General features: G+C 38.4%; 3 protein-coding genes across 5 annotated transcripts; 2 read left to right on the top strand and 1 right to left on the bottom strand.

Moving 5' to 3' along the window:
• Positions 1–32,575: 32,575 nt before the first annotated feature.
• Positions 32,576–85,227, top strand: LOC105446931. Its single transcript, XM_030993908.1, has 17 exons — positions 32,576–32,731; positions 36,352–36,635; positions 38,875–40,550; positions 41,680–41,841; positions 42,197–42,364; positions 48,830–49,018; positions 49,775–49,988; positions 58,864–58,990; positions 60,733–60,767; positions 62,787–63,101; positions 69,938–70,170; positions 72,225–72,353; positions 75,855–76,014; positions 76,686–76,812; positions 77,497–77,801; positions 79,483–79,576; positions 80,651–85,227. Exons 1-17 carry the CDS (start codon positions 32,628–32,630, stop codon positions 81,297–81,299), a joined length of 4,971 nt encoding a protein of 1,656 aa, XP_030849768.1. The 5' UTR covers positions 32,576–32,627; the 3' UTR covers positions 81,300–85,227.
• An 8,181-nt stretch (positions 85,228–93,408) lies between these two features.
• Positions 93,409–111,805, top strand: LOC576327 (proton-coupled folate transporter). 2 transcript variants are annotated; one of them, XM_030993319.1, is made up of 9 exons: positions 93,409–93,494; positions 97,908–98,238; positions 99,443–99,638; positions 100,712–100,890; positions 104,371–104,701; positions 105,826–105,957; positions 107,619–107,702; positions 108,405–108,561; positions 111,010–111,805. In XM_030993319.1, exons 2-9 carry the CDS (start codon positions 97,933–97,935, stop codon positions 111,137–111,139), a joined length of 1,515 nt encoding a protein of 504 aa, XP_030849179.1. In that variant the 5' UTR covers positions 93,409–93,494; positions 97,908–97,932; the 3' UTR covers positions 111,140–111,805. The 2 variants fall into 2 exon arrangements, with proteins under 2 accessions (XP_030849179.1, XP_030849180.1); XM_030993320.1 differs by lacking the exons at positions 107,619–107,702; positions 108,405–108,561; positions 111,010–111,805 and adding an exon at positions 107,075–107,292.
• Positions 111,806–114,274: 2,469 nt separating this feature from the next.
• Positions 114,275–128,657, bottom strand: LOC576257 (splicing factor 3A subunit 2). 2 transcript variants are annotated; one of them, XR_004065627.1, is made up of 9 exons: positions 128,620–128,657; positions 123,312–123,472; positions 122,637–122,755; positions 120,732–120,841; positions 119,608–119,657; positions 118,064–118,204; positions 117,123–117,191; positions 115,301–116,658; positions 114,275–114,535 (listed from the first exon to the last, which is right to left on the bottom strand). XR_004065627.1 is itself a non-coding variant. In XM_030993318.1 (8 exons), the coding sequence occupies exons 2-8, from the start codon at positions 123,435–123,437 to the stop codon at positions 116,080–116,082; spliced, it is 1,194 nt and encodes a 397-aa protein (XP_030849178.1). In that variant the 5' UTR covers positions 123,438–123,472; positions 128,620–128,657; the 3' UTR covers positions 115,144–116,079. The 2 variants fall into 2 exon arrangements, 1 of the variants encoding a protein (XP_030849178.1); XM_030993318.1 differs by lacking the exon at positions 114,275–114,535 and having other exon boundaries at positions 115,144–116,658.
• Between the last annotated feature and the right edge of the window lie 13,685 nt (positions 128,658–142,342).

Below are 142,342 nucleotides of genomic sequence, written 5' to 3'. Positions count from 1 at the left end.
CATTATTCAGTTAAAATGTCATACAACAGTTTTAAAAGCATTCAAAGTATCATACATACAATTATTCTGTCCAATTATATACTCGAAATGTATACAGTAATATTCTTCTCATTTCGACATTATCAGCCACTCGTTTACTATATCGTTTCCTAAAATAAATATAAGGTATACTGTGCATGTACATCATCAGGGATATGTTATAATAATTAATCTCAAGGAAGGGATGCTGCCGGCGTATACAAGCAAATAGAGGAATAGAAAACATTATTAAAGATGAAGATGGAAAACGACATTGACAGATAGACAGGCAGAGGGAAAGAGAGAAATAGGGAGACAGAGAGAGAGAGAGAGAAAGAGGGGGGGGGCGTGAGAGATAGAAAGTTGGACGTAATTTAAACAACAAATTAGGGGGCGAGCTGACCAAGAATCCCCAAATCGGCAAAAAAATCAGGACGCGACATGACCAATTGAGGTCGACTTTGTAAAGGGGCGGGCTGACATTGGGCGACTTGACATGAACCCACAACATTACGATTAGGGGATTCCCCGTGACCCGTGAAGAAATTGTGCGCGCGCTCAATTTGCCCGCACGTTTGCCACGCACGATATATACATGATAGGGCGTGGTATAAAGAGATGGAAACAATCCTAATGTTGCAGTTATTTCGTCGTATTTCCAGCTAATTTCTCACTATTGACGTAGGGTCTTGATTATCATCCTCCAAGCTGTAGACAGAAATGACACTTTCGTGAAACAGGAAATCACCATTCGCTCCGATCCGATCCGCACAGCTGAGCTATAGTACTGTAGGCCTACGTACCAGTACTAAATCTACATGTGTAGTAGCCGTAGTAGTGCAGTGTACCTACTAGTAGTCTATAGACTATAGATCTAGTAGCGCTACATTGACATTTTAATTTTTAGTTCGTCAGACTATAATTATGAAACCCAGAATTCCGGGTTTCGGAACATTGCAATGGTTTTCCTGAGCCGCTAGTTTTATCTACAGAAAGTGAGTAAAAGTGAGTAGACTCTAGACCCTAAATTAGATACGATAATATGAAGTGTATGATGATGAATGGGAGAAAAATAATGATATTTTTGTTGGTGTCACATTCAATTTCAACTCGACTTCTTAAGAGTCAAGTACGAATTTGTGTAATAAGTAATGCAGACATGTGCATAGCTATATACCGTATTTGCTGGCGTATAGGCCGCACCCCCAACTTTGACATTTCGTAGAGGGAAAAAAAAAAAAAAAAGAGAGAAAAAAAAAACGGACCAAACAAAATGATCGTAATTTTCTTGTAGAACACTCTTTTTTTTTTACAAACTATACCAAATTCATCAATATTCTTATAAATCAACAAGAAGTTAACCTCAAAAATGATCATAATTTAGCAGATCTTCATCGACTTTTAAGCTAGTACTGTATCGTACGCAGATTTGGTATCCTACAATACCCCTTCCTCGATGTGCGGTGTAATCCGAAATAGCATTTTTTTTTCGACCTGCGCAGTTGCGTTGCGCGGCAGCTAGCTCCGTAACCGTAACTGCCTGTCCCTTTGTTTACTTTTTGGCGATGCAATGGTACGGACTTAGATATAGATCTATCGGCAGATTTTATTAGAAAAATAATTTTTTTCGTCTTCATGTCAACTATGCAACATAAAATTGTCGGTAAGTTGTGTGGAGTTATTCTAGAATTGTCCTGTACCGTTGTCTAGTCATGCTACCGTTCCTATAGTCCAATACGTGCAAATGGACGTGATGTTTTGACCGCTGAATTTTGTTGTTGTTGCGTATACGCCGCACCCCGACTTTTTGATTTTTTCTCACCCGAAAATACTGCGGCCTTTACGCCGGAAAATACGGTACATGTAAGCCGACCTGACACTTGCACAAATTTGTGTTCACGCATTGCCCTGCATTGAGGAGTGCCATTGCGTGGCATTTAGTTGCACAAAGACCGTGTGTACCAATCGTGCAATGCGTAACAACATGACATCAGAGACGCCAAGTTCAAAGATCCGCAATGCGTGACATTTTCGTGCGCGCGTGCGTATGGAAAGCCGTTGAGGACTTTATTCACATGCCCCAGACGTATAGTACGCGGCACACCTCTGCTAAATTGACCAATCACCGCCTGTTATTTAGCAGACGTGTGCAAGGTGTTATAGTACACGCCTGCTAGTTTATTAGCACACGTGTGCCCTTTTCCAGACGGGTGCGCAGAACGCTCGTAATTTGATTTTTAAGGCAACCAATCAAGTCCGCTGTTACAAAGCTGCTCAGCTCAGTACGTACGGGGCCTGCTCGCTATTACAAAACTGCTCAGGTCAGTACATATTGGATGGGGGACACACCCACGGCCAGGCACGGATCCAGGGGGGAGGGCCGAAGGGGTCTCCCCTCCCCCGCCAAAAGAGAGAGAGAGAGAAAGAGCTAGAGAGAGAAGGAACAGAAGGGAAGGGGAAAGAGGAGAGAAAGGAAAGAAAGAAGAGGAAGAAGAAAAGAAAAGAGGGGGAAAAAGAGATCGGCGGGGGGGGGGGGGGGGGGCGACTGAGGGCCTTGCCTCCGAGGCTGTTGCCCCCCCCCCCCCCCAAAAAAAAAAAAAAAAAAAAAAAAAAAAGAAGAAGGAAGGAATTAAGGGAAATAAAAAAGGAGAAGAGGAGACAAAGGGAAGGGGGGAAAGAAAGAAGAAAAGTAATGAAGGGAAAGTTCAGTTATGATTTTCTCGCCAACAATTTGTTGATCCTCAGGGGGGGGGGCGGACAAAAATAAAGAGAGTAGGAAGGGAAAAGGAAAGATGAGAGCTAAAAGGGAACAAAAATGGAAAGAAGAAAAGAAAAAAGGGACGGGGTCAGATGCAATTAATCCAGCCACATGTGGTTCGGGTACATGTAGGGGGTGAAAGGCCTTTGCCTCCCCCAGCAAACTTTAAAAAGAGAGAAGGAAGGGAAGGGGGAGGGAAAGAGATGAAAAAGGGAAAGAGAAAAAAAGGGGAAGAAAAGGTAGGGGAGATCAGTTGCGATTTTTCTCGCCAACAAGGTGTGGATCGGGGGCGAAAGGCACTTGCCTCCCCCTCCCCCTCAGCAAAAGAGAGAGAGAGAGAGAAAGAAGGGAGGGAGGGAATGGGAAAGAGGAGAAAAAGGGAAAGAAAATAAAGAGTAAGAAGAAAAGAAATATGAGAAAAGATATGCTTTCACGCTCCTATCGCCCCCCCCCCCCAACGAGACCAAGCGCCAGATACGCCACTGGACACTACTGGTGTATCCCCCAAAAAGATTAAAACAAGGTTTATTTCTAATTCGATTTCAGTGATTTACAAATATGTGAAATGACATAATATTTAGTAAATTATACGTATTTATGATTTTGTTGGAAAATGACGAATTCCCAAAGTTACAGTCAGTCGAGAAGTATGCCTATTAAGAGGCCTTCATGTCCAGGCCCGCTGAACGGCGGGGCTCGGGAGACTGAGCTTTCCCTCCTCCCCACCATTTTGAAAAAGTATATTAAAAAGAAATAGAAAGAAAGTAAGAAAGGAAAAAAAATAAAGAGGAAGAAAAAATGGAAAGAGGGAAAAGATATGCTTTTGCGCTCATCTCGCCTCCCCCAAACGAGACCAAGCGCCAGGTACGCCACTAGACACCACTGGCGTACTAATTACAAGGGGGCAGCCTCCCCCTTAAGTGGTTCGTTTTTAATTTGGTTTCAGTGATTTACAAATGTTGTAAAATGACATAATTTTTTAGTAAATTATACTGTTTTATGAGTTTGTTGGAAAATGACGAATTCCCAAAGTTACAGTCAGGCGAGAAATATGCTTATTTAGAGGTCTGCACGTCAAGGCTCGCGGAACATAAATTGGCGTGGAGTCTAGGGGCGGAGCCCCCGGTAGCTCAGGGGCAATGGGCATTGATTACGTTTAGATGAGCATATTTTGATACCTTATTAATGACATGGGTAGGTCACTAATTGGCGTGGGGTCCAGGCAGGCGCGGATCCAGGATTTCTTAGGGGGGGGGGGGGCCAAATTTGAAATTATGCGAGCCAAATATTGGTACGTAATGGTGACCAGCAGTGACGTAATGCGAGGGGTGGATACAGGGAGGGGCGAGTTTCCCCCTCCCTCCTCCGTGAAGCGCGGATTCTTTGACGTTTCATGAAATAAATAGGGAAAGAAGATGATTCGCTGTACCGTTCTCGACTCTTAATCCTCGTCCTAATTCAGTCCCCCCCTCCCCCTCCCGCTCAAAGTGTGGAAGCTTTTTACGTTTCATTAAATCATTAGAGAAAGAAGACGATTCGTTGTACCGTTCTCTACTCTTAATCCTCATCTGAATTCAGTTTCTCGTCTCCCGCGCGAAACGCGGAAGCTTTGACGTTTCATTAAATTATTAGAGAGAGGGGGAGGGGCGGGAGCTCGAAGCTCCCGATCCTCGGGAGGCCAGGCCCTTTCGCCCCCCGATCTCCTTCCCCCATTTCTTTTCTTTTTCCTCTTCTTTCTTTCTCTTTCTCTCCTCTTTCCCTTTCCCTTCTTTTCCTTTCTTCTCTCTTTTTTGTGGGAGGGGGGGGGGCAAGGCCCGCTCGGCCCCCTCCCTCTGGATCCGCGCCTGGTCCAGGGGCTGAGCCCCAGGCTATTGGGGCATTCATTACGTTCAGATAAGCATATTTGTTATACCCCGGAAACTCAGGGATTTTTAGGCATTTAATAACGGTCAGATAAGCATTCAGGGGCACGCCTTAGGGGCCCTTGGTGGGGTCAAGGGGGTGGAGCCTCCGAAAAGTCAGGGGTTTTAGGCATTTAATTACAGTTGATCATATTTTGAGACCTCATTATTTTGTGACAATGGCAGGTCACAATTTATTTTTGTCTCTTTCTCCCTACTTCTCCTGAATATACTTTTTCAAAATAGTGGAGGACCCATGCCCCGAGCCCCGCCGTTTCGCGAGCCTTGACATGTACACCTCTAAATAAGCATACTTCTCGCCTGACTGTAACTTTGGGGATTCGTCATTTTCCAAGAAACTCCAATAAAACAGTATAATTTACTAAAAATTATGTCATTTCACAACATTTGCCTATCACTGAAATCAAATTAGAAATAAACCTCGTTTTATTCTTGTTTGGGGGAGTACGCCATTAGTGTCCAGTGGCGTATCTGGCGCTTGGTCTCGCTTGGGGGGGGGGGGCGAGAGGAGCGCAAAAGCATATCTTTTCCCCCTTTTCTTTTCTTCTTCCTCTTTATTTTATTTCACTTTTTCTCTTCTTTCCCTTCCCCGACCTTCCTTCTCTATCTAGCTGAGGGGGGAGGGGAGGCAAGGGCCTTTCGGCGTCCCTCCCCCGATCCCCTTCCTTTTCTTATCTTCTTGTTCTTCTTTCTTTCCTTTCTCTCCTCTTTCCCTTATTTTCTCTCTCCTTTTTTGTCGGGGGGGGGGCAGGCCCCTCGCCCCCCGCATTAGATCCACGCCTGGTAGCACACACTTTAGCAGTCATGTAAAACAATCACTTGTTAACCTTTTTTTTTTAAATCTGAGATCTGTATACTATTATCATTGTCAAAATCATTCCATAAACTGGGGTAAATAGGCCACCTTTATGACCAACATCGTATTATTATAATTTGATTGCAGGGACCTTAGGGAGAACAGCATGAATACTGATGAGGCTACCCTGGGTAAACAAGACAGTATTATTATCATTATTATTATTATTATTATTATTGCACATATCTTAATAATATTAAAATATTAAAAACAAACAAAGAACAGAAGTGTAAAGAAGAAAAAAAAAAAAAAAAAGTACAAATGAAGATACTACCATCCAACCCCCCCCCCCCCCATCATCAATTATTATTTCCAATCAGCGTTAAACAAAAACGTATAGTTATGTTAATATATATTTAAGCGTACGTAATATATAAACACTATCAATTGTTTCAAATATTATAGAACTCAAACAGTAAATCATATTGGGATTGCATTACCCCCTTTGTACGCTACATGACGCGAAAACCTCCAAGGCCCGAGAGTGTTCAAGCCCCCTATTCACCCCAACAAGACGCAATTTTGAAGTGCCCCCTCCCCCCCCCTCCCCCCGCCCCTCTCCGAGCAGTAACTAGGTTTGTAGTCCGGTCAGCTCCGTTTGGGGAGTTAGGAAAGTTTCATGAAATCAAGACTGTGGATAAATCAAGTTAGGCTAAGTAATATGATTAATAGTATCCTGAGGTTTTGAGAATTCCGATGTCATGAACAAACGAAAGTCTTGAACATTTTCATTGGCTAAATTATATAGTTTCTGGGTGCCTGGAGATGGTATTAAGTCCTAATAAAAGCTCCGCTCACATTTGCCTTCCGGTCACAAAATTGTATCTTATTTAGCTAAAAATCTTGAAAATCTAACTTCCTTACTTATTTGGAAAATATATCGTGCAATATTGTATATTTACGAAAAGCTTGAATGTGGGTATATAACCTAAAGGCTAAATCCACTTCAAAACAATTCGCTTTCAATAGATGCAGAAAACAAGAGAAGCAGATACAAAAAAATGATTAAAATCGGATAACTAATAAGGAAGTTATGATTTTTTTTTAAATATGAAAAACTATGGAACAATGGAAATCACTACACAAATTGCCAATTTGGTTATCAGTTTGTAACACCATTGCCGCAGTATTTATTAATTGCTTTATATATTTGTATCCCATTAATTTCCCTCTTTATCCCAAAAACCTGATTTCCCATGCCTTTGCCCAGGTTATATGATTTGTAACGTATTGCGTACATGACATTTCACAAGATCTTTTATAAACTTTGAAGAATTGAAATTATTTTCAGAATATTGTATATTCATAATTATTGACTTTTATCTAAATAAATTTTCAAAATTCACATTTTTCATGATTTAACTGAATTTGTTTGACTCTATATTAGATTATTAGTGCATCCGCACACAAAAACATATTATTATCAATATGACTTGGATGCTGGTGTTAGGAAATGAGATTCTCAGGGGGAAAGTGAGAAATTTATATTACCAATAGAAAGAAAACAATAAGAGGATAGCGAGGCAATGACGTCAGGCGCGGATCCAGGGGGGGGGCGAGCGGGCCTTGCCCCCCCCCCCCCCCCCCCCCCCGCAAAAAGAGAGAGAGAGAGAGAGAAGGAAAAGAAGGGAAAGAGGAGAGAAAGGGAAAGTAAGAAGAGGAAGAAGAAAAGAAAAAGGGGGGTGTGAGAGATCGGGGGGCCGAAAGGGCCTTGCCTCCCAGGCTGTTTCCCCCTCCCCCCCCCCCCTCTAAAAAGCGAGAGAGAAGGAAGGAAAAGGGAAAGAGGAGAGCTAAACGGAAACAAAAAAGAGGAAGAAGAGGTAGGGGAGATCAGTTGCGATATTTTTCCCCGCCAGCAAGGTGTAATGGAGAGGGGGGCGGGGGCGGCTTGGGGGAAATAAAATTCAAACGTGGTTAATTTCTAATTCCACAACGGTGGTTAACAAATAATGCTAAACTGACATAATTTTCCCGAGATTTGTCCTCACTTTTTGGTAAATTACCTATACTTTTGTATGCGTTTGTTGGAAAATGACAAATTCCTAAATTTACAGCCAGGCAAAAAATATGCTTCTTGAGATGCCTACATGTCAGGGCCCGCGGAACGGCGGGGATCGGGAGCCTCGAGCTCCCCCAACCCCCCCCCCCCTACACACACTTAAAGAAAGAAAGAGAGCAAGAAAGAAAGAATGGTTAACTGCCAGTGGCACAAAATAAAGAGGTATCAAAATATGCTCATCTGACCGTGATTAAATGCCTATAAAACCCCTAGGCTTTCGGGGGCTCTGCCCCTGGATTCCACCTAGGGCCATAAGGCGGGTCCTTAGATGCTCATCTGACAGTAATTTATTTCCTTAAACCCCTGAGCTTCCGGGGGCTGGGGTGGGGCGGTGGGAGCGGTCCTCCCTAAAACGCTGGCCCAGAAAGAAAAAACAAAAAAATGAGAGAGAGGAGAGAAAAGGAAGAGGACGTATATGTAGGAAGAAAAAGGAGCAGACAAAGAAGATTTTTGAAGGATTAAAATAAGAGTCAAGAACGGTACAACGAATCGTCTTCTTTCTCTAATAATTTAATGAAACGTCAAAGCTTCCGCGCTTCGTGGAGGAGGGAGGGGGAAGCTCACCCCTCCCTGTACCCACCCCCTATTACGTCACGTCATAATTTCAATTTGGCCCTCCCCCCTAAGAAATCCTGGATCCGCGCCTGAATGACGCCACAGACTCATGAGTGAGTTGCCAATTTGTCTTGTGATTTTCAAAGTTGTTCATGTCATTAAAAATTCAAAACTTTCTTATTAGTTAGCCACATTGCCCCGAATATATGTAGAAAATATTTATTGAAAACGTACATTTCTGAACAAATAAAGAAAAAAAAGGAGTGCTCCAATAATGTACGCGACCCATCATCCTTCCCCCTCCCCCCCCCCCAAACAAAACAAAAAAAATCAGGACGACCACGCTGCACCATTCGGTCCACCCTCCCCGCAGTATTCCCTTGGTACGAGTAAACAGCGGGGGCTAGGGTACGTCGCCGCCCCCACAAATAAAAAAAAACACAAAGAAAATGCAATAAATTATCAATAATTCATTGCATTTGGCCTCGACCCCTAAGATAAAAAAATCCTCTATGTGGGCATGCCTTGAACCATAATGCATGGCCCTACATAGTTCCTATTTAAAGGTACTATGTCCCATTTGCAGGCCAAACAAATGAAAAAGTTAAATTCCAACTGCATTTGAAAGATAATACTAATTTAGAACTTCCCTAAAAAAGGTGGGGCTTGAAAATGTCTTCAAGTGGGAAAATAATGACTATTAGTTGTCAAATCGACTTTAGGGCTATAGAGCCCAAAAGTAATAGTCTTGATTTTCAGACAATTGTACCGAATGGTCATACGTTTTATGCTGCGCAAAGATTCAATCAGTTTAATCTTGGCCATCACAAGAAGTGGGTTATAATTGATGTAGACAAATGCTTACATGTATGTACCCTTTACAACTCTTTTCATGTATGTTATTACCAAAGAAGAAAAAAGGCCAGTCAGTCACTCAATAGTGTCTGACAGTGAAGTCTAGCAAGTAAACGGGTTTCCTTGCATAATTTGAATATGAGGACACTGCTAACGTTTAAATTTCACAGATAGGACATACATGACATATTCATAATTTCTGCAAAGTTCTACAGCGCGCATTTGAGGTTGGCTGCAAAAGGGACATAGTACGTACCTTTAACTAACATCTACATTATTATAAGAACAGTTTCATTATCAAATCGAATAAACACTTATACAGATAATGTGATATATGTTTTGTTCTTATATATAAGTACACATCATATTCATACCTAATATGGTGATTTGTTATACCTTAACTCTAAATTAGACCTTCATTGTATAGACATGCAATCTCATCTAAATGCGCTAATCTATTATCCTCTCAGATTTAGAAATAATAATACTAACATAGAAATATGTTGTATTCCTCCAGCACACAACACATACATAATCTCAGGTGTAAATATCGTTTTAGGAAAACGAGCTTATCAATCAATTATACTGCAATCTGCATGTGATTCACCTATAATTATTGCACTATTATTATATGCTTCGACTAGCCATATGACATATAACATAGAAATATAAAGGAATAATCATAAACTATATCCAAGAACCCACTATTATTATTATTATTATTATATACAAGACAAGAAATATAGACTAAAAAATATTGATTGTCTCTAAGAAATTTGATAACTTCCACTTATGCAATATACAGCAATACATGTTGTATTATAAGCCAATCAACATCCAAACATCAACCTTTAAATACAATTAGGCCTATGGAATATTATGAGCAGGTTCATTCGATTGAAAACTACCAAATAATAATGGTCAGACAATCCCTAGTGCCGTGCAAAAAGTGCTAAGCTCTTAATTTAAGCAAACATGCCTCCTATCACTAATCCCCCTGTCCTAGCCCAATGGAGCGTGTTGCTCAACAACACAACATGACAGAAAGGGAGAGAAAGAGAGAGTGTGTGTGTGTTCCCCTACCACGAGTGAGGGTTGACCTCTGTACAGATTGACACAAGAGAGATAAGGGAGAGATGGAAGAGGGGGAGAGAAATACTCTGTTGTTCCAACACTATGTATCTACACTGGATCATACACATTATCACAATGGCACTGTTGCATAGTATATCACCTAATTTGCAATTATAGTAGGTTCTGAATGATAGATTGTAAATCTTGAAACTACCATTCATGATATTAGACTTACCTTTTCTTTATCAACCCTAGACTAGCTTTATAGTATTTACATACTCCAATACTAGGTGGAGGATAAACGTTTATATAGCAGTTAGGTACTTCGTTTATAATTTGACATACTTTTCTTTGCATCAGAAAGTTCCAACCTCAATATAAGTACTCTTACAATTCTTTTCTGACATAGAAATCAAAGTCAATACTTTTAAAAACGGTAAAAGTACCACGTGCGTCGATCACCACGTGCCCGGCACATTTTTGCTTGTCTGCGCTGCATGCACCCCCTGTCCAAACACACATATACAAGGTATCTGATTGGTCGATCACTTCCAGACGCATGCGCAGTAAACAGCACCCGTCTGGAAAAGGGCACACGTGTGCTAATAAACTAGCAGGCGTGTGCTATAACACCTTGCACACGTCTGCTAAATAACAGGCGGTGATTGGTCAATTTAGCAGACGTGTGCCGCGTTCTATACGTCTGGGGCATGTGAATAAAGTCCTCAACGGCTTTCCATACGTGCGAGGGTATAACACACGTATAAGGTATAGCGTTTTTAAAAATCTAACGCGCGCGTCGTGCGTGAGAGCGTTTTCAGACCCTCAAAATGCGTGATGTCTCGCCTAATGCGTGACACTTGGTAGCTCTGTGACATGCATCATCCCGTCACGTTTACGACATACTTACGTCATACTAACATGTAGGCCAAACCTTACGCCATACACTTACGTATTGTTCACGCCGTTATTCACGCATTGTCATGACATGCTCGTATCACGTATTGCACATGCGTAGACCGTATGTGCACAAGTAATGTGAAGACTGTGCGGGAATTAGCAGTAGGAGCGCTGGTCCGAGAATAAGGATCGTCTTCATAAACAAAGATCGTCTTTGTAAACGCGGACCAATGCGTCCTCAAAGACAAGGATCGTCAGCAAAAAAGCAGATGTTCCATAATTTTGATTGGCACATTGGCGATGCAAAAAACGGATTCCGGGATGATTTTATTGATGCATTTTACATTGTCTTTGTACAGAGACCTTCACATTATGAGCAATAAATCCTTGGGAAGACGGACAACCCATAGAAGTAGATGTCAACGAGGGTTATTTTCCCCTGGGGAATCCAAATTTGACATTGCCAGCGGGCGGTTCGGTAATCCGAAACCAGCAGAGCGCCGATGAAAAAAAACGTCAGCGAAAATGCAGACGATTCTCGTTTATGAGGATGCATTTTGTCCGCGTTTATGAGGATATCCTCGTTAATGAGGACGATCCTCATTCTTGGACCAGCGCCCCTACTGATTAGGCGTGACGTCATGCATTTTGAGGGTTTGAAAACGCTCTGAATCATGAAAATGTCACGCAGTGCTGATCTTTGAACTTGGCGTCTCTGCTAATGCGTATTGACCTCTAGCACTGCACTATACGTGTTAATAGGCAGCATTTGAATACATGAATAGTCGATACACTCACAACACCCACATGCACACAATCATGCCGATGCAGCTGATCGACAAGTTTGAAAGTAGACTCACAATTTGAATTTTGTTATTATTCTTTCTAACATCGGAAAGTTGAAAAAATTGTATTTTACTGCTATTTCAGGTATTTAGGTGTCAATGTCATCAATCGTCACTAAAGTTAGGGTGTCTGATCGTGCACCCAATATTGTGTGCTTAAATCCTTCCCATAGAGATTGCACGCATCCCTATGCAGTCTACAATGTATGTGCATTTATGTGACCATGCAAAATTGGTCAATGATTTTATGAACAAATTGAAATTGAAAAAACTTTGTAGCTTGTGAACCTAAAGGTGAAACTCAATAAGGGGAGCCTTCCAAAGTTGCGACTGTGCCGCGACGCGTCGGGGCGCAGAGCAGGATATGAGAACAAAGGAGGCGCCTTTTAGCGCCCATTTGCGCCTTTTTGCGTCGGATACGAGAGGACTTCAGTTGGTTTCCAGCTCATTAAAATCTGGCTATTGTTTGGAGTCTCATTGTAACGAAATTACCCCGCCGGGGCGCGCCCCGGTGAAGCACTTGACATTTGTGAATGGGAGCTTAAACTTTGAATAGCTTTCGCGCCCTTTCGCGCCCTTTCGCGCCCGGTCCGGCGCATTAGTTATTCATGTAGTGCCCGCTTGTGTGTCGCTCTTGTCTTGCGAGATTTGACATTGAAAAGCATTACTTTGGCTACTGATTTGTTTTAATATTATTTTACGTACATGACATTGGTTACATTGTTCTGATTGTTTATTTTCCTCTCAACATCGGAGTTTTGTAGGCGTTAACGTTGGCATGATTGCTCATTATTTCATCTCCTCCTGTTCTGTTCATGATTGTGTTAAATATATCAATTTTAATACAAATTGATTTGTTCACGAAAAAACAACTTTATTTAATACTTACCCCACTCTCTATGACATTGTTTTCCTCGTGCATGTTTTGACACTTTATTTGTTTCATATTACATTAAAATTGTGTATATTTCCTCCAGCGATGTTATCGCATGTTTCGGTTTTCTTGTTTTGTTTTCTTCAATTTTCGTTTCATCTTGTAAACAGTTCTGTCGTATGATCATTATAAATCATATAATTATATCATCAGTCTGTTATTTCAATACATAGATCCTTTGAATCTTCTTAAAATTAGAGAACGTATTTTTAAATCCGTGATGTTGAAAATGATACTTAATCAAGAATGTCGTAGTTTCTCCTTGAATTGGATTTAAAAAGCGTTTTATCTGTATAACGATTTTTTTAATGCAAATGATATCCGTATTGTCGGGAACATCATCAATATGTTTCGTTAGAAGGAAGACGCTCATTTTCAGAATGTTCTTTCTTTGCAAAACACTAATGTTACGAACAATATAAAATACACTGTACCCGTATCATTGGGGATATCGCAAACCCCCCAGGGAGATTATCAACTGCAAATCAACATAGTAAATTATGCCTAAATCGTAAGAATAGAGCATGCATTAAAAAAGAAGATAGTTACCAGGAAATGATGTTTGAAATTTCACCTCGAACATATCTCAAGAAGAAATTAGTTTATCATTCTGTTCCAAAGAATTTTATCAAATATTTTTTTGCGAAGAAGGTGGGGGGGGGGGGGGGGGGGGGTTACATCCGCGGCCAGTTTTAGATCTAGGTCATTGTTGAGAAGAACTAAAATACGTATATATTGTGCTGAATTGGGGCCACGTGGTACCGAAAGAGCGTAGTGCGTTCTAGAACAAATACAAGCCATGGCAATTCGTTGAATTGCTTCTCGTAACAGAACTGTCTCACTGTCTAAATAAGGATCCATCCGGGGGATCCATCATGCACGTGTTGGTATCGAATAGTAAACGGAATTAATAATGATTGCGTTGTTTTGGGCCATTTTATTTATTTTTTTATTTATGTATTTATTTATTTATTTATTTATTTATTTATTTTTTTTTTTTTTTTTTTTTTTGGGGGGGGGGGGGGGTGGCTAGCCCTTATTCTTCTTCTACTGACTGGGTCATCAAGAAACACAAATAGTGTTGACATTTTCCGCAATCCATTTAGCACCGAGGGTAGAAAAGCCTATAAAAAAGTCAGCTGGACAATAGCAATTTAATGTTGGTCAAACAATCTATTGGCTATTGTTTGGAGACTCATTGTTACTGTCTGGTAAAGGGGTACTTTTCACGCACTAAAGTCCGGCTCGTCTAGTACACACAAATCCGGCCCGTATTGACTTTACATCCGGACTTACGGGACTGTTTTTAATAGGAGGGAAAATGCATATGCGTACCATACATAACACTCATTGGGGAGTGGGGGGGGGGGGGGGGGCGGTGCGCTTAACAGCGAAGCGCTTTTTGTGAATTTGTGAATGGGAGCTTAAAGAAAAGTTTTCGCGCCCGTTCCTACGCATTAGTTATTCATGTAATCCCCGCGTGTGCGTCCGCTCTCGTCTTGAAAGATTTGACTCTAAAATGTTCACTTTGGCTACTGATATGTTTTATTATTATTTTACGTACAAGACATTGATTTAGATTGTTGTTCTGATTGTTTATTTCCCTCCCAAACATCGAAGTTGTGTAGGCGTTGACGTTGGCATGATTGTTAATTTCTGTTCATTAATGTGTTCAATACTTGTATTATATTAATTTGTTCACGAACAAAACAAAAACGATATGTATAATTGTATTCCTTCTGTATGTTTTGACACATTATTTGTTTCATATTACATTTATTTTGTTCTGTCATCCGATCAAAATAGGTCATATATCGAATATATATATACGAAACAAACAAACATCTGCAAATTAAAGATATTACAAAAATGATAGTCGTATTGTCGGGAGCCTGCATCATCAAAACGTTTCGGTAGATGGAACAATTCGAAATCGCCTATCTGTTCCAAATATGAAATTCGATCGAATATTTCTTCGCGAAGAAACTGTATTGGTGGTGGCATTTGTAGTAACAATTTCTTGTCGTCAATAGTTATTGTTCGTGACGTTTTGACGTTTTATATTTGTGAGCTAGCGCTAGTAAAGTCTTTTGTTTTAACGCGCACTGTACATAGTTATAAGGCCTGAACACGTTATGTTCACATTGGGTCTTATATAGCATACGGATATTATAGTACATGTAACTTTTACAAGCACTTTGTTATTGCAACGCAATGACAGCTCTTTGAGCAGCTAATAGTTGTTGCGCCCATTGTTCCGCTCATAGGCGGCTATTCCCAATTACCGGGCATTATTTGTTAATGTATCATTAGCTAAGTTTATTAATCTATTCATGTTTTCTATCTATTTATTTAGTTCTGGGGAGGGGGATGTCGTATTACGAATTCATGACCCTTATACATAATGACCATGTTCTCAAATTACGAATAGCGGTCTTCATGAATAGTTGTCCAATGAATGGCGGTCCTTATAACTAGCGAGCGGAGCCCTCCTGGTGGGCCTCTGCCATTTTGGTCCGGCCGTTCACTTCGCCGCCCCCCCCCCCCCCCCCCCCTCCCTCACACACACATACACATAATACGCAGCCTTATTCATGTATTGTAGCTAAACAAGAATCTATAGCAAGTCGGACAATAATAGCGATCAAACAATAGCCTTGCTCGGCCGCTTGAAATCCTGCCACGGCATTCTATATTTTTACCTTTAGAGCGAACTTTTCTTTTGTATTCGCTCCATAGAACTCTACTTTATCTTACAGCGAGGTGAAATGAAAAGAGCGTCATCATGAGTAGATCTATTGTTTGATGTTATCCTTCTTCTCCCTAATTAAGTCAAACCTTCAATTTAGGCCTATATCCATAAAAGGTAGCTTCCTGTACCGTTCGCTTTTTTTTCCTGACTGCTATATGAAGCATGTGTATGCTCTGAATTAGGCAAATAGGGGACCGGCGCGGTTTAAGACCCCTCCGAACGAAATGTAATGTTGATTTATGCCTTACCATAGCATATCGACTTGGTTTCTAACCAGGGAGATCCCGGTTACGAGCTGCTCTGCTCTACCACTGGGCTATAGCGCCTCCCTCCTTTTAAAAAGATCTTTTAAAATTTGCCCTTTTTTTAGAATAAGAATCAAAACAAGTTTGGTATGTTTTTGTATCTGTGCATTATGATTTCAAAATTTCACTTCCGCCACTTAATTATACAAATCTACGAAGAAATGATTCGAATGTTAGAGCAGAAATCAATGTTTGTATTCGTGTCCCTGCCCGTTTTGCGATCATTTAGTACATATAGCGCAAAGTAGAAGTCGAATGATAAATTATCACCATGTACTGTTTAATGTTTTGTATTGCATTTCCAATTGCTGCTCAGCTTTATCACCATCAGGCTACGCTTTTTGTTTACATCTTCATGACACACATGTCTTATAATCTCGATATAGTTCCCGGACTCTTTTTGTTCTATTTATTCCACTTTTAAAAAGAGCTATGGAATTATTATGATTTAAAACGCCTTTTGGACATGCAATTTTCGAAGGCAAATCTTGGGCGTGAAATCCTGCCATGGCATTTTATGTTTTTTCCCTGAGGGCACTTAACAAAATATACATGTTTAGCGTCGCCGCCCACCTCCTTTTTGGGGGCCGCCTCCTATTTCTTATTTTTGTGGAAATTTGTTTTAATTTTTCTTTTATAATTTTTTTTTTTAAAGAAAAAAAAACATGAAAAACACTGCTAAAATGGATCTATTGCTGATTTTTTTAAAAAGTAGAAAAATAGCCCGACTGTCAGGGAAAATGTACCGAGCGGCCATTTTGAGCGGCCATTTAAAAAAAAAAAAAAAAAAGAGGGCCTCCTCCTTCCTATTTTTCGAAAAAAACAGGACGCTAATAAAATATTTTTTTAATTTTTTATTAGGCCTTAGAGCGAACTTTTCTATTCGCTCCGCGAGGTGAAATGAAAAGAGCGTCATCTTGAGTAGATCGTTTGTTTGATGTTATTCTTCTTATCCCTAATGAGCAAACCTTCAATGTATTAGAACCAAGTCATGGGAGGAGAAAAAAAACAAGATTTGACTGACAAAATATAAATTCTTCCAAGCTCAGGCTGTGGCGATGTGCAACGCGTAGCGTGAATATGAATGACGGGAGAGAAAGATAATTCCTTTGTCCATTATTACGACGCTAGAATCATATCGCGATGTGGGAATTATACAAATATGTTGATAATCATTCAAATTACAAACATACACAAGCGACCCAAACAGTAATCAATTTGCCGACTATACCGGCATACATGTAGTCATTCACATCATTCGTCTTTTTTTTTTTTTGTTGGGGACAATTAAACTCGAAATTAAACAACCATTAATCGTACATAGTCATCTTTATTTCACATTTCATACAGTCGTCACAAAAAATAAAAGGAGGCGTATTAAACCCAACAAAAATAAATCATAATTTATTCTGATCAAGATGAACGAGTGTGTTAAATTCCCCCCCCCCCCCAAAAAAAAAACAAAGACGATCCCACCAGACAAGTTCATCCTGTGCTGTAGCAATGTACATCGCAAAGCTTCGCCACAATGATTGGAAAGATAATACCCCGCCCGTTACGACGCAAAACGGCGCGAGAAGAATAGATCGCGACGCGAGAAGAATACATCATTTTTTACAAACAATGGAATGTTTATAAGAACGAAAACCGGAGGAGGGGAAGACAGGCTTTGGCCTACAAATACTTTCTGTATATCAAGTTTAAGCTGTACCGCGCATCACGAGCGAGAACAATGACGGGAGAGATAATCTTCCATCGCCTGGTGGGGCGCAAAAGGGCGCAAGAAGAATAGAGCGGGTTTATACCAACAATAGACAGTTTCTTTTCATATGCAAGAATCAGGTGAGGGTGACTGTTGCGCCCCTTCGCGCCCCTTTGCGCCTCAATGCGTCTCTTGGGACGCGACTGTTCTATTCATCGCGCCCCGACGCGTCCGGGCACAGTCGCAACTTTGGAAGGCTCCCCTAAATGAGGTGTCATATGAAAGAGCAGGTTTTTCTCCATATATTCCCCGAAGGGGTGCGCCCCCCCCCCGAAATCTAAAAATATCCTGGTCAAAACAGCGATTGAGATGTTGTTTGCATCCTACCTCCAAAATTGGCCGCTTTCCTGAAGCGTGCCCTCCGGGCTTATGTCGGGCTAGACGTGAGGAAAATATCTATGCACTTAATTTTTAAACCCCAAGAGATCACACGCAACAGTTTGAAAATAACCTTCCCCCCATTTGTTGGATCAGCTAATTAGGAAGGCATGCGCTCCGCTCAGTCCAAACCATGACAACGCGTAATTTCTGCACATACATATGCATATGGACTGCGTATGTGTATTAGGCGAAGAAACCCGGAAGTGAATGGACGTTATAGTCGATGGAGGTATGGCTTGCTGATCTCTCTCAAACCAGGAAGTGGGCGCACGTTATAGTCAATGGAGGTATGGCTTGCTGATCTCTCTCAAACCAGGAAGTGGACGCACGTTGTAGACAAAGTGCTCAAGTTGCGCATTCTGCTTAACAACATGCGTACGATATGCATACGCATGCATATTGCGCGAAAACTTAGCAAAACAACATAACTCTGCGTGTACGTCTTTTTTGTCGATTCTGACCAAAATGCTATGAATATTTTAGAGTTTTGGAGGAGCTGTACCTTTTGATAGAAACATCGGTGAGTCTTGAAATTTGAAATGTATTATTCTGATTACATTTTTTATTGAAATATGAAACAAAAATGGTGAAAAACGATCCCAAATTGAAAATTGAAAAATCGTTCAGACACCCTACTGTAGTACAGATTTTGAGTGAAATCAATTGAGTTTTGTACAGCAGTCTTTGAAATGTTGAGAATCAATAGCGCAGCTTTTAATACACAGCCAGGATAGTAATGCAGCTATGTGTGCTTTGAATAGGCCTAGACAGAAATAACCGTCTGGTATGGTATGGGTCATTCTTGAATAAAACTGACATAATTTGTCGACATTCCGTACATATGAATTTTTTTAGCCCTAAACGTGTATTTAATACCAGCACTAAACAACCGCTTTCACGAAGAGAGACCGTGCGAGTGCACTCTTGCGTGAAATTACACTGATCAGACTAGTCCAATGCGGCAAAGCGGGGGTGCGACCACTTTCTTTCCTTGACTACTTAGTACTTACTAACACTAACGAACTAGAATTAGAAATGAAACTCACCTATAGTTAGAAATATGCAAAATAACGTTAGACTACGCCAGCAGAGGCATGCTACATGTATCACACCGTAGACGAAGTCGAACCCCTTCCCCGTGCCACTGATTATACTGACTTCCCTCTAGTCGGAGCGCAATGGCCCTTTCCGGTAGACGTGTATACACAGTACTAGAATAATGCAACCCAGTAAGATGAATAAAAAATCTTCAGATAAATCATGTTAAATTGTTAATTATATCTTAATGTTCTAAATAGCAAACTTCAAAATAGGCATCAAACGGTATGGGTTATCATAAATATTGGTTTATTAGCCATACTAACAACTGCTACTTTTTCAAAATTGTGAATTGATCCTTGTTTGAGAACATTTAGCCGTCTAGTTTTTGCGAAATACAACACAATCATGCAGTCTCTCTGAGACGCACCGCGTTAATTGCACATGTAGCTCAGTATGACCGTTTTTGAGGTTCCTACGGGCGGACTCGTCGTGGGTAGCTAGCGCTATCCCAGCCACCTTGATTTATTATGAAAAGCTACTTTTTATTGGTTGAAAAATGGCTACCGTTTCCTCTCCACGTATGAAAACGATCAATGTAAATGTGTGATGTCAAGGTTTTTTTAATCCGTCCAAAGATTTTTTATACGTCACTGGTGTGAGATTTGCCAACTGGTTGACTGTGCGAATCCGACAAAAAAGGGAAAACAATCTCCATAGGCAGGCTGAAAAAAAAAAAAAACGTTTAGGGAAAAATGGATACCGTTTCCCCTGAAAGAATAATCACAAATTTAGTATCATTTTCAAGATGACATTTCAAATAATAAAAAAACGTCTGAAGATTTTTTTAACAAATTTCCATTTCCCGTAATACCAGCAATATCAAACCATGGTGTTATTGGTGTACTTTCCCTGTGCTTAACAGGATAAGCAATGAGGCGCAAAGCAGATGCGTGCAAGTTTTTCATATGACACAGACGGTAACCCGTACGGTTTGCACAACGGGAGATTGAGCTGCTTTTTATCACTTTTGGTACAAAGACTTAATTTCTCCCCCATTTATTCAAATTTAGATCTAATTTTCTGGTTTATAAATCAGATACAAAATATGTATATTTTTCTCCTATCGACAGTTATCAAAGTTTTTATTACCGGTACCCATTTCAAAAGGTGAAATTTACGGACTTTATACAAGTTATCCAATTTTTATTGAAACGGCATGATATGACATGACCCGGCCGATATAGAGGTATTGTGGATGAGTGGATAAGTCACCGGACTGTGGATCACAAGGTCCGTGGTTCAAGTCCCGCCGCAGCACTAATGTCCTTTGGCAAGACATTGATCTACATTTGCCACTCTCCAGCCAGGCGTTAAATGGGTACCCGGCAGGATGCGAAAGCTAATGTGGTTAGATTAGCAAGTGTGCGCTTGTAAAAATGACGCCTGGCTGGAATGAGTGGAGAATGTGCATACATTGTGTGCGGGTAAGCCTGAATCCAATGACCGGGGTAATAATATACTTATCTGTAAAGCGCTTTGAGACGGCCTCCGGTCCTGAAAGGCGCTATATAAGAACGGGCTATTATTATTACTATATATTTCCGGGTCAATGAACAAATGGCCAATCAGAGCACACGTTTGATATTGGGTTTATGAATTTCATATATCACTTGGTCAGACCGGGCTGACTCGTACATAGCTATTGGACGTCCGAAAAGAAAGAATGAATATTCATCAACTGAAACCAAGCTGGCTGACAACATATCATGTTGACAACAAGACTTTCTTGGATTAATCATTAATTTAGGATCTAAATGAGCAAGCCAAATCAAAGTCAAAGTCAAAGTAGATATTTACGTGTTATTTTTTAATTTTGAATAAGATTCAGTGTAATATTGCAGCCAAAGTGGACATATGAAGACGTATAGAGTGAAAAAACTTGTTCATCTCGGTCCGGCCGAACCGAACCATTACTTCCACACAGTAACCCATAGGACCTACTTCAGTCTATGTATAGAGGTGGTCAGAGGAGCCAGATATAGTCTCACAGGAACAGCCGTCGATATCAGAGACTGAAGCTTTCGGTCTAGAATAGGCCTAGCCCTAAGACCTACGGGCCAAGTTTTCCAAGCATACCCTAGACCAAAAATGTGTCTCTTTCATTCGTTAGCCTCTCATTTGTGTAGGGTCGGCTCCTCTAGCAATACTAGAAATTTAGGCAGGGTTCGGATGCAAAAAAAATTCTCCCCTGTTTTTCTTTATTTCAATCCAATTTTCTGATTCATAAATCATTCATAAAGAATTTAAGAAGGGCTCCCACTTAGCTGGGTTGGAGCCTCGAGTTGTGGCGAGCTGGCACAAGCTTATATAGCAAGCCGTTTATCATTAAAACATATTTCTTGATATCAAGAAATAATTTTACATTGTAAAGCAATTGTAATTCTTGATATCAAGAAATATGTTTTAATGATAAAACAGCTTGCCATATTAAGCTCGCACCAGCTCGCCACAACTCGAGGCTCCAACCCGGCTAAGTGGGAGCCCTGCTTAAGAAAGTATATTTACTAAAGCCGGGGTAATAATATCCAAGTTAGGAAGCGCTTAGAGACTTAATTGTGATTCGTGCTATATAAAAGCTGAATATTATTATTATGTAAAATACATAAAATTGTCATTATGTAATTCCAATGGCAAAATGTATGGGCTTACTTTACAAGAATCCATCCAATTTCATCTCAAAACCAGTGAGTGGTACCGTTTAATGTATTTGAACTGTTTACATCGAGCGCGGCTAGATACTTAAGAGATTTGGGAGCATACCCCAGTCGATCCCCACCACAAAAATTGACTAAACTCCACCAATGAAGCTAAATCTAAAGACTTAAGTTTCTTAGGTAATAATAACCCTATTACCCTGATACTAACCCTAATTCTAACGCTAATCCTAACTCTTTGCATCCTATTGATGGCGTATTCTAAAGTAAAGCAGAGATTTGATGTGGAAGTATGTGCATACCTTAAAGTCCACGCCTGAATTACCTTCATTAGCGTCATGGTTGACAACATTTCTATCGTATTCCAAAAGTCATGGTTCCTACTGCCCACCGTCGGGACACCTAGCACGTTCCTGCTGGGGTCCCCGGACAAGCATACAAATTATATGTACCATGTTAGATCAAGAGAGACTGAACATTGATAATGTATACCCTACCTAATCAGATGTCTGAGCACAGAAAAGGCCTACATGTATATGTAGGTTGATGTTTGGATACAGCTGAAATGATATAGACCAGTTTAGGCCTAAAATAAAAACTTGTTGTATTGCCCTTTGGGTGCCAAAACATGGGTCGGTCGGTTTTTTCTGCCCTCTTTTGGCTGATATTTCTCAGTTTTTAATGCTTTAATACATGTGTTTCAGCATCATCATTCCATTGATATCTTTTGCACCTCATAATTATCCATGGCTTGCACGAGTAAGAATTTTGGAATAATTTGATTGTATGCATTTATATCCCATTTAAACAAACAAAATACATATTTTTTATTAATTAATATAAAAAAAACAAAAAAAAGTTTAAAAAAAGTAAACTGTTTAAAAATGCCGACCATAGATTTTCAGATTTATGGGTCGGTCGCAAAGGGCAATACAACAAGTTTTTATTTTAGGCCTTATGGTCATGCGATTGCATTGTGAAAGAAACGTTGTGGACTCGATCAGAAAAGGTTGATCATCTAGCATATAAGTATTGGTGTGTACTGCAAGGTTCTGGAATCATCAAAATGATATTATCAAAGAGATTTGTCCCAGTCTAATTGATAAAGTTACAAGCACTTTACACAGAAAGATGTATATGGGACTACCCCCCCCCCCCACGTCCGTGACACGTGCGTTATATCTATCAGGTCCAAACAGTTATAATAATTTACCAAATAAATCAATGGTTGGTTTCTCAACAAAATTTGTATGATCATGCATGTATTTGTAAAAACATATTATTTCACATGATTGGTAATCATTTTTTGAGAGGGGGGGGGGGGGGGGCTTTTCCAAAACTGGTCTTTGCCTTTAAAGATGAAGTTGAGTTCTGGTCATGCGATTGCATTGTGAAAGAAACGGTGTGGAACCGACCAGAAAAGGTTGATCATCTAGCATATAAGAATTTGTGTGTATTGCAAGGTTCTGGAATCATCAAAATGATAAGAAATTTGGCCAAGTCTTGGTAAAGTTACAAACACATGCACAGAAAGATGTATATGGGACTACACGAACACGTGGCGTAAAAAGCCGGCCCCTCGATTTTTACGATGTTACATGCATATTTACATCAATAAATCAACGTATCTACCTATCCAACTTTGCTATGTTGCACCTCAACATTGCATAACCGAAACTTAAAACACATCGCCAAATTTGCTCATACCCCCCCCGCCCAATAGCGCCCTCCGTGACCCTTGCGTCCGAGCACTGCCAACGTAACCTCTCCCTCTTTATCTCTTCGCATCCGAACGGATAAGTAACACTAAAATCGCTCCCAAAAATTGAAGAGTTTTTCCTCTTTAGTCGCTTTTTGGTTCGCATTTTCGCCTTTTATAATTATTCTCTACGATTTCCTTTTCGTTAGAGAGTAGTTTCACTCCGTGAATTTATTTATTTATCAGTATTCTAGAACGTTTTCTTACCGACAACTGTTCTTTTCCTCTTTCGCGTTTTCCCGTTCTCACTCCGAGGTCTCGGGTGCGTGCGGGGGTAGTCGGTGGGGTGTTTCTGTCACTGGTAGTTTATTTAATTCTTTTTGATAATTGCTCGTACCCTTTGTTTAATCTTTCTTTCCCGCAGGTTTAATATGTCTAATTTTCTCTTAGCAGGTTTCTCTAAGAAGAAATCGAATTCTGTCGCGAGAAATAAGAAGAAGGATTCTAGCAAGTCTTCGTTAGTTACGCCCCTCGGGAGCGGTGGTGACACCGCAAACCCCGGGGATGCAAATGTCAGCGGACATTTATGCGGGCAAGGCAAGCCCATGAGAATGGTCGAGGGGGCGATGTTATCTCCCCTCGGGACGGTTCCCGGAAACCCAGAGGTGTCACCTCTGGGTGGAACGGACCTTAGTTCTGCACCACCAACAATTGTTCCGTCAGGTCTTTTGTTTGGTCGGTGCACAAATCCATCGACGGATATTCGGCGCTCTCCGGGTTTTGGATCGGCCGTTGCTACCGTGGATCCGGACTTGAACCGGTCACCGATCGGTTCTTCTGTTCCTTTGTCGGCTTTGCCGGTTCCGGATTTCGGTCCGGATACCCGTGCAGCCGAGTCAGATCCTGGTGCTTCAACTAACCGCGCCTCTCCGTCGGTGCGTGTTCCGTTTTCCCGATTTGGTTTGCGTGGAGCTCCTACCGTCGGGCTTTTACCGGATACCCGTCCCGTTTCTTCATCGGCCGTTTCCGTTACCGCTACTTCTCGTAAGAGGCGGGGTATCCGGGACGCTGTGGCCGGTTCTTCCTCGGGTTTTGTTTATCCGTCGAAGAAACCGCGCTCTGATTTTACGGAACCGTTTGCGGCTCCTCGGGGTCCGCCTTTGGTGGCTACTCTCCCTCCGTCGGTGCCTCAACCCCCGCCGGAATTTTCGGATTGGATGTGGGCTTTTGCTGACGCGTTTCGCTCTTCGATGCCCGAGTCGGCTCCTCCTACTTCAGTTTCGGATCCGATTGCGGTTGATTTAATTTCAGAGCTTTCCAAAGATGCATCGATCTCTCCTGAGCAGTCGCCGGTGTGTGTTTCGAGTTGTCGTATTCCACCGGGGTCCTCTCTTTTTGCTTCTCCGCCTCACGCATCGTTGGGCGCTCCGATAGGCGGGGATCGTCCCTGTTTATCTGGTCAAGATAGGGGGGGCTCTGTTGATCGTTGGGACACTTGTTCCATCGCTCAGTCGTCTGGTTCAGCTGCGGGGGATGATGCGTCTACTCCGTTCGTGTCTCTGGCGGCGGAATCGTTAGCCTTGTTTCACAAATATGTGCCCGATTCTTGTGTCGTCCCGGAGTTATCGTCGGGGCGGCGAGGCTTCCTGTCTTCTAAATCGGACTCTTCGGCAGTTCAGGGACTGTTTCTTCCTGATCTACACAAAGAAGAATTTGTGAACGCCACAAAAGACTTGTCGTCATCGACGGGATTTCTTAAGCGGCAGGTGAACAAGTACGCTTTCGTTCCTCAGGATGCTGAGTCGTATTTGCGTCCTAAACGGGTTTCTCCCAAACTTGTGGCGGTGGCCAGTCGTTTGGGGAAGAAGTTTGGGACTCGTGGTCCTTTTGATAAAAGTGACAACTTGTTGTTTGATCTTTCTTCATTGACTGCTTCTGGTCTCCGGATGTCCGTTGTTATGCTGGACATGCTGGTGGAGCTTTTGGCTAGTGCGGACGATCTCCATATTTCTGTTGAGGATCGTTCGATCTTGGTGCAGGTCATGAGAGAGGTATCGGGTATTCTTTTCTCACAGCTTGCGGTGGCTTCGCATTCCATCGAGAAGCATCGTCGGGAGGCTGTGCTCACTAGTTTGGGCATTCGACCACGCCAAATTCCAGGACTGCTTCCGCAGATTCCAGTGGCCAGCCCCCACCTTTGTGGAGATAGTTTCACTACTCTACTGCAAGCCGAGATTGATGGTGAGAAGCAGGCTCGAGACCTGTCCGTTGCTTTTCGCGATGTCCAAAAGCCGGTTCCTTCCTCCAGACCTCGTAAGAAAAGTTCGAAGAGTTCGGGTTCTTCTCGTAGGGATGTCGGCCAGTCTAAGGGCCGCCCTCAGGACTGTTACCCGGTCGAGGAGGAATACCAGGATTGTGGTCGTCCTTCGTCTTGTGATTCTTCTTATCGTGGTGCGTCGTCTCGTGGTTCGACTTCTAGGGGTAGGTCGTCCAGGGGTAGTCGCGGGGGATATTCATCTTCCGGACTCCCTTTCGTGGAGTTGGGAAGTCATTCTCTAGATGATGGCTTCCCCCGAGTGCTTGGGTCTCAGGTCGGCGGGCGGCTCCGGAGATTTCTCCCGGCGTGGGAGAAGATCACCAGCGACGCGTTTGTTCTGTCGGTGGTGCGAGAAGGGTTCTTCATTGATATTGTGGAACCTCTTCCGAATGGCGTCCTCCGGAGCCGCTCTCCGATCATGTCCCCTCTTTTTCAGGGTCACATTTCCTCCGAAATTGTGTCTCTGTTAGAGAAGGGGGCAATAGAAGAAGTAGACGATCACCCGTGTCTTTGTTTGTCGCCGGTGTTCGTGATTCCCAAGCGCTCGGGTTCTTTAAGAATGATTCTCAACATGAAGCGGATCAACCTTCATCTGGGAAAGGCTCATTTCCGAATGGATCATCTGGCAACCATCCTTCCTTCATTGGATCCAGCAGACGTCGCAGTTTCTTTGGATCTTCGCGACGCTTATTTTCATATACCGATACATCCGCGGTCGCGGGATCTGCTGGGGTTTGCCTTCCTGGGCAAATTCTACCGATACAGAGCGCTCCCGTTCGGTTTGCGCCCTGCTCCTCGGATTTTCACGAGAGTCGTGGCGTCGGTCATGGCGTTTCTGAGAAGACGGGTCTTCGTCTTTTCGCTTATCTGGACGACTGGCTTTTGGTCGCAAAGTCGGAGGCTCTGCTGTTGGATCATTTGCAGATTCTGATCAGCACGACTCAAGATCTCGGATTTCTCATAAATTGGGAGAAATCGGAGTTCGTCCCGACTCGCACGCCGTCTTACCTAGGTGCTCAGCTGGACATTCGTCATCAGCTGGCTCGTCCCAGTCTCGACAGGGTCGAGACGATAGTCAGGACTGCTCGTTCTCTGAGATGTGCACGTCGGGTGAAAGCCGAGCGTTGGCTTCAGTGGCTAGGGTATCTCTCCAGTCTAGTCGACATTCTTCCAGATTGTCGACTATTGATGAGACCCTTCCAACTCCTTCTGTTGGAGTTTTATCAGCCGAGCGTGAGTTCTCCTTTGACGTGGATCCCCCTGTCGTCCAGAATCAAGGGTCTTCTAGGTCCTTGGCTTCGTCGTTCCTTCCTCCTTCAGGGCAAACGCTTCCGAGTTCCTCTCCCTTCCGTGACCGTCACCACGGACGCGTCGCTGTTGGGTTGGGGGGGTCATTGCCAGGGGTCAATGATTTCAGGAGACTGGAGTCATCTGGACTTTCTGCCCCTCATCAATGTGTTGGAACTCATGGGAGTGTTTGCTTCGCTTCATCACTTCCGTGCTCGTCTGGTGGGTCGCTCGGTTCTGATACTTACGGACAACATGTCGGTGATGGCGTACATCAACAGACAGGGAGGCACTCATTCTGTGGCTCTGAACGAGTTGGCCTCTCAACTCTGGGCGTGGTGCAAGGGGGCGAGGGTGTTCCCGATTGCATCACATATCCCGGGCGAAGAGAATATCATAGCGGACTTTCTCTCCAGAGGCAAGTGCCTTCCCTCGGAGTGGACTCTGTCTCCGACTGTCTTCAGGCAACTGGTGAGAGTGTTCGGTGTTCTCGACATCGATCTCTTCGCAACTTCGCTCAACCATCGTCTTCCTCGATTTTGCTCGAGAGTCCGGGAACCAGGAGCTTTTGCTCTGGACGCTTTCGCGATCCCGTGGGGGGGGGGGTGGAGGGCTTACGCCTTTCCCCCGTTCGCGTTGATTCCCCGTGTGCTCAGGAAGATCAGGGAAGATCAAGCGATGGTGATTCTCATAGCTCCTTGGTGGCCGGCGAGGTCGTGGTTTCAGGACCTCCTGACCCTCCTGGTGGGCACTCCGTGGTCGTTGCCATGTCATCCGGATCTGGTGTCGCAACCTCTGTCCGGTATTCTACACCAGCGGCCGGAAATCCTCCATCTGACCGCTTGGCCGTTATCGGGGAGAGGGCTCGTTCGTCAGGTTTCTCCGAACGTGCTGCACAATTTCTAGTCCAGAGTAGACGAGAGTCGACCAGGACGGTTTACAACTCCAGGTTAGATGCTTTTCACACTTGGTGTGAGGAGGTGGGCGTCGCCCCTAGAGAGGCGTCTTTACCTTCTATTGCTGACTTTCTGATCTCTTTGTATGACAAGGGGAGAGCTCTGTCGACGATTCGTGGCTATCGGTCAGCTATAGCTGCAGTTCATTCGGGGTTTGCCGATGGTGCTTCGGTTTCCTCTGCTCCTCAGCTAGCGGCTCTTTTGAAGTCTTTCTCCCTTAAGAGACCCTTCTTCAGACCTCTGACGCCAGCGTGGAGTTTACCCAAGGTTTTGGAAGCTTTAGCACGCCCTCCCTTTGAACCGCTGTGTTCTGCGACGCTTCTGCATACTACGATCAAGACGGTTTTTCTCATGGCAATCGCTTCTGGTCAGCGTAGGAGCTCACTTCATGCCCTTTCAGTTGCCCCTGGGCATATCCGCTGGGAAGGACGTGGGGTTCGTTTGATTCCCAAGGCTTCTTTTATTGCTAAGAATCAATCTGACACGTCGGGTTCAGTGGAAGTGGTGCTCCATGGTCGCTTCTCTGAAGGCGGCTTCGTCGTCTATTTCTCATTAAATTGGTTAGTTTGCTTGGTTTTTACCACCCGGCATTAATCTGTGCTGGTCTATAGCAAAGTTGGATAGGTAGATACGTTGATTTATTGATGTAAATCATGAAAATCATTACTGATTTTATTATTTACGATATAAATCTACGTATCTACCTATTTTCCCTCCCTCCATCCCCAGCGCCTTTACCAAGGTGTGTTCTAGGGAACTCGTGATAAAGAGGAAGAGGTTACGTTGGCAGCGCTCGGACGCAAGGGTCACGGAGGGCGCTATTCGGCGGGGGGGTATGAGCAATTTTGGCGATGTGTTTTAAGTTTCGGTTATGCAATGTTGAGGTGCAACATAGCAAAGTTGGATAGGTAGATACGTAGATTTATATCGTAAATAATAAAATCAGTAATGATTTTCATGATTTAGAATATGAAGGCATTTGAAGAGCCATGCTTTTCAGAGAACATGTCTTAACTGATGTTCTTCCACACTTGCATAATAAGAATGAGTACTGCTCACAAATTATTTTTCACCTCTTCCCAGAACTCAACCTAGCTTTGTGTGGTCGAGTTGTTTCAGTTGGGTAACTGTGTTCACATACGTATATAGGAGAAGCAAGCTACATGCAACTAGCTACACACAGAAAGCAAACGAGCTAGCTAGCTCAAGCGCCCGGCCAGGCTAAAACACTACAAATTGGGGAAAAAAAATGAATAAAAATAAATGAGATATGGCCGAAAGTGCATTGCCATTGCGTACATAATCAATTAAAATTTTGATTAAAATCTAAATTTGTAAATTAACCACTTGACTGTTCACCACGTACATGTACGTGCTTAGTGCATTGCACTTTCAAGACCGTAGCACTGCATAAGGCCTAGCCCTACTCAGGGTGCTACAAGAATTTTTTTCACCACTTGCCCTGTCGGGCAAGTGGGTTTTCAATTTACTTGCCCAAACAATATTTCCACTTGCCCAAAACTTTAAAGCGAAAAAGGACTCGAGGTTAAAGCATTTATTATCTCGTAATGATAAGTTAGTGTTTTAGATAGCAAATTAATGCACATACATGTACAGTGTAACTACTGAATAATAACCTAATATGTCAAAGAAAATGGTCAACAAAGGATGGTTGAAGGTTTAAAAAACGCATTTTATTGATTCTCCATAAATAATCAGATTCACATGAATCTCGGCAAGGTAGAATTTTTGTTTTGTAATATGGTTCAAGCAGGTTTAAGTTTTTAATATTCAGTCATGTAAAAAAGCATAATGACCCTGTTGTAAAAAATATGATACAAACATGTCATTAATGGTAGCCACATGTACCATGGTGCAACATCACATGTGTGTCTGTGCAAGCCGCTGTCATTTGGAAACGTAGGCTAATTTTCAGCTGTTAATAATTTGGGTCAACTCTTCCATCAAGAAACGTCATGTAAATAATGGGTAATCAACTATTTTAAATAAAGTACGGACATTTTTATTTCATCATTCACTGCTATAAATATCATGCCAAAATTTGTAAATTCTTACTAAATAATAATATTGAAGATATTTTACGATAAATCTCGGATAAGTATGCGAAAACTAGACTAAACAACGTCGCTAAAACCATGAAAACAAAACAACAACGGCTTATATTCTGGGGGTCTCGATACTATTATCAAAATGACTCGCTCGGTCGGATCTTGAGACCGCAGTAATAAATTGAAAACGAGACAAAAACATTCATCTGATTTATATGAGCAGCGAGTTTTAAATAATATGTTCACAATCATTAACAGTCATTATGAATAAATATCAAACATTTGACTTTTTGTACTTACTAGAAAATCCCTGTTGTTTATTCCATTCCGATTCGCACGTGTTCATTTCCCTAGAATAATGACGTCATATTTGGCGTGATTCAACCAATCGGCAATCAGAGAATAGCAAAGGCCTGTCGGTGCGGCCTGCAGAGCTAGAGAGAGAGAGCGCGAATAAGCTCGCAGCTGGTACGATCGCGCTAGCTGTCTCTAGCTAGCTCACGGCCGGCCGTGCGTGGAGGCGGAGCGGCATTCATGGCTTGAAGTGTCACTGTTGCATGCGCGCTGAGCTAGCTGAGCTGGCTAGCTGTCTGTGAAGTTTTTTCGAAATCGGAACGATCGCTTTTTTGCTTCTGGATTTTGACGACGGGTAAGAAGTTGACGGGTGAATGGTAGAGTTCTTGGACACTAGGAAATTACTGTAAAAGTATCACTTGCCCGAATCGGGCAAGTGATAATTTGATTTACTTGCCCGACGGCTCAATTTGGTTGCCCCGGGACGTCGGGCAAGCGGGTTTGTCGCGCCCTGCCCTACTGTGTAATTAACACTGCAATGATGTTATAAAGGTCTCGAACAGTAGATGGCGCTCTTCCAAAAAAAATACTGGCTTTTTTTAGTACAGTGTACAGTTTTTGTTCAGTTTTTGTACAGTACAAATATGCTGTAGCACAGGCGGTATAAACGCGTTTTAAACCAATTGCAGTCAAGTGGTTAAACGTGCAATATGATGATATCGAAAAATATGATTCGCCAACGAGATGTACAAAATCATATGTATAACTCATACTCTATCCACATATTAACAAAAATTGAGGGTATCCGTGCATTTAAAGAAGTTATGGCCAATTAAACATCTATAGGCAGGTTTTTACGATTTTTTGCAAATGTGCGCACGTGTGTTTATATATCTTAAAAGCTCTAGTAAAAAAGGAGCAAATTGAAAAGATTAATTTTTTTCTGTTTGCATTTGCATTGATCTATATAATTAACCAAAATACATGTAAATTTATCCAACATCAATATTTTAGTCTTAGCCTTATAGATTAGTTTTATATATATTATGACCTAAAATGGTTCTTTTTTGTTTTAAATTTTAGGTTTTGTTCTTTTCGAGTTTTCCATACCATGGAGGGGAACCCTTTTTCAGGAAATGAAAGATGCGATTACGATTAACAGTTTGATTTACAATAAGCATTCCACTTGTCAAGCAGCATTTTATAGTTTTTAGTCGAATTTCAATCGTAATAATTGCACGATTAAGCGCTGAGCGCTCTCGCACTCTTCTGCCAGGCAAAACAGACCTACTTGGCACACATTTTCTATGGCGTGAACAGTGGTCGCCCTTTTTTGCCGGGCAGAAAAGCTCCATAGTGTAAATTTGTTCCCAGCAGAAGTGCGGAAAAAGTGCTCATATTTCGTTTAAATCATTTTTGATAATATTAAAGTTGGTAATTCTTGAAGAGGTATTTTATCATGAGGTGAAATTTAAAAGATGTTTGTACTGTAATTGCTTCAGGAATATGCTGCAAAAAGGAGCATAATTTTCATTCACGTTTTTCTCGAAACTGGGTTTTCGTGCGCACAGGCATTCACGCCCTTCTGCCGGGCACACAACGAGTTGTCCTTGAGATTGAAGTTTTTAGGTCTACACTAGCTGTAGCCTAATACTGAAGGAATATGTGCCATCCATGATATAATTTGAATACTGGTAGTCCCGGCCCAGTGGAGAATGAGATGGGGAATAAATGTTATTTTTGCACACAACAAATGGAAGAGTTGTCCCTGACTATGTCACAATCCACTGACAAAATTTCCAATTTGAGAGTTACATAGACTTAGTGATTGATCTCATATTTCAGACATTCATAAGTCTTTTATTGTCTGATTTTGTTCATTTTTCATCAGTCTGTATGATAATGTGTGTTATTTCCCAAATCAGAATAATCCTATTATGATATTTACAATGTAATTAGCTTTAATTCATAAACACTTTAAATACATGTGTATCTGGCCTATCTTCCCGGATATAAACTAGATCGTCACATAACATTTCAGCCCGTTTTATCTTTGAACAAAGTTCAGTATTAAATCGCAAGAGTCAAGTCAAGGGGAAAATATTTTAAAGAGGGGGAAAATGTGAACCATTTTATGTGCACTGTACATATATGCACGTCACTGATATGAGAAATCCGCATAGTAAACCGCAGAATCCCCCCTTTTTTCAATTACAGGATGTCTTGCTGAGGTTATCATTCATGTACCTCTCCAGTGGACTGAGTTTCTGTTGAATGAGAAGGACATCTTGCACCATGGATGGATTCTGCCTTCTCTTTCTGCTCATTATTCTCCTGATGAGATCTGGTGATGTTGAAACCAACCCTGGACCAGACAGGTCAGTCTATATTTATTTGAAGCTTATTTCCTGCTCTTTATTGCAACAGTAATAACCAGTAGGGGTTTGTAACGATCACTCATCTAATCACGTTATGATGTTAAGAATACTTTTGTAGACAAGCTATCTAATCTACGTAGTATAGGGTTGACGCTACGTTTTTACAGGCCAATAATTAACGAATACTCCCGCTTTGGCAAGGATGCAACATCAGGCGCGGATCCACGGGCCTAATTCTTCCGGCCCGGCTATGGCAAGCCCTTTGTGTAAAAACTAGATAAACTCTGTTTTTCTCAGATAAACTCTGTTTTTCTCAGATAAACTCAGTTTATCAGTTGATAAACCCAGTTTATCAAGAAAAACTCAGTTTATCAATAATAAACTCAGTTTATCAACAGATAAACAGAGTTTATCAGATAAACAGAGTTTATCAGTTGATAAACTCAGTTTATCAGACAAACTCAGTTCATCAGTTGATAAACTGAGTTTATCATTGATAAACACAGTTTTTCTGATAAACTGAGTTTATCTAGTTTTTACACAAAGGGGTTGCCATAGCCGGGCCGGAAGAATTAGGCCCGTGGATCCGCGCCTGTGCAACATGACTCTTTTTGTACTAAACCCTACATGTTATCACTTAAAACAAATACAAGTGATTGTTCATGAGACTAGGCATGACCTATATGTCATATAATTATGTACTCTGTTTTTTAGTTTATATGTACTCTTGGTTATCATCAGTAGGCTTTAATGGGTGGGGGATCTAGCCACTGACTGTCAGATAGAGTTGGCCTTCATGAACACGCCCAAAATCATGGATGGAGAAGCATGCATGATTCTTTTGTGTTAGTCTCTTCTCAGTGACAATTTACATGTATCTTGTTAATATCTGCGTCAAGTACCATCACCGTTCATGTTTTTTAAATGGTGTTTCAACAAAATGTTGGGTCACGTAACCCAACACGATCAAATTAGATAGCATATACGGTATGTTCTACCAAAAATCTCAAAACATGATAATGTCATTATGTGAGTGATCGTTACAAGCCAGCAGTATGATAAGTAAAATATTGTTATTATTATTGAAGCAAGGGGATGCTACACTTTGCGTTGACTTGTTATTATTAAAGCGTAACACCAAATACATGCATGCATTGAATTTATCTCCACATTTGCATTAAAAATACATTAACACAGTTATATACAAAAGTAAAAGTATAACAAGTAAACAAACATCACATACTAATTTTTCTTCCATCTAAGTGCACTGCTTAAATAAGGTATAAGCCTAGTGTGTCTATGCCTCAATATACCTTTAAATAAATCTTATCAGAACATGTAGCTTGATAACATCAGGTATGCATATATGAAGCTGCCGGTACTGACAGTGCTCATCTGTAGGAGCTAGTGTGCATATTTCACCCAAATTCAGCAACTGAACTAAAGCTGCAAAGTATGAAGGCGCTTATAAATGAATTATGAACAGTAGGGGTTACAGCACAAAAATAAATACTTAAATACTAAAAGGAAACCTTACCACAAAGAATAAGTGTAGGTATTCTTGAGAATGAGATGTATTTCTGCATTATGATATCCTTACCAAAGTTTACAAGAGATATGTAACAAATAAAGATATTCTTGGCATGATGTAATGTCTTTTTAGCATGATATGGGCGCAGCCATTTCTTGAAAATATGACGTACCAGGTTGTACATGTTGTACAAGTATCATATACCAAACTTTATTTGCGAAGACTTTTTAATTCAAAGACAAACCTCTACTTTTCAATGAGGGAAAATCAAAGCTTTGAAGGTAAACATTATATTTGGTGAAAATATATAAAAGGCTAGGGGAACAATTAGAACTCATTTATTTGAAAATATAGTAGTTGACAAATCTATTTCATTTATGCGAGACCTTCACCCAAGATGAGCACCAACTTCTTTATGCAATTTGCGTTTTGGCAATTGTAGTAGGCATCACAGAAGAGCTGCGTTGAGTGGGGACATGCAGAGCTCAACCATGCAAATTCTCTCTTTATCAAGGAAGATTTTCATATCATGGAAAAAAATCAATATTATAAAATTATATGTCTCTCGAAAGCTCAGGATTCTGTCTTTCATGTCATGTCATTTTCATCAAAATCCATCAATTACTTACGACACAGTTGCTTAAGATTTACCCTCTAATTCGTCACTTCGTTTGTCCCCATTTTTTTTTATTTGATCGCCGATTCGTATTGCTAGTTTTAGCTCAATGCGCTTGAACACCATTTGTCTTTGAGTTTTAAAAATCCACTGGTTGGAAAGAGCTCATCTTAAGCTTTATTTTCATATAAAAAATGATGGGGGTATGTTTTAAAAAGATCGTGAAAAATTAGAGTGATAAATTTGAAACAATTTTTCTATATCAGAAAAACATACTTTTAATTCAATTTTTATACGCGAAGAAAGAGAATTTACTGGAGAATACGATCATGTAAATATTAAGAATGATCGCGAGATGGTGCTTGAGCGCAAATCCGATGAATACAGCTGTACCCTGACACTATGAATATGACGGACAAAGAAAGCAGACAAAATATACAGTTCCTCAGGTAGACAAAGGAACATCCCTTCACTGCTATTATGTAAAAATGTGTAGAACATATGCATGTGACACCTGTTCTACACATTTTTACACAATAGCAGTGAAGGGATGTTCCTTTGTCTACCTGGACTTCTTGAAGAGTTTAAAGCCATTTTCAAATGCCAATTAATTTAAATGGATTTGATGGTCCAAACTTACAGAAATAATTAATCTATATATCTATATACCCCAGATATGCCGAAATTCAGCCCCTCTTGATAGACACTCTTAAATCTAGCCATGTTTCAAAACCCATGAAAACTTGTTCCGGCGACGCAAAAATAGCCATTTGTCACACGCATCAAAATGGGCTTCATATACCTTTATTTGAAAAGTTCCACAAAAAAAAAAAAATTGTCAAAAGAACCTGAAAAAAAGGCATGTAGAAATCCATACAGAGAACAGATTTCTTGAAAAGAAAGGTGATTCATCAATTAATTACAAAATTATATCACCTTGAAAATGGCTAATTGTCAGTATAGCCTAATTACGCAAAATTTGACCATTTTGTCTCTTATATAAATGGCCGTATTTTCAAAAGTACTTATTCAAATTTGACAAATGAGGTATCAAAATTCTTCTTTTCATGTGCTCAAAAAGGAAATGGGCAGGGGAAGTGAAATTTAGAAACTTTTAAAATTTCACTGTGATACATCTTTCATTCACCTGCTAATATCTTTGTAGTACAAAGGATATTAGCAGGTGAATGAAAGACTTCATCACCACACACACCTGGGAAGGAAACATCCATACATTAGAATACTTAATAAACGACTTTGCATAGTACACTGTACGCACTTTATTAAGCAGATGGTGATGCCCATGGTGAGAAACTTTACATTTTCTTGTTTCATGTCTCTCTCATACACTTTGGTGGAGGATCTTGTAGATTAATGGGCAAGAATACAATAAATCATTCAGAATAACTAAAGTTATTTCTTTGGATCATGTTTCCTTTAAGAGATGCTTGCTAAAATCTCTTTATTTTACAGGATTGTCAGTGAAGAGGAATTTATAAAGCTGTCCAAGCTAATTGAACCTAGCTACTACAACAAGTTGGGCATTAACCTGGACATTCCCATTGCAAAGCATGATCAAATCAAGGAACGTAGCCTAAATACCAGTGATGCATTGATATCAGTGTTCACGAGATGGAGCGTCAAACAGCCTCCGGGCACAGACATCAGGTCTCTTCTTGCAGAGGGATTAGAAAGAAGTAACTTAGGGTCCCTCTCTGGTGAGCTACTCGCTGGCAGTCTAGTCCCGAAGAGGACAGGTGAGTATAAGAAGAAGGCCTTTACTGCCATTGATAATATATTGCTTTTGCAGGCAGCCAACAAACATTGTTTTACCTCGTTCTCATTTGGTACAAAATACAAATGGGGTTATTTATAGCAGGACATTCCAGTAGACGAACAGCCCACGGGACTGTACTGCCGGTCTGATGAACCCTCAAAATAGCTGTCAGAACAACCATGGGCGCTAATTCAGAATCGTATCCATACTTTGACCCGTAAGATATACCGTACTAAAACATACCAAAAATCAACTAAATATTCATCAATTGCTCTACTAATGATCATGATTTAAAAGTTGTCATGTTTGTTACCTGTTTCGTGTCAATTTTCTTATCTTTTTTGGAGTATTTTTCCTAAAAACGAAGACTTATAATATACACTTTCTTACATGATTCGCGGCAAACTGCTTACTTCTGCACAATACAATAGCGATTGCGGTGGGCTGCGGGCACGCGCGTGTGTGTAAAGTTAGCGACTGTAATGATGAATTGCTTAGATCCTCATTAAGGTAATCTAAGCAATCCATCATTACGGTCGCTAACTTCACACACGTGCGCCTGCACCCCTCCTGTCGGTACGGTATGCAATATCGCTTGTATTGTGTAGTAGTTCGCAATTTGCCATGAATCCGGTGACAAAGTGACAGTTCTGACAACTTTTCTGATGGTTTGCTAGATAGATATTGTTGGTCTTGTGGGCTGTCGGTTGCAAGGGCTGTGACCATTAATACTTGGTTACAGACCCACTTACTTTGTGCTGTGTAAGGTAGAGGATGAAATTAGTTTAACATGAAGCGGTGTACAATTATTGTCATTCAAATTTCTTGGCATTTCAAGCCCAGCCACTTATGGCCTTTTTATGCCTCCGTTACAAAGTATCCGGAGGCATTATGTTTTCGGGTTGTCCGTCCGTCCGTCCGTCCGTACGTCCCGTTCTCGTGATCGCGTTATTTGAAGAACCAATTGATGGATTCCTGCCAACCTTTGGTCATGTATGTATCTTGCATAGCCGATGAACTGATTAAATTTTGGGGTCACGAGGTCAAAGGTCAAAGGTCACAGGGCTCATTATGTATGCAAAAACAGCTCGTGATCGCGTTATCTCAAGAACCGATTGATGGATTCCTGCCAAATTTTAGTCATGTATGTATCTTGCAGAGCCAATGAACTGATTAAATTTTGGGGTCATGAGGTCAAAGGTCAAAGGTCACAGGGCTCATGTTTGCAAAAACAGCTCGTGATTGCGTTATCTCAAGAACCGGTTGATGGATTCCTGCCAAACTTAGGTCATGTATGTTACTTGCAGAGCCGATAAACTGATTCGATTTTGGGGTCATGAGGTCAAGGTCAAAAGTCATGCGGCTCATTATGTATGCAAAAATAGCTTGTGATCGCATTATCATTAGAACAGATTGATGGATTCCTGCCAAACTAAGATCATGTATGTTTCTTGCAGAGCCAATGAACTGAGTAGATTTTAGGGTCATGAGGTCAATGTTCAAAGGGTCAAATATGTATATGAGAAATTGCTTGTAATCACGATATTCTGAGAACCTGTAAATGGATTACAATTGAACTTGAATCTGAAAAATTTCTTCTGTTTTGATTTGTAAAATTGCTCAATGACGGAGGCATCATTTTCGACTGCGCGCAGTCGAAGTTCCATCTAGTTTTCTTCAAGTCATGGTCATATTTTGATACCAAGTTTATGAAAATTGTACCATTACATAGTTCTTTCTAGAATTTCTGATTTTTGTGTACAAAACAAAAAGAAAACTACATTTCTCCCAGTTCTTTCTATATCTTGTGGAATTGTTCTTCGCGCTATAATATTTAAATTGTATAATATTCATCATTATTGTCCATATTGTTAGTGATGGAAATTAATGATATTTACATGTAATATATAGATACATAATTAGACAAGTATATACGTTCATACAAAAAACAAATTCTATTGAGATACTCTAAAGTTAGAAAAGAAAAGAAAAACATAGACATTTCATGCATCAAAATAATATACATGCATGATGTGTAGTTGTGTACAAATTATCATCTGTTCTGGGTCTGGACTAAAACGTCATGAAATGTAAAGTTGACAAACAACATCAGAAATGTGTTCTTATGTTTACATGTACTGTGTAGGTTATGAATATCCTCAAACTAAACAGTTTGATATTCAGGAAAAATTATCACACTTATGTTATTAAATTTTAAGGTGCACCTGTTACAATGCCAGGATCACAGACCCAACCACTTTCTCCTGACCTGATCAAGAGATGTGCAGATGATTTCAAATTCAAGTACAGGACAACTCTCTGTAAGATCAGAGCTGATCCTCTCAACCCTGATTCCGTTGAGCAATTCCCAGACATGTACACAAACCTTGTCCTGACAGAGGAATACCGACAACGCAAGCGACCACTTGAGTACAGGTATCTCTTTAATCTTGAAGTCAATGGGGAGTTCCCCAAGCGGATCATGGTTGAGGGAGAGGCTGGGACCGGAAAGACAACATTCTGTGCAAAGATTGCCTGGGACTGGATAAATGACAGTCCTGTTGTCCCAAAGTTTGTGTGGGTACTGGTTGTCCCTTTTCGTGAAGCCAAGCAATACACGATCGGTGAGATTGCCAAGTCGTATCTCTCCAAGAACAACCCAGCAACAGCCTACCAGATCACTGAGTACATCCATGCAAATCCAAAAGATGTATTCATTGCGCTTGATGGATTAGATGAGTTTGATGGCAAGGTTGCACTGCAAAGGAAATCTGGTTTAAAGTCAGAATGTCACCAGCCAAAGTCATCAAGCCAAGCAAGTGTCACTTTGCAGCCGAAAGTCAACATTTCAGAGGCAAGTGGAAGTTCTTCAGAGAGAGGTGAAATTGCACTAAGAGACATTCTTTGTTCAGATAAACTTGCCGCTTGCCCGGTGTTGGTGACAAGTCGCCCATGGAAGGTCTCACAGATTAGATGGAATGATAGTCTAAGAAAACAGTACACTTTCATTCATGTGGAAGGTTTTAGCAAGGAGAATGTGGAGGTTTACATTCACAAGTACTTTGAAGACGATGAGGCCACAGCAGATCAGCTTATCCGATTTACCAAAGACAATGTCATCATATCGAAGAATATGGCCCCGTATCCTCTCTACATAGCTATGCTCTGTCTTATGTGGAGAGAACGTGATAAAATGTTTAAGTCATTACAAACTTTTTCTCAAATATTTGATGAAATGTTTCAATTCTTGAAGGTGCATTATGCTCAGAAAGAGATCACAGATTTAGAGAGCCCATCTTTCCTAGCCTATCTCTCTCACATTCAGAAGCTCATGAAACCAGTTGCCAAAGTTGCTTTCATCGGGCTCCTAGAAAATACCCTTACTTTCAAAGAAGGTGATTTTGAACAGTGCTCAGACTCCATGGAAACAGCTTGCAGACTAGGGGTGTTGTCTCAGGAGAAGAAATTTTCATTTACATATGATAAAACCAGTATGTTCCTGCAGTCTACTATCTTCTTCCCACACAAACTTATTCAGGAGTACATGGCTGGGATCCATCTTGCTTCCCTGTATGAATTAGATCACAATGAATTCAACAGGCTGATTGAGCAAGTAGTGCTGCCTAGGAAGGAAGAGTTTAGGCATCTCCTGTACTTCACTGTATCACGGGACAAAACCATTGCAAACCATGTCATGAAATGCATGGTACAGGCCCTACAGGGTAACACCCCAAACCCAAAGGAGATGGATTTCTTGGTTGATGTAGCCTTTGAGAGTCAGGACCTAGATACCGCAGCCTTGGTGTCGGGTGGAATGTCATCTCTGACAATAAACCAATCCATGACAGCACACACCATAGCAGGTTATATATTCACTGGACTATATAAAGAAGTGGTAAGTTTGATATCTGACATACATTAACAAATATTATTACTAAAAAGGGATGACCAACCTGATATTTAGTTGGTTTGAATAGAAGCAGAAACTGAGAAAAACAGGTCATTGACAGTTTTAGCAAGAAAAGATTAAAATGATTTAAATTCATAACTTTTCTTTTTGAAATCGGATATTGCTCAAACTTTAAATAATTTGTTTTTTTCTTCATTTTCTGCTTTTATTAAAACCAACTTAATATCAGGGTGGACTTTCCCTTAAATTCCAAATCTATCAGGCAGCTTCATGTATCTAGACAAGCATGTTTAACCCTTACTGTACTGGGGGGGGGGGGCCTGGGAGGCCCCCCCCCTCGACATTTTCGGAGATTGCGCCGCAACCGCTTGGAATTTTGAATTGTCGTTTCATGACTTTTTTCCCTCAAGTCTTACGCACATTTTGATACCATTTTCGTCAAAATCGGATATACCTGTAAGGCGTTACATAACAATTAGTATGCGCATGTCATAAAAAAAATTTTAAAAAAATAAAAATCGCATCAAAATTTGCATAAATTGTCATTATTAATTACATTAAAATAACTTTTTTGTGTTAAAAAAGAAGTTTCATATGAATAATGAGTTATCACATTCAAAAAGTGGAGTTTGACACGTTTTCTGTAAAACGCATAAAATTAGCGCATTTTGCATAATTAATTAGGCTAACGACAAAAATTTGCATATTCGGAAAAAACTAATTATACCATCTTGTTCCTTACGTAGATATATACAAACATGCAAATTTTCAAATAGCCCAGTACAGTAAGGGTTAAAGAAAGGGGCTTTAACATAATAATAATAATGATAATAGTGGGTTCTTGTATAGCGCTCATGTCTGTTAGACCTGACACTCCTGGCGCTCCGTAATATGCCTATTTTCCACTCTTTCATCCATGACATCATAGCTGGTAATCTGTGGTATAATCAAATGAAATCAATTTATTTCCTTTTTTAAACAACATGTATAAAATCAATGACGAATTATTTTTGTAAATAAAAGTGGCAGGGATCTTAAATGTAAGCAATGGATTCTGATTTTTTCATAATATAATTTTTTGTTTGTTTTGTTTTTGTCTGGCTTTTGATTTAAGATCTATCTTAGTGTTGATCGTGGAAAATTTGGACCAATTATATCACATGATGTGGCTGAGATTATATGCTCTGGGCCCTCTCTAGACCATGTTGCACTACTACAAGCAGCCTTGCACAGTGACTTCTATGCAGTTCTAGCTAATGAAGGAAACAAGTCCAAGGTAAGTGAAAATACATATTGTAATGTTGTAGTCTAGCCTATGGGGGAAGGGGGCTCTTTGTCAAGACGCAGAACATCAATCGCTTGAAAATCATGAGAAGTCAGGTCGGGTCGGGAATTTTTGGTGTCCTCTAGTTGGCAAATAAATATATAGAGGAAATGAGGAGTATGAGGCCACCAAAAATTTGTTTGGTTGTCCTTGATCGCCCGCTCGCCATTTTCAGCTCGCTCGTCATTTTTGGCCCGCTCATATTTATGCCTCCCCTACAAAGTAGCCGGAGGCATTATTTATAAATATTTTGTTATGATATATATTTCTTTTGGAGTTGTATGAATCACTGTTTGCATACATGTAGGTCCAAACTCTCACCCTTGAAGATGTAAGGTGTCCAACATCAACTTCATCACATCACCTAGCAGAAGCTTTGTGTTACATGCCAAGCCTGACTGACCCGACACTAGGTGGAAAAGATTTCCAGGGGGAGTTCTATTCTACACTGGATGCAAAGGCGTCAACCTTGCAGGTATGTATGTGTGTTTTTACTCTGATCTATATATCCATACCTTGGTGAATTCATGTACACATGTAGCAGTAGAGATGAGTGTAAGGAGTTATGATATTTTAGCAACAGTCAATATATTTTTTTCAATGTGTTACGTTTTTTATGAAAATATATAATACTCTTGGCAGATAAAGGAACTTTATTATAAAGAGGGTCTTTCATGTCCAGTGCTTGGTACATAATTCATATCGCTCAAGTTAAAAATATGATTTTCTGTAAAAAAAAAAAAAAAAATCACTTTTAAAGCCCCACTGAACTACTTGTAGCTACTTTCTCCCTGTCAGTGACCACCCTGGGTGAAATAGTAGTAGTAGTAGTAGTAGTGGTGGTTATTTTACCTGACTGCTAAGAAAGCATAAATGCCCGTTAGTAAGCAACCAGAGGACCGACGGCTTAAGATGATATGGGAGAAACGACGATGTGAACGTAAAATGATAAAGTCTTCCCTCCAAGTAGACAAAGATATTTGCCAGACAAAATGCAAGGTCTACAACGAAGAGATCAACCAGGCCAAGAATCAGTACATACAGGCAAAGATCTTAGATTGAGATCAGAAAGACCTGTTCCATGTTGTACGTCAACTAACCTCACCAGTACATGCCCACACCCTTCCTCAACACGAATGTTTTGCTCAGCTTGCGAATCGGTTCGCTGATTAGTTCCAAGAGAAAATCAAACATCTCCGAGATGACCTGAATCATATGATTCATAATGACCTATCCGTCGATATCTTAGAGACACATCAATCATCAATGCTAGAATTCGATATCACCACGGAAGATGAGATTCTCACCATTCTTAACCCTATTTAGCCCGGGGGGGGGGGGGGGGCTTTAGAAGCCCCCCCCCCCTCGACATTTTTCGCGCTAATTTTTTAACGCAAGAAAATCTTGCACTGAAATTTTGTGACTTTTTTCTTTTGAGTCTTGCGCATCTTTTGAAAGAAATTTTTCGAAAATCGGACCTACCATTACAAAGTCACGTGTCCTTTTGTCTTCGCATGTCAGCCCGAAAATCGCTCATTTTTGTGATTTGTGTACAAAACATATGGAAATCTCATTTTTCAAATAAAGAGATAAAACATTGGTTATTTGGTCTTGTTTATAGTTTAGGGGTTTATTTTGAGGTCAAAATAGTTGAATTATAGTTGGAAATGAAATAAAACAACAAAAACAATAAAATACATAAGTTAAAAAAACAAAGAAATACATAAGAAATTATCAAAACAATAGATAACATAAGGAATAAACCCTGGTTTTTCAATTTGTTGTGTTGTATTATTATTCCAAATGGTCTAACAAACATATGTAGCTAGAAAGAATGCTTAAATATGAATAATGTCTGATTTATGGGCAAAAATGTGAATTGTATGACCTTATTTGCATAAATTACCATAAATATGCAAATGAGTGAATTTTTCAAAAAATTGAAATTACCATAGTATTCTATACACTTCACTTGACATTTATGCAAATTTTCACGGCGATCGGGCGTTTCACGGCCGAGATCATAGGGGGGGGGGGCCTTAGAAGCCCCCCCCCCCCCGCCCGGGCTATGCAGTTTCAAAATAGCCCGGGCTATATAGGGTTAAGTCCACATCGACATTTTCCTGTGACCTCAACCCTATGCCTGTACCACTTCTGAAGAAGTGCTTTTCTGAACTTCTAACCGTGATGACTAAGATTGTCAACGAAAGTCTACAATCTGGGGTTGTTCCTGTTTCGCTAAAGCAAGCTGTCATGATTCCTAAGCTGAAGAAGCCTGGTCTCTCACCTGAAGAACTTGAAACTAGCGGCCTATTTCTAACATCAGCCACATTAGCAAGGTCATCAAAAAGGTTGCAGTTGCCCAGATACAGGAATACCTGACATCACATGACCTGCTTCCTCAGACACAATTGGCATATAGATCTCACCACAGTTTAGAAACGCCCTTACTGCGCGTCAACAACGACATCTTGATTGCGTTGGACATGCACTTGGAAGCCATACTCGTCCAATTAGACTTTACAGTCGCTTTTGACACGATCGATCACCCTCTCCTCATAGATCGATTGTTCCGTCATTATGGACTCGCAGGTACTGTCCTCAGCTGGTTCAGATCGTACTTCTCACAACGGAGTCACATCTTTAAAGTTGGGACCAGTACCTCACAAACTGTCGAGGATACTTGCGGCGTTGCTTAGGGTTCTGTCATGGGGCCACTTAGTTCACCCTATACACCTAGTCAAACTAGTACAGACAGCCTTTAAAGGATTGCCTCAGAAAAGGTATTTAAATTTTCGATGGAGACTAACTAGAGTTGTTTAATTAAAGGGCCCCTCTAACCAAAACGGGCTTGAAATTGAAACAAAAAGACATGTAGAAGAATTTTTGATAGAGATTCCCAATATGACAATGATTTCTCTTAAAAATCTTCAATATTTCCGGAATCTAGCTTTAAAAATGACAACTCAGCAAACTCAGAAAAAAAAAAAACTTTTGGAGCTGTATTGCGCAATAGCATATGAGGTCACTGCAGGAGACACCATTGGCATTATAACCCAACATAACATAGCACTTGAATGGAGATACCCTACTATAACATACCAACAAACAACTAAATCTTCTACAATTTTTCAAATAATGGTAAATTTTCTGGATTATTTTTCCTAAGCACGAGGGCAGAAGTATACATGCACTGTCTCACAGGTTTCAAGGCAAACCGCCGAACAATAGTGCATACCGACGATGGGGTGCGCGAGCGCGTGCGTTTAGTTAGTGACTGTAATCTCAGATCCTCATTAAATTAATGCGAGTAATTCACATTATGAATTGATAATCATTATTGTTCAACAGCATTACATGCCTTAGACAAGCTTTTATGTCTTCTGCCTTGTCTCACCGACTCTAAGGCTACATGATGTTCTCTACCATGAGCTTTCGCTTCTGGTAACAAAATCAATTGATAAATAACCTATTTTGTGTTTCTTTGACCGACGTTCAGCCTGCAACAAAAACGATCTCGATAAAAAGGGGGGTGCTGAACGCTCGTCATATCTTGAGCTGAATCACCTTCCTGCTCCCACAAAATAATGGGGAAAAATTAAAAATAGAAAGCTGAAAGTGAAACTTTGACAAATTAGAAAAAAACACCTAGCCAAGGGTGTGTTTGGGCGTCGCCTCCAGGACCCCCCCCCCCCCTGAAAAAAAAAAATATATAAAAAAAGATAAATAAATAAATAAAAAAGGGAGAAAAGGAAGGGAAACAAGATCATAAGGAATGAAAACGAAAACGAATGAAGCAGAAAGTCAAAGGGACCTTGCTTGTACTACAGCTCTCTTATTTATTTTATTCATGTGAGAAGAATATCTGTTTAAACCCTGCCCCCCCCCCCCCCACTCCATGAACGGAGGGATACCATGCACGTTCCCAAACTCTCTGGCTCGTAACAAAAGAAAAAGGTCTACCCATATTGACTTTACATGCTTAAATGCTGTATTTTTATGTTGACAGGAGTATTTAAGAGAGGTTAAAGGTAATACAAAGTGTCGATAGAATTAAGCGAAATAGTGAACAAACATGAAAACCCATCTTATTTACGGCAACGCAGTTTAGAATTGATCAGTACCAAATGGCCAATATAACTACACATCTATACAGATGGGTCAAAGGTTCCAAGTTTTGGAATAAGTTCTGCTTCTTTTTATGTACCAGCATTCTCCTTTCAACAAGCCAAACGATTGGCGGATCACACCTCATCTTTCAGAGCCGAATTGGCTGCAATTGTCCTTGCGCTTAATTGGCTAGAGAACATTAATGTGTATGTTGGCATTGTTATTTTTTGTGATTCCGTAAGCGCCCTGCTCGCCATAAAGGATGAAAAAGATATTACATTTGTAACTGAAATTATTACATTAAGTACAAAATTATCGTATCAAGGAAAACACATACACTTAGAATGGATTCCTAGCCATTGTGGTGTACACGGAAATGAAATGGCAGATTTTTATGCAAAATCTGCTTTACAAAATAACATTGAAATTTGTAATAAATTATCCTTTTCTGAAATAAAGAGTATTATTACCAGCAAGTATATAAAACTCTGGCAAGACAGATGGAATAATTCTGATAGCTCTCTTAGACATATACTGCCTACAGTAAATCAACCATATGAATGTAAGTTGAACAGATTTGAAGAAAGTATTCTCCATAGATTAAGAATAGGAGTGATAGGTTTGAACTTAGATCTCTTCAGATTGAATATACACTCGACAGGCCATTGCAATAACTGCATAGGACGTACTGAAACTGTAAACCACTTTCTCACTGAATGCCCAAAGTACATAATAGAAAGAGCTATGTTACTCGTAGAAACTGATTTATCACATCCACAGGAAATCATGACACTACTTAAACTTTCAGAAATAGTTAAACAAAAAGCAATAGTTCGCTTTGTTTTAAGAACAAAGCGGCTGTATCAAAACCATTAAATTGTTGTTGAGTTTTTTATTTATTTATTTTTTTATTTTTTTAATCTTCTCTTTTCCTTTTTCTTGCACCAATAAAGCCCACAATACTTGTAACTAATTTGACCTTTTACTTTTTCTAACAATTCGGTGATCACCTCCAACATCACATGCTAGCTGGCACCCCCTCACCTATGCCGGAGTGACCTAGGTTAAAACCGAAAGTCTGCGAAATATACCTCAAAGACTGGTAAGATGGCATTTTTGAAAAGGGTGGGGTAAGTGCGAAGTACACATGTGCATACGTGAGGTGATATTTGAACGCGCACGTGCGCGTGAACACAAGTACGTACGTTTAGTTTTAGTTTATAGGCGTTTTTCATTCACAACTTGCTAGGCCGTCGTCTCTTTCCAAAATTATTAATTTATTGAATCTTCTCTCTAAAAAAAAGTTATAGAGTCTAAAAAGAAAAAAAGAGGAAGGAAAGAGGATGGAAAGAGAAAGAATCCTAAAAATAGTCATTTATGACATGAAATTGTACATATGTATATATATAAATAATTCATAAAAATAGTGTGTGGCAAAAATAGTCAACTGTGACTGATTGCCAAACAAAAACAAATCAAGAAGAAGAAGAAGAATTTTGGTATTGGGTCATGAATTTGGTTCCAATGAACATATTGGAAACATATGCGATCCTGCAATATTCAGTGATCGTTGTCACGGTCGAAATCGACTCTAAAGTTATGAAACTTTAAATAATAAACACTTTATGTTGAATGGCTCCCTCTCAAGGTCAAGATATCAATTGAGTTATAAAACAATGTTTATTGACTCAAATCGACCGATAAGCTATTCTCGTTCGGAAATTATATACCACAACTACATACTCCGAGATTTTCATGGTCGCAGCTACCATTGTACGGCCGTAGGAGCTATTTGAAATTTATCAAAATTTACTGGGAGCACCGGTAAATCTTTATATTCGATTTTTCTCGGAAGCAGAAATGTTTTAGGGGCTAAAATTTCTGGTGTTTTTAATTTATCCACAGGGGCATCCAAATATATCAAAATTGTAAAGAATCACTATCCACCCATTTTTCAAAATTTCCCAAAACTTTGTAATACCTTTAAAGGTTGTCAGTTTTTTTTCCACCCGCCTAGCTAGGATTTTTTTTTAGGGGGCGGTAGTGATCAACCTTTCCGTGGTAATCATTTACAGAGCGCGCTTCGGGAGGTGGTTGGAAGCGTGGAAGCTTTGACGTTTCATTAAATTATTAGAGAAAGAAGACGATGCGTTGTACCATTCTCGACTCTTAATCCTTGTCTGAATTTTCAAAAATGTTTCTCTGTCTGCTCCTTTTTCTTTGTACGTCCTCTTACTAATTCCCTTCTCTCTCTCTCTCTTTTTTTTTTTTGGGGGGGGGGGAACGCCCCCACCGCCCCCAAGCTTTGCGCCTATTTTTCCCCCTCCAGTAGACCTTTCTCTCATCAACAAAACTGGCTAGTGTACCATAGGCTTACGCAATGTAATGAAATTTCTTTCAACTCTGTACAATGGTTAATGCCAGAAGGGGCGGCAATTTCAGAGGGAATTCTGAAAATAATGCAGAACTAAACAAAATTCTACTCTGAACTGCTCTAAAAATTTGAAACATGGAAAATGTTTTCGATATACTTTGAAATTACAAAGTATATGTTATGTGGGGTACATATTAGGTAGGCTCAGCAGAAATTATCATTATGTGTTTAAAAGAGTTACCGGTATTAAGACATTTGAAGACCAACTAGAGCGCATGATCCGACTACCTCTCCAAACATAATCCTGGCTACAAGGGTGTTTGTAATGCTTATACATATTATGTACTTTAAAACAATTAAATGCTCAATCAGGTGATCAATGTGCTTTAGTATTTCATAAATTCAAATGAATGAATATGTTCACAAGTTGGCTATTTTTGGATATTTTTCTAACAGATTCAGAATGAACGCATGGAGGGTCGGTGTTTGGACAACTTCGATCCCATGGCATCCAGGAATCTCGCCAGATTTCTTTGCATCCTTCCCTGTCTCACTGACCTCACGATTAAGGATTCACATGAAACTCCTTCATGGTTTCTCGAAGACTTCTACCGGGAGATTGCTCTTCAGGGTCCTTCTTCAATGGTATTTGTTTATGTATCTTCTTTCTCAAGACTTCATGTTTATGATAATTGTTTTAGCTGTTTTAGATGTTCTAGCTTTAAATTGTACCAAATGGCTTATATTTCTTTTGGATTGATGATCACCTTTCATGTAGGGAGTACAGTAATTGTTATATTCATTATTAATTTATTCATTTATTTGTTTATTTATATATATATATATATATATATATATATATATTAATCTATCTATTTACCTATCTAGCTATTCATCTATTGATTTATGATATTTATACAAAGTAGCACATTTTTACCAATGTTAGTCTCCCATGAAGTAAAAACAGTTTAGTAAAAAACAATATTCATAAAATTATCAACATAAGCTCATAAGAGGAACAAAATACCATGGAGGAGAGATACTTCAAAATTATTGGTATCCTTGTTTACAAATGCAGTTTTTTCGAGAAAATACTCTTGGATAGGCTAAGATTTATACATACGATAATCATTACTAAACTAGATGTTATTAATCATGATGTTTAGTCATTATGACAATAGAAAGCCTCAACAGTCCAGAAAGCTTGTGAGTACAGGGTCGATTTTCATACAACTTAGATCCACACTCGGGGTACCAAAATTGTTATATTGCCCTGTATACATAGAATATGTTACAAAATATGATAGCTATTTGTGTTTGCGATGGAGAAAGAGAGAGAGATAGAATACAAAATAACATTGTTTATTTGTTTGAAAAAGTTTTGCCTTATCTTACACACAGAACCATTTCTTTAACAAGAGGCTTCACTTGGATGAAAGGTCAGAAGAGTTGAGGAAAATGGATGTTAGGCAACAACGTGAATACATCGGACATCTCCTTCAAAGTAAAGTCCATCAAGGGTCCGTGCAGCACTCAGGTCAGAAGGCAGGAATCGTGCCAGAGTCCGTGCAGCACTCAGTTCAGAAGGCAGGAATTGTGGCAGATTCGGACCAAAGTAAGCATGACGAAACATCTTGTCAAAGAACTCAATAAATTCTTTTTAGACCTCTGTAGCATTTGAAGTGACACCATCATATTTAGATGTTCCCTCCATCAGTGGGACTCAAACCACGAACCATGTGATTCACAGTCTAGCGATGAATCCAATAGACCACGATACCTCTAGATCATGTTTTATGTTTTGGAGCAAGCGCCATCAGCGTCTTGCTTGCGGATACCGGCGCTATAGAATCATTGTTATCATCATTATTAGGTATAAACATACAAAATTGTATAATTGGATGATTGATTAAAGGTTGCATATCCCTTAATGCAGTACTATAGACGTTTGAAATATAAACGGTCTTGTCAAAGATAAGCCTGCCTGTGCATATTCGATACTAATTAAACAAAATTATCTTAGACTATTGTTCCAGACAAATCATGAAAATAGAGTGCCTGTTCACAACTTTTATGACTGCGGTTCATCTTCACTAAAAAGTGGTAAAACGCAACTTTAATTAGTAAGAGTAAATCCTTGTATAACACTCCATTTTAAAATTATAATTAACATCATAAGCTGTAAACACAAATTATGTTTTTATGCCTTCGTTACGAAGTAGCCGGAGGCATTATGTTTTCGGGTTGTCCGTACGTCCGTACGTCCCGTTCTCGTGATCGCGTTATCTGAAGAACCGATTGATGGATTCCTGCCAAACTTTGGTCATGTATGTATCTTGCAGAGCCTATGAACTGATTAGATTTTGGGGTCACGAGGTCAAAGGTCAAAGGTCACAGGGCTCATTATGTATGCAAAAACAGCTCGTGATCGCGTTATCTGAAGAACCGATTGATGGATTCCTGCCAAACTTTGGTCATGTATTTATCTTGCAGAGCCAATGAACTGCTTTGAGTTTGGGGTCACGAGGTCAAGGTCAAAGGTCACAGGGCTCATTATATATCAAAAACAGCTCGTGATCGCGTTATCTCAAGAACAGATTGATGGATTCCTGCCAAACTTTGGTCATGTATGTTACTTGCAGAGCCGATGAACTGATTAGATTTTGGGGTCATGAGGTCAAAGGTCACGCGGCTCATTATGTATGCAAAAATTGCTTGTGATCGCATTATCATTAGAACAGATTGATGGATTCCTGCCAAACTTAGATCATGTGTGTATCTTGCAGAGCCAATGAACTGAGTAGATTCTTGGGTCATGAGGTCAAAGGTCATGGGCTCATTATGTATGCAAAAATAGCTTGTGAACGCATTCTCATTAGAACTGACAGATAGATTACTATTAAACTCAGGACATCTTGCAGAGCCAATGTACTGAGTATATTTTAGGGTCATGAGGTCAAAGTTCAAAGGGTCATATATGTATATGAGAAATTGCTTGTAATCATGATATTTTGAGAACTTACAAATGAACTTGAATTTGAAAAATTTCTTCTGTTTTGGTTGGTAAAATTGCTCTATGACGGAGGCATCATTTTCGACTGCGCGCAGTCGAATTCCATCTAGTTATTTGTTATTTACTTTTAAACTTCACAGGCCAATTTACTTGGAAATATATACTTTTCAACATGTTTATTACTAAAAAAGACTTTTTATATCCTCTTTTAAAAGAAACTCGCTGCAAGTTATCAATTATTAGCAAACGCTGAACTGTCTGCTTTAATTAGGTATAATCCTTTAATAATGTAAATGATCAGATGACTTTTGCTACAGCCTTAATTATATTCAGTACAAAAACATGAGGAATTATTGTTGACACCAATAAGGCGAATACGTTGTGTGAACGTTAGCTTTGGTTGGGGTATTGAATATTTGTTGTCATTTTATTGTCTACCTATTGTCACACCCTCCTTAGAATTTAATCCATTAACCCTATTAACTACTCCGAAACCGCTGCAAATATAAAATTTTCCTTTCATGACTTTTTACTTTCGAGTCTTGCGCATCTTTTAAAACAATTTTTTCGAAAATCGGACCTACGGTTACACGGTCACGTGAACTTTTGTCTTTGCATGTCAGCCCGAAAATCGCTCATTTTCGTGATTTGTGTACAAAACATATGTAAAAGTCATTTTTCCTAAAAATAGATAAAACATTGGTTATTCAGCCTTGTTTAAAGTTTAGATGTTTGTTTTGGGGTCAAAATAGTTGAATTGTAGTTATAAATGAAATAAAAAAACAAAAACAAAAAAATACATGAGTTAAAAAAACAATGAAATACATAAGAAATTATAAAAACAAGAGATAACATAAGGAATAACCTTGCTCTTCCAATTTTTTGTGTTTTATTATTCCAAATGGTCTAATAAATATATGTAGTGAAAAAGAATACTTAAATATGAATAATCTATGATTTATTGTCAGAAATGTGAATTTTATGACCTTCTTTGCATAAATTACCATAAATATGCAAATGAGTGAATTTTTCAAAAATGTGAAATTACCATAGTATTCTATACACTTCACTTGACATGCATGCAAATTTTCGCGGCGATCAGCGGTAAAACGGCCGAGATCTTAGGGGGGGGGGGTCAAATTGACCCCCCCCCCCCCCCAGTAAAAACCTGGTCTGAAATAGCCCAGTTAAGATAGGGTTAAACGATGTTGAACAATATGATTATAATTTCATTATTATTATTATTATAACATATATCCTTTTGCAAGATATTTACCTGCACTTGCTACTCTCCACCCAGGTGTTAAATGGGTACCTGGTAGGATGCGAAAGTTCATAATTATGGTTGGACGAGCAAGTGCGCGCTTGTGGAATGCTCGCCAGGGAGTGGAAATGTGCATACATTGTGTGTGGTTAAGCCTGCATGAATCCGATGAACGGGGTAATAATATATCTGTAAAGCGCTTAGGCACATCGTTGGATCGATGTATTGAGCGCTATATAAACATGGGATATTATTATTATTACAACTACTAATTTTAGTTGAAATATTATTAAAATTATTATTATTATTATTATTAATCATCATCATCTTTATCATCTTAATTATCATCTTAATTATTATTATTAATTATCATTCTTATAATAACTTTTTTTGTATTTTAATAATCAATATTGTTAATGCTATCATTATTATTATTCACAAAACATGGTTCAGTGGAAAAGCAGTGGTCTTGTAAGCGAGAAGTCCCGGGTTCAAAACCATGTCAATTCGCTCGTGCCCTTTGGTAGGGCTTTAATCCCCAAAACCCAAGTTCCTCCGAGAGGGAGTAAGCTCTATTTTGTTTTTATGCCTCCGTTACGAAGTAGCCGGAGGCATTATGTTTTCGGGTTGTCCGTCCGTCCGTCTGTACGTACGTCTGTACGTACGTACGTCTGTACGTACGTACGTCCCGTTCTCGTGATCGCGTTATCTGAAGAACCGATTGATGGATTCCTGCCAAACTTTGGTCATGTATGTATCTTGCAGAGCCGATGAACTGAATAGATTTTGGGGTTACGAGGTCAAAGGTCAAAGGTCACAGGGCTCATTATGTATGCAAAAACAGCTCGTGATCGCGTTATCTGAAGAACCGATTGATGGATTCCTGCCAAACTTTGGTCATGTATGTATCTTGCAGAGTCAAAGAACTGATTAGATTTTGGGGTCATGAGGTTAAAGTTCAAAGGTCACAGGGCTCATTATGTATGCAAAAACAGCTCGTGATCGCGTTATCTCAAGAACCGAGTAATGGATTGCTGCCAAACTTAGGTCATGTATGTTACTTGCAGAACCGATGAAGTGATTAGATTTTGGGGTCACGAGGTCAAAGGTCAAAGGCTACAGCGCACATTATGTATGCAAAAACAGCTCATGATTGCGTTATCTCAAGAACCGATTGATGGATTGCTGCTAAACTTAGGTCATGTATGTTACTTGCAGAGCAGATGAACTGATTAGATTTTGGGGTCACGAGGTCAAAGGTCAAAGGCCACAACGCACATTATGTATGCAAAAACAGCTCGTGATCGCGTTCTCAAGAACCGATTGATGGATTCCTGCCAAAATTAGGTCATGTATGTTACTTGCAGAGCCAATGAACTGAGTAGATTTTTGGTTCATAAGATCAAAGGTCAAAGGTCATGGGCTCATTATGTATGCAAAAATAGCTTGTGAACACATTCTCATTAGAACTGACAGATGGATTACTATTAACTCAGGACATCTTGCAGAGCCAATGAACTGAGTAGATTTTAGGGTCATGAGGTCAAAGATCAAAGGGTCATATATGTATATGAGAAATTGCTTGTAATCACGATATTCTGAGAACCTGTTAATGGATTACAATTGAACTTGAATTCGAAAAATGTCTTCTGTTTTGGTTTGTAAAATTGCTCTATGACGGAGGCATCATTTTCGACTGCGCGCAGTCGAATTCCATCTAGTTTCTATCTAAACTAAGGCGCCACAGATTTATTCAGAATTGACAAAAGACTTAAATCCGTTCCGTTGACATTAAGCTATGCATGAAGTCTTTCGTCTATGGCTGATTGTCAACGAAACGGAGTTACATGTGTAAGTCTTTTGTTAATTCCGTTTTTTGCTACGGAAAGCATCCAGTGAAAACGAATTAGTTTAATGAAATTATGGAAATGCAAGCACTACTTTAAACAAGCATAACTTTGTTATTCCTTGCTCATTTTTCCTGATTGAGGTGTTATATGAAAGGACAGACACTCATAACTTTTTGGTTACCTCTCTTCAAATTCATTTTAATCACTCATGCGTGAAATATGTATCAGATGACTTGCATCAAATTAAAGAGGAGGATCTCAGCTTTCCAAATATGTGTCATTTATTGATTATAAATTTGACTAAGTTATGATAAAACAACGATAATTCTTGGTTTCCGTTTTTGCTGGGTCGCACTGTATGTCTCATAGAAATCATTTTCTGATTATGTAATACATTATCGTCATATCCTCCCATTTCAAAAGGTAACTTACAAGGCCATTGAAACTGACTTATTTTAGGTTAATTTTGTTTGGAAGGAGGTTAGATTGTGTTAACAAACGACATGAGAGGAGGAAAAATTATCAAAGTAGTTTTCCAAAAGGGACCCCCCCCCCCCCCCCCCCATTTAAAAAAAGAAGCTTAAAGGTAATACAAAGTTTTGGGAAATTTTGAAAATTGGGTGGAGAGTGATTCATAAGCACTAAAAAAATTAGCTCCTAAAATACTTCTGCTTTCGAGAAAAATTGAATATAAAAATTTACCGGTGCTCCCGGTAAATTTTGATAAATTTCAAATAGCGCCTACGGCCGTACAATGGTAGCTGTGACCATAAACATCTCAGAATATGTATTCGTGATATATAATTTCCAAACGAGCATAACTAATCGGTCGATTTTAGTCAAGAAACATTGTTTTATAACTTAATTCATATCTTGACGTTGAGAGGGAGCTACATGTATACAACATACAGAGTTTATTACTTACAATTTCGTCCATTTAGACTATTTCAACCGCGGCAACGATCAGTGAATATTGTAGGATCACATAATGATTCCAATATGCTCATCTGAACCGAATTCATGACCCCATACCAAAACTTTGTATTACCTTTAACTGAAATGAAAGGATCTCACCAGGGGCGTCGCTAGACCATTTTCAGTGGGGGGGGGGGGGGGGGGTGTAGAGGCCAACGATTACCGACAAAACTAGCAACCAATCACCGACAAAATTAAATGTCCAATATCTACATATTTAACCCTATAAACCTGGGGCCGAAGGCTAAATTGTATTTCCTATGGACTATCTATAGTACTTGCGTATGCGCAAATGGTCATTTTCCTCGACGACATAAATATACGAATTATTTCGTCAACTTAGTCAGCATTATAGCTATAGATCTATATTTTAATGCAGGCGCGGAGCTAGGATCTTATTTTATGGAGGGGCGGTATAGTGAGCAAGCGAATCACTTAAAGAGCGCGCGAAGCGCGCTCATAAGGGGATGTGGGTGATACGCCTCCCACGCGAAGCGCGAAAGCTTAGACGTTTCCTTAAATTATTCGGAAAAGAAGACGATTTATTGTACCGTTCTCAACTCTTAATCCTTGCTTGAATGAAGCTTTTCCCCCTCCCGCGAAAGTTTTGACGCTTCATTAAATTATTAGAGAAAGAAGACGATTTGTCGTACCGGTTTCGACTCTTATTAAGCCCTATTAATCTGAATTCAGTTTCTCCCTCTCGCGCGAAGCGCGGAAGCTTTCACGTTTCCTTGAATTATTAGAAAAAAAAGAAGACGATTTGTCATACCGTTTTCGACTCTTACTAAGCCCTATTAATCTGAATTCAGTTTCTCCCTCTCGCGCGAAGCGCAGAAGCTTTGATGTTTCCTTGAAATATTAGAGAAAGAAGACGATTCGTTGTACCGTTTTCGACTCTTAATAAGCCCTTTTAATTTTGTCTGAATTCAGTTTCCCCCTCTCGCGCGAAGCGCGGAAGCTTTGAAGTTTCCTTAAATTATTAGAGAAAGAAGACGATTCGTTGTACCGTTTTCGACTCGTCTAAATGAAGTTTTCCCTTTTCGCGCGAAGCGCGGAATTTTTGGCGTTTCATCACAATATAGAGAAAGGAAGACGATTCGTCGTACCATTGTTGACTCTTAAACCTTGTTTGAATTTAGTTTTCCCCTTTCGCGCGAAGCGCGGAAGCTTTGACGTTTCCTTAAATTATTAGAGAAAGAACACGATTCGTTTTACCGTTTTCGACTTTTTATGAGCCCTATTTGTCTGCATTCAGTTTCCCCCTCTCGCGCGAAGCGCAAAAGCTTTGAAGTTTCCTTTAAATTATTAGACAAAGAAGGCGATTCCTTGTACCGTCCTCGACTCGTCTAAATGAAGTTTTCCCTTTTCGCGCGAAGCGCGGAATTTTTGGCGTTCCATCACAATATAGAGAAAGGAAGACTATTCGTCGTACCGTTTTCGACTCTTATTAAGCCCTATTAATCTGAATTAATTTTCCCCTTTCGCGCGAAGTGCGGAAGCCTAGACGTTTCCTTAAATTATTAGAGAAAGAACACAATTTGTTGTACCGTTTTCGACTTTTAATGAGTCCTATTGGTCTGCATTCAGTTTCCCCCTCTCGCGCGAAGCGCGGAAGCTTTGACGTTTCCTTAAATCATTAGAGAAAGAAGACTATTCGTTGTACCGTTCTCGACTCGTCTTAATGAAGTTTTCCCCTACCGCGCAAAGCGCGAAATTTTTGGGGTTTCATCACAATATAGAGAAAGGAAGACGATTTGTCATACCGTTTTCGACTCTTATTAAGCCCTATTCATCTAAATTCAGTTTCTCCCTCTCGCGCGAATCGCAGAAGCTTTGACGTTTCCTTGAATTATTAGAGAAAGAAGATAATTCGTTGTACCTTTTTCGGCTCTTAATAAGCCCATTTAATTTTGTCTGAATTCAGTTCTCCCTCTCGCACAAAGCGCGAAAGCTTTGAAGTTTCCTTTAAATTATTAGAGAAAGAAGGCGATTCGTTGTACCGTTCTCGACTCGTCTAAATGACGTTTTCCCCTTCCGCGCGAAGCGCGGAATTTTGGCGTTTCATCACAATATAGAGAAAGGAAGACGATTCGTCGTACCATTGTTGACTCTTAAACCTTGTTTGAATTTAGTTTCCCCGAAAATGTTAAACCTCTGATTCCTTTAGCTGATATTATAGGAAAGTGAAACTTCGAGAAAATACAAGTATTGTAGTTGTAGTCACTCTAGAAGTCGTCACAGCAGATACGAAGTCACAGTTCGTAGGGAAAAAAAACTTGTAGGCCGACCGACAATATACATCTCACCGACTTCAAACGTCTGCATTGATATAGTACACGAGCATCGAGCAAGAATACCGAAACAGCCGAAACAACTCCACCCAACAACCACCTTCTCTCTTTTACACCCACCCCTCCTCTCTCAGACTGTTACCTCCCCTCTCTCCAGGCGCGGATCCACGGGCCCAATTCTTCCGGCCCGGCTATGGCAAGCCCTTTGTGTAAAAACTAGATAAACTCTGTTTTTCTCAGATAAACATAGTTTATCAGTTGATAAACTCAGTTTATCAACAGATAAACAGAGTTTATCAAATAAACAGAGTTTATCAGTTGATAAACTCAGTTTATCAGAAAAACTCAGTTTATCAGTTGATAAACTGAGTTTCTCATTGATAAACACAGTTTTTCTGATAAACTGAGTTTATCTAGTTTTTACACAATGGGCTTGCCATAGCCGGGCCGGTAGAATTGGGCCCGTGGATCCGCGCCTGCCTCTCTCTCCTCTCTTTCATCCCCCGTTTCTTTTGTTTCCATTTTAATCCTTTTTTTCTCTTTTTTTCCTTTTCTTTCTTTTCTTTCTTGACCTTCTTTCCTCTCCTCCCTCTTTTTCTTTTTTTCTTTCTTTCTTCTCTTTTCTTTCCTTTCTTTTCCTTTCTTTCCTTCCTTTTCCTTTCTTTCTTTTCTTTTCCTTTTTCTTTTTTTCCTTTTCTTTCCCTTTCCCTCTCTTTTTTTCCCTCTTTTTTTTCCCTCTCTTTTTTTCCCTCCCCCTTTTCCCTTTTTTCCCGACGGCAGCGCAATTTTACCGACAAAATCCTGACAGGTGGGGGGGTGTCGCACCCCCCCACACCCCCCCTTTGGCGACGCCCCTGGATCTCACTAATATTAATTTGAAAAAATGAATCCTTTAAACACAATCTCACTACCACAAATTGCAGATCAGTATACAACTATTAAATTGAGTTAACAAGATTAAATCATTTTAAAATGTTTATTTGTGTATTTAAATGATAAATTAATGTCTAATGCAGCACAATTTTACAAGCATTAACAAACATAATGAATAAATATTTTAACGAAGTTAATACAATTTATATTCTTTCAATCAGATTCAACCGAGACATCATCAAGAAAACCTGTTTCCGCATCCCAAAGACCGTCAGCATTCACATCAGTCGAGATTCCTCCTCAAGATGGATCAGCAGCAGCTGGTGAAGTTTCTATGTCCAATGCCAGGTTAGAATTATTTCCTAATCCCTAATCCCATAGACAGGATAATTGTAAAACTGTAATAATATTCCCTCTTTATCGTTCTTAGATACATGTAGTTATCTATAAGCCAGCATAGACCTAAAGTTGTAAACAAGAATTTTCTTGATTGTTTGGGTTTTGGTACAATATTTTCATTTAAGGTTTTGCAATACTTTAATGCTTTTAATAACGTTATGTTCTCTTAGTCCATTTTGACTAAAATTCAGATTTGTTTACGTATCTGTATCGTGGAGATATGCCCCCATCTTACTTAATGAAAAAATAAAAAATAGCATACGGCTTGAAAGAATTTGACGAAATAACGTCCCCCATTTCTGGATGTATGTATATTCAACGTAGATGATCTGTGTTGCGTTAAGCATTTTTTGGCATTAAAGAGGACAGTACTCAGTTGATCCTTGCAAAAGCGGCTTCAATATTTCCATCGGGTTGTTGGTTTAGACAATTTTTAGTGAAAACATGTACCCAGGAGATAAAGGCTTTAATTAGAATGTTGGTTGGAAAGGTTTGAAGACATTGCCCGTGATAAAGTTTTATGCTGATGAAATAAAATATCTGTATTCTTGACCCTACTCAATTTTAGTCATTTTGGGCCACTTTCGGGCTAAAACTGAGCAATATGATTAGTTTTGGTCAGAGGTAATTTGCCCCTAAAAATTATCAGTAAAGTAAATTTAGTAAGCCTATTAAATGAACAAACGTGCACAGGTGCTAGAAAAAATAGTCAAGTGGACCCACCACAATTGTTATCAACTTTTGTCCGTAATCAGGCCAAATTTTTGGTTACAATCAATTTATGGATATATGTAGGTTTTGACGTCCAAATACCATATAAAAATGTGTGCTGATCAGTAGCAAGATCAGAACAATTAATCTTATTGAATGAATTTGCACAGTTAAACATAATTTTAAAATGTCTATGAAAGTAAATGGAAACACATGTTTGAAACCGATTTTAAAATATATATATATATATATATATGCTGATTCTAAAACAATTGGTTTCATTAAATTACACTGTTTTTACAATTTTGCTCATTTTTAGCCAAAAAGTGACCCTAATTTCCAAAATGTCAACATACAAATAAAGGTGACATTTTGAAATCAGCACAATGTTTTACTTGGGACCAGTCTACAAAATCTTACCTGTCACAGATTTTGCTCAATTTCAAGCCAATTTAATTCCCCCCCCCCCCCCCTGTTCACATAAGTTTGTTAAAAATGTTGCGTAAATGATTTGCTTCAAAGTAGCCAAAATGACCAGAACAGTCCAAACGGTGTTAATTCAGTCAATGAGATTGATATCAGCGCAAAGTTTATATGCAATTTGGATGTCTAAACCCACTCATCAATTGATTCCAAATGATTTCGAATGTTTATTTAAAAAAATAAATAGAATAGGTCCAGCAAATCTCCTTTACTGACAATAGGAAGAATTACCCCTGATCTTTACCAAAAGTGACCATAATGACCAAAAAGACCACAATGTTATGACGAGGATCAATACGACTTTTTCAGAATTATAGTGCAAACTTTTACCCAGGATAAGCTATACAAACCTTTCCAACCAAAATTCTGATTAATGTCCTTTATCTCATATGATAATGGCCCCTATTAGTCACGAAAGGGAGAGGCAGGAATGTAGTGTAAACAATCACCTCACTATTGCTCAAATTTTATTTATAAATTTTGATCTTTCGTTTTAGAGTTCTGAGTTTCGACGAGCAACATGAAGATGAAGGTAGGTATCTGCTATACATTTAATATTATTATTTTATTTTTGGCAAGTAAAGAAATGAATCATGTTCCAATTTCAAAGTGCAGTTAGTAGGCCATGTTTACATGTTCTTATCTATCCAATTTAAATTAAGCGATGTTTGTTTAAAATTTCCATACCACTAATTAAACATGAAATGCGAGTTTGTGTGTACTTTTATTGTAAAATCACTCTTTAAACAGTGCAGGTACCTCAGTTTTAGACATTTTTCGATAACATTTTGATGTAGGATTTTTTTAAAGAATTCCTTTATACATGAATCTATATGCCCAATTTTACAGCTATAAGTAATAAACATTATTTAAAGTGAATGTGATGTATTAAAATGATAAGTTAGATTTATCAATACGGCAGTAAACGCAGTTGAATTTATTCATTCTTTCTTTGTCTAATTCAAAATCATTTGTCAGGCCACGTCAGAGGCAGGCACATTGTTATTACCATTGATCTCTCCTTTTCTAGTGATGATCAACACATTCCCCTTTCTCCTGCAATCAGGAATCTGGGTGTTGTGTTTGAATGATAAATGAGAATGTCTGATCATGTCACCTATTTTAGTTGTACCCTAAACTGGAAATTGTCTACACATCAGAGGGAACTCAATTCGAGATACATGTCGTAATGGGGTTGGGGGTATCTGGAAAGAGGACCTAGGCAGACCCTGACTCCTACAGAATGAGCGTAATCAATCGGCTAATCTGTCAATAGCCGAAATTATCCCATACTACCCCTATTGTTTAACGAACTACAATGAATGTCTTCCAGTTACCAAGATAATTAAATATTAGATGCTTGGTCTAACATTTAAAACTTGGTGTATGTGTGTGTAAGACAGGAAATAATTGGACAAGAAGATCAGTGGCTCGAGGCCTCATTATACTGTATTCCTCCTGTCAAAACAAAACACATGGAAGAAAACCCAGAAAGAACCTGCATGAAGATACAACAAGAATACCAAACATTTCACTGTTGTATGAATTTACCAACAATTGAAGAATTATACATGTTTCCCAAACCACATGTTTCCATAACAAGAATAGTTTAAACTAAATTATTAACTCCTTTAGAAGCTCGACTTAGTAGTAAGAATATATAAACAAAAGATATGTACTAACAATAATAATATAAGCAGGGTGTCTAACCTGATTAGTTCTTAAAATGGATCAAGCTATTCATAGAGAAAAATCCATGAATATGATTTAAAAGTAAATACCGAAGGATCCAGTGTAGCATACAGAGAAAACTCCACAATGAGAAATAGACCATAATATCAACCAGATTACATTCTGAATGAACCAAAAATATATTACTACATGTACTTGATCACCAAACAAAGTTGTATCATCTTGCACATATTACAATAATGTATACTCCCGACACTGTTAACTCCTTGGACTCCCCCTAACTATATTTGTAGGCCTACTGGTTTAGGTCCAGGTGCTACACAACAATAGGGACTTTTAGATTAACACGACGAGAGCGTGGACTGCCGCGTGTGACATTGTGTTAAGGCACTGGGCCGTGCCCGGCAGTGCCTTAAAAGGACGTCACATTACCTTAAAAGGATGTCACACGTGGCGGTCCACGTTCTCGTCGTGCATATCTTAAAGTCCCTAATACCAGCCTCACCCAACTTGGTGCAGCACTGATTTAAAAGGAACATGATAATAGTTTATAGGCTCAAATAGAGTATAAGAAAACAATGATATTCCTCAATATAACTGGCAAATTCATATGAGCAAAATAAACACAGGCCTCCAGAATTCCTAGGGAGTAATTGACCTAAGAGTTAATTGTCCTAGAGGTGATTGTCCAGGGGCTGATCGTCCTAGGGGTAATTTTCAGGGGGAAAATCGTGCTTAAGAATTTATTGAAAGTATTTTAAATACACAATGCAATTAACATGCATAGCAAATAATGCGATATCTCCTCGCATCATAATTGATACGTGTTTTGATAATGTTACTTTTTTTTAAATCGTAGACAAATACCATTCGGAAGGAATCTTTGACCATACTGGAGGAGAGCTACAGATCCCGTCATACGGACTCACTCTTTCCATTCCTCCCGGTGCACTACCAGAGGGTTCTAGTGAAACGATTACTGTAAACGTTCTCACAGACATCCCACCTGAAATCACTCTGAAACACGACGAGACGCTCGTTACATATGTCTTCCAGTGTCTTCCGTCAGGATTACAGTTTGTGTCAGGGAAACCTGTCAGATTGAATATACCCCATTGTGCCAACCTCATTGATCCGACAAAAGTACAGGTCGTACTGTACTCCTTGAATCACGGTAAAGCAATTTGATGAAGAAACCAACTGTTCATTAACATGTCTAAATCTTATGATAATAGCTGTATTTTGGAAATTCAGTTGTTATCACATACCCTCCAACTAAATGGAAAGCATTCCAGCAAGTCGCTATTTTACAGGCATGAAAATTGTAATCTAACCAAACTGAACACATCTTAGGAAAATCCAACTGAGTGGAGTAAAAGATTGTGATAGACGAAAATGATAATACGGCTAGGGTCTAGGCCTAGGACAGAATGAAAAGTATTATTAGTAGTATAGTTATCATAATTATAATGCAAATGATGCTGATAATTATTCTAATATTAATAATTCAAATATCAATAATGACAATGTACGTTGTTTACTCACGTTAAGATCATCAGCGGCGTTGCTACTACTCCTAATGACCATGCAATTATTATTGCCCCAGCAATTGCCAAGGCACCCATTTACATCTGGATAGCGTTCAATTAGAGACTCATCTGATTGGTGATGTAACTTGAAGAAAAAAAAAAATCTTCACAAATAATCTGATAATATAGATAAATATAGAGAACAAAAAGAGAGTAAATTCAGATCTAATGATCCATGTTAAGGTTGGAAGTGTATGCAAACGATGGCAGGTTATAACAAGAAGCAGAAATCTCCACCAGTGTCAGAATATATATCTGTTCTTGATACAGCCAATGAATTTAATTTGTTTATGCATGATTTGATGACAAATGTTTTGATGCCGAAAGTAATAGGATTGTAATACTTTAAAACAGTTCAATGATACACCCACTGTATTTCAGTACAACGATGTTGCCATGTACTTCACATGAACTAATCCACACACAAAAAATCAATGGGATCGGACAGTATGTGCCTGGCAATTATTAGCCACCCTTTTTGTCACTCTTTTTCAAGAATCTCTGAATCCAAACCATGTCCCACTGTGCTGGAAATCATCGACAATAATACCAGGGGCCAAAACACCCAAAGCATCTAAACCAAATGACTATCGGCCAATATCCCTCACCTCATTGGTGAGGAAATGTTTTGAACGCATACTTCTTCAGAAGCACATTTTCCCACATAATATACTGCCTGACCAAGGAGATTTGGATTTGCAAAATCTCCTCGGCCTGACATAGATCCTCTACAATTTGCCTACCAATCACGCAAGTCTGATGCCGTGTTATTGTTAATTCACTTGGTTGCACAGAATATTGATATATTGGGTCCTTATGTTTGTGCAACCATGGACCCTACTACAGATGGACTAATAATGAGGGTCTTTCTTTGATCATCATGACCACCGCCACCTGATAATGTGTATGTTGATGAGGGCATTCATTTGACGCGACAATGTTGATTATGTAATCACTCATCATCGCAGACAAATGAACTTTTACATTTAATCAGATTCTTTTCGCTGGGCCAGGGCCCAGAGTGCAGTTTCAGGAAAAGTATCGTGATTTAAGACCATTTTGAGGATCAGTGAACCCCAAATTATGACAAATTGTGTGATATTAGATTGATTATTAAAGAAGTGGACACTGGTGGACATACATCTAAACTTCATTGCCAAACTTTGAAATATACATATCCTTTACTGTCCTATTACCTTCTATTCCTTACAAATGGATAGGATAAGTTTTAAAATGAAGTTTAAAACCATTGTGTTACAGCCATATTAACAGGTTTTGTCTTGAAAACTACTTCTAAAATGGTGCTAAGGTAGCGACTTTGATGCTAGATGTACATTGAAAAATAACCAGAAAGTTTGGGTGAAAACGGACCATTATTTATGATATAAATTCGGAAGAACTAACCTGATTGATTCCTTAATTCTCCCGACTATATTTTTACAATTTAATTACATTTTAGTTGAATGTAAATCTTCACAAAGCAATAAATTGTTTTAAGTCTTTTTTTCATGGTAAAACGGTTGGAAAAAATTCAAAAATGGTGTGGATAATTTACTGTTAATCAGTGTCAGAGGGTGTTGCACAGTGACGCCTTCAAAGAAAACCTTTAATATCTTTGTGGTTTAAGAATTTTCTCATGATGTTTTGCCTGTAGAAGGAGTATAATAAGTAAATGTTTACACAACAATTCAGCAATTTTTTTAATCGGCCTTCAACAATGTTACTGAGTCACTTTAAAGGAGAGGACATACAGAATGTCAAGAGTTTTAGGTACCTTGGTACAATAATCGACAACGAACTATCATGGAAAGATCAATGCCACTCTCTGTATGCAAAGGCTCAAAAACAAATGTACTTTCTACGAATACTGAATCTGTTCCATGTTGACAGAACCATCCTGTACTGAGGCTATACTACAAGTCAGTAATAAAAAGTGTAACGATGTTTAGTTGTGCGGTTTGGTACGGTGGGTGCAGACAGAATCTTAAGAAATTGCAGAGAATATCCAATCATGTTAGCTTAGCAAGATGATTGGCGAAGTGTCAGATTTGAAACAGGGATGCTTTAATACAATACTGAAACAGGTATCCCATATTTCGGAGAATGGTAATCATCCCCTTCATCCTTGCTTTACCCTAATGCGATCTGGGAACCAGTACAGATCAGTGAAGGCTCGAACCTCACAATTCCTTAATCCCTTTGTCCCGCTTTCGTAAATACAATGAGCAACTCCAGTGAAAAATTGAATAGGCCTGTATCTTGCCACTTCGCTATTCATCAATTGCATTGTACCATTTCCTTTTAACCAAATGTACCAGTATCACGAGCAACGAAAATAAATAATACTCTATTGTATCATATGTTATTTCAAGTTTTAGTTATATACAGCTTAATTTATGGGGAAAAGGGGGATTCAGCTACATTACCGTAACAAATGATAATAATAAATAATGTAGATGATGACGATGCCAATAATAAATGATAATAGTAACAATGATAATGATGATAATAATAATAATAACTAGAAATTTAAATCGTCATGGGGACGAATTAGGTGGTCTGTGTTCAATACCCAATAGATATTCAATAAATTTGAATATTTATTATATAGAGAAAGGGAGAAGTTATATAGACATGTAAACAATGATCATGATGATGAGCATGATGATGATCATGATAGTAATGGTGAACATGATGATGTTGATCATGATCATCATCAGACCATGATGATCACGATGATATTGATGATCATGATCATGATCCTGAGCATGATCCTGACATCTGATTTAAAAAATGAGGGGGCATTTAGATAACATATAGTCTCAGCTACAACATACTCCAAAATCAACAAAGACCAAGCAGAAATAATGGCGATATTGCTCGCAAAAGACAAGAATGTAGAATCCAGATTTGAGAAAAAGTCATCTCCCATAAGGATCACACACAAAAAAGTAATGGATCAAGTGATAATAGGGTAATAATAAAGTAAATATGGTTGTTTATTACATTCTTTGCGATTCTACATGTTTTAATAATCAAAGGAGATGGTAGAGTGAAAGGTCAAAAAGAAAAAAAAGTGAAGAAAAAAAATTGTTGGAGACGCCCGGACTCGAACCAGGGACCTCGAGGTCGGAAGTCAAGTGCGTTACCGATATACCAAAACATTTCCCATAGAGATTACACGTAAACGGAAAATGGAATTTTCAAATCCCACTTTGTAAGTGAAATATGAGCATAATCCCGGCATCTGATCGAAAAATAAAGGACACGCTTGTGATAGCTTATTGTCTCAGCTACAACATACTCAAAGCTCAGCGTAAACAAAGATAAAACGACGGAGATATGGCTCGCGAAAGACGAGAATGTAGAATCCAGTTTTGAGAAAAAGTCATGTCCCATAGAGAATACACGCAAAATGTGAAAAATTGACATGCCTCCTTTAATCGCAAAAATACGCCATGATACCATTGTCAAAATGAAATATCGTGGTGGCTGCATTTGTAGAGAACATTCTCAGGTAGAACATATCAAAATTTGAAAGAAAATTGATCAATATTTACAGAGAGATTTACAATTTTCCAAAAATTTGCTGACGTCATAATATGCAAATTGAAATTTTGAGTTTGAAGGCCATTATGATGACGTCATGAGTTAATTGAGGGTCAAATTACACATGAAATCATATCTCCAACTCATGCTTTTTCTAATCATGATATAAAAGTTGGGGGTCAATTGACTATCTTAAGAGCTATTTCGATTTTTAAAATGGCATGTTTTTGATCAAATTTGCATTATATTGCCCATAGCAGCACGCGCTGATTTTAAACTTTGACGCGCGCTCACGGCTTCATGAAAGGTCAAGAGTGACTGAAATTAATGTAAATTGTCATTTACGGTAAGAAGAATCTAAATCATGTAAACATTTTGAATTTTACCTTTTCCGCGCGTTGTGAGCGCGCGCAATGCGCGCGGGGACACTTCCGGACGGAAAATTTTGAAATGCTTAAAATGACCTGATTCGTACTCTCGTTTAATAGTTAAGGGATTTTGAGCATTTTTAAATTTTGACGTGCGCGTCATGACCTTTATGTGACCTTTGATGACATGACCTGTTGACCCTTGACCTGAAGTATATGTGATATGAATATGAATGACCTTTGCTTATGCATCATGAAGATATGATGGATAACGTGATTTCACAAAATGGCACCTGGATGACGTCACGATGACCTGATGACCTTGAAAATGTTCCTGTTACGTCTAATGACAATGACCTATGACTGTGCCAAAATTGAATGAAATTGACGAAACCGAACTTGAGTTATCCTAGGCACAAAAAAGTGTAGGAAATAAATAAATAAATAAATAAATAAAGAAAATTCTGACGAAAACAATAGGTGGTCTGTCGAACGACAGACCACCTAATAATGATTATGATATTAATAATGAAAATAATAATAACAGATAATAACAATAATATTTCTGAATTCTAAGCAATCATACACTTTCGATGAAGTTGTTTTAACCCTATTTAGCCCGGGCTATTTTGAAACTGCATAGCCCAGGGGGGGGGGGGGGGGGGGGGGCTTCTAAGACCACCCCCCTATGATCTCGGCCGTGAAACGCCCGATCGCCGCGAAAATTTGCACACATGTCAAGTAAAGTGTATAGAATACTATGGTAATTTCAATTTTTTGAAAAATTCACTCATTTGCATATTTATGGTAATTTATGCAAATAAGGTCATAAAATTCACATTTTTGCCCATAAATCAGACATTATTCATATTTAAGCATTCTTTCTCACTACATATATTTGTTAGACCATTTGGAATAATAATACAACACAAAAAATTGAAAAACCGGGGTTATTCCTTATGTTATCTATTGTTTTGATAATTTCTTATGTATTTCTATTTTTTTTTAACTCATGTATTTTATTGTTTATGTTGTTTTATTCTAAGAGAATTGGAAGATGAAAATGGGATACAAGTGGGTGGTCATTCAATCACAAATATTAGATATGCTGATGACACTGTTTTATTTTCTGAATCAGAGAAAGATCTCCAAAGACTCCTGAATGTAGTTGTAAAAGAAAGTGAGAGAATGGGACTAGGGATCAACTATACCAAGACAAAATGCCTGGTGGTATCCAAGAAGAGCAGTCCAAAATGTAACTTGAAACTGAAAGAACAGACTATTAAACAAGTCTCCTCATTTAACTACCTCGGCAGCATGATTACCGAAGATGCCAGATGCGAGACAGAGATCAAGAGAAGGATAGCTCTCGCTAAATCTGCATTTTCAAAGTTAGGCAAAATTCTGACAAATCGAACATTGTGTATGAGGACCAGAATAAGGGTATTGAATTGTTACATCTACCCAGTACTTATGTATGGTAGTGAAACATGGACTTTAGCCTCTGATACTAAAAAGCGTTTGGAAAGTTGCGAAATGTGGTTTCTAAGAAGAATGATGAAAATCCCCTGGACTGACAAAGTTAGTAATGAGGAAGTTCTTACACGAGCTGGAGTGCAAAGGAAAATGATACGTGAGATGTTGATTAGGCAGTTGAAGTTCATGGGTCACATTACACGTAAAGAAGGCTTAGAGAACCTTGCTTTGACAGGGAAAATTGTGGGAAGAAGGAGTAGGGGAAGAAGGAGGATACTTTGGATGGACAGTCTGCAGAAATTGTTGGAAGAGAGAGGAGTGAAAGAACTGGGAGTGGTACTAATACAGAAGGCTAGGAGCCGAGGGTTGTGGAACAGCATGATCGCCAAAGTCAAACGATATGGCACTTAGAGAGAGAGAGTTGTTTTATTTCATTTCCAACTATAATTAAACTATTTTGACCCAACAACAAACACCTAAACTATAAACAAGACCAAATAACCAATGTTTTATCTCTTTATTTGAAAAATGAGATTTCCATATGTTTTGTACACAAATCACAAAAATGAGCGATTTTCGGGCTGACATGCAAAGACAAAAGGACACGTGACTTTGTAATGGTAGGTCCGATTTTCGAATCTTTTTTTTCAAAAGATGCGCAAGACTCGAAAGAAAAAAGTCACAAAACTTCAGTGCAAGATTTTTTTTGCGTTAAAAAATTATCACGAAAAATGTCGAGGGGGGGCTTCTAAAGCCCCCCCCCCCCCCCCCCGGACTAAATAGGGTTAAGTCCATTTATTCTCTTATATTATTCCCCTATGTAAAAACGATTTATATCAGTTTTTTCCATTTGATTATACTGTGTATTATTGATTTTCTATTTTCTATTGTTCATGTGCTTTATGAAATGCCAACAACTTAATTTCCAAATGGACCAATAGCAGTAATGTGAATCTGAATACAGTTCTAAGAAAGCTTGCAGCACAGCGAGTGAAAGCTTAACAAATGTTTTTTTCTTTTTTTTTAAGGAGGGGAAGCTGTCCGCATTGAACAAACTTCAAGAACCTGTCAGGTTACATATAGCCATGTGGAGATATCACTGGAGCACTTTACAAAAGTATGTGCGGCCTTCACTAAAGATTTGCACTCCTGGAAATACAAACGAATGTCCTTCATGCCTTTTCTTCCAAAGATTATGCCAGAGAGCAGGAAAATGCTATTGGAGTTTCGTATGGCTGACAAACCCCATGGAATCTCTTGGGTATGACATAAGTATTTTTCATATGAATTCATCTTTTAAAAAAATACATTTTCTTATGTAAACCCATCCTAAATACTCATGATGCAATGCTAACTAAACTAATAATGATACTTTGATACGTTCGCTGGGCTTTAAGGGATAGTTGAGTTTTTGTCAAATGGAATTTTAGTAACCAAAACCTGGATCATTACATTACAAACTATTAGTTATCACTGCACTATGCTCAAAAGGTATACAACAAATAACAAATGTATTAGTAATAAACCTGTTTACAATTAAAAGAAGCCGTTTAACCACATCAGGGCATTCTCTTAAATGACATTGGTTTGAATCATTTTTAATTAAGAAATTGTGTTACAATACTAATGATTAAATATAAAGATTATCAACAACTATTTAAAAACATCTGTGTGAAAATGATTTTTGTTAAATGATTTTTGTAATGGTTTATCAACGGCTGGTTCAAAATTAATTAATATTTGTCGGGCCCCACACATATATTAAAGGGTTATATGTATGGATATTTCAGCCGTTTCTGAACCGATTTCGATTAAACAAAGATGATTTTGTGTATGTTCGTTCAAATTTGACACTCATACCCCATTCACAGTGGCCTCAAACACCGCGACAGCAGCGGGACTGTCCCGCTGCTGTCGCGGTGTTGTCTTCAGTGTGAAGGCTCGGACCCGTTATAAACTATCGCGGGATAACATCGCCTCGCGATAACGCCGCGACAAACTATCGCTAGGTTCGCCTAGCTACAGCAGCGGGACAGTCCCGCTGCTGTCGCGGTGTTTACTCAGTGTGAAGGCTCTCCGCTATAACACCGCGACAAACACGTGTGATTTGTTTACTTACCTATCACTGACCTCTTTTCTCCAGCAATGGGGAACATAAAGTGAAATAGAAATAAAGTAACCAGTGGATTCAAATTGATTTTATTATTATGTAGATATTATAATTATCCAAATAAAAATATTTCACACTTCAAAAAATTAAAATATTCTGACTGGAAGCAATAAAAATGCTAGTTTTTTAAAAAGTAATATGATCGAGGATACAAAAAGCAACTTGACATGTTTACCTTTTGCCCGCGCTGAAGTATTTCCGGTCATATCGGGGTCACTCGCGGGTCATGAGCCATGCATACACGTGTTTGTTACGGAGGTAATAAAAATCACCCGCTGCAGCGTGAATGGGTACATGATATTTATCCCGCTGCTGCAGCGGGATAACTTTTCTACTGTGAATGCAGTTGTAGCGGTGTTATGGCGGTGTCGCAGCTCCGCTACAACGCCGCTACAAATTTCAAAACCACTGTGAATGGGGTATCAGTTTTTCATTATCTCACCAAAAAACTCAACTTTCCTTTTAACGTGAAAGATCTAAATTAGATTTGGGTTGTTCATGACAATACAAATTCATGTTGAATAAATAAATTTATTCAACGATTAAAATGATCTTCAAAGGTTACCGGTATGTTTGGCATGGTGATATGTGTAATATTCGGTTGTAGGAGTAAGGACAATTACGCCCTGGGCAATCACCCCCTGGAAAATTACCCCCCTCTGGTAAACTACCCCCTCCTTCCTACCCCCCCCCCCCCCCCCCCCCCTCCCCGAGTATGTGGGTAGTCAAAAGAAGACTGGTAAACCTAACTAGGAGATTAATGCAGAGAGAGAGTCCTGACTTAGTTCACTCACCCTTTCCTGCACTCTGTTAACTAAAGAATACCTCCTATCTTCTGACCATATCAAGTAGGCCTTCAAAGGACTACCGAACGAACATGCTCACTCTTTGTTTTATTCTACCCCTTTTGAAACCAAACAGCCATTTTCACGACTACACATGGTGAAACCGCAAACTTATGGAATGTTAAACTTCACATTGCATCGACTATGGGCCTTGTCAATGATAAATAATTCTGGAAGTTCTTTGTATCTTCCTCTATATTGTATTGCTATTATCCCCTCCTCCGAACTCTACACTTTTCTTTTTAATATGCAATATTTGTACATGTGTATTTAAAGTATTGTTACATTACCTTGTCACAGAGAGAAGTTCATGACATCAGAAAGAACGCAGAGTATAGACCCGCTAAAGATGATGATGATGAGATGAATGTCGAAAATGGAGATATGGAAGTCACTTGCCAACTGAAGGATTATGACATACTTACAGAGGTTGGCGTCCATTATCATTATCTTAAGTATAGTAAAAGAAACATATATGTATATAAATATAAATTGGATAAGGCAGACTAATGGGACATGGTTGCAACTCCGAGTTTCACGCCTTGCGAGAGATCATCAGGCAATCTGATGATTGCTCGCAAGGCGTGAAACTCGGAGTTGCAACCATGTTCCATTAGTCTGCCTTATCCAATTTATATTTTACTCTGCCCATAAGCATTGAACACTGTACGGAGGAATATACCAAATCTAAGTATGTATATAAATATACTTAGATTTGCTCTATCCTTCCATACAGTGCTCTATCCTATAGGTTGTAGAGTAATCATGTACTTTAAAGAATGCTACCAGTTGCCTACCAGTTGCCAATATATATTATACAGTTATTGACTGGCAGGGGGTGTAATATAACATTATTTGGACTGCTGAAGGCAGTTATATTTCCCAAGTGGTTAAATATTCCCAAAGCGCGTAGCGCTGAGGGAAAATATTTCTCCCTTCAGGTCCAAATAATTTATATACCCCCTGCCAGTCAATAACTGTTATATTAGATAGCCTTGATTTGATTTGATTTTTTTTTTGGGGGGGGGGGGTCCATATTTTTTTGGCCCGAAATTTTTTTAATTTTTTCTTTCGGGGACAATCAAAAATTTAGAAAAACAAGAGCAAAAAAAAAAAAAAAACCTTCAAAATAATTTTAAGGGAAAAACAAACAAAAAATTACCAATAATGCATTTTTGGGGAAGAAAAAAAAGGGGAAAAAAACCCTCGGTAATGGTGTAATGTATGTCATTGGTGACATACAGTCCTCAAGAGGGCGCGAGCATTGATTAAAAATATATTCATTTCACCAGCTGGTAAAATATAACCGGCCAGGAAAATATAACAATTTGGATCCTTGCAGTCGATCACGTGACGAGCTCTGGACCAATCACATCTCGGTATCTGTAAGCTATCTAAGATAAATATATATTATTTAGTCATGATATCTTATTTTGACTACAAATTCTTTATTACCTGGTTTGATATGAAAGACCGTTTGTGTAATATGGGGGCAACCATCATTTCAAGAACTACTACTTATTTGAATACTTAAAGCATCTGGTAACATCCTTCCAAAGGCAAACAATTGCATAGCGTAGGATTTTGGCAGTACTGTGCACTTTTGTCTAGAGATGCCGAATTTACAACAGTTGATATTAGATATTAGATATTATCAAATGAAAGATGCTGAACACTACCATATAAAGAATCAATGTTAAAAAATATTTTGTTGGTTAGCTTTTAAAGGAATTTGCAGTTATAAACTTGGCCAACTAAATCAATCGGTCACTTGTAATTTTGGCCCATTTGTAACGCTCCGAATCTCCAGTTCATGCTTTCAGCAGAATTAGTGGTGACCCAATACCGTATCCGGACACCTACCCCATGGACATCCACCCCGGATAACCACCCCCAGTCAACCGCCCCCTAGGGCAACCACCCTCTAGGGAAACCACCCTCTAGGACGACTACCATCCCTCGGGACAACTCCCCGGACAACTCCCTCCGGACAACTACCCCCTGGGACCACAACCCCCCGGACAACTACCCTCATAGGGGTGTTTCGAAAAGATTTTAATTACGGAGAACTATTTGTAGCCTTAAAATTAAATATATTAAAAAGCGAAAATTCAAGTATTTTAGACTTTTTATAATTCCTCATCAAGAACATAAAATCTCCTTGATAATAGAAAATATGAATGATTTGCATTAACATTTTTTGCAATTTAAAATAACTTTTACAAAATATTTGATAGATACTAACGGCTTTCCATAAGTGTTAAGTCCAACTTAGGATCTTTGTGAAACACTCCCCTACAACTACCCCTGGGACAACTATCCTAGGGGGTAGTTGTCCTAGAGGATGGTTGGCGTTGGGGGTAGTTGGCCGGGGGTTAGTTGTCCTATGGGGTAGTTGTCCTAGGGTATAGTTTATGGGGGGGGGGGTAGTTGTCCTAGGGTATGGTTTATTAGGGGGGGGGGGTAGTTGTGGGTAGTTCTCCTAGGGGCTGGTTGACTGGGGGGGGGGGGGGGTTATCCGGGATGGATATCCATGGGGTAGGTGTCCTAGAACCGACCTGATACAATTGGACAAGTCTTGTCTCTGCAGATTGTTCACAGGAGCTGCATTTACACTGCAAGCAAAAATTGTCGATGATTCTACCGGCAAACACAACATATGTTCTGAATATACGGCCGCTTAGTACCGCTTACGTACCAGTAGGGTCCAAACTTTTTTGAAAACGAGATTTCTCTTTCTTAGTGGTACAAGCATACTACGAATATGTCATGGATAATTACCACATAACACAATTTATAAAAGTCTTTCCATATCGGATATTGACAAGGATGGGTTGGAGAAAAAAGTGCACAAGTTTCAGCTTTGTCGCGGTACTAAGATGGAGTTTCTGCTATCTAAAGTGCATGTAAACATCTGGCAGAATTAAAAAGCTGCTGAATTGAATAACTGAAATGCTGTGATTCTTTCATATCAAAGGTTCAAAGCTGCAGAGATAGACAGAAGCGATTGAGAGAGATTTGTAGATTTGATGCATTATGATCAGCAGTTAATTTGATGAATCAAATAAGACAAAAAGTAAATATGCGGTTGTAGTATGATCAATTATATTTACAATTCAAAATGTCAAGACTGCAAGGTTTCTAATTCCTGAGACCGACATGGGCAGTTTCAATACCTTTCCGATTCACTGTTGTCATATGATTTCATATAGTTCTACCATGAAAGATTATTCTAATGAAACACGTATCCAAATATTTGATTTAAAATGTTTTATTTTCTAGGCTTGATATGTTTGGTTGTACCTGTTTAAGCCAATTTCTGCACTTTCTGTATCACAACAATTTAGGTCCGTGAAAATTATTTTCCATTATTATAACAAATATTGCAAGCGCCGGCATATAAGAATTACAAAATATATTGCCCAAATTTCCAAGGTGATGTCAAATTTCACCGAGGCTGCAGGCTGATCAGTACATTTGGGTTGCCTATACGTCATTTGCTCGAATCTATAACCACTATCTTACGATGGCGATGTCATTTAAGGCCAGTAATCTGTACAACGAGCGATTATGTGGCTATGACAACTCTAAAACAGGATGTATATTCGTAATTTAACAGAGAGCTATTTGATTGTGTTCACTACCTGCAAGGGAGATAAATAGTTGTCACGGTTGGTGTGATGGCTGCGCACCTTATTCAAAGACAAGCACATGGCTGTTACTACTGCTGTAAATTATCTTCGATCCTACTCTCCATAGTACCAGTGCCTTGTATATAATATGGAAAATGTAGCTCATATAGTATCATCTTTATTTGTTCATGTTATGTAACTTGTGTGTAATCCCCGATCAATGTATTCATATGTTATTTTCAACCATATTTGCCTGCAAATTGTTTTAATATAAGCCCTTAATTATATCCAATGACAGAATGTCAATGCACGTGACATTGATATTTGTATAAAGAATACTGTCTTCTTCGAATTGGATTTTCACGGGAAAGCAGATGACCTGCTGGTGAAGCTGAAAGTGATACAGTCTATGCTCCTGAAGAATATAAAGTTCAGAACATCTTTCTATGCTTCTCGTGGTGAGTTTTAAAATATTTTTTGTTTCTCTTTTAATTCTAATTAGGAAAGCTTGTGTTTCACTTTGACTATAAGACGCAACCGTAACTTTGTTAACCAAGCTAAATCATTATTGTTTATTTGATAGCCAATGCATTGAAGTGAACTGTTTTGAGTAAAAGAAATCACTAGTGATGTTGACATTTTAACACAAGTGTTGTCATGGTTACTTCCAAAAATAGAATAGGCCTGCATGAAGTGTTCATTGCCACAAACAGATGAGTTGGAAACAGAAATCGGGACTGCGGTACTAATTTGGCTGTTTTTATCTGGACAACCTGACCGTAACATTTACTTTTAACTGCAAATATTAGTGGAAGAAGAAAATTTTAACACGTAGACCAATGGGGATCTGAGCACAATTGATTTATGCGGCCTGTTACCCGGGGCAACCGATATCACTCGTGAACTATTGACCATTTTTTCGTCTCTTTAAGGGAATATCCAAATCACGACTGCAAGACGGGTATATAAAATACTATAAAGTGAGGCAACAAATTTAACCAAAGAAAAATTATGATTTGTCTGATTGAATCGTAATTCAAGTTTTAACGCAACATGATTATACCACCAATAACATGAACATAATGAATAGTTTTAGAAAGTGAACACAATATCCCCTCTTTAAAAAAAGGAATAAGCGAGGCATCACCAGGAGAAACAAATTCAGCATCCCCGAGACTTTCGGAATCAACATTAGTCGACGTTCTTCCTCAATGTTCATCAGCAGCAGCCCGTGCAGATTCTACCTTTAAAGCCAGGTAAGAATTGTTTTCTAGTCGCTAATGCCAATAAATCACAATTGATTGAATTATCGTTGATGGGATAATTCATATCTTACATACATCTTTCTTGGATAATTATCTAGTATAAGCCTGCAAAAACTAAAGTTGTAAGCAAGAACTGTCATGATCATTTGCATTCTGTTACAATGTTTTCATTAAATGATTTTGCAATGCCATCATAATTATAAATCTTTTCCGACTAATATTCAGACTTGTATATTTTGCGGATATTCCCCCATCTTAATGGAATGTGAAAAAGAAGTAGAATAGAAGATTAGAATTTGAAAGAATTTGAAGAAATTACGTCCTCCTGACACTCATCAATATTTATAACTTTGACTCCTTTCACCCTCACTACACAAAAAGGAAATATAACATATAATCTGACTAGAATTTTGGTTCAATTGCATCTTTTAAAGAGATGAGAGAGAAAAAAAGAAGGTGAATAAAATAGAATCTTTGCTTGTGCTTCGGAAATATCTTATCAGAGTAGGTATATATAAAGCACATTGTATATCATGTAACATACACAAACATCAAGAAAAAAATTGTTCATGTATCTTACAGTCCCCGTTATTGATGTGCTATACATTGTAAAATCGGTCAAGTGAGATGATTACATGAAAAGTAACATTTCATATTTTCTCCATAAAAACATAGACCAACCGAGGAATCCAGGGAGCAAGATTTTGACGACCTTCTCAGGACAGTAGCTAAGCAGATTCATAAGGATATTGACATCGATATTCTGGGCAAAGAATTGGGTTTTGAACCTGCGGAAACAATGTGTTACATAAATACAAACAAAAGATACCATATGGCAACATACATGGGAACACTTAGTATGCTTCGGGAATGGAGGAACAGGACTACAAGTTCCGAAGAACGTGACAAGTTGAAGAAAGTTCTGATTGTCCTTAAACGCCATCGTCTGGTAAACGAACATCTGAACGACGATATAGCAAGTTAGTGTGAACCAGAAAAATTGAAAATGTTGATACAGTTCAATTTTGGGATATATTTTTGGTTTAATTTTGTTTCATGCATACTAATTTATCTCCATGTATTCGTACATAGAATACATGAAGACAAGTCATACTCTTTGTCCTACAGGTCTCTACATGCGAATTTAAATATTTCATGAAAATTATTACAAATCATAAAACCGTGCCTTTGATGATATTCGTTGCAAAGCATACAATGAAAAACTTACTTCATTTACAAACGCACAACCTTATACTCACAGCCCATCTTTAGCTTGATGATTTTTTTTTTAAAGGAAATGTGCAAACGTCCTCTCTCGTTTATGTTTCTAATGCATAAGTCTGTACATCATAATGGTGAATGTCTATTGCATATATGTTTTAGATAATATCACACTGAGACTGGACTTTTGCACATAACTCTGCACTTTATAATGGTGAATTTCTTATGCATTCATGGATATATTGTGTATGATATTATACTGAGAGTGGATCTTTGTGCATTTGTTTGCGCATCATAATGGTGAACGTCAAATGCATATATACCTTTCTTGTAATATCATACTCGGGTTGGATTTTCGTGCATTAAAGTCTGCACATCATAATGGTTAATGTTCAAATGATATACATGTATATTTTATATGATATTGTCTTCGTAAGGGAGTTTTGTGCGTTAGTCTGCACATTATTATTGTAATTACCTCTCTTTTTACTTTTTAATACAAAGAATAACAAAAAGGCAGAATTCATTGCCATATCTTCACTTTCGCCTTTTAAAACGATTTTGATTTAACTGCAGAAGTAGTGTTTTGAATGTAGTCACAATTATCATTCTTTTCAAATTGTCTGGTTTGTATGTGAGTCCCATAAAAGTCTTTTTCCCCCATTGTTGCTGCGCAGCATACATGATCAGTGAATTGATATAGGTGTACCACTCCTTGTATGTACAGTTAAAACCTTAATATATATTACCTACTCGAATCTATTCAATTATTTTCCTTTAAGTGGCACTATATTGACGCCAAAGCATTCTTACATCAAACTTGATACATGACATGGTATCTCCAGTTCATACCCTATTGTTATAAGTCTGCTCCAGAGAAATGTATTTCTATGCATTTTGAAAGGGGCTGGACAATTACCTAAAACTTACATCCTTCGTGGAAATTAGCAACCGCACTGGCGTTGCATAAATTATAATAAAAGGGAAATGTGTAGTAATGAGGAAGACAACGTGCTAAAGTATTTGAAAGAGTAGTTGTCCTCGGGGGGCAGTTGTCCTCGGGGGTAGTTTTCATCGGGGGGGGGGGGGGGGGGGGGGTAATTGTCATAGGGGGTAATTGTCCTCGGGGGGGGGGGGGGGGGGAATTTTCCCCGGGGGGTAATTCTCCAGGGGGTAATTGTCCTTGGGGGGTAGTTGTCCTCGGGGGTGATTCTCTGGGGGGTAATTGCCCTTTGGGGGTAGTTTTCCGGGGGGTAATTTTTTCGCGGGGGTGATTGCCCAGGGGGTAATTGTCCTAGAACCTATTATTATCATCATCATTACTAATACACGTATTATTGTTATTATTGCCGTTGTCAATGTTATAGTAGTTGTTGTCGCCGTCATCATCATCAGCATTTATGCACTAATCTTCTTTTTTATTATTGTCTTCAACATTAGGACAATCTTCTTCAGTAAACCAGAGCCGTCAATCAAAAGTTATAGACGTATACGCAGCTTATACGAGTCGTCAGACTTACATCACGTATTCTCGGTATGTATTTGCAGTGACGATTCGATCAGCACATATCATATCAGGCATTGTGCACTGCATGGTCATCCTCAATCGGAAAAGTCCCTGAAATTTAAAGTAAACATGATTGGATAAACAATTCTGTCTGATAGACATTGTTTTGTTGTTTAATCCCTTTCATCCCTTCTAAGCTGGCGTAATTGATGGGTTACCGGTAATGAACTCTTTGCAGCCAACCACGGAAAAAATAAGGTATCAAAAGAAGCGGAGCACAATACTCTTGATATTATATGGGGCTCGATCTTAATGATTATAATTTTCATTTTAATTGTCCATTTAACAATGAAAATATGTGGTCTCTACATGCATGGTTCATGGGTACATAAATAGGTATTCAAATTCATTAAAATTATATTGACTTGACAGAAAACAACAACTTAAACAAATAAACAAATGTCGATATTTTCATAGTATCAAATACAAAACGTAATCGGGGATACACAAAATTTTGTGCTGATGTTGTGATATAGTGTAAAATAATTCCCGAGTTCGTTGGAATATACCCGAAGACTTAATTGTTTAACATTATAAAGAACACAGGGAACGTTTATGCCATTTCACATCGTCAAAACTGGGTTTCCTATGTGTTGTGAAGTCTACATCTTCTTTTACTACATAACATTTTGTGATATACATATGCATATATATATAAATCATTACATGTAGGTGTTTATATCTCACAAAATACATTCTTTAATATTTTGTCATTTCGAACTGCAAGAAATTTCAATCATAATCATACTCATAATAATAATCATAACTTTTTTTTTACAGATTTCGAGCTTTTAAAAACAATCTCATGCACGGGAGAAAAAAAAATCCCGGAATATTAAACCCCATGAAAGAGAAAAATGGTTTTATCGGATTTTAAGCATTTCGAATGACGAACTGTTGAGTTCGGAAGATCATCACCTTATCATGACATTAATTATAGTCTTAGGATTAAATGTTTACTTAATGACGAACAAACCTTGCCTAATTCTATTTTCACCCCTCACGAATAAATTTATTATTTTATTCCATACGTATATATAGCAATGATTCCAACGATGGTAGTCCAGATGAACCCTCGACGAAGAGAGACGATAACACCAACCGAAACACTGACTCTAATGACGAGGATGAAAGGCAGAGAGGGGACAAACAAACACAGAGACGTTCCAAAGATGACAGTCGAGGTGGACATTGGAGGAAGAGAAAGAAGACACATCAAAACACTGACTCTAATGACGAGGATAAAAGAACGAGAGGGGACGAACAAATAAAGAGACGTGGTTCCAAAGATGACAGTCGAGGTGGACATCGGAGGAAGAGAAAGAAGACACACCGAAACACTGACTCTAATGACGAGGATGAAAGAACGAGAGGGGACAAACAAATAAAGAGACGTTCCAAAGATGACAGTCGAGGTGGACATCGGAGGAAGAGAAAGAAGACACATCAAAACACTGACTCTAATGACGAGGATGAAAGAACGAGAGGGAACAAACAAACAAAGAGACATGGTTCTAGAGATGACAGTCGAGGTGGATATCGGAGGAAGAGAAAGGAGAAGACAAACCAAAACACTAACTCTGATGACGAGGATGAAAGAACGAGAGGGAACAAAAGAAGAAAGAGACGTGGTTTCAAAGATGGCAGTCGAGGGGGACATCGGAGGAAAAGAAAGAATATGACAAACTGACAGATGCCATCTCCTTGATAGCTTTCCAATTCATACTTTGACATGTGCCATTTTGATATGTTAAATCATAGGTTGAGTTCTGGGAAAGGCCAACAAAAAGTTCTGAGTTTTCTTCATTCTTCTTTTTGTTGATGTGGAAGAATACCACAAGAAAAATAAACCCTGAAAAATGACACAGTAAATTGCCCCTAGTCAAAATATGACAATACATTTCTGAAAATATCTTGACCAAATGTTTATTTGTTTTTAAAATAAATATCATGAGGATCCAAAACTTCACAATTTACAGTAATGAGCGACATAACTTGTCCATTCGCTTGCGGTCATTTTCTTTGACAATTCAAACGTATGACAAGAACCCAACTGTATCTGTAAGTGCTTGTTGTATATAGTTTAACACATATCATTATGTTACAGAATGAGAATGGTATGAAATCTTTGTGATGTGTGAAATACCTAGACAAGATATAGTGCAATAAACGAGTCTGTCAACATGCGTGTATAAATGTGAAAGCACATTTCAAACAAGTGCCATATGAATTTATTAGTTTGCTACCCAATTATAGAAGCCGAATGAAATTTGCGGCATATTAATGAACATTTGTTGGCAACTTGACAAGAGCTAATCTTAATAAACATTATATTGTGGACAAATATAATGGTTGACTGATGTTATTTCTAATCCGTTCTCTACTAGTTAGAACAAGTGAAGGCAAAGTTTTGTTTACATTTCTCTGTAGATTGTGATATTCATTTTCAATTATGTTGTTAATGTGATGTTTTACCAGTTGAGCCTGTTTTCGCTCCTGTTCTAACGGGTCATGTCGGTGCCATCTTTGTATTTGTTTTTGTTATTATTTTCATTCATTTTCATTAATTGATCATGTTTCGTGTATATTATATTTGATTGCATTCATTCTAGTATTAACGTTAACTGCTATACATGTATATCGGAAGCACCGGATCATTTTCATAAGTTGAATATTATGGCGTTGTCTTACTATTGCATAATCATATTGTCTATATTCCTTTCAGTCGGCATAATTATGATGTATTATAATATGTTTGAATTTTGTATTTTCATCTCGATATTTTTTTTTTAAGATACATGCTTATTGCTATATTTTTTAATCAGTCCGCTTCCATTTGTGTATTTTTGTATATTATATATATTGTTTACCATCTCTGATTGTCATTTTGATGTTCTGACATTGCAAATACTTATCAATTTCCAGATACCAGTTCTAATTTGATGATGGTCAAAATATGATGCTTTTAAGGACACCAATGTGAGTTGTTATTGAGCCTCTAAATGTATTCGTTATTATACCTCCATTCTAAAAGACATCCAAAAATATTATAAGTGTGTGAGTATTTACATGATTGTACACAGCTATCAATACACAGTACGTGTATGACCATGCTTCAACTGTATACACAAACAATAAGTTCCCCGTCTATAAATACTCTAGTTATTTATCTTTTCCTTGTAGAGTGTTTCTCATGGAAAGAAGATATACATGTAAATAACTTGACTATAAAGCCTACTTTTTTGTCTCCCTTGAGTGGTCTTAATACACAGGTTTCACCTTACACCCTTTTGATAATTGAAAATTATATTTTAATACGGATATTCCTAATCATAATATTCATGATTTGACATTACGTGATTAATAGATTCATGTTGTTTTCGTAGTTACTTCTTGTATAGTTTTAATAGGCACCTTTATTGGGAAAGACCTGTTTCTCGACCTCTACGTATGTAGTGTTGATGTTCGATAATCTATATATACAGGATGTAGAATCGTCATTTATCTACATTAGAAGAAAATGTAAAATAACAGTAACACAGAGGTATCTAACTTTTACAGGAAGTCATTTGTAGGAAAGCTTTAATATCAGTGCAAGAGCCAGGTGAAATTTGAACAACAATAGGATTAACTACTTACCACAAAGTATTTAAAATCTAAGATTAGGTGTGCATATAACGTGTTATAAGGATAAATGTCTAATGCATATGAGTTTCATATAAAATCATTCTGATATTGGATTTGTATGCATAATTCTTCACATTATGATGATAAATGTCCATTCTGTATAAATTTCGTATGATACCATATTGAGGTTGGAATTTCGTGCATAAGTCTGCACATTGTAATGTTGAATGTTCAATGCATTATATTTCAAATGATATGATACTGAGATTCGATTTACGTGCATAAATCTGCACGTTGTTATGGTGAATGTTCAATGCATTATATTTCATATGATATCATACTGAGATTGGATGTTCGTGTATAAGTCTGCACATTGTTATGGTGAATGTTCAATGCATTATATTTCATATGATATCATACTGAGATTAGATGTTCGTGCATAAGTCTGCACATTGTTATGGTGAATGTTCAATGCATTATATTTCATATGATATCATACTGAGATTGGAATTTCGTGCATAAGTCTGCACATTGTAATGGTGAATATCTAATGCATATATATGTCATATGATATCATACTGAGATTGGATGTTCGTGTATAAGTTTGTACATTGTAATGGTGAATATCCAATGCATATATATTTCATATGATATCATACTAAGATTGGATGTTCGTGTATAAGTCTGCACATTGTTATGGTGAATGTTCAATGCATTATATTTCATATGATATCATACTGAGATTGGATGTTCGTGTATAAGTCTGCACATTGTTATGGTGAATGTTCAATGCATTATATTTCATATGATATCATACTGAGATTGGATGTTCGTGCGTTAGTCTGCACATTGTTATGGTGAATGTTCAATGCATATATATGTCATATAATATTATACTAACATTGGATTTTCGTACACAAGTCTGCACATTGTTACGGTGAATGTTCAATGTACATATATGTCAAATGATATCATACTGAGATTGGAATTTCGTGCACAAGTCTGCACATTGTAATGGTGAATGTTCAATACATATATATATGTCATATGATATCATACTGAGATTAGATGTTCGTGCATAAGTCTGCACATTGTAATGGTGAATGTTCAATACATATATATATGTCATATGATATCATACTGAGATTGGATTTTCGTGTATAAGTCTGCACATTGTAATGGTGAATGTTCAATGTACATATATACATCAAATGATATCGTACTGAGATTGGATTTTCGTGCATAAGTCTGTACATTGTAATGGTGAATATCTAATGCATATATATATGTCATATGATATCATACTGAGATTGGATGTTCGTGTATAAGTTTGTACATTGTAATGGTGAATATCTAATGCATATATATTTCATATGATATCATACTGAGATTGGATGTTCGTGTATAAGTCTGCACATTGTTATGGTGAATGTTCAATGCATTATATTTCATATGATATCATACTGAGATTGGATGTTCGTGTTTAAGTCTGCACATTGTTATGGTTAATGTTCAATGTACATATATTTCAAATGATATCATACTAAGATTGGAATTCCGTGCATAAGTCTGCACATTGTGATGGTGAATGTTCAATACATATATATATATGTCATATGATATCATACTGAGATTGGATTTTCGTGCATAAGTCTGTACATTGTAATGGTGAATATCTAATGCATATATATGTCATATGATATCATACTGCGATTGGATGTTCGTGTATAAGTTTGCACATCATAATGGTGAATGTTCAATGTACATATATTTTAATTGATATCATACTGAGATTGGATTTTCGTGCATAAGTCTGCACATTATGATGGTGAATATCCAATGCATATGTATCATATATGATACCATACTGAGATTGGATGTTCGTGCATAAGTCTGCACATTGTAATGGTGAATGTCAATGTCTACACTGTCGCTCATAAAGTTGGAATATTTTTGTTTTACCCCAATTTATGGAATTATTTTTAAAATAATTTAAGAATAATAGATCTAGATACATTCTCAGATTTTATTGAATAATAATTTGACAATGTGTGTTTTGCATGACTGCTGAAGCATGTGTACGCTACTATGCTTATCAACTAGGGGACATACGCCCTTAAGTCATAAATGACAGTAATGAGGATTAATGCCCCCACAAAAGGACACTAATATAGCAAATCGACACGGTTTGATCCCGGGGCTTCACAGTTAGGAGCCCATTACTTTGTCCCTGAAACATAATTGTATGCAGCGGGGGCTAGGGTAGGGGGCAGTTTCCATAATTTTAAAAAACACAGAAAATGCAATAAATTTTCAATATTTTATTGCATTTTACCCCTGTCCCCAACATAAAAAAATCCTCTGGACGGCCATGCATTATGGCTCAAGGCATGGGCACACGAAGGATTTGTTTTATGTTGGGAACCGGGGTAAAATGCAATAAGTTATTGAAAATTTATTGAATTTTCTTTTTTTTTTTAATTTGCGAAAACCACCCCCTACCCTAGCCCCGCTGCGTACAGTGTATATATTTCAAATGATATCATACTGAAATTGGATTTGCGTGCATAAGTCTGCACATTGTAATGGTGAATGTTCAATGCATATATATGTCATATAATATTATACTAACATTGGATTTTCGTACACAAGTCTGCACATCATAGTGGTGAAAGTTCAATGTACATATTATTCAAATGATATCATACTGAGATTGGATTTTCGTGCATAAGTCTGCACATTATGATGGTGAATATCTAATGCATATGTATCTCATATGATACCATACTGGGATGTTCGTGCATAAGTCTGCACATTGTAATGGTAAATGTCAATGTCTACACTGTTGCTCATAAAGTTGGAATATTTTTGTTTTACCCCACTTTATGGAATTATTTTTAAAATAATTTAAGAATAATAGATCTAGATAAAAGTATACATTCTCAGATTTTATTGAATAATAATTTGACAATGTGTGTTTTGCATGACTGCTAAAGCATGTGTATGCTACTATGCTTATCAACTAGGGGACATACGCCCTTAAGTCATAAATGACAGTAATGAGGATTAATGCCCCCACAAAAGGGCACTAATATAGCACATCGACACGGTTTGATCCTGGGGTTTCACAGTTAGGAGGCCATTACTTTGTCACTGAAACATAATTGTATGCAGCACTGGATAGGGTAGGGGGCAGTTTCCATAATTAAAACAAAGAAAAAGAAAATGCAATAAATTTTCAATAATTTATTGCATTTTACCCCTGTCCCTAACATAAACAGATCCTCTGGACGGCCATGCATTATGGCTCAAGGCATGGGCACACGGAGGATTTTTTTTTATGTTGGGAACCGGGGTATAATGCAATAAATTATTGAAAATTTATTGATTTTTTTTAATTTTTTTTTAATTTATGGAAACCGCCCCCTACCCTAGCCCCCACTGCGTACAGTGTATATATTTCAAATGATATCATACTGAGACTGGATTTGCGTGCATAAGTCTGCACATTATAATGGTGAATATCCAATGAATATATAATTATATTTCCTTATATAGCGCCTAACACTTACTTTATCAGAAGTATATATCTCATATAATATCATACTGAGATTGTATTTGTAAGTATAAGTCTGCGAATTTATTCGTATTATTTCTATTTTATCATATCCAACTATAACGCAATTTTGTCCAGAGAACAGTGTTATTGTATCATTTATTTATCATGTACATTGTACTTCATTGATCGATGCATTCTCCTTCTAAATCTCCTTTGCATTCCATGTGAATATGTTATACCCATGTATAGTTCTGCAGATTGTATGATGAATATTCAATATCAATGCTTCATTTGATATCATAAATCACTGTTGAGATCAGATATGAGCAAATAAATAAACAATTAATTGAAATGACTTGACATCGTCATCGGACTAATTTATACCAAGTTTGCTCTCTGATTTGCGTTTTTTTTTCTCCTTATAGTTTTTACTATCATGATGTTAATGTTTATTTTATTAATACGATTTCATTTTAAAAGTGATTACATACTTAATAAGGATGATGTGTACCTGTAATACCTCTATCAATTGGTATAAGCTTGTTAGAATAACTAAATATTTGAAGTGCATGAAAGGTAGTATTTTGGATTGAGAGAGATAGAGAGAGGGAGAGAGGGGGGGGGGGTGTATCATTGTATAACTTAGGGGCCGGAATGTAATTAGGCATATGGCAGCGAAATCACAGAAATCGTAATATGTAACTATGAGACGGAGAAGATAACAATTCAATTCAAATCAATTTATTCACGTTTCCAACAAAAGATAACAAATCAATTATAAGCATTAAAACAAAAGTAAAAAAATACATGTTGGAGACAGAGGGGTGCACTAAAAATGTAATGCTTGTTCAAGTGTGAACACCTCAAATGATACTTGGGAATAATGAGCAATTAAATTAATTAATTCGTAACTACAAAAGGAACTACAAAATAGGGGAAAGAAAAAGGGGATGCCAACAGAGACGAGAAAGGAACAAGACAATGCTTTACACGACAAAGATAGAAGAACACGGTCATAATACAAAGAGTAGACAATAACAAAAAGAAGTGAGAGATCGGGGGTACAGAAAATAATACAAAATGATGAGCTGCATGTCGGATTGAGAATAAGCATGAGAAGGCACAATATAATATATGAAATTACATTTTGAGTCAGCAAGTGGAGAATGATCTTGTATTAAACAAAAGCAACAACGACATATAATTCAATGAATGAGGTCACCTCAATCATTATACACCGTGTATAATGATTGTATTAAACACAATTTCAATTTTTCTTTTCTTAAAGGTATTAATCGATGGAGCATTTTTTATTTCATTACTTAATGAATTTCAAAACTTTGGACCTTCACAAGGTGAATGGAATACGAAACTGAAGGGGGAAGGAGAAATATCTAGAAGGCGAAATAGATTCAGTTCAATTTAATTCAAATTAGGTTTTATTCAATCTCGTCAAAAGGTCCAAAGAATAAGAATGCGAGTTTACATCATACATACAATTATATTACAAAACATTCAGGAATATATATATAATACATATAATATAATATATTAATATAAAACAATATAACGTATATTACCCCACGTGGACATCCTAAAAATCGTAACCCAACCGACCCTAATGTCTACTTAATGACTCATTTTTCACTCCAAATGTCCCTCCAATGACGCCTTTAGTAATAATACATATATAGAGAAAGATATATAATACAAGTGGGCCTTCTATGAGAAATAAAACGTAAAAACGTTAATAAAGGTAATACAAAGTTTTGGGAAATTTTGAAAATTGGCTGGATAGTGAATTTTTACAATGTTCATATATTTGGGTGCCCCTGTGGCTGTATTATAAGCACTAGAAGATTAAGCCCCTAAAACACTTCTGCTTTCGAGGAAAATTGAATATAACAATTTACCGGTGCTCCCGGTAAATTTGGATAAATTTCAAATAGCGCCTATACGGACGTACAATGGTAAATACGACCATGAAAATCTCAGAATATGTAGTTGTGATATATAATTTCCAAACGGGAGTAGCTATAATCGATCGATTTTAGTCAATAAACATTGTTTTATAGCTTAATATCATTCATAACTTTAGACTCGATTTCAACCGCGATAACGATCACTGCATATTGTAGGATCGTATACGCTTCCAATTTGTTCATTTGAACCAAATTCATGACCCCTTACCAAAACTTTGTATTACCTTTAAGAGGACACCAAATTGTCCTCTACAGTGCGTCCCAAAAAAAACTATACACTTTTGAAATGGCTGCTGAATAAAAAAAATATATGATTCTGGGGGAAAAGTTTTATATGTATGGAAAGCTCATAAACTCGACTTTCATATGACACCAAAAAACCCGAAATTAATTCATGCTTGAGTGAGCACTGCTCACTTTTGTAAAAGGTATGAAAATTAGGTTGCGCAGGAATTGGCCATCCAATTTGTGAGAGGTAAATCCTTTGGAGCTTACGGAATTGAGGATGATATGACCGAGTTATGATTAATTGTGATGAGTTTGGGTTTGCTGAGTGAAATTTGTGGTTTATGGGATTAACATTTTATGCATGAGTGAACAGGAATTGCATTTGTTATTACGGTATAGCAATGTAACTTTCCATGGTAGACTCAGTGGTGTGTTCATGGGAGTCAGGACAGGGTGATGCAGGCGCGTACGCAGGGGGGGGGTTTGGGGGTTAAACCCCCCCCCTTTGGAAATTTTTTGTGTGTAAACCCCCCTAAAAAAAACCTAAAACCCCCCCCCCCCCCCCCCCGCTTTTGGATTTTTTTTTTTTTTTTTTTTTTTTTTTTTTTTTAATTATTAAAAAAAAAAAAAAAAAAAAAAAATTATTCCCATGGCCGACCTAAAAAAGGTGACCTTACCCCCCCCCAACGGAGCAAAATGTCAAATTTCCAAATTTCGAGACCAAAAAAAAAAAAAAAAAGTGTCCTCTTACCCCCCCCCCCCCCCCCCCCCCCCCCCCCCCCCCCCCCCCCCCCCCCCCCCCCCCCCGCTTATTCAGCGGCTGGCTGAGTCGTTGCGAAATTTTCGGACCGATTTATAAATGTTAAAACCCCCCCCTTGAAAAAATCCTGCGTACGCGCCTGGGGTGATGGTACATGGTGCAGGGGAGGTGAAATGTAGGGTAGGACTTTGTTGGGTAGATGCAATAAGAGTCAAGAGGACATGTATGCCCCTCCCCCTCTCTCTTTCTCTCTCTCTCTCTCTCTCTCTCTCACTCTCTCTCTGCGTGGGTGTGCTTGTGCACATCTTGACAATTCATTGAGACAATCACCATTCAGCTATCAATCACTTAATCAACAATGTATCAGTCAATCGGTCAATCAATCAATCAAGCATTCAATCACCATTCAGTATTTCGATCAATTTAATCATTCAATAAATCAATCATAATTATTCAAAAACTCAGTCAATCACTCAATCTATCAACCAACCAACCAACCAGTCATTTTAGCACTTGAGTTTTGCACAAGAAATACGGTACAGTTTAACACAAATTCACAAAATTGTAAAATGAACATGTCAGTCTTTCTTTTCAGTTGATTTTTATTTCAATTTTACAACTGTTTCATTAAGGTAAAAAAAATGGGAGAAAATATCTGAAAAGGGAAACTAAAAATCAAAGTCTTCCAGTTTAATGGTCCACATGTCCACCTCCTCTTTCGATGCACAATCTTTCTCTCTTCAGCATGTCCCATACAGCTCTCCTGACCATTGGTCTGTCTCGTCTGAGGTCATCCATCCCGTGGGTGATTCTTCTCCTGATCTCGTCCAAGTTGGCTGGAGGGGTAGTGTACACTTTCGCCTTCAGATATCCCCACAAGAAGAAATCCAGGGGCGTAAGATCAGGGGAACGCGGGGGCCATTCAACATCTCGATGCAAAGCAACAACCCGATCACCGAACAGCTGGGTGAGACGCTCTGTCACTGCTCTCGAACGATGACAAGGAGCTCCATCTTGTGCCCACCATACACGTTGAAAGTGACCGTTTCGACGACGGCGGTATCTTGGAATCCTGTCAAGGGCAGAGACAATTTCCTCATCTATCATCTGGTCATAGGAAGCTCCTTGTTGTCGAAGAAGACAGGTCCGATGATGTTTCCATTCCCTGTGAGGCCGGCCCAAACAGTCACCTTAAATCTGCTATTACTACGTTCGTAGTGAAACTCGTCAGGAGGGTGTCCCTGCTCTCGATATGCCCTCAGGTTGTGGGTATTCACTTGGGCATTCAAGGCAAAGCCAGACTCATCTCCAATGAGGAAGTCATCCAGGAAGCGGGCAGGTCTTTGAAGCAGCCACTGACAAAACCTTAAGCGACGCTGGTGATCACCATGAAGCAGTTCATGCCGCTTGATCATCTGATAGGGATGAAATGTCAGGTCTAGTCGAGTAATCCTGTTGAAGGTTGTGTGTGGAATCCCTATTCCATTACGGCGACTGCTAATTGTTCCATCCTGGTGATCTTGAAGAGCTTGGCGTACAGCTGCGATGTTGTCCGCTGATCTTCCAGTTCTTCTCCGCCCAGACCTTCCTTGATTCTGGTTATGACTGGACCCTGTTTCCCGATATTTTCTGATATTACAGTAGACTGGAAAGACTTGCCGGAACCTCCGAAGGACAGCAGTGGCACTGTTACTTTGAAGGTATTCTGTTACCATAAAAGCACGCTGCTGTGGTGAAAACTGAGGCCTCTCCATCTTTGATTGTCAGTCCAAAATGAATGAGGACTGAGTAACAACTTACAGCTCTTAATTTATTCTTAATCCATTTATGTGTCATTTCCATGTTACACACTGTTACACACTTTTAGTTTTTTACATCTGTGACTTTGAATAAAAACCTTCACCCCACACTTCGATTATTGTAAGATTAGTTGAACATCTCATTGATTTAATTAATACCCAGGCAGGTAGGGATTATGTAAATTGAAAATTCAAATACGGTTTGTTAAAAAAAAGGAATGTCCAAGATGTCAGCTACTTATTCTTCAGGTATTAAATGGGTAACCAAAGGATTTACCTCTCACAAATTGGAAGGCTAATTCTTGCGCAACGTAATTTTCATACCCTTTACAAAAGTGAGCAGTGCTCACCCAAGCATGAATTATTTTCGGACTTTTTGGTGTCATATGAAAGCTGAGCTTATGAGCTTTTCATACATATAATTTTTTTCCCCCGTAATTATATATTTTTCTTATTTGGCAGCCATTTCAAAAGTGTATAGTTTTTTTCGGGACACACTGTATAATGGCAAAGTCTACTAAATGACTCATAATTATCTTTCATTTCAAATGTCCCTCTTATGACGCCTTTAGTAAATATATATATATATATATATATATATATATATATATATATATATATATATTAATTGATGGAATTTGGTAACAAGATGTATTTTTGAAAATGAGAAAAAAAAGTTGGATAACTTAATCACAGGAAAAAGCAAGAATGATTAAACAGTTGTAAATGATATTCAAAAGTGTTTCTCCCGCCCAATTTCATATTTTGGTCGCTTAATTAAATCAATTAAATTGCATTCTAACTTGTGTGTTATCATCTAACGATGAATTTCGGTCTAAAATCCGTGTAATGGAAATCAATTGGAGACACGCAAATGTATTTGTGAGCAGCCAAATTAAATAATCGGCAAAATCATTCCAGTTGTTTTACAATACAACTTCTTTCCTTACCTGTTAGAATTAAAACAAATAGAACACCTCCAATATAGCGTTTTCCAAAATTATGACCGACCAATATTACAAACTATTCAGTTGCCCTTCGTCTTCATTTTCCTCCTTGTATCACCAGTAGATAGACATCAAAATAAGGATGAAAATTAAACGGAATATTTTCCTGGCAATGAAGGACGTATACAACAACGGAAAGGTAAAAGATTGAACTTAGGATGACACTTGTACATTTTCATGCTTTATCTGTTCTGAGGTCCCTATGGAGCAGAAATCACATTAACATTGCTGGTTTCTGTTGGTTGAATTCTTTTAAAAGCAAAGCACCTAATTCTCCATAGTCGCATTTTTTTCTCCAAAATGTTCGATAAATCTGTCATGCAGTGGAAAATATTAATGCGCACTTAAAAAAAAATGTTTTGACTTAAGTCTTTCAGAGCTCTTAATTGACAGCACAATTAAGAGATCGTTGTGAAAACAAAATAAGAACACAATTTAGGTATCAATTGCCCCAAAATTATCTACCTGGCATATAATAGCAAAAAATGTCATTAATTTTATAGGCACAGGGGGAATATTTTTATTTAGCCTGTATTGGCAAGGTCACAGGTCGATTTTATTGCATTTCCCCTCCCATCCCTTTAATGTTATTCACGGATCCCTAACACTTTTCGGGATCATTTCTATAAGTTTGTATCGTTCTCTTACGACACACTAGTGTCTTCACACTGGATTAGTTTGTATTTTTTTCTTTTCTTTTCCTTCCTTTTCTTTGTTATTTTCCAATGATAAATCTTATTCTCTGTTTCCTTTTTTTCTTTTGTCCTTTCCTTTCCATTTCCTTTGTTTTTCATATATTGATTTGCTATTCTATTTGTTCTTTTTCCTTCTTGATTTATGGGCTAGCGGATACCATACCTTTGTTGCTAAACAATTTAATTTCCGACGACCAACCTCAACTGCTCAAGTGAATTTCAGCTTTTGTAAGTCAGTTTATAGCTTTTTCTTAAACTTAAAATACTAGGCATGCCAAACACTGTTATTTGGAGAAAATATGGAAATTAACAATGGTACGCACAATCGTAAAGAATTAAGCATTCTCGCAAAATAACAAGATCTAAGCCAAAGTCTAAAGTCAGAGCTGAGTGATTCTGCTCATTCACTTTGTACGGGGCTGCAATGAATGAATGAGGTCATCAGTGACGTGAGAGCTTTGACCATACCTTGTTTCGACCCGTGACTCCGGCAAACCGCTCTATAATACAGGACTGGTTGAGAGACAGAGAGGAATGAAAACAATAAATAGACATAAGGGATATGCACAGTGAGAGAGAGAGAGAGAGAGAGAGAGAGAGAGAGAAGGGAGAAGGCAACAGGATATAATAAAGAAGGAAAGTGTGAATTAACAATAGTCTAGGGTGTCTGAACGATTTTTCAATTTTCAATTTGGGATCGTTTTTCACCATTTTTGTGGGATATCTGAATAAAAAATGTAATCAGAATAATACCTTTCAAATTTCAAGACTCACCAATGTTTCTATCAAAAGATACAGCCCCTCAACAACTGTGCAATATGGTCAGAATGCAAGCGTGTAGCCAGGATTTCATTTTAGGGGGGGCGGTAATGAGCAAGCGAAGCGTGCGAATCACTTACAGAGTGCGCGAAGCGCGCTCCCTAGGGGGGTGGGTGCAGGGAGGGGGGAATTTCCCCCCTCCCGCGCGAAGCGCGGAAGCTTTGAAAGAAGACGATTCGTTGTACCTTTCTCGACTCATAATCCTTGTCTGAATTCAGTCCCTCCCCCCTCTCACGCGAAGCTTTGACGTTTCATTAAACTATTAGAGAAAAGAGACGATTCGTTGTACCTAATTTCCCGACTCATAATCCTTATCTGTATTCAGTCCCCCTCCCGCGCGAAGCGCAGAAGCTTTGAAAGAAGACGATTCGTTGTTCTTTTCTCGACTCATAATCCTTGTCTGAATTTAGTCCCTCCCCCCTCTCACGTGAAGCTTTGACGTTTTATTAAATTATTAAAGAAAGAAGACCATTCATTGTACCTTTCTCGACTCTTAATCATTGTCTGAATTCTGTCTCCCCCCCCCCCTCTCGTGCGAAGTTTTGACGTTTCATTAAATTATAAGAGAAAGAAGACGATTCGTTGTAACTTTACCGACCCTTAATCCTAAATTTGAACTCAGTTCCCCCTTCCAGCGCGAAGCGCGGAAGCTTTGATGATTCGTTGTACCGTTCTCGACTCCTTTTCCCTTTTTCTTCCTACGTCCTCTTTTTTTTTTCTTCTCCTCTTTCTCTCTCTTTTTTTTTTGGCCGGCGTTTTGGGGGGGGGCGACCGCCCCCCCCCCCCCCTGGCTACGCGCCTGTCAGAATGGACAAAAAAGTGGTTCATGCGCAGAGTTATAATATTTCATTGCTCAAAAGCTGCACAGCTAGTATTATGCACAGCACGATATGCAAAGTGTGGAGTAAGGGTATTTTCAAACTGTTGGGGCGAGTGATCCCTTGGGACTAGAGAAAAAATAAGTGCATGGATATATTCTTTACAGCTGGCTCAACTTATCCCTCAGGGGAGCACTTCGTGAAATTACTCTGAATTACCATGGAAACAATGTTTAAAATCGCTGTTTTGAGCAAGATATCTTTAGAATTTGGGGGGTGGCCCCCTATGAGGAATATGGAGAAAAACCTGCTCTTTCATATGACACCTCATTTATTAAGTTTCACTTTCAGGATCACGAGTAATAGAGGTTTGGATTTCAATTTGTTCATAAAATCATTGACCAATTAGCATGAGCGCGCAATGCACATGGACTGCATAGGGATGTGTGCAATCTCTATGGGAAGGATTTTAGCGCACAAAACTGAGTGCGCGATCAGACACCCTATAATAAACAGTAGGGTCTAACAACAGTGGGATGAGAGAGCTAGAGAAGAGTAGATCTAGAAATAAGTTGCTGCTTTTAGTTTTACTTTTACATTGATGCTTTTCAAACAAAATGGCCCGAAATCACAAATGAAGTTTGGCGACAAACCTAGGTTTATGTGCGTCATATGACGCGTGTCGGTTTGTAAAAACGTGTCAAAACGCGTCATATGACGCACATACATGTACATGTAAACCTAGGTTTGTCGACAAACCTCCTTGGTGAATTCGGGCCAATATGTACCATCTGACAATGTGAATTAACTTTTTCTTATACTAGTCTAAATACAAATACAAACATTGACATATATATTGATTAGGGCTACGTGTACTCAACTACACAGTTTTACAAGACTAATAGTAGCTAGAGTTAGATGCCTCTTTACTCTTAATGCCTAGTTCACACCGACGCCGAATGTCGCGCTTTAAATCGGCGATTAATTCGGCGTCATTTTTTCAAAAAATCTCACGATCTCCTGAGATATGTTATGCTAAGTTCACACCGACGCCGAATTGGTGGCGCATTAAATCGGCGAGCAAAGCGGCGGCAAAGCGTAACAAAGCTTAATTAAAGCGTAATAGAGTGTGAGAAAGCTTTGAGCAATTCGGGACATTCGGCAAGAGCGCCAAAAATTTAAACTCTGTTAAGCTTTCCTACGCTTTGAGCAAAACTTTGATAAGCTTTGTGACGCTTTGATAAGCTTTAATACGCTCTTCCCGCTTTACGCAATTTGTGACAGATCGCCTCAAATTTTTAAACAGTTTAAAAAAAATTGGCGCTCTTGCCAAATGTCCCGAATTGCTCAAAGCTTTCTCACGCTCTATTACGGTCGTTACGCTTTAATTAAGCTTTGTTACGCTTTGCCGCTGCTTTGCTCGCCGATTTAATGCGCCATCAATTCGGTGTCGGTGTGAACTTAGCATTAGAAAAAACTTTAAATAGATCTAGGTCTAGGCCTAGATCTAGTTCAAATTATTTATTTGATTAATATAGGGTCTAGAGGTAGGCGGCTGTGATCTGGCAAAGCAACGTAGATCTAGATGTGACTTATGTCTGCTCGGGTACTTCCAAGATATCACAGGTTATAAATTTTACAGTTAAAATTGTTCCTATTTCTCTCAAGTTGAATAATTTCCCAAGATATATTGTCTAGATCTAGGCTACATCATGTAGCACTTGCAGATAATATTCTTTTAATTATGTACTGTAGACTAGGGTGAAATTATTTAATAAAACACTTTTTTTCTCCAATCTAGCAATCATTTTGTAGAGATACATTGTTTTGCCAGCACACTACTTTACCCTGCATCTCTGGCGTAATTTGGTAAAACAAATATACGTCACATGGTTCTGCCAGCTTATTTAGATCAAAATGGAAAAATTGCTGAACTTAAGATGCAATCTTCTTAAAATTTAAATCAATTTGAAAACTGAAATTTTGACAGATTAACAAAATTCTAAAAACTTGAAAAAGGTCAAAATATGACAGATCATGGCCGAAGTGCATACCAACTGCGTGTGCGTGAAGTTTATAGGGACTATAATCTCAAATCCTCATTAAAGTCAATGCAAGTAATTCACATTAGGAGTTGAAGATGGATCGATTACAGTTGCTAACTCCATGCACGCCCAAAAACCAACGTCGGTATGCACTAGAAAATGTATAATAATAATAATAATAATAATAGCCTAATAGTCCACTCCAAATTGTATTAAACCAAAACGGAAATTCTTTTTGCCCAATTGATCGTGAGCCCGGCAGCCACTGAGCAGCGCCAGCTCTATCCCTTATTGTTGAACGCCAAACAAGGTAGCAACAACTCCCATCTTTTAACGTCTTTTGGTATGACGCGGCCGGGGTTCGAACCCACGACCTCCCGGTTGTAAGGCGGACGCTCTACTGACTGAGCCAACACTCCGGTATTCATGGTTATTTCTGTCAAGTATTAGAGTAAGACTAAGCAGTTACATGTGCATCAGCAGAGAAGAGCTTTATTCACATTGGATATCTAGGCACTCTAGTCTACCTATGAACTTTTTTATTGGTACATGTAATAGTCAGTCAGGAGGCGCGATAGCTCAGTAGAGCAGTGGTCTCGTAATCCGATGACCGGGGTTCGAAACCAAGATGATGCGCTAATGCCCTTTGGTAAGGCGTTAATCCTCACTACTAGGTCCCTTGGAGAGGACCTAAAGCCGTCGGCCGTCTGGTTGCTTACTAACAAGTAATTATGCTTTCTTAGCAGTCAGGTAAAACAACCAACCATCACATCTCTCTCTAATAAGCCAAGTAAAGGTATACTCTGTCCTAGACCGAAAGCTTCAGTCTTTGATATCGATGGTTGTTCCATTAAGATTACATCTGGCTCCTCTGACCGCCTCTATGTTTTATTAAAGAATGACCTATAACAGACGCTTATTTCTGTCTAACTCACTCCCCACTGTCTAATTTCATGCAGAGTGCGTCACGATCAAAGAGCAACAATGGACGACGATGAAACGTCCCCGCTCACGTATTCAACGCAGGTGACGGCATCGGCAGACAACACGCAGCCAGCCACGGACACCACCAGGAAGTCCAGGATCACCGTCGAGCCCGTCATCTTCTTTATGATGTTATCCTACAGTCTGTTCATACCGCTGAGGCTCCAGTACCTGACCAGACGGATCGCGGAAGACGAGTTTGGGATCGTGGATTACAACCGTGCCGACGATCCGCTTTGCTCCAAGAACGGAACAAACAGTGGGATGACCATTAACAGCACAATGGAAATGGACATCGAACAGCAGGTGAGAGATTCTAGAACGTGTCCCTTAGTGAAAAATGTAGAAACTTTTGAAATACACCTCACTTATAGGACGTTGCAAGAAAGTTGCATTTGATTGCAAGTTGCGATTACAACTGATATTTGCAATCGATTGCAACGCCCCTCTATAGTCTCCTAAATTGTCTAGGATTGTGTTAGGATTAAAGTATTAACAATTGAATAGTTAACTAGATCTAGCTTTTATTCTCCCCATCCCTCTTTGTCTCTCAATCTCTTACTAAGGGGGCATTGCAAGAATGTTGAGTGGCAATTAATTGCAAGACTTACGCTTGATTCTGGGGATTTGCAATTGATTGCAACTTTCCTGCAACGCCCCATTAGTCACTATAAATTTAGAAGTTTTTAAGATGAAAATTTAGTTTAATCCTAGCTTTGACCAAATATTCTACGTTTGAGTCGGAATAAACTTTAAACTGTATTGAGATGGCTCAAAGGCAGGGTATTCTACTGACGACACTACTTAAGACTTGCATATACCGGTACCGCATATGTTTCTCACAACGTTGTGTTGTGTCGACAGCCATGCCCCACAATGCATCTCCACCTGCACGATGCACGCATGATGTTTGGGTACAGGAACCGGAAGTTGCTCTGTGCATGTCTTCAGCGAAAGATGGTGCAATTGAAAATACAATAACGGCAGTGGAAGCGATGTCGGTGAAATTCTCTGATGTTGAATTAAATTTATTAAATAATTTTTCCCATTTTCTGGTGTGAATCAATGCAAGGTAATCAAATATGTATTGTTAGAAGGTTTCAAAAAAGCTTGTTAAAAAAACACATACTATGGAGGATTAATGTTTTTATGTTAATGTTTAGTTATTTCTAGGATATTCATCATTGTCATGTCATCATCATAATGATCTGTGTAGAGGTGTTGTGGTCCTTTGGATAAGTCGTCAGGCTGTGAACCACAATGTACTGGGTTCAAATCCCTGGCGCAGCACTAGTATCCTTTGGCACGCTCCTACCAGCTGAGGTAAATGGGTACCTGGGAAGAATTGATTCCTTAAAAAGCTTGAGCACTGTAATGGCAGCCGTGCTAAAACCAGGGTAATAATAACGGAGTGCAAGGAGTAGCAATATGCCAGACATGAGCGCTATACAAGACTTCGTCATCGTCATCATTATTATCATCTTTTTCTCTTTCTTTTTACCCACCACAGGTTTCTCTTTTTTCACTGTACCTGAGTGCGACAACCTCTGTTCCAGCGTTGTTCTGCACAACCCTTTTAGGAGCTCACAGCGACCAAGCTGGGAGAAAGGTTGCCCTCATAGTCCCATCTATAGGCTTCTGTGTCTATGCAGCATGTTATCTTATTGTCACCATGCATGAACTAAACATCTGGTACTTGGTCATTGGTGAGATACATATCATGGTTTATCATTTATGATTTTACTCTGTAGAGGTGTAGTGGTCGAGTGGTTTAAGCACTTGACTTGATATTTAAAGGTCATGGGTTCGATCCCCAACACAGCACTAGTGTCTTTTGGCAAGGCATTAATCAACATTTGCCACTCTATATCCAGGAGATAAATGGGGACCTGGTAGGATAGTAATTGCCATATGCCTACAAGGTGACCGACCATATGGTAGGAATACTCCCCAGTGAGTGGAGGTTGTGCGTGAATGAATCCGATGACGGGGGTAATATTATCTGTAAATCGCTTAGAGAGGGTATTTCATATAATTAAGAAGTCAAGGAAGTCCACCCTCATATATAGTTGGTTTTCATAGAAGCACAAAAATGAGAGTTACAAGTCAGTGAAAGTTTAAGCAAAATCTGATTAAGATTTTAAAAGTTATGAATTTTGAAGTTGCGATCAATCAAACACAAATTGGCAACGCTGTGACGTATCTTGCAAGGTCCCCTCTCATTTGCTCTGTACTAAAAATTAAAAAATCAGAAATTTCTACTTTTGCCCTAAAGAAGACAACCAATCATGCATGCACCCTACATACAATTATTGCAATTTTTTGTTGTTGTATGCAACCCCTGTATGAAACCAATCTATTCCATCATCAATAAATGAGAGTTTATAAAAGAACCATCTTTTGGTAGAGCATTTCTTGTACAATCGATATTTATACAAACGGTTAACAACTAAATCATTCATACTCTTACCAAGTTTTGTAATTTTGAAGTACAATGTTTGCAAAATATTGATTTGACCCAATTTATGTTTCTTGAGAATGTGAAGTACACCTGTATTAAAACTTGCATCTAAAAATATTCAACAAAGGCCCTAATTCAACCTTTCATTCTTGAGTTACGGAAAACAGAAAAGACGTCAAATTTACAAGATGTATGAATAATTCAGTTGTTAACAGTACATGTTTGTTGGACTGTAATTTTAGTTTTCATAGACTACCCTCTTCTGATAATGCCACTACAAGTTACGATGAACCGAGCAATGCATTTCCTCCCATCCAGGTCATTTTGTGCTGGGTCTCTGTGGCGACTTTTCGCTGCTCCTTGCGGGCTGTTTTTCCTACATGGCAGACATTACAACAAAGAAGGAGAGGGCTCTGCGAATCATCCTCCTCGATTGCCTGAGCTTCATGGCAGCCGGTATTGCACAGGTTGGAGTTGGGTACTGGATTCATGCTCAGGTACAAATGCTTTCAGGAGGGCGTTTCACAAAGACTTTTTTCAATGACAAAACCTGAAAATCAGTGACAAATGTGCTGATAACCAATCAGATGCAAGGATTTCAGTAGCTTATAACAAAAAATGTCATTTGTCACTGATGACAAGTTTTGTGAAACACCCCCCAGGACAGGGATGTTTGCATAAATATCTTCAACAGCTGATTTCATCGTCCAGGGAGGTGTTTCACAAAGATCCTAAGTTAAACTTATCTCTAAGTTGGACTTCACAATTATGGATAGCCGTTAGCATATTAAAAAATATTTTGTAAAAATTATTTTAAATCATTCACTCAAATCATTCATATTTTCAATTATCGAGGAGATTTCATGTTCCTGTTGCTCTTTTGAATATATATTTTCTTTTAAGGCTACAAATGGCTCTCCATAACTTTTAAGTCCAACTTAGAGTTAACTTTGACCTAGGATTTTTGTGAAACACCCCCAGGTGTAGTAGATGAGCATCAAGATATTCATGCCCCAACCTCCTGGAATGACCAAGCTACAAAAAAATAAATTATTGATGTATTACATATTGTGGACTCCTACAAATACCTTGGGCTGTGATTTGATGAATTCCTTAGCTTTCAGAAGGGTACCAGAATGCTAGCTCAGTCTGCATCCAGAGCATTGGGTGTTGTTATAAGTAAATTCAAATTGATTGGAGGCTCTTTATTCAAGACATATAAAAAACTTTATGATGCCATGATTTTACCCATACTACAATATGCAAGTGGTATCTGGGGTGTGGATGAATATTCTGTTATAAATAGTGTCTTTTTCAGAACATGCCGTTTTTACTTAGGAGTGGGGAAATATACACCTAACAATGCAGTATTAGGGGAGATGGGTTGGGACCCACCATTCTATCACCAAATTCAATCGGTTGTTAGATTATGCAGTAACTAAAGTAAACTCAAAGTGACCGCTACCCAAGTAAAATCTTCTCTTGGTCTAAATCTCTAGCAAACAATGGAGTCAAAAACTGGTGTTTCAGAGTCAAAGAGCTTTTTTCAAAATTACAATGTGTACATGTTTTACCTTTAGCTAATCTTGTTAGTACAGACAATTTTGTAAAAACTGTGTCATCGTCATGTAAATTATTTATCGAGAATAGATGGAGAAATTCAATTTTTGACGATAAAAGGAAGAAAGCTCATGCTAAAAATAAACTTAGAACTTATCGAAATTTTAAACAATCTTTGAACACGTCAAAATATGTAATAGAATGTCAAAATAGATCAAACAGACGTGCTTTGGCTTTGTTTAGATGCGGTTGTGCCCCTATAGCTCTTGAAACTGGGCGTTATCAAAATGTCCCATATGAAGAAAGATACTGTGTTTTTTGTAATTCTAGTAACAGAAGATGAGTTCCACTGTTTTATGATTTGTTCTGCATATAATGACATCAGATCACAACTTCTTAATGATATAATAGAACATGACCATACGTTTTCAGATCTTTCCACATACCAACAATTTATTTACCTAATTTCAGCTGACTCACTAAGCAGTTTAATAGCCAGTTTTGCAAACGAAATCCTAACAACTCGCCAAGAACTTTTGTACTCCTTAAATGAATATTTTTTTTTTCTTTTTTCTGTGTTTTTTAATTATGTTATACTTATATTTGTACTATGTTATCATGTCAAATTGTTTATGACTGTTATTTTTGATGTATCACTCATAGGCCTATTTAGGCCGGCTGTCCGATGACGGTTGTGATTTTTTAATAAAGAAATAAACTAAACTATGCACATTGTGTACTTGTATAAGGAAGCGATGTGTGGCCTTGTACTGGCTATAACAATGAAATAAGTTGGAACAGTTTTGTTATCTATCAGGGGACCATTTATATTACACAGTCATGAAAATAACTGTAGCATCACACTGGGCAAGCTGTCATCACACTGGGTAAGTTTTCAAGGTAGCTGGTTTCAAACAATTTGGTGCTGAGCAATGATGTGGTGATGACACCCGCCCCCAAACACTGCATATTCCCTGCTCAAGCCTGTTGCTCTAATGATTTGCCGGTGAACCTCATTTGCAGGCTGTGTTGTTTAGAACCAGTAACCTCAAAGACGATGAATATGACATTACCTCTTTAGTACAGTCAAACCTGCTTTTAGTGAAGAGATATCAAGCCTCCCTTTCGGGTACATATTAATACATCTTTCCTTCTAATTCACCTTCTACAGGGCTTTGAGGCACCTTACATGTACATCCTGGCCTGCGTGTCGTTGATGACCTTCTACGTCGTCTCCCTCATTCCTTGTTCTCACTTTAGTCAACTTCTCTGCTAAGAACCTAGATAAATACAAAATTCAAAATAATTGTTAAAGGTACTATGTCCCTTTTGCAGCCAACATCAAATGCTGTAGAACTTTGCAGGAATTATGAATATGTCATGTATGTCCTATCTGTGAAATTTAAACGTTAGCAGTGTCCTCATATTCAAATTATGCAAGGAAAACCATTTACTTGCTAGACTTCACTGTCAGACACTATTGAGTGACTGACTGGCTTTTTTTCTTCTTTGATAATAACATACATGAAAAGAGTTGTAAAGGGTACATGAGCATTTGTCTACATCAATAACCCACTTCTTGTGATGGCCAAGATTAAACTGATTGAATCTTTGCGCAGCATAAAATGTATGACCATTCGGTACAATTGTCTGAAAATCAAGACTATTACTTTTGGGCTCTATAGCCCTAAAGTCGATTTGACAACTAATAGTCGTTGTTTTCCCACTTGAAGACATTTTCAAGCCCCACCTTTTTTAGGGAAGTTCTAAATTAGTATTATCTTTCAAATGCAGTTGGAATTTAACTTTTTAATTTTTTTGGCCTGCAAATGGGACATAGTCCCTTTAAGAGACATCAATACATCTTCCCTTCTAATTCACCTTCTATAGGGCTTTGAGGCACCTTCCATCTTCATCCTTGTCTGCGTATCGTTGACGACCTTCTACATCATCTTCCTCGTCCCTTGTTCTCACTTTAGTCAACTTCTCTGCTAGGAACCTAGATAAATACAAAATTCAAAATAATTGATAAGAGATATCAAGCTTCCCTTTCGGGTACATATTAATCAGGCCTGATAAAAACCAGATTTAAATCGGTTTCCAGATTATTATTTTTTTCCAATTTTTTTTTCCAATTTTTTTTTTCTTCCCTATTTTATCCTGATTTTCCCGATTTCCCTCTTATTTTCTCTATTCTTCCCTATTTTGCCCTATTTTTTTCCCAATTTTGTCCCAATTTTCTTACTCGAAAGGGGGGAATGTTGTTAGATGCCATTTTTTCCTTGCGAATCCTCTTTTTTTTTTGTTTACTCAAGGGGGGCGTGGTTGAGGGGAAAACAAAAAACCTATTTTTTTTTTTTTAGTGCTCACTATCACCCCTGATTAATACATCTTTCCTTCTAATTCACCTTCTACAGGGCTTTGAGGCACCTTACATCTTCATCCTTGCCTGCGTGTCGGTGACGACCCTCTACGTCGTCTTCCTCGTCCCCGACACGCACCCGCAGGCCCATCCAGCCATGCTCAACGTCAGGGATGCCATCCGGAAGATCCTCAACCTGGTCCAGAGCAACACCCACAAGCGACGCCTACCCCTCCTCATAGCAACCATCGTCATGCTGCTCAGGGTCCTGGTGTTCTTCTCGTTGCCGGGGCTGACGTTGCTCTACGGAATGGGGGATCCTTTCTGCTGGGACTCGATAGTCATCGGCATCTTCAGTGCTCTGCAGTACCTGTCCGGTGCTCTAGGTATGTAAGCCTTCCTCTTAAAGGGACTAGATCGGCAGTTTCCAAGTGAAGAAGGCCATAATTCGCTGACACCAGACTTTGTGGAAATACCATTAATGGGAGTACAAATCTGCACACAGCAAACTCGTTAGCCAGTCAAGAATTACCCCCTAATCGCTCAGAGAGCTTTGGGTGAGGGAAAAGCGAAGCATTACATAAGGTCTAATGGTCATAAAACTGAAGGCTAACCCTGGTGATTGACAACACCTGTTATTGGGTAAACACTTGAACGGTGTCGAATTCCCCATGAGAGCTGACTTCTATGTGACTTTAAAGCAGGGGGGTGTTTCACAAAGATCCTAAGTCAAACTTAACTCTAAGTTGGACTTAACGAATTATGGAGAGCCATTTGTAGCCTTAACAAAAATATATATTCAAAAGTGAAAAATGAAGTATTTTTGACATTTTATAAATTCCACATCAATATCATGAAATCTCCTTGATGTAATAGAAAATATAAATGATTTGAATCAACATTTTATGCCTTTTAAAATAACTTTTACAAAATAATTTCAAACATACTAACGGCTTTCCATAATTGTAAGTCCAACTTAGAGATAAGTTCAACTCAGGATCTTTGTGAAACACGCCCCTGCTCTATCTCTCTCTCCTCTCTTTGTGTGTCTCCTCTTTTTGCTCTCTCTCTCCATTTCTCTCTCTCTCTCTTTATCCATCTATTTTTCTCCAGTCATGTATCCATTACTATCATTGATCAATCAATTCATCCCTTTTACATCTGTAAACAAAATTTAATAATACTTTTCCAACATAAATTATACATTTAGTACAAATATGGGGTTTTGTTTAAATTGTCATTACTTTTTATAATCCCCCACTTTGAAATTAATATTTTTGTAGTCTAATCTCATTCTGTAATTCTGCTTTTGTTCTTTTTTGTCCTTTTCTTCCTAATGTTTCTAATGGCATTAATGTGTTGAATGATAACAGTACTATGTATATCGTATATACAGTATATACATATTTTTATGCCTCCGTTATGAAGTACGTCTGTACGTACGTCTGTACTATTATTCAATTCAATTCTGTCCTTGTTTGGAATGCGCTCCATCTCTCTCACTTTCTAGGTATGATAATCGGTGGGAAGCTTCTCAGTCGCTACCTGAGGGACGCCACTCTTGTTCAAGTTGGTTTAATATCATCCATCATGTGCGTTGTATTAACAGGCGTTGCTCCAAGCAATCCATATATTTTTGCAGGTAAGTCTAATGAAAGAGAAGGTTGAGTTCTGGAAAAGGTGGACAAAGAATTTTGTGAACTTTTCATTCTTTTTATGTTAATGTTGAACACTATCTCTCTAACACGATGTACACAGTGTGTGTTGTATTAACAGGCGTTGCTCCAAGCACTCCGTATATTTTTGCAGGTAAGTCTAATGAAAGAGAAGCATGAGTTCTGAAAAAGGTGGACAAATATTTTGTGAACTTTTCTTTCTTTTTATGTAAGACTATCTAAGACGATGTACATAGTGTGTGTTGTATTAACAGGCGTTGCTCCAAGCAATCCTTATATTTTTGCAGGTAAGTTTAATGAAAGAGAAGGTTGAGTTCTGGAAAAGGTGGACAAATATATTTTGTGACATTTTCATTCTTTTTAAAGTTAATGTGGAAGACTCTCTCTAACACAATGTATACTTGATGACTGTCGTATATCACACACTTCCATACACCCGCATCACTCACGTTTAAAAGAAAAGTTAGCAGCAGGTTTGCTTATATTTGCTGTTCAGACTGCTGCCTTCAAGGATCCTTAAAAATAATTGTGTTTTTCCTTTATCCACTGGTTCTCCTTGTCTCTTTAGTTTCAGCTGTGAATCTGTTCAAAGCGCTGTATGTACGGATCTTTAAACAATCATGTCCATTAAAACCTGTTTAGTGTTTCTGTTCCTCAAGTAGGTCTGTTCAGGCCACCCTTATTACTGATGTTTAAAACAACCGTGTCTAACCTTGTTTAGCGACTGTTTCATTGCGTCTTTTTAAACCGCTGCCTATACCGATGTTTAAACCAGTTATTTCTAAACCTGTTTACTGCTTGTCTTTTTAGTTCCAGTGGTAGGGCTGTTCAGACCGCTGCCTTTACTGATGTTGAAAACAGTCATGTCTAAACCTGTTTACTGTTTCTGTTTGTCTTGTAGTTCCAGCTGTAGGTCTGTTCAGACTGCTGCCTTTACCATACTTTAAAACAGTCATGTCTAAACCCGTTTACTGTTTGTGTTTTTCTTCTAGTTCCAGAGGTAGGTCTGTGTAGACTGCTGCCTTTACCATACTTTAAAACAGTCATGTCTAAATCTGTTTACTGTTTCTGTTTTTCTTCTAGTTCCAGCGGTAGGGCTGTTCAGACCACTGCCTTTACCGTACTTTAAAACGGTCATGTCTAAACCTGTTACTGTTTCTGTTTTTCTTCTAGTTCCAGCGGTAGGTCTGTGTAGACTGCTGCCTATACCGTACTTTAAAACAGTCATGTCTAAACCTGTTTACTGTTTCTGTTTGTCTTGTAGTTCCAGCAGTAGGTCTGTTTAGACCGCTGCCTTTACCAATGTTTAAAACAGTCATGTCTAAACCTGTTTACTGTTTCTGTTTGTCTTGTAGTTCCAGCTGTAGGTCTGTTCAGACCGCTGCCTTTACCATACTTTAAAACAGTCATGTCTAAACCCGTTTACTGTTTGTGTTTTTCTTCTAGTTCCAGAGGTAGGTCTGTGTAGACTGCTGCCTTTACCATACTTTAAAACAGTCATGTCTAAATCTGTTACTGTTTGTGTTTTTATTCTAGTTCCAGCTGTAGGTCTGTTCAGACCGCTGCCTTTACCGTACTTTAAAACGGTCATGTCTAAACCTGTTTACTGTTTTTCTTTGTCTTCTAGTTCCAGCGGTAGGGCTGTTCCGAGCGTTGTCATTACCGATGCTGAGAACGATCATGTCTAAACTTGTTTACCCTTCAGAGCAAGGTGAGTGACAAAGTAACAAGCAACTTGATTTCATGTGTTATATATTACATGGTCTGCAGGGTTGTCCACGAACAAAAATAATTGTTATATTAAAGGGATCCGGTACCTTTGTCTTAGATCCTTTAGAAATATCCTTGATTTAGCTCATGCTGCAATGATCATTATAAGCCTTTAGGTCAGTCAGGAACCCCATGACTTTTACAAGCCGATCGCCTGTCTCATTATCGAGATATTTATGATTGAAAATCAATATCAAATTTTGTGTTTGACTAACGGTTTTCATTTAAGTACAGTCTATTTGGGAAAACGAGTACGGTAAAACCGGTCACTCAAAGGTTTTAACTTGTTTGAGGCACTTCTTGATCATTTTGAAGCACAATTTGTTCAGGGCTTCAATATAACACCATATCACAGACACTGATTAAAGACGTAGGGCCGTGCATCTAAGATTTAACATTGTTAAACGATCCCTTTAATATAAATAATAAAGACAATACATAACTCAAGGACACAAAACAAGCCATAATTAAATAATACAGTTTATGTATCCATGTTTTGTATCCTTTATCTGTTTATTGTAAACTATGTCTGAGCTGAGCCTCTCTTCTTTTTTTTTTATAGAGCAAAACAAGTGATTGTACATTGGACAAAAAAAAACAACTAGACTAAATTGAAATAAATCATCATTTTTCTATTTTACAGGTGTAATGTTTGCCTGTATTGGCTGCCTTCAAAGCATCGCTATGGTGATCTCTCCTCTCCTTTTCAACACTCTCTACTATGCAACGTTGCATATCCACAGAGGAATCGTCTTCTATGTCATGGCAGCGTTCCTATTCATTGCCAGTCTCCTTTCAATGTAAGCCAAACTCTTTGGGTGGTATTCGGACTAACTTTAGTCCATGGTTTAACTTTAGTCCATGGTTTAATCCTCTGACTCACTTAAGTATGGAATGCCAAGTGTCCATGTGAATATGTTCTTTTAATAATTTAATCTGTCACCAAATTAAAATAAAATGTAATAATATAATCAATAAATAACAATATAACCATGAATGATTATGCAATCATGGTAATTTAGGGACATTATTAAAAAATATATTCATATGGGCATTTGGAATTCCATACTTAGTCGGAGGATTAAACCATGGACTAAAGTTACTCCACTTTCGAGAATACCACCCTTTGACCCCGCAGTTGCCACCAAGTCTACAGTAATACAGTCTAACCTGTCTATAGCGACCGCCCAAGGGAAATACAAAAAGTGGTCTCTGTAGACAGATTTCTTAAGTACACGTTTCAATGAGAAACCGTTTTGAAGGGAAACATAAAATGGTCTTTGTGGACAGTTGGTCACTAAAGCAGGTTTGATTGTAGCAACAAAAACAGACATTCTGATCGTATTTTTTTCTTGCCCTCATCAGAGAAAATCGCAAGAATGAACAGAAAGCCAAAATCAGACAATATAAGCTGAAGCTAAAGGAACGTACCATGAGAAAAAAAGAAGTTAATTCTTGCCATTTAAACCGATGACGGCAAGATGAAAAGCTTTAGTTTGTCCGTCTCCAGTGCTATTTTTAGAACTTAACTCTAAGTTTGACTTAAACATTATGGAGAGTCATTTGTAGCCTTAAAAATGAAATATATTCAAAAGCAGAAGTTCAAGTATTTTAAACTTTTCATAAATTCCACATCAAGAACATGGAATCTCCTTGATAGAAAATATGAATGAATTGAATCAACATTTAATGCCTTTAAAAATAACTTTTACAAAATATTTTCAAAGATGATACCAGCTTTCCATAATTGTTAGTCCAACTTAGAGATAAGTTCAACTTAGGATCTTTGTGAAACACCCCCCTATTGATGATGATGCTTCTGTAGAGTGTTCTGCCTCGTGGCATACAATGGGCTACAAAAATCCAAGATATTCTCATCTACCCGACACTCCTTGACACAAGAGAAGTCCAAGGATGAGCGAGCAGACTGTTAGCTAGTGTATGGGAGTGTGAATGGGAGTGTGTATAAGAGTGTAAATGTGAGTGTTTATGAGAGTGTCCATGGTACAGGAGTGAGAATAGGAGCGTGTATAGGAATGAGAGCGGTATTGAAGAGCAAAGGGCCTGCTTGCTCATCCTTTGACCCACTCTTGTGTCACCTCACAAAATATATTTTAAACATGACTTAATTTGCCTGTTTTTGCCTTAGTCATATTAGTTATGAACTTTGTTATGAATTTTGTTATATACTGTATATTATACTTTGTGACAATATCAACCACATTTGTATGTATTATAATTCATTGCCAATGTAAATTGTTCATAATTCAGCCATCTGGCTGCAAAGTGCAATCAATAAAACCTTTTCAATCTCAATCTCAATCTCAAAAGCTGAAGTCCTATTGATATTGTGACAGAGTCGCTGTAACATTGCTCACAATGATATAGCCCTTTAAAGATTAACAGAAGTAGAAGAAGAGTGGGCTTCTCATGTTGAAATACAGTACCACACTGAAAACGAGTCGAACGTAGGGACACTTCAAAGACTTGACAACGCGCTAGACGAACAGTGTCAGTCTAGCATACCTTCTGAAAAGTTGTCATGACGTCTTTTGAGGGCTCATCAACATTGTAGGTCCCGTGGTCAGTCGGTCTCACAGGCTGTCTGTCTTGGGGGCTTTCAGTCTTAGGGGCTTTCAGTCTTAGGGGCTGTCGGTCTTGGGGCTTTCGGACGTTGAATAAAGGTGAAGTACTCATTGAAACAAATCTGATGCTAACTTTCATCTCTCACAGAAGAACCCATTAATCATTATTTTATCGTTATTTTCATTATTACTATCATTTGGATCATTAATTATTTTGATTATTAAAGATAAACTTGAGTTCTGGTAAAAAAAGAAAATGAATTCTCACAGAATCTAATGAAACTTATACTGAATGTTCAAGATTACAAATAAATGTCATGTGCCAAACAATTTTGGAAGAAAATGTATACTGGCTGAGTAATGAGCATAGAAAGATAAGGAAATCAGGGTAGTACTAGCCCCGACACCATGTGTGTTGTCCCATATACATCTTTCTGTGTAAGTGATTGCTACTTTACCAAGACTCTGCCAAATTTATGATGATTTTGATGACTCCAGAACCTTGCATTACACACCATTACTTACATGCTATATGATCAACTTTTCTGATTCATTTCACATCTTTTCTTTCACAATGCAATCGCATTACCAGAACTCAAGTTTATCTTTAATATTTGTATTATAATCATTATGATTATTTATATCATTATCTATCTCTCACAGAGTTTTACAAGTCAAAAGGCAAGAGTCCTCCTTTCTTCTCCTGAGCGACCCGTCGACATCAAGTATCAACCGGGGAAGCCGCAGTCTCTTGACCGGACGACCTCGCAATTACCAAGCTGTACAGACATAGGGGAGGGACAGACAACCACATGTAACCTCCTAGAGACGCTGTTGTCTTTTTTTCAAAGGGCTTTAAAATACTCCATAATATGGTGCTTTTTTTCAATTTTCATACCAAGATATACTTAGGGAAGACAATTACATCAAACTCCTGGAAATGCTGTTCTGTCGTTTTTCTTCAAAGTGCTTTAAAATGCTCCCAATATGTTGTTGTTTTTGTTTTCTATTTCTTTTTGAGACTTTCTTTCCTTTCTCACAAGAGCGATTTTATGTTATTCAAATGTTGTGCAATGAAATAAGATATGGACAGTGGGGCTTTAGTAGACAAAACCTACATGTAGTATGAAGTCAAATTACACTAAATTGATCCGTCAGAGTTGCTTCTTTCGCAAGGTATTCCATAACATTGAAGTGCTACTTTCCTCTTTTTTTCTGCTGAGGGGAAATTTTGATTTAAAACTTGTTTTTGTTTAAAACTCTGAATCTACCACATCTTGTAAGTGGTCTATAGGATACAACAATGTCACCGGACATGTGGATCACATGGTTCACTGTTCAAGTCCCACTGCGGCACTGATGCTTCCTTAGGCAAATCATTTATATTTGCCATTCTCCACACAGGTGTGTGGGTACCCGGTAGGAATGTATTCCTTGAATGCTTGAGGGCAGCTGGGCTAAAAACCAGGGTACTAAAACTACTCTGTAGGTGCCTCTGTAGGGGATGGATACATACATGCATTACAGAGGTCGCTGTGATTATGTTTATGATCTAATATTATTATTATTATTATTATTATTACCATAATGCAATATGTATCTACCAAACTCTTATGTTGAAGTTCATTTTTTACAGCGATGAGAGACTTCGGTGGTAAGCGCTTTATAGGCACCGTTATTATTATTATAATCCAGTATATTTTGGTAAACTGTGAGTTTATTACGAGTTCAAGTGAGTGTACAAGTATTCACTATGAAATTGTGCCTTTGTGCCGAAAAACCATGTACTTATTCCTAGAAAAATCAGGCAAGTGCTTATAAGTATTAATTTCTCTTGACTTGGTTTATATTTCTAATGTCTATGTACCGTCATTAATATATTTATTCAGATTTCTACAAGTATAAAGTTCTATTTTGTATAACTTTTATTTTGTAAATTGTAATATATATTCATATTTATAGATGATGACATATGAAACAGATCCTTTGAGTTTTAATTTATTCAATTGTAATGTTGATTTGTGCAATTAAATGTATTAAAGCCATGCTGTACTAGAAACACAACACTGCGAAATTCCATCTAGCCCCGTCTCAGGTCAGCTGTAGCAGTACGGTCCCATACCTCGCTGCTTCCCTAGCTGCGCTGTTGGTCCTCACATCGAGTCTTCTGACTGCGAAGTGGAATTAGGCATTGGATTACACACTGTTGGAAGTTGACCAAGAGATGGCGCTGGGCATGGTACGCAAGAGCAGAAAATTTACCTGTTCAGTATTGCTTTAACTAAAATGCCCTTCATTTTGACAAGTTCCTAGCCTCTCCTCATCTGGATCTGACAACGCCTTTTCCTATTCCATGGAATCTTTGGTATTCCTTTCCATGTCATCCATCACTCTGGCAGTTATTATTCTACAATGCACAAAGTGGCATGTATCTGTGTATAAAATGATCTGTTGGTATATAGGAGGTCATTTGAACAAGTGCCATCTCCAAATTGGCTTATTCTCCAAGATATTGTAGATAATATCGCAGGGGCAGATTCCTCCTCTCCTGGTCTTTATAGTGTTAAGAGAAACAGCAGGGGAGGGGGGGGGGGGGGGGGGGTCAGATATGGATTACAAGAGATCTGCAGAGTTTATGAGGGATCATTGCAAGCTCGCTGAAAGATCATTTGTTTAAAATACTTAAATTTTCGCTTTTGAATGTATTTCATTTTAAGGCTACAAATGGCTCTCCATAATGTATAAGTCCAACTTAGAGTTAAGTTCGACTTGTGTTTTTTGTGAAACACCCCCCTGATTTCATTTCATTTCATTCTCGCAATTCACCTGTGCATTATATATTGTGTTTTTAACAGTATAGGGCCAATCGCTGAAGGATCATTGTGCAAAAACGATACAGCTGAGCTATGTTTATGCAATTTATTTAATTGGACAGCAATAATAAAAAGGTATTAAAGTATTAATATTCACCTGGTTTATAGTATCTCATGTGAGTTATCTCTCTCGTTCCTTTCTTACAGGCTAGTTCAGATATGGCACCAAAAAATACAGCAAAAAGCCCCTGCATTCTGTTTTAAAAAACGTGCGATTAAGGTGCAACAAATGGCAACTGCGCTCGGCAAAGGACTTGTTCATATTCACTGAGCTCTGTGTTGAAATATACAGAAATGTGAAGCGATTTACACTTAACATCGTCAGGAACGCAGCTGTTTTGAATCGTATCTGAACAAGCCTTAAACCTGACACGTCTGCATGTTCTTTCTTCACGGCCTCCTTGTAGAGAAAGAGAGGTTGAGAGAAGACAATAAGAGAGAGAATGAAAAAGAGAAGAAGTAGAGAGGAAGAAAGATGAAATGAATGAGGAAGAGATAGAGATTGGGGACAGGATTCCCAAGGTCGTGGAAAAACATGGAGAGTCGTTGAAAATTGGTAAAAATCATGGAAAGTCATAGAAATTTTGAGGGAGTTGGAGGCCTTCACAAAACATGAAATAAAATACATCACTGCGTGGTATTCTTGTACCCCTTGGATACCGAAACGCATACTTAAATGGTTCTTGCCTGAACCCTGTTGCATTAAATGGAAATTGGTTCTCACATTGAAAGAAAGCCAGAGAAAATGCTAGAGAAGAATTCTTCAAAGCCATCCACATTTAGGAGGGAGTTTCACAAAGACTAAGATCGACTCAAGTTCGCCAAAATTTTCTCTCACCATTGACTGCATGGCTTTGGTTTCACAAGGACAAAATATCTAAATATCATAATTGAAAGACCAAAAGTGGGAGCAACTAGTGGCATGAATGCCCTGCCATAGTTACCGGTAAGTCCAACTGAAATTTGATCTTAGTCTTTATGAAACACACATTTCATCACTATACCATAATGTATACACAAAACCACACAGTAAACACAAATGAATGACAATTTGATCCAATTTCATTAAAAATGGATTTATTATAAACATCCACTAATCACATAATGTTTACACAGTGACAAACAGAAGAGAAAACAAATCAGCTCCTTAACTCTTTAACAATTTGCAGATGAAGGATGCACCCCCCCCCCAATACTAAAAGATTAAGACCTCTACTACTTATTTACAAACAAAAAACATGTTGAAAGTTGACAGAAAAAGTACAAACGGGAGAAAATAATGGGGCAAATTGTCATGACAGATAAACAAATTAAGCCTTCATGTGAGAAAAATTTTCCTCGCCGTTTTCAAAGAAAGAAAATCTGTGTCACAGCTCCAAATACTAGGTAGTAGGTAGGTACTATTATTGTTTAACATAAACAGCAGTGTGTCCCCATGGGGTTTCCAACAACATTTGGGTGTTTACTCAACAACAGTATTTCCAACCAAGTCTGGTGTCAGCGAATTATGACCAACTGCAAATGGAAAGCGATGACCCTCTCCCTTTGATTACCCGAGTGATCAACAACAGACCAATCTTTGTACTTTGGATATTTACAAAAGATGATCCCTAGACATTGAGAAAATATTTCAATATACAGTGAAACCTGTATACAAAGACTTTTCAAGAGAGATAAGAAAAGTGGTCTTCATTTGCAGGAGGCCACTAAAGCAGGTTTGACTGTATTTAATTGTAAGGGTTCAGTGTGGTACAATTGAAATCTGGGAGCTGTTATTCTTGTGGGCCTTCAAGGATGGGCTTTGCTCTGGGGCCCGTTTCATAAAACTTGTTATCTATAACAAATGCTAAATTTCTATGACAAATTTGCTCTCAGCCAATCACATGCCATGATTGCAGTAGCTTATAACAGTAGCTTGTAACTTGTTATTGATATCAAATTTTATGAAACAGGGCCCAGGTCATGCAACTAGATTGTGAAAGAAACAGTCCTGAAACATTTGGAGAAGATCGATGATGTAGCACATGAGAATATGTGTATAATGGGAGATTTTAAACTCATAAAAATGTTAAGAATTCGACCCAGTCTTGCTAAAAGTCACCTGCACTGTTCACAGAAGCATATACATGGGATTACATGTAAATGGGAATACATAAACATGTGTCATAACAGTTTGGTCACTTGTCATACTTTGAATATGAGGGAATTTGAAGACACATCTTTTTTCACATGACATTTTTTCCAAGATATTTTGTCCACATTACCATTAAGGGAATGAAAACCTCACATGTTAGCACTCTCGGTTCCCAGAACTCTACTATCCCATTTGTATCAAGGTTACCTACATCACTTGAAGACCCCCTAGCAAATTATTTCAATGAAGCATGACTGCTTGACTTAGACTATTTCAATAAAATGGTCATCTACATGTATCATGAAGGATACAATGTGGAACTCTGGGGGCCGTTTCTCGAAACTGTCATAAGTCTAACTTCTTAGGTGTCCCATTGAAACGTGTGTTATAGAATTCACACACGTTTTAGCGCCATGGGATGTCTACGAGCTAGACTTATGATGGTTTCGAGGAACTGGTCCCCTTTTCAATAAAGAAACAAACGTACAGTCAAACCTGCTTTAGTGATCACCTGTCTACAAAGGCCACATATATTGTTTCCCTTGAAAATGGTTTCTTATGGAATCATGTACTAAAGGAACCTGTCTATAAAGACCACCTGTCTACAAAGGCCACTTTGTGTGTTTCCCTTGGGTGGTCGCTATAGACAGGTTTGACTGTACATGTATTTCTCTTTTTGGTAGATTGAATTTTAAGAGTACTAGAACTGAATATAGAACCATTACACTATGATGACGGGCCTTCGTTGCTTGAGAGCATGTCTTCAGAGGACGTTGGGGGCATATCCATTGAGGGTGGAGGGGGCATTGGAGGGGGTGCTGGAGGCGGGGGAAGGAAGTTAGGCACCCCTCCTGATGAGACTCCGCTGGGAGGCCGTGGTGGAGGGGGAATGGGTAGGGGTAAGTTGCCCCCCATGTTTGGTGGCGGGAGGGGCATGTTGGGAGGAGGGGGCGGAGGGGGGTGTAGCCTGGGCATCGGGCCGCCACCCATGTTGGGTGGGGGTACAGGGGGCGGGGGGAGGGGCATGGAGTTTGGGGGAGGGATGGGTCGAGGGGGCATCATACCAGGCGGCATGGGGAATGGAGGGGGAGGTGGCATGGGCATGTTGGGGTGGAGAGGAAAGCGTGGCATACCGGGCGGGCCGAGAGGACCAGGCATCCCTAGGGGAGGAGGCATACCCATTGGGGGCATGGGGGGTACGGGAGGCTTCTCTCCAATATGGGGGGCTCCCTTCAGGGCGCTGGGAGGGGGTGGTGGAGGGGCTACCGGCTTAACTTCCATCTTGAAGTGGAACTGAAGAAAAAACTGCAAGTAAAAGACAAAATTAAACAAATAATTATATCAATTATTTGTGGGAATCATTCAACATCTTTCATAATGAAAAGACAAAAACTATATCAACCATGACAAAAACTCATATTTGCAAAGCTATAATTCATGTATAAGGATCTAGAGCTACATGTATTACGAAGACCCATGACATGTATCTCAATAAAGTACCCAAATTGTGACATCATACTAGCCAAGCTGGCTCTATACAGAAGAAATCATATTTTGCAAGAATAAAAATGTCTTCTTCTTCTTGATTTGATTTTTGCCACACACTATTTTATGAATTATTTATATTTATACATATGTACAATTTCATGCCATAAATGACTATTTTTAGGATTCTTTCTCTTTCCATCCCCTTTCCTTCTGCTTATTTTCTTTAATATTTATATTTTTTATTTTAGAGAAAATTAAATATATTAATAAATGTGTCTCACCTGTTTAGTTTCTTTGTTCCAAGAAGTCCAGAACTTGTTCTCACTTTTATCAACCTCTCTGCTAGGAACCTAGATAAAGAAAGAAAGAATTCAAACAATTTTGTTCAACAACAACATACTATACAGTAGGCTGTAGGACGGATAGTCAACCTGCTCGAAACATCGAGCCACTCTCGCCACTCATCCTCTCCAAGCGCTATAGTTCTCCTTAGAACTATAAACTAAGAAAGATAACCAACAGTCTTTTTCAGGACTACAAACTCTCAAGAAAGATTACTGAGAGTCCTTTTCAGGACTCCTCAATCCTCCCTCTCTCTCACATGGTGCACCGGCAAGCCTACTGTATATCTACATCACCATGCAAGCCGACACTTTCAAGCAGCATCTAACACAGGCCTTCTCAACTAGTTTATTAGAAGTGCCAAAACGAAAAGAATTTTTAGTTGAAGTGCCAACCTGTATGTTTGATTTTATTTCAAAATATATTAATCATAATTTCATACAACTCCTGGGTACATTCACACTGGAGAAAAATTTATATGTAGTTATTTTGGTGCAATAAACACGGGAATTGTCCAAATTAAGTGAAAAATCAAACAAACAGAAACAATACAAGATGTTTCCAAATATTGGCAATGTTAAAATTGGTAGCACATCATAAGCTTATTGTTGTTTAGAGCTCAGGTTAGTTAAGAGTCGTATAAAATAGTACAAAAATGTGTAAATTACCCTTTTTTCCTGTTTGTTAAGCAGACATTTGGGGTCTTTTTTATTTTGCTGAGTATTTAATTCTAAAATACAATTTTAGATATATATATTTTTTGCAACAGTCGCGCGCCACTCCGACTGACCGCAAGCGCCGCCAATTGAGAAGGCCTGATCTAACAACATAGTAGTGTGTGCGCATTCGTGTGTGGGTGAGCGACGGGGGTACAGCATACCTTGAAGGAGATGGTTTCATACGGCTCGGATGCAAAGAGAAGATACTGCCATTTCTTATCAGGAGGCTCAATCCTCTGCTCATAAGCCGACATGAAGCGATGCCTGGGGTAGGTGCCTTCTGCTATTTCTGGATAATCAATCTAAATAATAATATTAATAATAAAAATAATTAGATCAATATATATAGCACAGCTACTACAGTCAAACCCGCTTTAGTGACCACCTGTCTACAACAAGCACATTTCTTATTTCCCTTGAAAATGGTTTCTCATAAAAGGAACCTGTCTACAAATAATAATAATATTTCATTTTTATATAGTGCTAATTACAAATTTCTCTAAGCGCTTTACAAATATACTTTTACCCCGTCATTGCATTCAGTGCTTGCCCGCACACACTGTGTGCACAATCTCCACTCCCTGGGGAGCATTCCAGCCAGCCGTTACATGACGCTCAAAAACTGTTTGACCAACAAAGACCACCTGTCTACAAAGACCACTTTTTGTGTTTTCCTTGGGCGGTCGCTGTAGACAGGTTGACTGTAAATTAATATACTCTATGGCGCTATGATGAAAACAAAACTCCTAACAGTGCTACTTCACAGACACACAATAATAAAAATTATACAACACCTACGTGGATCCTTGTCATTTGATTGGACGGTTGTTGATCACATGATATTCAATAGATGGTATATTGCACGGTCGTGCATTTTTGGTTATATGTGCCGTGCATTTTTGGTTATATGCAGACTGCGTACCTCTCTGCTGCATGTGCGCGTATCCCTGCGTGTATCTGACGCGAAGGCAATCTGCATGTAATCGAGAAGGCTTGACTCGAACTTTAATTTATCTTTATAAGGAGTAAAGCATAATTTGTTGATTAACGTTCTATTAGGTCTTCTTCGATGTTGTATAAAACAAATAATGAATGTTTTTCATTCGTTTAATAGTGCAAATATGTTCATTCGTTGAAAGATTAACGTTAATTCTATTCAACTCGGCTGACGCCTCGTTGAATAGAATGTTAATCTTTCAACTCTGGAACATATTCACACTATTGAACTCATAACCATTCATTATTTGTATACTATTCGAAAGCTCCTGCAAAACAAGAGCGTCTTCAACAAAAATTTGAAGCCAGCAACAGATGAGGCTTTTGTCATGTCTAGTGGTAGGTTATTCCAAAACTTTGTATCGGCTCAAATGAAAGCAATCTCCAAGAGTTACTTTGTGAGGTTGCTTTAGAAGCAGCTTGTCCTATGTACTAAATGGGGAGAGATTTATAACGAGAGATAGGGAGGAACATAGCATATTTAGAGTGATAATTGCGGCACGCGTATCTACGTGTACATGAAAGAAAGATGAAGAGACAGAACTAGGGCCCTGCTTCATAAAACTTGATATCAATAACAAGTTACAAGATACGGTCCTAACCTACTGAAATCATGGCATCTCATTGGCTGAGAGCAAATTTGTCATAGAAATTTAGCAGTTGGAATATAGATAACATGTTTTGTGAAACGGCCCCAGGAGTTACTCACCTGGAATAACAAGCTTTGTTGATCGTTGTCCGAGTCTTTCTGCTTTGTTACTAAAATAGTGAGAAAAAAGCGTGAATATTATCAATCAAGCAGGGTGATGAACGCACTCTATTACGATGAGAACAAACTGTAACAAGAATCATCTGTGTGGAGTTAGAAGGGTGTCAACTAGCATACTTAAATAAAGAGTTAAAGAGGCTGTAGCATGAGAAATACTGGTTGACGCCATCTATGTCTTCTTTTGAATAACTGCATGTAAACGAATGGAATTGATTAAGTGCACTGAGGTAGAGGTCAGTGATTAACTGGGTCAGCGTGTGATAGCGTTCGCGAATGAGCGCGAAACAGACCAAAGTTATCCTCACGCTTCAGTTTTGCACGCACGTGAATACTGCGATCGCGCCGTCCGATTGGCCGTGAGGGCCACGGGAAAGACACATAGTTTCATCATGCTACAGCCCCTTTAACATCCTTCTAACTCTGAACGGACAATACACAGAAAAGTAATCACCTGGAGTCTTCCTGAATCCAGATTGCATACAAAATGATAAATATGTAACAAATTTCACATCCACGTATGGAAATATCAAATTATATCCAAAAACCATGCTCCAAAAAATATAAACATCTGAGATGCATGGCCGTATGTGTTATCAGTGTCTGTGATACGGTGTAATAGTGAAGCCCTAAACAAATTGCGCTTCAAAATGATCATGAAGTGCCTCAAAAAGTAAAAATCTTTGAGTGACCGGTTTTACCATACTCATTTTCCCCAATAGACTGTAGTGTTATAAAAACCAAATTCCAATCATAAATATCTTGATAATCAGACAGGTGAACGGCTTGTAAAAATCATGGGATTCCTGACTGACCTAAAGGTTTTTAAGTATGATTGCAAAATGAGCTAAATCCAGGATTTTGTTTAGAATATGAGGCAAAGATACCCGATCCCTTTAAGGAATTGAGGTTTTGTCACATTCATTTACAAATTTTAAGCAGAGCTCTTGTCCAGTTTCTATGTTTTTAAATACTGTTTACAGCATTCAAGAGCTCACCTACGCTCCTATGATTTCCTGTCACTGCTTTCTTTTATTAAACCTCTTTCTCTCTCCCTCTCTCCTTACCTTTGTAACCAGGCCTTCCAATCTTGACAAACTTTCTGATCTCTACTCTGGACTTTTCAGGCGCTGGTTGTGCAGGAGCATCTTTAGCTTCCTTCGCTGCTCTTCGAGCTCTGGAAGAAAATAAACATCATAAAACAAAATTCATTCAATTCATTCAATTTTTCAGACTGTATGGCACCATTTTAAATACATTCAAACCAGTCCATTAAGGCCACCCAAGGGAAACACAAAAAGTAACCACTATAGACAAACATCGTATTCAATATGTTGACACATCTAAATATCATCAGCATTTTTAACATGAAATCCCAACCACTAAGTATGAACATGGGTGTTAAAGGGGGTGTAGCATGGCGAATACTGGTTTACACCATCTACGACTTCTTTTAGACAACTGCAGGTAAACGTATGGACTTGATTAACGGTCAGCGCGCGCCAGCGTTTGCGAAACAGACCAAAGTTCCCCTCACCCTTCGGTTTCTTGAATACTGCGGTCGTGTCGTCCATAGTCGTATTATACCTGATCGGCTCGAGTCAGGCCACGGAAAAGACACAGTCTCGTAATGCTACACCCCTTTAATAGTATTTGATATTTTTATCAAACCACACAAGGTGCTCCAGGCTAACCAATATTACCCCAGCTCTAGCTAGGCTCCCAGTTTCGGTGCTCACAGCATTCATGGAATTCCTTCCTAAGTTCCTACCAGTACCCATTTAACATCTGGGAGGAAAATGGCAATTGTAGATTTATGTCTTGCTAAAGGTTGGATCCCATGACCTTTAAATTTGCAGTTCACTGTTTCAACCACGACTCTTCTAGTCTTCTACTATTGCAAAAACAAACATAATTTATCAATTTAAAGGCTTGTAGCAGTGGGTTCTCAAGGGGGAATAAGACACCATTAAGGGGGGCGTTTCACAAAACTTGTCATCAGTGACAAATGACAATTTGTGTTATAAGCTACTAATACCTTGCTTCTGATTGGTTATCAGCAGATTTGTCACTGATTTTTGTTATTTGTCATTGAAAAAAGGCTTTGTGAAACGGGTCCGAGGTGTTTAACCAGGTGTTGTCAGTCACAGAGTGGACTTCACTTTTATGACCGCCATGTCTTGTGTAATGCACTGCGCCTTAGCCTAATGCCGAAAATAATTCTTATCATAATATCAACTTTCCCTCATCCTCGAGATATGAAGGCAAAGTGAGTATTTTTCGGATGGGACCGCGGCTTCGCTGCTTGAGAGACCTGCGCTAATCATGATGCAATAGAGTGGTGAAGTGCGACGTCATCAAAAATCTATTCACATGGACACTGACTTCGGCTGCAAACTTTAGGAGACACGATGGCGCAGTGGTAGAGCAGTGATCTCATAACCGGGAGGTCCTGGGTTCAAAACCAAGTCGATGCGCTAGCACCCTTTTGTAAGGCATTAGTCATCATTACCAAGTCCCTAGGCCTGTCTGCACTAGTTTGGCCAGGGGGATTAGACCTCTATGCAAGGTCACTTACAGGTGGTTATCTCATCAAATCAGCTCTCAATTAGCATAAGAAAAAGGGGATCATGGGGGACCAACAGGCACTGATTAGGCATTGTTTGCTACATTATATAGAGGGCGCAAGTTGCTATACGTAGTGCAGTGGGGCTTAAAGGCCCTCAGTCCCCTGGTCGCTTACTTTATACAAGAATACACATGCTTTCTTAATAGCAGTAAGGTAAAACAATCCATCAAACAGTGATCTCGTAACCGGGAGGTCCTCAGTTCAAAACCAAGTCCATGCGCTAGCGCCCTTTGGTAAAGCATCAATCAATACCAAGTCCCTTGGTCCCCTGGTTGATTTCTTTGATACAAGAATACACATGCTTTCTTAATAGCAGTAAGGTGAAACAATCCATCAAACTTACAGATTAGATTGATGTTTCTTGCCCTGCGTATGTGCCAGGTAGCTGCCTTCGTTGTTGTGAAGGGTGAGACACAGCTTGCATTCATAAGAACCCAGATGGTTCCTCATAAAATAGGGATCCTATAAAAAATAAAACAAATTGTGAAAGATTAAGATTATTATGCACTTAGAAGATTGCAAACTGCTGGTTGAAAATAAGCCTTACCGCTTTCTTCCTTCACCTGAAGGGCAGTAATTCAACTCATACATACCAAATTTAGTCTGAACAGATCATTTTTAATGCATTGCATTACTGTATGACATAACATTGTTTGCTTCTGATCTCCCTTACATGTGCCTAATATGAGGGTTAATTTTAGTTACACGTTCATGTACATGTATACGTTTAGCTTATACACCAGCCAATGTGGAGAGCCTTTTAACAGGCATTGGCTGGTGCTAAATACCATACTGTTAAGGTTATATCATTTTATAAACCCTGTGATGTTTTCTTTGTATTGTTATCATCTTGCCTGGATCATTTTTTTTTAGAAAAATACATAGCACCCTTCTGGCTCCAAACAGATGATCCATTCACCACACTTCATATCCAGAGTCACCCACTAAGTTTTCTACCAGAGGAAATGAAGAGTTGAAGACCCCAAAATGGGAGGTCTTTACCTTTAGACGTACATACCTTGTTAAGATCGATGGTCTCTAAGGCCAGCTGTCTAAGCCTCTCTCTCCTGTCTCTGTTCGACTCTGACTGAGAGGCCACACCTCCTCCTCCCGTCTTACCCCCAGCTCTGTTCTGGAAGTCCATATTGATTGACAGCTAACAGATCACCAGGAACAAGTCTTTTAGAGAAAATATTGAAATCATACCAAAAAAATTAATATTCTGGGTTCATAGTTCATTTTATTTCTTCTTTCACAAACATTTGTACATAGAATTTCAAATAAAGTAACTGGAACAGTAGATTATCAATATAACAAACATAATTTGAAGCGCAATAGTAATGTTCAACATACAACTCTTGTTATCAACTAAAGAAATTCTATAAAAAAGTAACTAATGTATTAAAGGTCATATTCATACTGTGTTGCGAATCATTTTGAACAGACAAAATTGACCACCAAAAACTTGGTCCTACGGTATATTTCTCGCCCAGCTCTGAAATCATTATACCGGTAATTATATTCTGAGTGAAGCACTCAATACATCTACATGCAGGATAATGATAACGACAGTTGGGTCTTGTAAAATGCTCATGTCTGGCATTACAGCAAGCATAGTACAGTACATGTAGTCAATGCTAATTATGCGTATTGACCTCTAGCATTGCATACGTGCTCAGAGGCATCAATCACACACAATCCACACAATTGTATACCAATGCCCACAATGAATACGAAGTGCCTGATCGGCAAGTTTGACACTAGACTCAGGATTTAAATTTTCAAAATATTCTTTCTAACATCGGTAAGTAGGGTAGCGCGCCCAGTATTCGATCAGACAGCCGTTTCAACAGCTGTAACAATTAACAAAATATTTAATGAGCCGCGAAACTTGCACAAATCAGGCAGCTGAACAACTTTTCTCAACTCTCAAAATTAAATCAGATTAGCTCGAAATTGGTCAGTGTCGCACAACTGTTTGCACTTCTGCGTTCTGTTAGCACATGCGCTAACATGCATAGCCATATGTAGAAGTCTATTGCGAAACAACTACGTGTGCTGTCGCAATGAATTTAGTATGTGTGTGAAGAGAATCACTTCCGTGTTCACTCCATCGCAGCAAATTTGCAACTGACGCACTTGCCGATGTGCAAGAGGTATTTATACGATACTCTTGCCATGCGGTATCGCTCGTCCAGTATCTGGTCAACGCGGAATTGTGTGAAAATAGTGCGCAAATACGCTTCGCTCCTCGGCAACAAAGATACCACACACAAATCGCGTGACCAAATTATAATCAGCGTGACCGAATTCTGGGTAGAAAAATGCTCAGTCTTCTTTCGGAAATATTTTTCTTATCATCATTCTTTATTTTAAGTGACTATAAAATCCTGTTAGAGGAATAATTTTCTTTTCTTTTGATGGGTAGATTGCAAAATAAATAAGGTAGTGCTGTAGCCGAACCGCCGAACCGAACGGAAGTTCGCCGAACATGGCACTTCCGAACCGAACCGAACCGAACGCAAAGGCCTGGTTCGGATGTTCGGCAGAAAAATATAAAAGTTTTTGCAAGCTAATAAACTTGTCATTTTGTACCTTATTTTCATGCCATGATTGCTCATTTTATATTTACTTTTTTCCCATTTTCCACCTTTGTGATTTATGCCTATCCAGTGGTGTGCGCGACTTCACTGGGGCCATTTAAATCCCAAATCCTGACCATGCTACGTCGCGATCGCAAGCCATAAACAAGAATACATGTGCGTGATCAAAATATGTTCAGCTCAAACCCATTCAACAAAAAATTAATATTTTAATTGTAACAATATCGGACAAATTTTACAATATAAATAATGAAATAAATATATCTTATAGTATGGTATTTATTTATTCAGGAAAAATAGACCCCTAGGGATATTATATTTTTCCTATTAAAAATAAAAACTTATACAAAAAAGTTATTGACGAGCCTGAATTTCTATTCAAGATGCCAGCTTTCATGACTCTAACATTAGACAACAACCGTCTCGAAAAATCTTTAAAAAATATCATTTATTGACAAATTGAAAACATGATTCTTTTAAAATTGAAAATAAAACATGATTCAAGACGGAAATACGAATGTAAGTAGTATTTTTCTTCACAAATAATTACGTTTAGAACAGTTTTTAATGTGAAATTCGTACTAGTCGGAAGCAGTGTGCAGAGGTCCTCCGTGCTGGTCGGGCCCGGCAGGCTGGCCGGCCCGCCCAGTACCGACCGCCGTGGCTATAACGCTGCTTGCTATTATATTACTGAACCCCGAACCGAACCAAGTTCGGGTGAAAAATTGCCGAACTCTGCCGAACCGAACCGAACACGAACATAGCGTCTGACTTACAGCACTAAAATGAGGTAAGAACTAAGAATTCAAAATATTAGTGATTTCCCCTTAAGTGACCTGGTGACCGAATACTGGGCACTCTACCCAAGACTTGAAAAGATTGTGTTTTACTGCTATTAAGGTGGGCATCATCAATTGTCACTGAAGTACCGATTTTGAGTGAACTCAGATGAGTTTTGTACGGTGGTGTTTTAAATGTGAAGAAGAAGTTTTAATACACAGCCAGGATTAGGACCTAAAAGAGTATATGACGGGGTGACCAAAGTTCGCGGACATTTTAGAACATATTACAAAAGGTGATATTCGATCTATGATTTCTCCTATTCTACACAAATTTATTTATTTCAATTATTACCAAATGGACGGCAAAGTTTTTTACTACAAATTTGTTCAAATAGAAAATTCATCGTCGAAGTCGGTTGTCGGAGATATCGCGATCTAAAAATTTGACGTCCGATCGTGCGTGCGCGCTGCATCAAAAAAGTCATAAAAACAACGAGACCTAAGTTCACGAACGGGGGTTTACAGCACTCCAGCAAAGCATAGAGAGTCCATGCTAATGCGTACATGTATGGACCTCTAGCACTGCATGTATGTGGTATGCATGGGGTGGATTTTTTTTAGTATTAAGATCATAACATGTAAGACAAATACAACATAACATAGGTTATGTTATATTTGTCTTACATTTTACAGTATTTAAGATTATTAAATTATTTTTATAATAGAAAAAAAGAATTCAAAACTTTTAAAGCCCTTTTTCCTCCTTCTTTTACAGAGACGGCAGCATGATTCCCTCCTCGATTGCGATGACATCAAAACTGCGCACTTTACGCACACCATACACTGACTTCTACATGCGCTACAATTCGCCACAAAGACAGCTCGCCCCTGAACAACTCGACACAATACCCTCCCTGGATATCTCGCCACAATACCCTGGACAACTCAACCGTAGCAAGTTGTGCAGGGTATTGTTGCGAGATGTCCAGGGTATTGTGTCGAGCTGTCTTGGGGCGGGTTGTTTTTGTGGCGAGTTGTCTAGGCCCCGGTGAAAACATACGTGACTCGTGACCCGTGGCTCTTACGCAACATCTGACGGGTAGTTTTCTTATCTCGCAGACGTTTTCATTTATTGCTTTATCGCAGGTTTAAAGCACCTAGGCCTCTTATTCCGTACAAATTTCTAGATAGACTTTCGAAATGCTTATTATTAGTATCATTATTAATATTATTATTATTAAGACCCCAAAATTGCTAAATTGAATATTATACTTTGGAATTATATAGTAATGCTCCGCCACCTCTGTCGGCTAATAGTTGGGCTGAAATGTATACCAAACTCTAAAAACGCTCGTATGCAATAGCCTACCGCTGAGCTGTGTACACAACCGATCGCGTCCATATCAACATGCATATATTCGGAAGTAAGCGGTCGCGAACGGTCTTTAAAAAAAAGGTCATAAAATCCGAAAATGGCGCACGTTAGCTGAATTGCGGATGGGCTATAAGCAAACAAGTAGGCCAGATGTCTGGAAACCAAGGAAATTTACACTAATGAAACTTGTAAGTTCCATTCTTTATTTATTTGTGATGGGTTATATCCCATTTAATTAATTAGTAGGACATTTGAAAGTGTCATACCGCAGGCTTTCAAATGTGTCGCGTTAATGTGCTGGTGCCAGTGTAGACCGAATTTTCCGTCTCTTTCGTTCGTTAGCCTCTTATTGGGGTAGGGTCGGCTCTCTCTTTAGAGACGGAAGCCGTTTATACACATGTCCTTGCTAACGCCACGGCCAGTTCTGGTCGTAGCGTTTTGCCCCCAAAATCCCCCAAAATGTCATTTTACCTCGAGCATGTTATATTGTAAATTAGGCCTAGGCTATAATAAATCAGTTCCACTTACCAACTTGACTGAAATAATCAGTTTAATAGTCCCTTTTTAGGAAATTATGGGTCAAAATCGGAATCCATTTTTACAACATGGATTCCGATTTTGACCCATAATTTCCTAAAAAGGGACTATTAAACTGATTATTTCAGTCAAGTTGGTAAGTGGAACTGATTTATTATAGCCTAGGCCTAATTTACAATATAACATGCTCGAGGTAAAATGACATTTTGGGGGATTTTGGGGGCAAAACGCTACGACCAGAACTGGCCGTGGCGTTAGCAAGGACATGTGTATAAACGGCTTCCGTCTCTAAAGAGAGAGCCGACCCTACCCCAATAAGAGGCTAACGAACGAAAGAGACGGAAAATTCGGTCTAGTGCCAGTGTTGCCTGTTTTACTACACAGTCAGGATAGTGATGCTCCTATGTGTGGTTTACAGTTGATTTATCAAAAAAAGAGATCCATCAAAAATAAGGTAATATCATAATTTGCAAGACAAGATATCAAACAATCAGTTGGCACCCCTTTTTACTTACAATTTTGAGGAAATCTGCTCTCAAATTGAAGATTTTCAGACCCTTATCGGTAAGTTGATAATTTTTCGGAACGGACGCAAAAGATCTGAAGATAGCAAAAATTGCCGATCTTTTGTCAATATTTTCACAATTTCGTACCCAATCCCAAAGAAAAATTTCAATTCTGAGTAATTTTATGTTCCTCTTTCCATTGGTGATATCAGATTTTCGAAATCTTACTGATTTGTCGAGATAGCGAACTTAGGTCACGCGCGAACTTTGGTCACACGTCCATACAGCTAGGGTCTATGTGTGGGCGCGCAACCCTACTACTACTAGCAAACGTCAATATCTGCGTGTGGGACTCAAATACGATTGTGATTAAAACTTTCGCCACGTTAGAGCCTAGAAATGCATGATAACATAACAATAAACTCCGCATTCATACCCTTAATAAATAGCAAATAAAAAACAACACAAAAACGAGGAAAAGCGCCTCAAAATATAAATATTACAAAATTTACATCACGCTTACCTCGCGTTGCGTTGCGTTGCGTTGTCGCTTCGCTTTCGATTCGTTGCGGTTGGTATGGTTGTCAAGAACAGACAAAAACTGATGTAAAAAAAAATGCACTAAAACCGTAACAGAAAACCGCACCCCAAGAAATAACTTTACTTATTCCGAGATATTTATTATATTCTTGCCCATTAATCTACAAGATTCCCCTCAAAAGTGCATGAGATGATGATAGAGGTATTAAGCAAGAATGATGTACAGTTTCTCAGTACGACATGTAAGGCAGAGCTACAAGAAGTCAACATCATCTTCGTTTCACCAGACTTGTTACATCCTCTGATTCTTACAAGTACAGCTTCTTTCCTCGCACAACTGGGATCAACTTCCTACAAATATCATTGAGCTGCCCACATTGAAGCAGTTCAAGGAAGCCATCAGCTGCGAATAGTCACAGCATCATCAAATTTTACTTGTACCATAAACATCATAATTAGGCACAAATTCACACAAGCCATCCACCGTCGGCAGAAGATCACCCTTAATTGTCAGATGCTGAACAGGCTTTGCCAAGTAGCAGAATAGAAGTAGAAGTAGAATCGCCAATGTCTTGATAATGTTGCTGTTGTTTTAATCTTAAAGGCGGGTGGAGCTTAGCAAGTTAAAAAAAAAAATATTCATAAAATATTTAAAAATCTATGAAACAAATTCAGAAGTTTACATATCAAAATATGAGATGTATATGCAGGACCGCACACCAACAAGAAAACACTTGTATTTCGATTTCAACATGGGCCCTTTAAGTGAAAGTTAGAAGAAATACAAAACAAGAAAGATTTGAAATCTTAAATATATCACGGTCACTCAATCTTGTCATTTATTGTTAATATGCTCTTGTGTCCAAATAAGCTTTCCCGCTATTAGTATCATAAATTGTTCCACTACTAGTTACACCTGCTTACTAATTTAATGCTTACATTTTTAAAGAAAGTATTATTGAGAAAAACTCCATCTTATAAATTATATCAAATACGTATACACTCGATCATTGTTGGATGTACACCCTGTAACAGTAATATATCTGAAAACCGATACTTACAGCATCAGTTTCATAACTCAAAACAATTATGTATTTATTATAAGGTCGAGATATCTGAATATCAACATTTTAAAGAGTATTCAGTTTTATTCTGAAAACTAATCAATGGTTGTTCTTGTTTTTGGTCATGCACTAACTGTTTAGTACGGAAATATTCTCATAAACTTAAATCTTGTGAGTAGATACACTACATCTCAGTTTCAGGAAAGGAAAGTTGTGTACATCACAGAGACAAGGCGTGATGACTTCAAAGCAAAACAGAGCAAGGACAATCGACCCATAACAATTTTAAATGTTGATGTCAAGATAGGTTCTCAAGCCCTGGCACAGAGACTAAAATTGTTCTACCATCGACAATATATCCATATCAAGCTGGATACATGGGTGAAGCTATCAGAACAGTAATAGAGACCCCCCCCCCTTTTTTTTTTTTAATTCTAGAGTTGAACGAATTTCTTGAAAGTTGTGGTTCGTTTAATCATCAATTTTTATTGTAAGCGTTGAAGTGCTTTAATTTCGGAAATAAGACTTGCAACAATGTTAGTGTTCCTTATATGGACACATAGTCATAATGAATAGTATAACTTTAACTGTCCCCCCCCCCCCCCCCCCCCCCCCCCCCCCAGTAGAAAAAGGGGTCAGACATGGAAACCCTCTTTCTCTTTACCTCCTTATTTCATCAATTAAAACATTAACTACCAGTATCAGAATAGATCCACATAATTATCGAAGGCATGAAGCTAAATGCTTCTCAGGCAATAAATCTCTTTTTGTACGCAGTTATACAACTGTACTTCTTCATCCCATTCTGAATCATAATCTCAATGAAAAGCTTTTGCTTGGTGAATTTCAGTACTTTTCGTCGCTTTATTCGAATTCTAACAAGACAAGAACAATGTACAGAATCCACCATGCCTAATATACATCAAATTCATGAATGTTTTGACAATTCCTGGAATTGACTTTTCCTAAATTTCTGAAGATTGGATGGCACAAATCCAAAGTATTCTATCAAATATAAAATCTCAACTGAACCTGTGGAAAGCCAGACATCATTGACTGGACGGAAACAAATCAAATAGCCAAAAATGTTGCTATATCTGATGTGTCTGTTATCCATTAACTGAATAATTTTGTTATACATTTTCTTATTGGGAGGTCCAGACAGAATCAAACTTAGAGGTCCGAATTCACAAAGGAGGTTTGTCGACAAACCTTGGTTTTCGTTCGTCTTATGACGCGTTTCGACGCGTTTTTACAAACCAGGTATGTAAAAAACGCGTAAAAACGCGTCATATGACGTACGAAAACCAAGGTTTGTCGACAAACCTCCTTTGTGAATTCGGACCAGAGTGTTGGATATGGTGAAGGATTAGAAAAAGGAAAATCTAAAGATGACTTGTGTTAAATCAATTTTGCAAGCTCGGAAAATCAAATGGGTGACACGATTATTTGGTTTTCTTTGTATTTCAGTTTATTAACTTGCCTTGTTCCCCTCTCTTTCCATCTCTCTCTCTCTTTCTCTCTCTCCCCCCTCTCTCTCTCTCTCTCTCTCTCCCCCTCTCTCGCTCTCTCCCCCTCTCTATCTCCCTCTCTCTCTCTCTCCCTCTCTCTCTCTCTCTCTCTCTCTCCCTCTCACTCTCTCTCTCTCTCTCTCTCTCTCTCTTCCTTTTCTCTCTTTGTACCTCCCCTTTTCTCCCATTCTCTCTCTACCCCATTCGCTCTATCACTCTCACTCTCTTGAGCCATTTACCTTCCCCCGCTCTTGTATATCTCCTGCTAGTACATCCTTTCACTTAATGTACATAAACGAACGAAATATAATTCTGCTGTATTGTCATTATGTTACTGATTTATTGACTATGTTTTGTAATACTATTGTACATATATATATACATATACATCACTGTACCTTTGTAAATTGACCCGTTCAGCCTTGTGCTGCTGGTCGATCATTATATACTAATAAATAAAATCAATAAATAAACATAAATTTACTTCGAGCTCTACAGTTAGAAATCCATATATTTTGAATTATTATCACCGGTTGGTCCGTAATATCTGTTCAATTCTCATTTCGATGTTAATTGTTTGACAATTGTAGGATCCAAATAGTTAAGGGAAATTTTTGAAACACGGTGTTTTTTTTTAATAGAAAAACGATTTTGCCAACCGAAATATTTTGGAATAATAAATGTATTAGGTAAAATGGAAAAATCGATATTAAAATTAGAAATTAAAAAAAAGAGATTTGTTAAAAATTGCAGATTTGAATGATTGTGGACGTCCCCTAAATTGGAAAGACTGCAAAGAAAAAAATACTTAAATTCACTGAATATTTTGCATTGTTAGTTTTCTGATAAAAAAATACCAGGAGATTAAAAAAAATTCTTTTTGCAGCAAAACCAACATTCTGTGCTTATGGACCGCAAATCCGATTTCCATCTATTTTTTGTTGATTCAACATTCGAATCGTTGATATAAAACGAGGCAACTTTACGTTATTTGCATAAAATTAAATAACCCAGAAATTTCTGAAGTATTTACTCGTCTTAATCAAATGAACAATATTCTGGAGCCAAAAAACAGTGTTCAAACCTTTCATTTTTCCAGCAAACGTTACTATTGATTTCAGATTTCGCATTACATAATTTAGTACCAACTATGTTTGTTCTGAAATTTGTCACCCGAGATATTTTATCATTTATTTTTTAAAACAATTCTCAAACCATCTGCTTTCTAGAACTAAGTACAAGGGCGAAGAATTTCAATCCTGATAAAAAAATTGGAATTACTGAACCTAGAAGTCAAGCCTCTTCCGAATTTAATTTTCTTTTACATTACTGGCAACATTTTTTTTGGCGATATAAATATCAAGATGTTAATCCAGGCCTGAAAACATTAATATATCATATTGCAGCATACATGTCTACTGAGGTTTGTATTGCTAAGAGTAAGAACAAAATCGAGACGCATATTACAAAGTGCCAACATATCAATATGTTTTGGGGTTTCGGGTAAATCATTTTTCGGTTCAAAGATTTTAAAGAAATACGGGTTTTCGTTTTCTTGTTGCGTCTTGGGATGTATTATTAAGTTCTGTCATTAAATGATTAATTTCAGAGTATATATTGTGTTAAAATAAATAACAATGTGTATTTTAAAGTTAAAGTTATAAATAGGTACATTAAAATAGTATCATTGTTCATTTTCAATTTTCAACAGAACAAATGTAACACATACTTTGTTTATGTTCATGGTGTTTTATTTACAAATAAACATTTGGAGATAAACATAACTAAGGAGTGTATACAAAAACTAAAGGTACAATCTTTTTTTCTGACATCACATACAATTGTATTTCAGAAAAAATGAAATATAAATAAGTAACAAAAGTTTGTAACCCACTTAAGACAGAAAAATTAATCTTACCTGAAATTTGTCCTTGGGTATGAGAGGTATGTTGTACTACTGCAGAACGTAAGATCTTCAGCTGCCTTTGATTTGGTGTGCTGCAGTTATCAGCTTTTGATACGTGATTTTCGTTAAGTGTCATACCCAGTCACACCAACAAGAACGCCAAGAGATCGATAGCAAACTGGAAAAAATGGCATTACCTCGAATGGACATGTATGGTGAATCGGTCGTTTTGGAGTTGATGTGCATGGAGCTAGTCAGGTGTTGTTATTGACTAAGATACAATAGATATCTCACCATATGGTTTTCACTCCAAGTAGTGGCGGATCAAGGATTGTTAGAAACAAAGGAGTGATGAAATTGTTGTGAAATCAAATATTGTGCGAAGGTCTGAAAGGAAGCGGGGGGGGGGGGGGGGGGTAATTTGGTTTTTACAGACGTGTATCAATCAGATATGATTATTTTCATATGGGGACCGAACTCTTTAACGTCACCATCCAAAAGACGTGACACAGTTTCGAGCCGGGGTTGCCCGAGTCAGTTTGGAGGCTAAGACAGAGAGCTTACCAAGTGTAAGTGTGTGTGTGTGGGGGGGGGGGAGGGGGTGGGGGTTCCATTTATTTAGACAATTGTGAGGGAAGTGAGGGGTGGGGGGTGCTTGAAAAGGTTTTTTTCCTTTATATATATATTTTTTTTTTTGGTGGGGGGGGGGAGGGGGGGGGGGGGGGTCTTTTTTTCACCTTCTTCGATCCTTGATCCGCCGAACTTCAAAACAACATAATCATCTTCAAGTCAAATGGCATTTATAAAAGGTAATTTTGTTTTAGATATATATTTATTTCATAATACCATCAACAATGCAGAAACCAATTTATATGAGACAACCACATTTGAAATCTGTTATTTGAGTATGAAAATACCACATCTCCGTGGCTATGTAGTAAGAAACGTTAAGAAATGTAAATGAAATCGAAAAGAATTGCTTTCCTCGAATATTTCTGGTTTGCTCAAAGGGACTTTACCTTATGGGGAAACCGTGTTCGGATTAGGTATTATATCATTGTCAAGTTCACCCTTTTCCTTCCCCTCGCCCTTCCTCTAACTATTGGTTCTGTATCCATGGTTGGAATTAGGAGTTTAGTTTATGTAGGACACTAACCTCAATTAAAAGCCAAGTTTAGAAACTTCCAAAGACTAAATTCTCTGAAATATGATATTAATGGAAATTTACAATTTGTTTAAACTGCAAAAGCAGAAGAAAAAAATCAAGGAAACAGAACAACAAGTAAAGACCATCAGCTTCCCAACGTGGCCTTGATTGCGTGTAAGTGTTGCATTTCATTAACATGAGCAAAATACAAATGATATTGAAAATAGTTTGTTGAATATGACCTAATAATTTGTCCAATAAATGCCAGTTGAATACAATAAGGGGGAAAACCCAACCATAAAGGAGCGGATAAATCGGTCGGTTCGGAGTCGATGTGCATGGAGCCAGTCAGGCGATGTTATTGACTGAGATACAATATATATCACACCATATGGTTTTCAATTCAAGTAGTGGCGGATCAGTGTTGTTAGAAACAGAGGAGTGATGAAATTTGGGAAGGTCATATATTGTGCGAAGGTCTGAAAGGAAGCGGGGGGGGGGGGGGGGGAGGGTGTAATTTGGTTTTTACAGACGTGTATCAATTATATAATGATTATTTTCCTATGGGGACCGAACTCTTTAACGTCACCATCCGAAAGACGTGACTCAGTTTCGAACCGGGGTCGCCCGAGTCAGTTTGGAAGCTAAGACAGAGAGCTTACCAAATGGGATGGGGGATAGGGGGGGGGGGGGGGTCCATCTTTTACTTTTTGGGGGTGAGAGGGGTTGGGGTAGTGCTCGGAAAAAAAATTTCCTTTATATTTTTTTTGTGGGGGGGGGGGTATCTTTATTTCTTCACCTCCTTCGTTCCTAGATCCGCCGTACAAAATCATCTTCAAGTCAAATGGCATTTATAAAAAGTAATTTTGTTTTGGATAAATATTTATTCCATAATACCATCAACAATGCAGAAACCAATTTATATGAGACAACCACATTTGAAATCTGTTATTTGAGTATCAAAATACCACATCTCCGCGGCTATGGAATAAGAAACGTTAATAAATGAAAATGAAATAAAAAAGAATTGCTTTCCTCGAATATTTCTGGTCTGCTCCAAGGGACGTACCTTATGGTGAAACCGTGTGCGGTTTACGTAATATATCATTGTCAAGTTCACCCTTTTCCTTCCCCTCGCCCTTCCTCTAACTATTGGTTCTGTATCCATGGTTGGAGTTAGGAGTTTAGTTTATGTAGGACACTAACCTCAATTAAAAGCCAAGTTTAGAAACTTCCAAAGACTAAATTCTCCGAAATATGATATTAATGGAAGTTTACAATTTTTTTAAACTGCAAAAGCAGAAGAAAAAAATCAAGGAAACAGAACAACAAGTAAAGACCATCAGCTTCCCAACGTGGCCTTGATTGCGTGTAAGTGTTGCATTTCATTAACATGAGCAAAATACAAATGATATTGAAAATAGTTTGTTGAATATGACCTAATAATTTGTCCAATAAATGCCAGTTGAATACAATAAGGGGGAAAACCCAACCATAAAGGAGCGGATAAATCGGTCGGTTCGGAGTCGATGTGCATGGAGCCAGTCAGGCGATGTTATTGACTGAGATACAATATATATCACACCATATGGTTTTCAATTCAAGTAGTGGCGGATCAGTGTTGTTAGAAACAGAGGAGTGATGAAATTTGGGAAGGTCATATATTGTGCGAAGGTCTGAAAGGAAGCGGGGGGGGGGGGGAGGGTGTAATTTGGTTTTTACAGACGTGTATCAATTATATAATGATTATTTTCCTATGGGGACCGAACTCTTTAACGTCACCATCCGAAAGACGTGACTCAGTTTCGAACCGGGGTCGCCCGAGTCAGTTTGGAAGCTAAGACAGAGAGCTTACCAAATGGGATGGGGGATAGGGGGGGGGGGGGTCCATCTTTTACTTTTTGGGGGTGAGAGGGGTTGGGGTAGTGCTCGGAAAAAAAATTTCCTTTATATTTTTTTTGTGGGGGGGGTATCTTTATTTCTTCACCTCCTTCGTTCCTAGATCCGCCGTACAAAATCATCTTCAAGTCAAATGGCATTTATAAAAAGTAATTTTGTTTTGGATAAATATTTATTCCATAATACCATCAACAATGCAGAAACCAATTTATATGAGACAACCACATTTGAAATCTGTTATTTGAGTATCAAAATACCACATCTCCGCGGCTATGGAATAAGAAACGTTAATAAATGAAAATGAAATAAAAAAGAATTGCTTTCCTCGAATATTTCTGGTCTGCTCCAAGGGACGTACCTTATGGTGAAACCGTGTGCGGTTTACGTAATATATCATTGTCAAGTTCACCCTTTTCCTTCCCCTCGCCCTTCCTCTAACTATTGGTTCTGTATCCATGGTTGGAGTTAGGAGTTTAGTTTATGTAGGACACTAACCGCAATTAAAAGCCAAGTTTAGAAACTTCCAAAGACTAAATTCTCCGAAATATGATATTAATGGAAGTTTACAATTTTTTTAAACTGCAAAAGCAGAAGAAAAAAATCAAGGAAACAGAACAACAAGTAAAGACCATCAGCTTCCTAACGTGGCCTTGATTGCGTGTACTAAGTGTTGCAGTTGACTGACCTGGGCAAAATATACTTTTAAATATAAATGATTATTGAAAATAGTTGGTTGAATATCACCTAATGATTTTTCCAATAAATGTCAGTTGAATACAATAAGGGGGAAAACCCAAACATAAAGGAGCGGATCTGCGATTTACATCAAATAGTGATACTTCCATGGCTCAATAATCACTTTGAGACTTCAGATTTCTCTAACAAACACAGCCCGATTCAATGGCCTCTTCAGACGGGAGGAAAGTTCGTATAAAGAAAAATCGTATAGCACAAGGGGGCTTATACACGAAAAAGCATAACACAAAGAAACATCAGGAAATATAACTAGTTTTGAAAAGGCCAGTTTACATGACAGTGCACGATCACGATGAGGATCTTCCAATGGTTCCTTTTAGTAATGTAATCAAATATAATGCACAAATCTTTGTGAAAGGCAAATCTGAGATGCATATGGCCCTACGTGTATCAGCGTTTGTGATATGGTGTATTATTGAAGCAATAACAAAAATCTTACTCCAAAATAATCATGAAGTGCCTTAAAAAAGTAAAAAATCTTTGAGTGACCGGTTTTACCATACTCATTTACCCCAATAGACTGTAGTGTTTTGAAAACGGAAAACGCTTTTGGAAATTTTGAATTCCAATCATAAATATCTTGATAATCAGACGGGCGATTGGCTTGTAAACGTCATGAGATTCTTGGCTGACCTAAAGGTTTATAATTATGATTGCAGCATGAAAAATAAGTCTAGGATTTTGTATAGAATCTGAGACAAACATACCCAATCCCTTTAAGTTTTTAATCACAAGTTATTTCATTCACCTGTTAAGAACGATTGTATTTCAACAGTGAGAATATGAATTGCACCTAATCCATGTTGTAAGGTAGGACAAGCCATAATGGTTTATGGGAAGGCAATGCTTGTTTGCATGCAGCAGCCTAATTATGGAATAAGCGTCCCCTATCACTTCGCCGTATTGCAAATACTCCACCTTTAAAGATTGACTTAAGACTTACCTATCCCATATGTAACCCAGTATTTCCTTAAGTTCTATAATTTTATTTTACTAAAATCCATATTTGTTAAAGTTGTATAACTTAATTAGTTATCACCCTGTAGTCTCATTGGCTGCCCGTGTAGGGCATGGTGGCCTCAGATGATAGAGCTCCTGTGAATCATGAGCTGACCGGGCTAGTCCCTTGAATTGCCATTGAACGGAGTACTATCTGGAGGGCACCGGGCCCCACTGAGCAGTCCTGACAATTGAAATGGGAGACAACATGTTTCAAAATTGGTTTTGAGTTTATGATAGTACAACTCTATTATCAGACATTTACATTTACCTTACTTGTACATGTATTAAAGATAACTGTTTCCGAGTTAGCGCCATGAGCGTCCCTGGACGGTGTAAGCGCTCTATAAGTTTACACTATTAATTATTATTATCAGTTATGTAGGACACTAACCGCAATTAAAAGCCAAGTTCAGGAACTTCAAAAGATTAGATTCTCCGAAAGATATTAACGGACATTCGCAGTTTGTAAAAAACTGCAAAAGCAGAAGAAAAAAACCGAGGAAACACAACAACAAGTAAAGACCACCAGCTTGCCAACATTGCCTAAATTGCGTGTAATAAGTGCTGCAGTTGACTGACCTGGGTAAAATACACTTTTAACTATACATAATATTGAAAATAGTTGGTTGAAATATGACCTAATGATTTTTCCAATAAATGCCATTTGAGTACAATATGGGGGAAAAACCCAAACATAAAGGAGCGGATCTGCGATTTGTAGAAAATAGTGATACTTCCATGGCTCAATAATCACTTTGAGACTTCAGATTTCTGTAACAAGCACAGCCCGAATCAATGGCCTCTTCATACTAGAGGAAAGTTCGTATAAAGAGACTTCGTTTATCACAAGGGACGTATACAGAAAGGCATTATAGTTAGCAACACATACTTTATGCAATTCGTATTCTGACTTTTGAAATACAATTATTCATGACATGTGAATAAAATAATTTGTAACATTGCAATTGACAAATATTTGTGCATTATTTGTAATTTAATTACGAAAATGGTCTAATCATTGGCTTTTGTACGGTACGATGTTCCCGGTATCATGATTTATTGAATTTTCGTTCAAAATGATGTTCAAACATGTGCTTGTTGTAATGGTTTTACGACGTTTTGTTAATATACGACGTTCGGACTAGATATCAATTAATTACTTACTGAACAGCTATATGGCTTTGACATAGCTACGATTTTGGTATAACTCTACAAAGAATTCTTCCCTTTTCCACAGAGTTATTTATTTATAAAAACACGTTTCACTCCTTCAATCATATATATTCACACACACAAAAACAAAACAAAACAAAAAAATATCCACAAAACAAATCGTCATCCCTGAGGAAGGGAAATGCCTGCCAAATTCTGGAAACAAAATTATCAAATTGGCATAAAATGCATTTCTTCAGTGTTATTTCTATAGTGTTGAACACTTCAAATGGATACGTGGATGAATTTACATTGTGTGAACAGGGGTGTTAGGATGTGGTCATGCAGCTCCATGAAAATAAAGTACTATTGTACACGTTTTACACTTGCCTGGATGAGCTACCCGCCCACCACAAAAAAAAAAAAAAAAAACGAAAACGATAATATAATGACCGATATTGGTTGAATTGGGGTTATTACAAAAATTATCTATAAATACGCGAGTGCTGGGGATTTGGGGTACATTTTGTGTCCCATGGGGGAAGAAGTCTGTTTGATCTCTTCATCATTAATTTTTCATCAAATGAGCGTCAGGAGAACTGATAGTAGGAAACAGATTTCAACCTGACGTCGTTCGAGTAGACACTACGCCAGAAGATTCTCAAAGTGATTTAGAAGTTTTGCTGAGGCTCAGAGACGTCACCACAGGTAATGTTAACAAATGCCCCTAGAGAAAATGTCATTAATTTCCTGACTTACTACTGCGTCAGCGAACTACTGCAGCCTTAACGAGCCGCATAAATGTAATGGCAGGTACTACCCTGGCGTCATTTACTGACGTATGATTGCGTCGTCGACTAGCGCACCCTTTGTGCGCCATGTGGGAGTATGGCAAATTGCACAACAATGTTTCCTGGCGTAGGTTGCGTCAGCGTCCTCTGAACAGCATGTGAGAGCAATGCAATTCGCACAAAAGCCAGCCTTGACTGCGCCAGCGACTTGCGCGGCTGCTTAAGCGCCATGAGAAAGGGATGTTTTCTACACTCGATGAGTCATTTTGTCTGACATTAGATTGCGTTAGAAAAATAGCGCTTGATGATAATGACGTTGGTTTCACACCAGGTGTCAATTTCTTCCGCAGTCTCTGACGCTCGATACACACTGTATAGACAACGAACACAGCAGTCAATGGAACAATACGAACACAACCGTTGTTTTTAATCGCTTCGCTAGCGCATGTTTTAGCGCACTCAAAATGACGCCTCGTTTCTGAAAGGCATTGCACTGTATCAAAGCTTTACCCTCTGTATGGGGGGGGGGGGGGGTACTACCACTGCTACTTCTACTACTTCTACTACTACTACTACTACTACTACTACTACTACTACTATTACTACTACTTCTACTACTAAGACTACTACTACTACTACTAATACTACTCTTAGTTATACTATTACAACAACCATCACTACTACGACTACTACTATTTTGTTACTACTCCAAAAAAAAAACTACTACTACTACTAATACTACTGCTACTTTTTTTAATTCTACAATATCAACTCCTACTACTGCTCCCCTCCTCCTTATCTCACTATCACTAATACTTTTTTGACGACGACGACAACGACTAATACTTCTAATGATTATAATAAATTTGGGCATATACCCAACATTTTATAATTTTTTTGATTAACAAGATATTTTATACCATTGTAACATTTGTATACTTTTATCGATGTTAATATTATATTTGTATGCTACCAAATCTGTTTTATGTTTGTTTCCTTATGTTTTATTTTCCTTACTACATTATTATTGTATTAATTTTGTTATTACCAACCATGTCGTACGATAATATATTTTGTTAAAAAAAAAACGTCGAGGTTCCCGCGTCTTATGCGAACAATATTTTAACGTGCCAATATTACTGTCACTTTCCAATCAAGCGAGGCGACTTAAAACAAGTGAAGTCCACAACTAGAGAATCTCTTCCCAAACTTTCAGCAAAACTTTTGATTCCTAGAACCATGGTATTGGAATAATTATGATAATGAAATAGGCTCTTGTACAGTGCACAGGATGCTTAATGTTATTACCTCAGTTTTAGCATGGCTCTCAATACGGAGCTAGAACATTTCAAGGAATTAAGGGGACAGTAACATATGTATGGAAACAGGAAACAAAATATCCATAGAATGGTGTGAAGTTTAAAATAAATATGACCGATAATCAGAAAAGAATGAATGCTGGAGATATGAGCTCGAACTGTCTATGTGCATCTCAAACTAGCAACTTGGTCGGAGGATTCTGACGTAGTCGCGGATAAGTATCCCGTATGTCGAGTATTACTATCGCACATAATATCTGTTTATCCGCTAAGTGTCTTCTCCTTTGGGGCACCACTCTAGATATATTATGGATAGCGTATCAGTATAGGTCCTCTAAAGAGAAAAGACCCTCCTGAGGCTTACACTTTTGAGAAATTGACATTTAGTAATGTAAAATCGAAAATAAAATTGAAAAGTTGTCCGCCACTACATCACAAAGATTGGGCTTATTTGAGAACCCATACAGTTGTGATTACTACTTTTAAGAAATTCATAACTTTATCATATTTTGAACGATTTCATTCAAGTTTTCACCAGCCTACTACTCTGATTTGTTTGCTTTCTATTTCCAATTCGATTTTATTGATTTACAAATGTTGATAAAATTATATCATTTCCGTGTGGTGTGGGGGGGGGGGCTCCATTTTATTTATATCTGCCCCCCTCCACATTTGTTGTGCTCAATATGCCACAGCATTCATGTGTATAGTGAATGTAATTATCAGCAAGACTGGACCAATTTATTATAATTCTGATGATTCCAAAACCTCGGAATATTCACCAATACGTATGTGCCTCATAATCATTTTTTTCATTCGCCACCACAGAGTGTTTCTCACAATGTAACTGCTTCACCAGAATTTATCTTTATCTATAATTGAAAGTCAAAACCTTCTGGCTATAAAAATGCATTAACACGGCTAAAATGTTACACAATGGTTTTAAGGCTTCATGTTTCAAGTCAGGGCACTTAATCAAAATGGGCAAAAATGTTGGTAAGTGACGCCTCGTTTCTGACAGGTATTGTACTGTTCAAAATCTCAGATTTGCCCTCATAAGCGGAGGGCCAAAGAAAAATATCATGCTTAGTTTTTGAGTTGCCTGCAACTACCGCATAAATTAAGCACATCTTGTTTATTCGAAGGATTTGATCATAAA

Source organism: Strongylocentrotus purpuratus, unplaced genomic scaffold (assembly GCF_000002235.5).
Source record: "Strongylocentrotus purpuratus isolate Spur 01 unplaced genomic scaffold, Spur_5.0 spur5_scaffold_20, whole genome shotgun sequence".
In the NCBI taxonomy this organism is placed as follows: domain Eukaryota; kingdom Metazoa; phylum Echinodermata; class Echinoidea; order Camarodonta; family Strongylocentrotidae; genus Strongylocentrotus; species Strongylocentrotus purpuratus.
Note: the sequence above shows the minus strand (reverse complement) of the source record. Positions and strands in the feature narration are given on the sequence as shown.

Coding starts and splice junctions, on each gene's coding strand:
- LOC105446931 (XM_030993908.1), top strand. CDS start 32,628: ATGAGAAGGACATCTTGCACCATGGATGGATTCTGCCTTCTCTTTCTG. Junction 77,802..79,482: donor TCTGAACGACGATATAGCAA/GTTAGTGTGAAC, acceptor CTTCAACATTAG/GACAATCTTCTTCAGTAAAC. Junction 79,577..80,650: donor ACTTACATCACGTATTCTCG/GTATGTATTTGC, acceptor ACGTATATATAG/CAATGATTCCAACGATGGTA.
- LOC576327 (XM_030993319.1), top strand. CDS start 97,933: ATGGACGACGATGAAACGTCCCCGCTCACGTATTCAACGCAGGTGACG. Junction 107,703..108,404: donor TGTTTACCCTTCAGAGCAAG/GTGAGTGACAAA, acceptor TCTATTTTACAG/GTGTAATGTTTGCCTGTATT. Junction 108,562..111,009: donor ATTGCCAGTCTCCTTTCAAT/GTAAGCCAAACT, acceptor TATCTCTCACAG/AGTTTTACAAGTCAAAAGGC.
- LOC576257 (XM_030993318.1), bottom strand. CDS start 123,437: ATGGACTTCCAGAACAGAGCTGGGGGTAAGACGGGAGGAGGAGGTGTG. Junction 119,658..120,731: donor TGGAAGGCCTGGTTACAAAG/GTAAGGAGAGAG, acceptor TCACTATTTTAG/TAACAAAGCAGAAAGACTCG. Junction 116,659..117,122: donor GGAACAAAGAAACTAAACAG/GTGAGACACATT, acceptor TTTTACTTGCAG/TTTTTTCTTCAGTTCCACTT.